Genomic DNA, 140,127 nt, shown 5'->3' with positions numbered 1-140,127 from the left:
TTAAAATTCAAAATTTGAAATTAGAAATGCATCTAGGGGACTTTAAATTGCAATTGGCAATTAATACTAGTAAATGTAAAACTCAAAATGTGGGATCTTGGTGTAATTAGAATTAATATATCCATTAAGTATAAAAATGTCAATATTTTGGTTGACTAGTATGGTGAATAGTAATCAAAATGATTAGTGAATTAAGATGAAGACCTAGAACCAATTCTAAGCTTAAATGCTTAGAATTGTATGACAAATATGGACTATCCATCCTAGTCAAAATTGTTAAAAAGAAATTAGGCCATAAATTTGAAATCCATTGTCACGACCCAACCTATGGGCCGGACCGGCACTAGGACCTGGGCCAGCCTAAAGCCCTCGAGGCCCGTAGTAAGCCTAACTGTTCATTAACCCAACTCTAAGGCCCATTGGGCCTAAATTCAAGAAAACAAACGGACAGAGTCCGGCCATAAAATGGACTTTCCAACGGGGAGTTTTCGACTCACCCGACCTGTAAACACAATAAACCATCCATTGGGGAGCTCAGCTCACCCTCCACATACTCATCAACATAATAATAAATGGGAGCTCAGCTCCCTCATCCAATCCATCAAACAGACTTAAAATATTAAGTTTACAGGTCCAACATGAATATAATATTACAGACCAAATTCAAATAATTACTGCTAACACATGCGGAAATTCTAGGAGTAAATAAAATTACACAAATATCGATAAACAACCTGCGAAGTATAAAAGCAGGTTAACCCAGAATAAATATCCTCCTGTGGCCTGTAAAAATTTTTGAACAGGAGTGAGCGTTCGACTCAGAGAGTAAAATATCAATTTTAACCATAATCTCTATAACTATCTAGAACTAATGCACCCTGTAGAGTGAAATGCAACATCAACAATATTTTCACATCATAACATCAAAAAGGTAATTTGGAGCACTCACACACCCTGTAGTATCAATCATAACATATGGGAGCTGATCCCCTATACAGCTCTCTTAAATCCAACCTGGTGCCGAATTACTCAAGCTCGGACTTCCACTTAATATCCACATAGAGGGTCCCAGAGAATTACTCTATCAGTGACTACCACTCGAAGGAAAGGTTCCCAGCTAATTACTCAAGCCGTGACTACCCCGTCCTATCCATAGTCCACACCACATCACACGCACGCCAACGCACGCACACTGCTCCAAATTACCAACACAACATCCATGGCATATTAACAGTTATGAATGCAACATAAATCGTGCCTAGAGTTTAACTAAATAAATATATGCATATAAGTGATGCATGGGCATGCTGAACATATAATAATATCGAAATTACAATTAAAATTAATATTTTACTCCTGCACTTGACGACAATCACCGTGGGCGGCCGGGCGGAGGAAGAAGGTCATCTGGCTCACCTGACAATTATATTACAATTATTTAATACAATCTGACTCAATACAAACAAAGAAAAAGACCAATTACGTCCTAAGTCGTGCCGAAAATCCGGCAGAGTCTCCCCTATACCTAGGACCTACCCAACCTGCAAAAGGGCTAAAAACGCACTTCTATATTCACAATCCATATATCAACAGTTCAATCATATCACACAGCCCCTCCTGGGCCCATCAAATCAATCATCCATCACAATACGCAAAATTTCAATTTAGTCCTTATTATTGATCATTTTTGCAAAAACTGCCCAAACAAGCTCTAAAAATTATAAAACTTTGCCCCGCGGTCCTTAGCAATATTACTAAGCTATTGCAAAAAGAATCGTAATTTTCTAAGCTACCACGAATATTTTATGGATTTTTAATCCTATTTAAGCACTAGAAAATTACGAAAAAACAAGGTTCGGGTTTACCTTTGCCGATTCCGACTTCGGGAACGCGCTCAGGACGTCTGAAAATGGGGGGCTAGCCAAAACCTCGGCCCAATTCGGAGACTTTTCCAGAACGGTCCATGTCGCCCGAAATTTGCATCTTGGCCAATCGCCGAATTTCCGCGAATCGAGGATACCTACACGAAGCCCATAACACGGGGGTTAGTATATAAATTTTTCAGAATTTTCTAAGCTCATTTAATGCTCGGAAAAACACTGCGAAGTTCCGTGGGACCCACCGAAAAACGGTGTCGAAAAAATTCAAAATTTATGTCGTTGCGAAGCTCTCGACGAATGGAGCGTGCTGGTGGCCTCGGTTTTCTCGTGGGATTCACGGTTTTCGAGAAATCTAGCCCAAAAGTCGAAATGGGCTAAAATCTTCCCGAGCAAAAATCGGACAATCCGCTCGATGGATTTCGGCGTTCTTGGTGTCTATGGAAAGCTCTCGCCGAGTAGATGATTTTGGACACAAGACCCGGTCCAATTGGTGGCCGGATCGGCCGGATTTGGCCGTGGAAGTCGGCGGAGCGCCGCAGTGGGGGGAATCGCGCGCTTTCCGGGCTGCTCGCACTGGCCGACTACCGGGAGGCGCCGGCGAGGGGAGGACGCAGGGGAGGCGGCTGGCCGGCGGCAGGGGAGGGGAGGAGAGAGAAAAGAGAGAGAGAAGGGGAGAGGGACGCGCGCGCGGGGAAAGAAAAAGGAAGAAGGAAAAGGGCCGGTCCGATTCGACCGGTCCGATCCGGTCCGGTTCGATTAGGCCGGTTCGATTCGAAATACAAAATTTTGAATTTTTACTCTGCCTCGGGACCGAAAACGAGGTCCAAAAATTCCGAAAAAATTCCGTAAATCTCTTTAAAATACGTAGACTCCAAATATATTTTTAGTTTTGCCACGTGGTCTTTAAATTAATTTTTAAAAATCATCAAAGTTTATATTTTCGGAAAATCGAACCCGATTTTTAAAATCCGAAAAAATCTCAAAAAAATTCCTAAAATTTAAATAAAATTAAAATACCAAAATGCTCATAAAAATTAAAATTTCGGGGTGTTACATCCATGAAATATTCATGGATTACTTGAAACATGAAAAATAAGTCACCTAATTGATGTGAATAGATAGTTAGGGCATATATGCCCATCACAAATGGAATTCATAAAATATTAGTAACTCAACTTGAAATATAAAATTTGTAATTACATAAGTAGATTCTTGAATGTATAAATGAGAAAGGAAAAATGTTTTGAATACAATGGTACATGTGAACCATTGTTTAGAATTGTGATCAATATGAATAACATAATGAATGGATAAATAAACCATATTAATGTATGAATGAGACATTAGTTCTCATTATTGTAAAGAGGAGAAATATTTTGAGTACAATGGTATAAAAGAATAATTGATGTGAATTGTGATCATATAAATGATCAAATGAATGTATGAATTATGATTGAAATTTATCATGAAATAATGAAGTCATAAAGCACAATATATTAACATTTTAAAGTATTAAATGCCCTAGTATTCCTAACAAGATTGGTTTGGATAGTTTGGCATGCCAATAGGGTATTGTTTTAGCGATCGCGAAAGGCTTTATGCCTGTATTCATGGCTTTTATGCCCGTATTCATGGCTTTTATGCCCGTATGCATGGCTTTTATGCCCGATTATGTGATATCATGGCTTTTTAGCCATACTGACTGCATACATGGTTGACGTTCTGCTTCCCATAGTATGATGGCCCGAGGCACCGCGGTGTCCAGTGCCAACGACCCGTTATCCAGTCCAATCGTTCAGTATAGGTTACTTGGGCATGGAAAAGTATAACTGTAATTGAACTGATTGTTAAAGAAAATACGAAAATTAAATATCAGGAATGATTATGATAGAATACAAAGAAACTCAAGATCATGAAGAAAATAATTAACGAAATGCATGAAGAAATTAATATCATAAAACATGATTAGCCATCGACTAAGCAATAAGTTAGTAATTATTCATTTCTTATGAACACAATAGTAAGGAAATTATTATTTTTATTTGCATATTGTATTTTCTTGTATTATTGGCACCACTAAGCTTTATGCTTAGCGCGTCGCTTTTGCAACGCGTAGGTACTGAAGATTTGGACAGAGGGCCCAGTAGATCACAGATTCGGTAAGGCAGTTCACAGTTCTGCATAGCGTCCGTGTCACCTCACCATCCACAGTGCATTGGTAGGACACTAGGTCCCATTTTGTATTTTGAGATTTTTGTAAATTTTGTAATTAAACTCTTATTTTATCATATGTATTTGAACAAATGTAATATAATTTTGTATTAATGTAAGTACTTGTAATTTGTGATTATGAATCACATGTGAGAATTTATTTATGATTTGAGTCTAATGATGATGTGAAATGATTGAATGACAAATAAAGAGGAATTGTTTAGAAAATTGTGTTTGTGAAAGGAAAAGTGAATACATAACTGTGACTTGTACATGATTATCACATGAGATGAATGATTGAGAAATGAATGGTGAAAAATATTGAGATTTTGATATTGAAGTTTGAGAGTGATGAGATGATTGAATATGATCATAGGAAGTGTTTTTCACAGGTTCCGAATAACTGCTTTCTCCATTTTTAGCCGGTACTCCGCCGGATTTTCTATAAAATTTTCGGAACCTCAAATAAATTACAATTTCAATAAATGAATTATATTTCACAAGTTATTTTCAAAACTATGATAAAAATGAATTAAGATAAAATAGAGTGCTCCGGCACACTGAGTGGCATAACTTGCTCGGCTACACTGTAGTCGGGTAAGGGGTGTCATATATGGCATTGACTACTATTAGATTTAAATGTTGTATTTAATATGTAAACTTAGACTAATTACAGTATTGCTTGGTTGGTGATTTGAAATTGGAAGCCTATGAGAATGGGATGATGCAATTTGTGTATCCACCTACATTCTAGAACTCCGCAAAACGATGTCAAAACAGCAACAAAAATATAAAATGGGTGTTGTTTAGTTCCTATCATGGAAAGCAAAACAAACAAAAGGCTATATTTACTCACGATAATCCTATTTTCTGGGTATCTTTCTCAGTCAGAGGAAAAATTAGGCCAACGTTGTTAGCTTATTTCTTATGGATGATAACTCTGTTATTAATTATTTTTCTCCTTCTGCTTCTCAATAAACCAGGCAAATATGGATAATAATACTAATCTAAATAAGCTGTTTATCTTCTCATCCTTCATGCTGTTGAGCTTTGCACAGGGCACGCTATCACAGCTTCATAGCTCAGCCCCATTGCCCTCCCCTCGAACGCACCCATTTGAGAATGAACTTCCAATAAGCCATATCTCAGCACCTATTCCCTCTGCAGAAATTCCATCAAAAACGACATTTTCCATGCGTCGTTTATTGACAAGAATGCTAAAGGAATTCCGGAGTAGCAATCATCAGGCTCGGTTGTTGAAATCTAATTTTGTACCTGCATCTTCAAAATCCAAAACCAACAATCCTAACCTCAAGAAAATATGTGACCAAACTGATTATGCTTCTCTTTGCCTCTCTTCAATCACCCCTTACTTCAATGGCAAGACTGATACCGTTTCTGTGCTTCAAATGGCAATAAATGCTACAGTTCAACAAACAAAGTTGGCCATTTCCGCTGCTGAAAAATTGGCTACTGCATCTAACACTCCTGATGAAACGGCCTCTACCCTTAGTGATTGTAAGCAAAATTATGAGGATGCTTTGGATGATTTACAGAGTGCACAGGATGCGATCCCAGAGAATGATATTGGAACAATTAATACCATGCTTAGTGCTGCAATAACGGAGTATGGGACATGCAACGATGAGTTTAGTGGACCTAATCCAATGGCTAACTACGGAGATAAACTTACCAAAATGAATAGCAATTGCCTTGTCATTGCTTCTTTATTAAAATGATTTAGATTTCTTTTATTATTCTCAGCACATTCTATGTTAGTACTATTTAGTTCGTCAGTCTGCAAATTTTTTGTTATTAAGGGAAGAAAAGAAAAAAAAAAATCTGCTAATGTTTTATTATACTTTTCGATTGTTTAATGTTGGGATCATTTCTTATATGTATATGATTAAATTCCCTATCAAATTTATTGGCCTTCAGTTTTATATGAAATGGAAATCATTTTTTTTTTTTGGATTCTTATAGGGGAATCTTTTTCTTGTTTACCCAAGCAGTTCTTTTGCCAGTAATTTCAAAATACATAAATACGTTTAGTCGTAGATTAAGGTTATGGAAAAGAAACCATAAATTTATTGGTAGATCAACCCAAAAAAAAAGGGGAGAAATTTGAGAATTGTAAGATTAATTGTATTTTTGTATGTAGAAGAACTAATTCTATTTATCTTTTAACAAAAAAATAAAGTAGATTTTTGCTTTCTTTTTTTTTTTTTTGAAGTTATAATGAAGTGAGAGAGATCTCGTAAACAAACCTGACACTTGGAGCAGGAGAAATGAGAAAGTACCAGAAAACCAAAAGAATTACCCACAGAAAAGTTAAATGTTCATTTGAGTAAGTTCAGTCTTGAAGATGCTTAAGTTTGGACATAAATAAAGATATGAAAATCAAGAATATGTACTGGAAATAGAAATGATTGTTAAAAGGTTTTTCCTAACACTAAGAGGACCAATATCTTCCAGGTTAATGGCTGATGCAACATTTTCTTCTCTAATCATACTCTGCATTTTATTTCTATTTAAACATAATAGAATTGTGATTCAGATTCATTCTCAAAACAACCATCACAGGCATTTTTCATCATCATCACATACACCTTCAAAAGTTGTCTTCTATCAAAATCAGCACCTACAAACAACTTGACCAATCAATGAATGCAGGAGTTGCAGAGGAGACTAGAGTATAAGATAAATACATACGATTTTTTCTACTTTTCAAGTGAATTTCCAAGCAGAAAGAGAATTAATTGGAGTACCCTTCCATCCTATAAGCAGGCTTTTCTCATTTGTATCAAGTGTACAAGAACTCCCACTATCAAATTTCTTAAGAACCAGGCTTGCTTGGTACAAGGATGAAGTGCTAAGTTCTGTCTCTATGATTCCAAAACGGGCGAAGAATGACCTCCAAACATCAATCTTCACATGTCGTATCCTCCTTTCCTCTCCCTCTTTAGCCACAATATTTCTTATTCCTTGATGAAACATCAATTCTGTAATCAACCTAGTTGGATCATCCCGCTCCATACAAGCATCAATGCAGTCAAAATATGCACCGTGGAAAAAGAGGACTTCAATGAAACGGTTCACAAAAGAAGGCGAATTGTTGTTTGCCTCAACTTCCATGACCACCATTATACGTGGATTGATGTTTCTGAGGACCCTCATTACAGACTCCAGACGATTTGGCACAAAAATAAGGTTCATTAACGAATACTCAGAGTAGATAGCTATTGCTTCCTCAGCGTCTAGCTCAAAGAGCTCTTTTTTGAGATCCAGCATGTCTGGTACCATGACCACCTCGAAAGAGAAAGGTATGCTCATGGACTCGGCAAAACTAGCTAACCTCTTACCTGTGTCCTCAATCAACTGTTTTGAAGTAGTTCCAATGGCACTTATCTTTAGAAGCTCAAGAAGGCAATCATGTCGAGACACTAAAGCTTGCATTAGGACTGCCCATTGTGCTCCACTCCTGATTTGAAGATCAATTACGTGAATCCTCTTTGCCCCAGCTACATTATCTATAATTGCTTGGATTCCAGTGAAGCGTGCAACCTGGAAGAAAGGTATTCTCTCATGGCACGCTAAGGTGGCTGGATTTAGAATTGTCATTTCCTGATTAAGAACAGAAGACTGCTTCCCGAAGCCTGATGAGATTCTTCCAGTTCCTAGATCAATCCTCTCCCGAAGAGCTTCAGAAAAATAGTAAACCACTCGTTGAACTGGGTTTCCGGAACTGGAAGACAAGATATCACAATAATTGAGCAATCTCCTTGCACGTTCAAATTGTTGTTGACCAACTTTCTCAGCTGATGCTAGAAGCAATTCAACAAGCTCGACATTTTTGGCCTCCTCATCAGAAAGGTTAGAGAAAGAAAGACCAAAAGGGTTGTTAAGCATAGAGGCAATATCAACCACTTGGCAATTGGATTGGATGAACCTTGCTCCAGCTATTCTGATGATTTCTTCCGTTGACAATTCTTGGCCGGCCAAATTCGTATATGGTGCATCACTGCTTGGCTGGACTATTCTCCCACCATTTAACCGTCCATGATCATATTTCTTTAGCAACTCTAATGAGGCAAACGAAAAATCCTGTTGATTTTTCTTCTTTGATTCTGAAATAACTTGAATTCCACTTGAGATTTCATCTAACTTTGCTATTTCCTCCAAACTTGTTTGAAGTGTTGGAGAAATGATTTCAAACCTTCGATCATCAAAGAGTTCATAATCCAAATATGACTCTGGCTTCTGTTGTTGATGATACTCGCAGAAAAGCAGCCCTTCCTCCATTGAGTCTGTCTGATAGAATCCATAATCAATGCCTCCAGCATCTCCCCAGTTCTCAGTTCCATAAACTTTATCAATTTTCCCCATGTTTACTCCATCAACACTCTCGGAACTTTTACTTGTGGAACTCAACTCATCCCAACTTCCACAAAAATTGTACTCCCAAAAAGAAAAACTGGTTTTTGCCATCTCAAATCAGAAACTAGCTCACAGTTTGGGTTTTACCAGGCTCTCTGTTCAAAAGTTAAAGATGTAAATGAGCTAGTCAAGAAGATATTTTAGTGATGTAACCAAGGCGGCTAAACTGTGCAAGCAATATCAGTAGTTGGAATGCCATTTAGATAAAAACTACAATGAAAATGATAACAATGCGTTCGAAGGACAAAATCATGCTGACAGCATGCACCAAGGATTTTTTCAACCAAAAATTCCTGAAAGGTCTAACCAAGGAGACTGGTACAAGAACTAGAAAACAAAGTTGGTAATTGATATAAACAAAGATCATGCAATGAGATAATTTCTAAATTATGTTCCATTTATTTTGTAAAAAATATTTATCTGCAAATTTTTTACAATTTTTTTTATTATTTTAGGGCTAAAAAATTAAAAAAAAATATCAAAAAGGAAATTAAACAATTTTTATTTTTTTTAAAAGAGAGTATTTTAAAATATTAATAATATTATTAAAATATAAAAATATTTATATACATATAATATAAATATATTTAATTTAATATTATAATTAAATAATAAATATAATTTGATTAAAAGTTATAGAAAATAATTTTAATAAAATTATTTTTATTTATAAATTATTATCCACGAAACGCAGCGTTTGCGTTTAATTGGCATAAACAGTAAATTGAAGACAACAGATAGGTATTTAATAATGTAGGCCTGTCGGCCCTGTACCTATCTGTTGTAGAAGGTCTAAGACGGACAGCTCAATAAAATTATTTTTATTTATAAATTATTATCCACGAAACGCAGCGTTTGCGTTTAAGATTATGTTTGGGGAGGAAGGAAAGTAAGAGGGAAAAAAAAAATGTGAGGAGAAAATAAATTTATTTTTTATTTTTTTATTTGAATTGAATAGAAAATAAAGAAAGAGAGAAAATATTGGAGGAAAAATAAAAATATTTTTTTTTCTTTCTAAAATAAAGAGAAAGTAAGAGAAAAATATTTAAAAATTAAAAAATATTCTTAAATTTAATATTTTTTTTAATTTAAGAGTAAAATTATAATTTTATTATTCATAAAACAATTTTTTCTCTAATATTTTTCTCTTTTAATCTAAATAAAAAAAAAATAAATTTTATTTTCATTCCCTACCTCTTAATTTTTATTTTTTTTCTCTTTTTTATTTTCCTTTTCCATGTCAAACATAGTGTAATTGGCATAAACAGTAAATTGAAAGCAACAGATAGGTGTTTAATAATGTAGGCCTGTCGGCCCTGTACCTATCTGTTCTAGAAGGTCTAAGACGGGCAGCTCACAAATTTGTGTCCAATATCCCTTGGCTAAAGCTGTTTGTCTTTTGGAAAAAATCTCGCAATGGTGTTGATCATACAATGAAACAGGGTTTCAACATCTTCAGTTTTGGCTGCAAGGTGAGATATAATAATGGAGCAGGAGATGAAAATAATAGAGACAAACGTCAATTGTGTTTCACCCAGTCTAGCAATTGGATGAAAATTTTAACCTAATATACGCACATCTAAAGGCTGAAGCCAAGAAAAAGTGAACGTTTCTCTAATTTTATGCCGGCTTATCTACTTTGTTGATTTTGGTGATTGCATGTGATCACTGTAAAGTTTTAAGCAAATTACTTTCAAGTTCATTTTGTCACCTAAAAAAAACTGAACTCTGGCTCCTGAAATATTTCAACCTGGAAAAAGATATAAATTGTCATGTTCGTGGTGGTGTGGCATGTTAGAATTGGAGATCGCCATCCGATTCTAGGCGGCGGACTGCAGAGTGGCTCTGAGACTCAAAATTTCCGATTAGTTTTGGATGTGGGATTGGAATCGGCAACTTCACAGTTAAAAATAACTTTAATATTATTAAATTAAAATTTATTAATTATAATAATTTTTTTATTAAAATATTTTTTGAAGTGAACAGTAAAACAATTTTATTATAATAGAATTCTCCAAGTAATTATAATTGGAGTTTAAAATTAATCATGATTATGATTTTAATTTCAATTTTAATTTAGTTTCACAACTTCAACAAACAATAAGAAAAGGAGATTCACCTCAACGAAGTCTTCCACTAGCACTAGGACTGGTACGGCAAAGTATCCAATAGCCACGAGCCACGTAGCCAACGATGCATCGACTTACGCGTCATTTCGACGGGTAAAGTCGTCGTCTCCAGCTCCTATTGAATCAACAATATCTTCCGTTAAATAAAATTATAATCTCTCACCGGGATTTGTTTATCTACACCAGCCCTAAATACGGTTCTACTTACGCGGTTGGTCAGCTAAACGGACGGTAGTCGTTGGATCGCCGACCAGATCAGGTTATAATGGCCGAGGACAAGTATAATTTGAAGAATCCGGCGGTGAAGAGGATTTTGCAGGAGGTCAAAGAGATGCAATCTAATCCTTCTGATGATTTCATGAGCCTGCCTCTTGAGGTTCGCTTCTTCAATTCCTAAGCTCTCTCTCTCTCTCGTTAATACTAAAAAATTATTTTAAAAAAAAATCCCCCTTTTGGATTTAACTTTGCTTTTGCGGATTTCTCAACTTTTTTTTTTTCCGAATTAAGCCGCTGATCTTATTGTTTCGTTGTTTCTTTGGGAGATTTGGATGTTTTTGGTGTACAAATTATAAAATTTGTTGAAAACCGAAAGTTTGGACAAAAAATTTGGTCCAATTCTGTTAGTGCTATTGACTTGAACTTTTGAATTCTGAGTGCGGAACTATGAAAACTATAAATTTGGACCCCGCGTATTTAAAAGCTGGAGGATGAGGGTTAATAGTTTAATATCTCTAGCTGCAGATCTTTGAAAGATGTTTTATGTTGATATTGTTATCTCGGCTTTTCAAGCATTAATGGTTCAGAATCAATGAAAACTTTTGCTCTTCTAGTTCAGGAATTAGTGATCTATAATCGATGGTGATTTTCCTTTGAATGTCTTAACGCAATGTAAAATCATCTTTTTTCTTGGGATGGAATGAAATTGATTTAAAATCAGGTTGGTGTATAATTTGTTGTTATGATGAGTGGAAGTCTCCAAAAGTTTTTATGTAGAAGTTAAGTGAAAAATATATATAATGTCAGTGTTTTAGTTGATCTCTCTTGTTTCCGTTTTAGCTGATTCCTGTTTATTTTTCTTAGGTTTCTAGTTGAACGATGTTTACATTTGAAATCCCATTTCCATTCATGTTTTTTGCTGTCATTTTGAGTTTCAACACCTACTCTTCTTGCTTGCTATATCTTAGAAGATGTAATCATCCGATAATTATTTCCAGGAGAACATATTTGAATGGCAATTTGCCCTCAGGGGCCCCTGTGATTCTGAATTTGAGGGTGGCATTTATCATGGACGAATTCAATTGCCTGCAGAATATCCATTCAAACCTCCTTCATTTATGTTGTTGACAGTAAGATCTTAGTATCTTACTTTTACTAAGATTCCTTTTATTCTTCAGAATTGCAATACGCTAACAAGGGTTTCTGCCCTTTTTTCCAGCCGAATGGCCGATTTGAAACACAGACAAAAATATGCCTAAGCATATCAAATCACCATCCTGAGCATTGGCAGCCATCATGGAGTGGTAAGTTTATTCTCATTAGAAGCATTGCTGGTATTCAGAGGAAGGGTGTGGTTCAAATTGTCTATATCATTATGCTTCTCCCACTGTCATTTGATATTAGCTTATTGGAGATTAACTGTTAAGTTTCAAGTGCAGTGGAAATGACCAAATTGGAAAAGTAAGTTGGCAGTTAGGACAAATGTGTTATTTGCCAAATTTACTAAAAAAGTACCTAATTTCTTCCTGTCTTCCTTCTGCATTACTGTTGGGGTAGACTTTTAAAAATTCAGATATACAATTGTATTGGAATGAATATGTTTCATGATGCCAAATTTTATTCTCATTCTTCACTTTTAAATTTAATTATTTGCACTTCCTTATCTGTCTGGTAATGGTAAATGAAGTTTGGATTTTTCATGCTAGCACTATGTTGATTCTGTAAGCATATGGCTAATGTTGCATAGTTTCACTCATTCTTGTTGGCAGTACGAACAGCTCTGGTAGCTCTTATTGCATTCATGCCTACCAATCCAAATGGTGCACTGGGCTCACTAGACTACAAGAAGGAAGAGAGGCGTGCTCTGGCCATCAAATCTCGTGAAGCTGCCCCTAGATTTGGAACTCCTGAGCGTCAAAAACTCATTGATGAGGTATATTATTAACTCCCTCCATTCTCAACTCAACTCAACTAAATTTTTATCCCAAAAATTTAGGGTCGGCTATATGGATTCACTTTCTCCACTCTAAACGATTTTGGGTTAAATCCTCAGAAATGTGTAATGTTTCTGGGCCATGTTCTACTATTTTCCTCCAAGTCAATTTAGGTCTACCCTTTTTTTTTTTTCTTTCTATCTTCTAACCTAATGTGCTCTACTTGTCTAACTGGAGCTTTCGTATATCTATACTTCACATGATCAAACCACCTCAATCTCCCTTCTCTTAATTTATCCTCAATTGGCAACACTCCTAACTTTTCTCTAATATTCTCATTACGGACTTTATCTAGTCTAGTATGGCCACTCATCTACTTTAACATTCTCATATCTGCAACTCTTATCTTAGATGCATACGACTCCTTCAGTGCCCAACACTCACTACCATATAACATGGTCGGTCGTATGGCTGTACGGTAAAATTTTCCTTTCAACTTATTGAGAATCTTGCGATCACATAAAACTTCTGTGGCACGTCTTCACTTCAACCATCCGGCTTTAATCCTATGACTAACATCCTCCTTACATCCCCCATCTATTTGAAGGACTGAGCCGAGATATTTAAAATGATTACTTTGGGACAGTACCACTCCATCTAAACTAACTCCTTCCCTATCATCAGTTTGGCCTTCATCATCAGTTTGGCCTTCACTGAACTTGCAATGCATGTATTCTGTCTTCGTTCTACTTAACTTAAAGTCCTTTGACTCTAGAGTACTTCTCCAAATCTCTAGCTTTCTATTGACTCATTCTTGCGTCTCATCTATTAGGACAATATCATTCGCAAACATCATGCACCAAGGAATGCTCTCTTGTATATGTTTCGTCAATTCATCTAAAAATAATGTAAAAAGGTAAGGGCTTATAGCTGATCCTTAGTGTAATCCAATTGAGATGGGAAAATTTCTTGTGTCCCATCCCACTGTACGCATAATAGTAGTTGCTCCTTCATACATATCTTTCAACACTTGTATGTACCTAATAGATTTTCTCTTTTGTTCTAACACATTTCATAAGACATCTCTTGGAACACTGTCATAAGCATTCTCCAAATCAATAAAAATTATGTGTAGATCTTTTTTCACATCTCTATATTTCTCCATCAAGCTTCTAAAGAAAAAGATCGCTTCCATAGTTGAACGACCGGGCATGAAACCAAATTGATTGAGAGAGATAGAAGTATCATGACATAGTCGATGCTCCACAACTTTCTCCCACAACTTCATAGTATGGCTCATGAGTTTAATTCCCTTATAGTTTGAGCAACTTTGTATGTCTTCCTTATTTTAATAGGTACTAAAATACTCCTCTTCCATTCATCAGGCATTTTCTTTGAGTTTAGAATCTTATTAATTAATTTAATTAACCATGCCACTCCCATATCTCCCAAACACTTCCACACTTCAATTGGTATTCCATCGGGTCCACAGGCTTTACCCACTTTCATTCTCTTAAGTGCTTCCTTTACTTTTAAAGATCTAATCCTTCTAGTATAATTCACATTCTTTTCTATTGTTCTATAGTCTATATTCACGCTATTGCCATTTTGACTATTATTAAAGAGATCATTAAAATAATTTCTCCATCTTTCTTTAATGTCCTCATCTTTCACCAACACTTTTGCTTTTTTATCCTTAATGCACCTAACTTGATTGAGATCTTGACATTTTCTTTCTCTCCTCCTTGCTAATATATAAATATCTTTCTCTCCTTCTTTAGTTTCAAGTTTCTCATATAATTTTTCAAAGGCCTGTGCTCTTTCTTGACTAACTGCCTTTTTTGCCTCTTTCTTTGCTATCTTGTACTGTTCATATGCCTCATTATTATTACATTTAGGTAATTTCTTATACTATTTCCTTTTTCTCTTCACTGCCTTTTGTACTTCTTCATTCCATCACCATCTCTTTTTGAGAGTGGTCCATGTCCTTTAGACTCTCCAAGTACTTTTCTAGCTACTTCTCTAATCTTTGATGCCATCTGTATCCACATATCATTGACCTCCATATCTAGCTTTCATGCTTCGGACTCGAGAAACTCATTTTTGAACTTCACTTGCTTTACTCCGTTGAACTCCCACTACTTTGTTCTAGTTACACTATTTTTTCATACCTTACTTGAATTGTTCCTAAACTTGAATTGTTCCTAAACTTGATATCCAAGACCACTAATCGATGTTGACTTGTTAAAACTTCTCTTGGAATGACCTTGCAATCATTGCATAGAGCTCTATTTGTCTTCCTGGTTAAGAGGAAGTCAATTTGGTTTCTATGTTGCCCACTTTTGAAAGTCACTAAATGTGACTATCTTTTTATAAAGTAGGTATTTGCTAATATTATGTCATATGCCATAGCAAAATACATGATGTTTTTTTCCTCCTCATTTCGACTGCCAAACCAAAACCTCCATGGACATTCTCATAACTTTGCCTATCACTTCTTACATGTCCATTCAAATCTCCACCAATGGAAACATTTTCTTCATTCGGTATGCTTTGCATTAAATCATCCATATCTTTCAAAAACCTTTGTTTACTCTCACTATCTAATCCTATTTGTGGGGCATAAGCGCTAACTACATTTATTGTTTCTCTTTTTAGTACTAGCTTTACTAGTATAATTCTATCTCCTACTCTTTTCACAGCTATTATAGCGTCTTTCAATGTCCTGTCTATGATTATGCTCATTCCGTTCTTGGTTCTCTTCTTTCCGTTAAACCACAGTTTGTACCCTGAATTTCCTACTTTCTTGCTTTTCTCTCTTACCTATTTAGTCTCCTGAATGCAAGCAATATTCACCCTTCTCCTTCTCCTTTCCAAGGTATCCACAAGCTCTAAGTGATCCAACATTCCAAGTACCAACCCTGATTCTCCTCCTATCCTGTGCCTCCCTAATTGGTCTCCTTCTATGATATCTTCTATTGTTTTCTATGTCTATCTTGTGTTCTGTTTCACTATTTGTTCTACATTGTGAATTTGTACATCTGTTATATTTGTATTGACAATCCTATTAATGTCACAGATTCATATTGACATACATATTAATGTCACAGATTCATCAGTACATCTGTTTCATTTGCATTGACAAACCTATTAATTTGTCAGATTCATCAGTATATGCTAAGCAAGGCACCACCAGTTCCTCAACTAAACCCCTCTCCGGATTCTGAAGAACAACCTACCAATAGGGAGGGTGAAGCCCAGTCAAGTTTGCAAGAAGATGGAGCCATAGCTGCACATCTTCCAAATCCAGTAGATGATGAAAATCTGGCAGTAGGTGATACGATTACTGAAGAAGTGCCTGAGGCTCCTGTCAATGTGAATCCTGGCACTACAGGAGTGAGCGTATCAAGAGAGATTCCTGCTAATCAGCTGCTGCATGAGCCAGGGACAAGGGTTCAAAAACCAGCTGATGATCGCTTGTTCACATGGGCTGCTGTTGGACTCACCATTGCAATTGTGGTTCTTTTGCTGAAGAAGTTCTTGAAATCCAGTGGACATGGTGCTTTGTTCATGGATGGATCATAAATGCAGAGATATTCATCTAGATTGGGATTGTGTTTTAAGTTATATTTATAGGGAGGAAAAAAAAATGGAGAACAAAACAAGAAGAGGGAAACGTTCTACCAAGGTTTTCATATATATTGGTATAATTTGTAATTATATATTATAACGTGCTCGATTATTGTAATTAACGATGTAGATGAGCGACTTGTTTGCATTTGGAAACATGTATGGAAGTGTTCTTACGTCGCTATCTGATGTAATCCCTAGACATTCTGTTGGGTTTGAATAGTTGGATGGTGTGGGAAATCTACAGTGTTTGCTACCCAGTTTGCACAAGAATTAGCGCTCGTAGGCACGTTAGGAGACAACTCACATGAGAATAACATGCTAACGTTTTGGAATAAGAGCCTTTAACTCCCGAGGGATGGAATGTAAAGGAGTCGCAATGAGCTGAATAATGGAAAAACAATGTGATTACACTACACAGCTGAGAAAGCCACTTGGTTGCATAAAGACACGGTTCTCCCAAGGCGATACCTTGATAAAAGTATAATTTTAAAAATATTTAAATTTTAATTTAATATATTTGAACTATAATAATTTTAAAATATTAAGATAAAAGTTTAAATTCATTTTCTGAAAAACATTTCCTAAGTTGAATTTTTTTTTTCCCCTCAAAAGTTGAATTTGTTAACCGGGGTGGTAAAACAGTTGTGCAAGACGTCCTTGATTCAAAATCTTAGGACCATGCCTTTCCTATGAAATTATTGATCTCTATTGATTTTAATTAGAGAAATTATGTGTACATCTGTGATGATATATAGGAAAAGTCAATTCAATTAATATTATACACACATTTATTCCATGGTATAATTTCTACCCATGTTTTGCCCAAGCAGAACAGTTGCTCCAGAATTTTGCTTCTGGGGAATCATACTCACTTGTCAGAAATGACAAATGCCTTATTAGTGGCTCGAAGGGAACTCCACTTCCTTCGCTTTCTGCTTGGAAATTCCAAAAGGGAAAGTCAAGGGGGAGATGCACTGAAGAAATGTAAAAATTGATTTCCATCTCTCAACTATACCGAAGCATTTAATTCCATTCTTCAATTTTAGACCATCAATTTTGAGGTTCACCCCCATATCGATTGGAAACTGGAAAGAACTGAAGTTTGATTTTTAGGGCATGCGATAATTAATCCTACCTCTTTTTTTAATTGACCAGTACAACCTCAATTGATAAAGGGTGGGAGTTCTTAAAACTTGAAAATCAAAAATTAAAAAAACTAAATGTGATCTGATTTAATGTTAAACTTTAGTATCTCATTTAAAATGTCAAAAAATAAAAAAATAAAGGTATAGCTGAAAAATGATGATTTATAGTTAAGAATTAAAATATAGAGTTTTTTTTTTTTTGAAAAACGCAGGAATCAAAATTATTAGTTTTGAAATACGAAGATTAACGTGTTTACAATGGCGGAGCATAGGGCTTAGAGAGGCCATCACCCTCCAAAAGTTTTGAAAATTAATTTTTCAAAAAATATATACTATTTCCACCCTTAAATTTTTTAAATTTTATAAATTTTAATGTATTTATAAAAAATACTATTTACCCATTTAATATTTATATAAATTTTATTCATATTTTTTATATTAATTTTAATTTCTTAATATTTTATATTTTTATTTATATTTGTATTTTTAATAAAAATTTATATATTTTTAATCCTAAAAAAAAAAAAAATGAAAACCCCTTGCCTGGCGGTTTTTCTTTTTTAATTAACAAACCAACACTGAAGTGCTGATTGCATGGGCAGGTACACTCGTGGGCTTTGTCATCTCAGACTGAGCGTCGTTTAATATCGTTAAGGACCTGTAAAAGACTCAAACAAGCTAGACGAAAAGCAACTCTAATACGCCAACAACAAATTATACGGCGCCGTTTAAATCTAGGTCATGGAATCACGCGAAACCAACGCGCGTAGTCAGTGGCGCCAGATAATCCCAAATAAATTGTTTTTATTTTTTTTTATTTTCCCTTATTTTCTCTCGAGGAATCTTTACTAGCCGCAAGCAAAGATATAAAACGCAACGTTTTAACCTTCTTCTCTCTTTTCGTCTGTTCTCCTTCGCTGCCCGGACACTACTTCTACAATCGTTCCCTGTAGAGAGACCAACGAACAAGACTACCAAAGACGAAAACAGAGCTGCGTCGGAGAATCTAAACTCCTCTTCTCGCGCGTGCTGTACACTCACTGATCTGTCTTAATTTAGATTTTTTATAATTCTTTAACTCTTGGACCTCTGGATCCCTATTTGCTGGTGCCTTCCCATCAGAAGACACAGAGACACACTGCACCTTCAAAACGCGTCGTTTTGCCTCGGAATTCAACTCCATTGGAGGTACCAATCCTAACGGCACTTCCGTTTTGACTCACCAACTAATTGCTTGTGTAATTTCCTATTGATAGGCCGGATAGAAATTGTGCTTCGGTTGAATTTGATATCAAATAGTTTTTTTTTTTTTTTTTTTTATGCAAAATTGATTATACTATGGTATCATGTAGTGGCGAGAAATTAAATTTAGGGTTTTTTTTTTTGTTTTGTGCGTTAGAAAGATATGCATTTGGATTTTTGCTGGTCAGGCTTTCAAAAGTATAAGCTAAAAGTTTATCAGGACTCTCAATCTGGTTAATTTGTTTGGCACATTACAAAAAGTTACGTCTCATTCTCTATTTTCAATTTTTCCTGTTGATTTATTTAAGTCATTACTTCGATACTTGTTTATTACACCAATTTCTTTTAATTAGCTGACTGAACTGAATTTTCTCTGGATTATATTAGTATTTGCTGTTATTCTGCATGACTATATATCTGGTTGAAGTGTCCATTTTCATTTGCATAGTAATGTTTAGGATTTTGGACAATGATGCAACTTAAAGTTACAAAATACATTTGAGGGGAATTGAGATGATTAGAAACTTGTCTTCACCCGGGTTGTGTAACTAATCTAGATTGGAATATGGAACTTCCTTTTGCACGATCGAGGCATTTTTACTTTTAAGATGGCACATGGCAGTAGAAAGTGTTTTTTTTTTTTTTTTTTAAATGGTGTATCACCTGAGGATGCTACTGTTGTGGTTTGTTTATATGTTTAGTTTTGTTGTTTTGGAATGGCTTTTGGTCATTTTTTTTTTATTTGTTTGTTTTCTGTTTTATTTAAAATCAACTTATATCAATTACATTTATTAATCTGCTGGTCTTCTTTATGACAGGTAATATGGCTCTACGGAAGTACATTCCATCGGGTGATGCACCTTCTGTTGGTATGAAGCCTTTAAATTTTTTTAGTAAGGTGCATGAGAATGCTCAGCATGTGGATCCGGAGACAAAAGTGAAGCCTGATGTGGATATTGACCTCAGAGAAGTTTACTTCTTAATTATGCTTTTCCTTTCAGCTGGTCCATGTCACAGAACATATAGACAGTTTTGGAATGAACTTCTTGAACATCAACTTTTACCTAGAAGATATCATGCTTGGTATTCAAGGAGTGGGGTGCGTAATGAGGATGAAAATGATGATGGCCTATCCTTTCCATTAAGTTACACTAATTTGGTTGAGAGGTATGAAGCATGTTTATTGCATTAACTTTTTTCTTCATCTTATAGAAAAAATAGTTGTTTACCTGCATGATGTGCAGTATTGTTATAATTAATTATCATGAAGTACTTTTTTCCCATATAGTTAGAATGTAATAATAAATCGAAGGCATGAGTTAAAAATGATAAAAAGAAGCCGGAGAGACTGAGCATATTCATAAAACCTGCCAATAATTCAATTAACAAACAGAAAATTATGCTTTTCACAGCAAACAAATTATTCATCCCAAATGTGCGCATCTCTAGAAACAACCCCCAGAAAGGCATAGAAGTCTTATAAGTCGAGTTGTATGACATTTATCATAATTTGAGTTCTATTGATAACAATAAAAATAGATAAAAGCCTATAATTTATGTGCAATCCCAAGATATCCACATGATGGGCAATTTGAATTGATATCCAATATATCTCTATAAATATCTAATTAAATAATGCCAGAATTTTTTTTCCTTTTTCTCACATGGCAAAAAGAGATGGCGTCAAACCTACAATTTTAGAAAGTTAAAAATGACAAATGGCAAAATTTGACTAAAACAGTTTTCTATATATACATATATGTATAGCTCATATTCTTTTTATACTGTTTTATATGAATTCTACATTATGGTTTCTTTTAATTGGTTGCAATGCAGACTCATTCCAAGTATGTAGAACTGGAGGATATCTCTTCTTTTATAATATCTTTGACTTACTACTTTCATCAATTGTATCTCTCGACTCTTAGGTATCCTCACATTGAGAAGGATCACTTGGTAAAGCTTTTGAAGCAGTTATTACATAATACAGCTTCCTCGTCACAAGGCTTAATTGGTGCCCCAAATGCTGCTGATGTTCCTACGCTTTTGGGAGCAGGCTCATTTTCACTTTTGAGCCGTAGGTGACATTTATTTATGCCTTTAATGTTAAGCGTGTGTCCATTTTTCTTATTCATGTTACTGTTCTTCCTCCTCTTTCCTTTTGGGAGTTGGAGGTAAAATTTCCCATTTTTGTCTAATTTTGAAATCTCCCTCTTATTCAGATGATAGAGATAATGGAAAAACCGAAACCAACTGTCCCCCTATTCATATGCGATGGCCTCATATGCGTGCTGATCAGGTTCATGGACTGAGTTTGAGAGAAATTGGGGGTGGTTTTTCAAGACACCACCGTGCACCATCAGTCCGTGCGACATGCTATGCTATTGCTAAACCATCAACTATGGTACAAAGAATGCAGAACATTAAGAAGCTACGGGGACATCGAAATGCTGTCTATTGCGGTATGAGTTTTGAGGAATAAGATTGAATGGTTCACTATTCACATTTGCATGGAAGTTTAGTGTCCCCCAAAAGTTTGAAAAATTGAACTGAAATATAATGTCTATGAAGACGCATGCTAGGCATTATTGTTGGCATTTTTTGTTGAAATTCATTGTCAATTATGGTTTTAAATAAACGTAATGGCCATTATTTAAAGGTTTTTTAGCTTACCGTTACTGTTACCATCGTTATTTAACGGATTTTTAAACTTATAACTGTAACGGCTCCTATTTTTCCATTTTTTACTTCTTCCATGTGAAATGCAGAGAAAAAACATTTTTTGGACAAAAAACTATCTTGTCTCATTCATTTTAGTACTTAACATTGTCTCTCTAGGCAACTAAGTCATTTTCTCTCAACTCTCTCTCAATTTTCCCCACAACCAACTCAAGTGAATTCATTTATTTCTCTACAAATCTTTGAGCTCAAGGGCATAGATCATCAAATAGACAAGATAGTTTTGAAGTGAAGGAGATTAAGGGTGCCTTATTGTTTATCTTTTTCTAATATTTAGCTATTTTTGAATCATTTTTAGGTAGATAAATAAATAATTAGAAAATAATATCCAAAAAAGTTTTAGGCTTTAATAATATCTGCTAAGTATAAATTTAGGTTTTGGTTGGCAAGATAAAATTTAAGAAAAATAAATAATCATGAAATTAACTCTTGAAATTTATTTTCATAGATTAAATAGTAAGTTTATAACCTAATTACGTTGTAAGTAAGTTTACAACCTAAACTAATGATCAAAACTCCCAGACGTAGCCGAGGATTAAAGTCAAGATAATTAACAACCTCCTAGACACTCACTTTGGTGGTAATAAGGCTATTTATTTACTATCTTCCTAGTTATTTTAGTTTTAAATTGATTAATACTAATAATGTATAAGAATGATGGATTTAATGTCTTTATTTGATATATTTGTACTTATCATTTAGTCGTATATCATAATTATAATTGTATCTTTGAATATTTATTCATTTTATGAACTTTACAAAGCATAGCTATAGACCGTTACCTTGTTACAGGCCCGTTCCCATTACTCACGACCGTGACCGGGAACGCAGTTGTGACTATGATTTAAAACCATAGACAGATCTATATCTGACGCATCACCTTGATGTGAATATTGCAGCAATTTTTGATCGCTCAGGAAGATATGTTGTTACTGGTTCAGATGATCGCCTTGTAAAAATCTGGTCCATGGAAACTGCATTTTGCCTGGCCAGCTGTCGTGGACATGAAGTGGGTTTGAATGTCTTAGAAAGCAAACATCTATCCATTATTTGTCTTTTTATTTTTGGTTAATTGTATTTTGCCTCTCATTTTGTGCATGAAAGGGCGACATTACTGACTTGGCTGTGAGTTCCAACAATGCCTTAGTGGCATCTGCTTCAAATGATTGTATAATTCGAGTGGTAAGCTTCTTTTGCTATCCAGTGTCCTAAGGTTTCTCTTTTTATTTTTTTCTCCTATATACTTTTATTTAACTTGATATTTGACAAATCCTTCTGGATGGTGACAGTGGCGTTTGCCAGATGGGATTCCAATATCTGTTTTGCGTGGACATACTGGAGCTGTTACTGCCATTGCATTTAGTCCTAGGCCTGGATCTGTATACCAGCTTCTTTCGTAAGTCTGTTTTTTTAAAGTTCTCTTGCTTTATTCTTTTTGGAGCTGCTTTTTTATTGTTGATTTATTGGTTCTAGTTGACATTATTGATCTATGTTATGTGTCTTTTACAAATCTTAGGTGTTTGTTTTGTTTTTTTTACGAAGCTGCTATTGCTGGATAACTTGTTAGAATGTTGCTTGTTAAGGTTTGATTGTAGACCTGCATCATCCCCCACTTTTCCCTTCATAGAATATAACTTATAATTAACAAATAAATCTTATATGTTTTCTCTACTTGAATATAACCTTTGCTCTTGTAGCCAAATTCTTCTGTTTTAGGATTGAGGAATTATGCTGGGTTGAGCTTTGTGTTTCAAATGAATATAACATCTCAATACATATAATCTGAATTTATACCTATGGCCACTATTTTCAGTATTTGTGGTCATTGTTATCTTCCATAACCATATAGTGTTTAATTTCCTTAGTCACTCAATTACATGATTTTAGTTGCTTGTATTGTACTAGCCTTTTGACATTATTACCTTGAAGATTATATAATATACATCTAAGGTACTAATATAATTTATTTGGTAACTTTTTGTTGCGTTCTGCACTTTGCAGCTCATCTGACGATGGAACATGTAGGATTTGGGATGCTAGGTATTCCAACTCCAGTCCACGGACATATATTCCTAGGCCTTCAGATTCCATAATTGGTGGGTTATGTTTTATGCATATTTATGATTGACACACTGATTCATTTGCTTGTAGAACTTACAAGAACATTGGAATGGCTGCAGGAAAGAACAGTGGTCCATCTACAAGTAGTGGTTTGCAGAGCCATCAAATATTTTGTTGTGCATTTAATGCTAATGGAACTGTGTTTGTCACTGGCAGCTCTGATAATCTTGCTAGGGTATGTTCCAGTGTCCCTGATTTGGCAAATTTTTTTTGTGATGCACACTCTACATAGTTTTTATTTCCATTTTGATCTTTTAAACAATAGATTGTAAATGAACTTTGTGTCTATTTATTGATTTACGAATCTGAAATATCCTGTTAATAATAGGCTAATAGCTAGTTATTTGCAGGTTTGGAGTGCTTGTAAGCCCAACACAGATGATTCAGACCAACCAAATCATGAGATAGATGTGCTATCCGGCCATGAGAACGATGTCAATTATGTTCAGTTTAGGTTGGTCTTCCTGCCCTGATCAAAATGTTATAGCTAAAATTTTAAATGCTGAGATAGGATCTTTCTATATTTTGCAGTGGCTGTGCTGTGGCATCTAGGTTTTCTCTCTCTGACAGTTCAAAGGAAGAGAATGCTCCAAAATTTAGAAATTCATGGTGTGTGGACTACTACCTTTTGTGCATCTCTCAGATGACTTATATTTGGATTTTTACCCATGAGGGCTTATATCACTGCATAGATACGAGTATTTCTGTGTCTACAGGTTTTCTCATGACAACATAGTCACCTGTTCTCGAGATGGCAGTGCAATTATTTGGATTCCAAGATCACGTAGATCACATGTATGCTTATAATTTCTCATTTAGATTATTTTTAAACCTCACTTTTCTATTGGCTTGCATGTGAAGAAACGAAAGTCGGTGCACTGATGTAAATTTTATCAGGTTTAATTTGGGTCAGTTTTACTTTGAGGAATATTTGAGATTTCTTTTTGATTTTTGAACCAAAATTATCTATTTCTTTTTCAGGGGAAAGCTGGCCGGTGGACTCGACATTATCACTTGAAAGTTCCTCCTCCACCAATGCCTCCTCAACCCCCACGAGGAGGTCCACGTCAGAGAACTCTACCAACTCCTCGCGGTGTGAATATGATCGTGTGGAGCCTAGATAATCGTTTTGTCCTTGCTGCTATCATGGGTAATGTTGTTATGTGCATGCACACATTCTTTTGTGGTTTCCTATATACAAGTGTTGATTTATATATCATTCTTTCTGTTTGATCATATAAATGTGATTCAAGTGGGCACAAATCTTTGAAGAGCTCATGATGATCGGATGTATCTCTCACTTTCACTTCTTGAACTAGTTGTGTGTATGTTGACTTGGCACCTATGTTATTTAACAATTTCCAGAGTTGTTGTTGGTGGACCTAAGCTGCAATTTATGAGTTGTTTTGTGAACTACAACTTGTATCATCATTCTTTGTGGCTGCATTTTTGCTAGGTAATTTGTTGTAGAGATTGGCTAAATGATATGTGTTGTAATACAGATTGCAGAATATGTGTTTGGAATGCTGCCGATGGTAGCTTAGTGCATTCTTTGACTGGCCATACTGATTCTGTAAGTAGTCTTTGTTTCTCTCTCTCCCCTCCTCCTCCTCCTTCTCCTTAGTGAATTTTGGATTGTACATGCATGCCTATATCTTGCGTCATTTTGGATTCTTTAACTTTTCCCAAGATCTTACCTTATGAAGTGATAAGAGAATGTTTCTGACCATTCTGTTTGCATTATTGGCAGACATATGTTCTGGATGTTCATCCCTTCAACCCACGAATTGCCATGAGTGCTGGCTATGATGGGAGAACTATAGTGTGGGATGTGAGTTTTAGTTTGTTCACGCATATTCTGGTTTCTATATTATTTCTTTGTTTATTAAATACTTTCATATTGTCTTCCTTTAGATATGGGAGGGCACACCTATCCAAATCTATGAGATTTCACGTTTCAAGTTAGTTGATGGGAAGTTTTCACCGTAAGTGCAAGACAAGAAAAGACTGTTTTAGAAATTCTTTTATTTTATTGATTATAGTTGGTGTTATTTTTATTCGGAAATCAATATTGAATGACGTGCTATGTTTCAATCATTTTGAATACTTTGTTCCATTTGTTTCATGGAAGCCTACATCCTCTGATTTTGAGTATATAGATTATATTCCAAGAATCCACCTCAGCTTAACATTGCGTTAATCCTAATTATTTTGGCTACAAGGATCCTTGTGAACAGGTGGCCGTGACACAAGGATATGGCTGAAGCTCCAGATATGGCTGAAACAAGGCACAAAGGTCAAAACTGTCAGATTGTAACTGATCGGCTACCCTTGGTTAGCCAGTCGGCTACAGTCCTGAGAAAAGCCTCTGAAGGCCTGTCCCAACCCAATCTGCAGGGTTTCCTAGACTCCATTTAACTCTTTTGAGCCGTCCTAAAGTCATTCTATAGTTCATTAACTGCTCTAAAGTCCATTGCTCTTTCTACCAAGCCAATTTCATTGGCTATCATCATCTGGCATCCATGGATTACTATCCTGTACCAATTTAGCTAATTCGCTGCATAAATCTCTTCTTAGTTTACTCATCTAATTTGGAAGCTACCAACAATCCATACTATTCATCACTGATCCCTGTAAAATTTCAGTAGTTTACTCATTAAAAATGAACCAATTGCAAGCACATTTAGGATCAAGGCTATTGTGAATTTCTATAGTTCCTGGACATGGGTTCAACTGAGTGAGCCTCAAGAGGAAATTATGTGATTTTGAATCTATTTTAGAGTCTTGCAAATGTAATCATTAATTCCCACATCAGCTGGGTATTAGGCAAAAAGTGCTTTTAATGTGACTTGGGCAATCACCCCCTCCTTCCCTCCCCTCAACCCCCCATGATGCCTTTTGGGGTGGAGTTAGGCCCAGTCCATTGGCAACATTAATCAATGTTTATATCATGTCTGCACAACAGCATATTTTTAGTGTGTTCTGTCTACTGCACTTGAGGTGGATGTTAATTGTATTTTGCAGTTGTTTTAGTACAATTTTGCTTTTCATTGAATTACTGACAGAAATGTCTGTAAAGCTCAGGCAATATTTCAACTGATGTCATTATTCCTGTCAACTGCCTTATACAATAGGGATGGGACGTCCATTATACTTTCAGATGATGTTGGTCAATTATATATATTAAGCACAGGCCAAGGTGAATCACAACAGGATGCTAAATATGACCAGGTACCTTAATATCATAAATAACTGGTTATGCCTTTTTTAGGGTTACTCATGACCAGGTTTCTGAAATGCTTTGGATACTTACAATTGGCACATTTCTTTACAGTTCTTCCTTGGAGATTATCGACCCCTGATACAAGACTCCTATGGAAACATACTTGACCAGGTTAGCTACCTAATAACCTCTTGGCTTGAGTAAGTAAAGCAGTATGGGAAGATAAAATTTAGGAATTATTCTCATTGTAGAATTAGAAAATTTAAGAGTTTTATTATTTAGAAATTTTTATCTTATTAGATCTATTATTTAAGAATTTTATTATCTCCTAGTTAATTTTGTTTTAATTTAGTATTAGGATTGAACTAGGTTCTAAAGTCCTAATGTGATTGGGATTCTTGATTCTATAAATAAGACCTAGGGCTTCTATTGTTATGAGAGAAGGTTTGTTATGACAATTTCTATGAGATCAATAATATCTTGAGAATTAGTTCTCTTTTCCGAGGATTGGTCATTGTTTTATTCTTTATTCTTGTTTGTTCTACATCAATTTTGGTATCAGAGCCCAAAATCAATCCAAATTTCTTTAGCTTCCGTAAATTTTCAAGCCTTCAAACCAATACTCTTGTCCAATATCTTTGTTGCCTACTGTTTATTGTTTAAAAAAAAAAGAAACCACAAACAGAGCTTCGAGAAACAGAGCACCAGCAGTGTCGTCCTTCCTTTCACCAAATTGGCACTGCCTGGCCATCCAACAGCCTCAGACTTACCGCTAGCTGACTTGCCGGCCTGTGGCAAGTACGGAGAAACCTTATCGGTCACTTTAAGTTGGCCGGATGCCAAGATCCAACTGGGTCAAGAGACGACCCGACACATGACCCGTTTTTCAGCATCAATCCTTCCTGAACACTCTCTGTCTACCGATCTGTCTCTTCCCATTGTCGGAACTCAACTCTAATGCTAATAGCTACCAAAACCCAACGGGTTGGGTCAGATCCAATTTTGAACTCATCGCGTAAGAAGACAAGCTCACCAAGCTTTTTGTGAGCTTGCCTGCACCTCATTTATTGTATACTCTACCAAATCATTGCTTACGTCACTTGTCAGGCTACGCCACATCAGTAGAAAGTGCCACATCATTGCCATGTCAGCCATTAGTGCCACATCATCAGTGTCAGATCAACAAAAAAATTACGCCACATCAGTAGAAAGTGCCACATCATCACTGTTAGATCAACAAAAAAATTTGATAGTCCTACCCGGCTAATTTTGAAGTCCTGATTCCATTTTTTATGTCTATTTTTAGAAAAAAAACAACTCCAAATGACTGACATTTGCATAGTTTCAGTAAGGTATGATTTTCTTATTAGAATTCAATGTTGTGGGCTAAAAATAAAAGTTCTAAGGAGCAATTAGATGAATATGGGATATAATTCAAAAAATACAAGCTGAAATTGATGACTGTTATGAACAACTTGATGAAATATCTTATTTGATAGATTATATGGTGGTCCTAATTATGCTCCTTCTCGTTTATTTAATGAGTATCGAGATATGCAAATAATCTTACAATATAGGGAGAAAGCACTTGAAGAATGTTAGAATGAGTATCATGTTCAACATACTCATCAACAAGGTAAGGATAAAGAACTTGAAGAGTTTGAAGCATGGAAAAAAGCACATTTAGTTTAATAGAGAGAACAGTTGAATACAATAACAAGTATTGAAAATATAAAAGCAAGAAGTCTTGAAAAGGCAGGGTGTCAACAAGAAGAACAACAACAGCAGCTTGAAATTGAAGAACAAAAAGAGCAAGTTGAAGATGAAATTGAAGAAGAGCAACTTGAAATTGAAGACAAACAAGCTACAGAGCCGATAATAGAAATTGAAGAATTCAAAATTGTGGTTGTTGAGTCTTTAGCTATTGAAGAGTCTATTTAGAATACAAAGTCAATTAAGTCTCAATTGATGTCCTAATTGATTTTATTTGCCTAAATGTTTCCAGGAATATAAAAGAAAGCGCAAACTTCTTCAAGTCATTCTTGTTGCTACCATCCAAGAAGATCGTACTATGTGTTCTCCTTGCTCGGTTCTTGATCCTTCAACACTTTAGAACTCGATGATGAGTTTTTTTTCTAAACAGAGGAGAATAATGCAGTATGAGAAGATAAACTTTAGGAATTATTCTCATTGCAAAATTAGGAAATTTAAGAGTTTTATTATTTAGGAATTTTTATCTTTTTAGGTCTATCATTCAGGAATTTAATTATTTCCTAGTTTATTTTGGTTTAATTTAGTATTCCTAATTAGGATTGAATTAGGTTCTAAAATCCTAATGTAATTGGAATTCTTAATTCTATAAATAAGACTTAGGGCTTCTATTGTTACGAGACAAGGTTTGTTATGATAATTTCTATGAGATCAATAATATCTTGAGAATTAGTTCTCTTTTTCTAGGATTAATCTTTGATTTCTCTTCTTCTTGGTTCTTTCCCTTTGCTCTACATCAGTAAGCTTTTCTATTATGTGTTCCACTTCATGTGCACATAATGTTGAGAAACATAAACTTACAAAGGACTTACACTTAACTTTTTGAGTGATTTAGTCATCCTTGCTTTAGGGTCTGAACATCTTCATGTACAGTATGTTATAAAAGCATTCCTCTTAGTGTTGGCAATTTTCAGTCAAGACTTAATATTGATGTTGTTACACATATAGAGTTCTCAGCAATATGAAAATTATTGGTAATATTTGTGGATATGTAAGTAAAGATAGTGATATCAATTCAAAGAAGTATAAAGAAATATTTAAAATTTTAAGAATTTGAAGAAAATTTTCAAAAAAATATATAAATTGATATATTTATGCATTAATTTATTTTTTTCATTTTAAACTTTTTTTTTTTTGGGAAGATTGTAGTCCTAAGCTAGGTGGAATAAGGGAAACAAATCTGTGTTGATCTTAACTAGTTTGGGATTAAGGCTGTTATGAGACAGATAATCTGTAGAACTCTAATGATGGTCAGCTTTTTAACTTTGGGGTGCTTACTTCCATAAATTTTGTGGATATCTTTCAAGCTAATGTACAGCTTTAGGCTTTTATCTTAATGATGGGTGGGAAAGTTAGTTGTTACTGTGCTTACTTATTGGTTTTAAACAATGCAAAAAATTTGATTCAGGAAACTCAGCTTGTACCATACCGGCGAAATATGCAAGATCTCCTTTGTGACTCAGGTTTTATTCTCAGCTAGAAAACTCTAATCTTTTTGGCATCTTTTTGCAATAGTCTTTGTGATTATTTCATTCTTTCAAGGGCTTACTTTTTTTTGGGAACAATAGGAATGAATCCCTATCCAGAACCTTATCAGAGTATGTACCAGAAGAGACGGTTAGGAGCTCTGAATATGGAGTGGAAACCACCTTCTATAAAACTTGCAGCTGGGCCTGACTTCAGCTTAGACCCAGATTACCAAATGTTGCCCTTGGCAGACTTGGATGTATTGGTTGAGCCGCTGCCTGAGTTTGTAGATGCCGTGGATTGGGAACCAGGAAATGAAGTGCATAGTGATGATACTGATTCAGAGTACAATGTTACTGAAGAGTATTCTACTGGGGGTGAGCAAGGAAGTTTAAATTCTAATTCATCTGTTGATCCTGAGTGCAGTGCAGAGGACAGTGAGGTTGAGGGTAGGGATGGCTCTCATAGATCTAAAAGGAAAAAACAGAAAGCCGAAGTAAGTGTTTTGTGATCAATTTTGTTATTAACTTTTTATTTTTTTTTTCTCCCCTCTCTCTCTCTCTCTCTCTCTCTCTCTCTCTCTCTCACTCTCTCTCTCTCCCTTCAGATTGAGATAATGACTTCTTCAGGGAGACGTGTTAAAAGGAGGAATTTGGATGATTGTGATGGCAATACATTCAGAAGTAACGAAACTAGGAAATCAAGGATTGGACGGAAAGCTTCAAAGAGGAAGTCTTCCACATTGAAGGCTTTGAGACCTCAAAGAGTTGCTGCCCGCAATGCTCTCACCTTGTTCTCAAAAATTACTGGAACGGATACAGATGGAGAAGATGAAGATAGTTCAGAAGGTGATTCATCAGAAAGTGAATCCACACTGCAACACTCAGACATCCAGAGTGATGAATCAGAGAGATCTTTGCGAAATGAGCGAAACAGGCATTTGAAAGGGAAAGAAGTTTCATTAGAAGAGCCTGAAGAAGTTGTTAAATCTCATGAACTTCCTGAATCACATATGAATGCTGGAAACAGGAGAAGATTGATCCTTAAACTGCCAGTTCGAGATCCGACCAAGATTGTTATGCCGGATAGTAGAACACCTAATGGCAATCAGGTTGATTTAGTTGGTTCATCATCCCACAAAGCTCCACAAGAAGCCACTGAGGTAGATAGGGTTCATATAAGATCAGTAGATTTCGGATACACTTCTAGTTATGCAGACTGCAGCACAGTGAAAGGAAGAGGAAAAGGGCACACAGAAAGCTCTCATTTAGATCTATCAGAAGGATACAAAAATGGGAATATCAAATGGGGAGGTGTCAAGGCTCGTACATCTAAGCGTCAGCGATTTGGAGAAGCCATGTCATCAGCTACCCATGCCTCATTTAGTGTAGGTCTTAATGATAAACAAGAGGAGAATAATGTGAATGGATACTTAAAACCTCAGAATATTTCTAGCGCAACATCCCCTTCTCTGGAAGTTCAAGATTATGCGGATAAGATGCGTGAAGTGGCAGCAATGAGTGGAGTAAATATTGGGACTGATACCTCTGAGGTTGTGAATAATCTGGCCAATGGTAAAAAGCACCTCAGCTTTGATGGGTGCATTGATTCTGATGAATTGCCAAAATTGGCTCACATAGCTAATGGGAATGATAAACCTCCTGAATTCAAAGAGAGTAATACAATTATCTCAACAAAGTTAAGGATAATGTCGAGGAAGATTTCAAGAGATTCTTCAGAGAATCAGGGAAATGACGGCTGTGATTTATTACCTGATAGCCATGCAGAGATGAAACAGAATCCAGTTTCAGAAGTGTATGAACGTGAGATGACCAGTAGAATTACTCCAGTTAATAGTTACAATGAATTTCAAAAAGCAGATCCTCTGATTGATGAAATTTCCGTGCCGACATTGGATGACTCAATAGGTTCCCATTCGCATCCAAAAAAGATGTATAATGTTGTTTATAGAAGGTCAAAGTTAAGTAGAGATAGAGCTAATTCAGAAAGTGATATTGGCACGAGAGAGAGCATTTCACATGCTAGTACAAATGAACAGTATGCCAGAGGTGACTTAAATGAAGATACTAATGAAGGAGCTCAAACAAAGCATATCATGGGCTCAAAGGTGACAGATGATATGATGAACTGTAGTTTTATGTTGGGACAGGAACATGAATCAGAGGATAGGTATAGAAATGCCCATAATGGTTCCATTAGCAGACATCAACTTCCTGGTGAAGAATGGGGATCAAGCTCAAGAATGACAGTTGGATTAAGATCTACCAGAAATAGGAGAACCAGTTATTATTTCCGTGATGCTAGTCCAGTAGATAGAAGGAAATCAAATCAATCTGCCAAAAGAGGATCATGGTTAATGTTGTCAATGCATGAGGAGGGCTCTCATTATATTCCCCAGCTAGCAGATGAAGTAGTATATCTAAGACAGGTTAGTAGTAAGAGATATTAAAGATCTATTGTTGCTGACTTGTAATTCATTCCCGTCTTAAGATTTTTGTGATTTATGGTCAATAATTGCAATGATGTATTTTGAATTTTCTGTTTTTCAGGGGCATCAAGAGTACCTAGACTACATTAAATCAAAAGATCCAGGCCCTTGGAAGTTGGTCAAGGGACATATAAGGGCAGTGGAATTCTGTAAAGTTGAAGGCCTTGAGTATTCCACGGTACCAGGATCAGGAGATAGTTGCTGCAAAATGACACTTAAATTTGTAGATCCTACATCTAATGTATTCCAGCAATCATTTCAATTAACTCTGCCTGAAGTGGCAGGGTTCCCAGATTTTCTTGTTGAAAGAACTCGGTTTGATGCTGCTATGCAAAGAAATTGGACATGCAGGGATAAGTGTAAAGTATGGTGGAAAAATGATGGTGAAGAAGATGGTAGTTGGTGGGCTGGCCGGATTCTGTCTGTAAAGCCCAAATCTTCAGAGTTCCCAGACAGTCCATGGGAGAGGTACACTATTCAGTACAGGAGTGACCCCAGAGAAACACATCAACACAGTCCTTGGGAGCTTTTTGATGATGATACTGAATGGGAGCAGCCTCATATTGATGATGAGATTAGAAACAAGCTGATTTCTTCCTTGGCCAAATTAAAGCAATCTGGCAAAAAAATACAGGTAATCACAGAGATGGTCGGAAAAATGAATTAAATTTCAGTTAATGTTGAAGTATATAGCTATCGAATCAAAAACACATTGCCTGTAGTTTTCTGAATTTGTTTGTGAACATTTTCAGGATCAGTATGGGGTTGAGAAATTGAGGCAAGTGTCTCAGAAGACCAATTTTACAAACAGGTACACAACTCTTTTTTGCCTTTCTTCAGTCGCCATTTTTGTGTCTTTTACATGAACTGTGTAAGAGTGACTCTCTCGTTTCGCCTTACCCTCATTTTAACTCCCATTCATAAAGAGCAAGTAAATACTAAATGAAAAGCTGGAGTCTGGCACTGGCATGATCTGTCTTAACATGTCAAATGCATACGCATATATAATTGGAAAATAACGAAAATTGAAAGCCTTAAATATCGTTTGAATCTGTGATATTTTTCAGGTACCCAGTTCCCTTCTCTCTTGAAGTGATCCAGTTAAGGTTAGAGAACAACTACTATCGAACTCTGGAGGCAGTGAAACATGACATCGAAGTCATGCTATCAAATGCAGAATCATACTTTGGAAAAAATGCAGAGCACTCCATGAAAATGAGATGCTTGTCAGATTGGTTTGCGCGGACGTTATCATCTTTGTAGGCCCCAAATTGAGTTTTGTAGAGAAATCAGCTGGCCACCCCCTTTTTTTTTTAAATTTTATTTTTATTTTGTTTTTGTAAATAATTCTCTTTTTTTTTTTTGGCAACTTATTATCATCCCTTTAGATCCAATTTGGAATTGGTTCATGCTCTCTCAACCTTTAGGGTAGATAAATATCTCAGGGAAAATTAGCTGATTGCAGTGGAAAATTTTCTGCTAGAAGATTCATTCTTGTATAGACACGCTTGGTCCGCGTCACCATTAATAAACACCAAGAAAATACAAAAGTCAAAAGTCAAGATTTTAGTGAGACTCTTGCTTTCGGCTTTGACCATATTCTGATTAATCAAATTTGTTTTGCCTTTCGAAATTTCATCCAAATACATTTTCTACTTCCATGAATTCTTTTAATATTTTTTTATCTTTTAAATATCTAATTAGTGTTTTGATGGTAAAAGAATATAAAATTCTTTTCAAATGTATATTGAAATTTTAATTTCATTAAATATTAAGAATCCTTGAATAAAAATTAATCCTATTTTATATTGCAAACAAAATTTTATACATCTTGTATTTATGTCGAAATAATTGCGATTGTACTTCAAAATACTATGAACAAAATTATATATCAAATTTGGAGGGCCAATTTCAAACTACTGTGAACAAAACTATAAATCAAATTTGGGGGGCCAATGAGATAAAAATAATTTGTCAATCACCCACGTCTATGAAAATTTGAAGGGCTTTGGGGCCCTGCTACATTAGATCCCAAGCATGATATGACCAGCTAAATTTATCATCCTTAATAGTCTTTGACTAATTTGCAGATGCATCTCAATCTCTCCATCTATGCCCACAATTAGGGTTGCAGCATACAAAGAACAGCGTCATACCTTCCTCTCCCCTAGCAGTTGCCTGCATGTTTGGAAAAATAAAAATAAAAATAAAATAAAAAAAGGATGAAATTACATGAAGTACTAGAAAGGTGCCCTTCTAATCAGCTCCATTCAAGCACCCGTAGTTTCCTACTTTTCCACCTTGGGGGATTATAGAATGGACCTTTCAAGGAAAGTAATTATCCAGATAGACACGACATACATTTAGAATCAAATTGCCATGGTACTGATTTAGCGGCCATAGGGGTGGTCACGGTTCAGGAATCGCCGGTTTAGATTCAATGAAATCATGAACCTCAACCTGAATCTGAACCAAACCGCCAGGGAACGGTTTGAAAGACGGTTCCTGAACCACCGATTTCGGTTTGAGCTCCAGTTTAAAACGGTTTAGAAGACGGCTTGAATGCCTCGGAAAAAAAAAACGGTTCAAGACAATTTGGAGGACGATTTAGAAGTGATTTAGAGATGATTTAAGGGTAGCTTAAACAAAAAAAATTAGAGAAAAATTTTATTGATTCAAAATTTAAATTATATTTATAAAAATATTTTAATTTTTCTTAGAAATCTTTCAATCAAAATAAAATAAGAAAAAAAAGAAAGAAAATAATTTATCTTTAAGAAAAATTTAATAAATAAAGACTTGAACCTGATTAAAAAACTAGAGATGGAATTAATTTTTTTTGAAGAAATTAGCAAAAAGTGTATGAACTTAATTTTGCTTAAATATCCCTTTAGGATTTAGAGGAATAAAAATTTTTAGTTCTATTATTGCCTTTTTAAAAAAATTATATAATAATTGATAATTAAAAAGTATAAAAGAGAAAAAAAATTAAAATAGAGGGTATTGGAAATTTTATTGAGGATTTAAAGTAATAACAAAGTAATTGAGATAGTATTGAAAATTGAAAGAGTATCGAAAATTAAAATGAGTGTAGAAAATAATTATTTAGAGAATTTGAGAAAAATTGAAAAAATATTAAGAATTGAAGAAAATGCAGAGAATAATTGTGTAGAGAATTAATGATATATATAAATGAATTAGGAGTGAGGTAACATATTTATTAAATTTTTTTCTATTTAAATCACTGGTTGAATCCGGTTTAAAATCGTCGATTCAATCCGGTTCGGAACCGCCAGTTCACGATTCTTAAAAAATATGAACCTGAACCTGAACCAAACCACAGAAAGACGATTTCGGTCCGGTTCGAAGCCGGTTCCAGTTTTGACCGGTTTTTGTCTGATTTTGACTGAACCGGTTCCGATTTAAATTTTTTTCTATTTAAATCACCGGTTGAATCCGGTTTAAAATCGTCGATTCAATCCGGTTTGGAACCGCCAGTTCACGGTTCTTAAAAAATATGAACCTGAACCTGAACCAAACCACAGAAAGACGATTTCGGTCCGGTTCGAAGCCGGTTCCGGTTTTGACCGGTTTTTGTCTGATTTTGACCGAACCGGTTCCGGTTCGGTTCCGGTTCAAAACCGGACCGTCGCCACCCCTAAGTGGCCAAGATGAATCCAAATTTGGTTTTTTAAGGGGTTAACAAGTTACGTTAATAGATATAACTGCAGAGAAACATGCCTATTATGTCTAAACTGCTGCAACGGAAAAGCAGTGCAATCCTTAACACATGAATTAACTTGGAATACCTGAACTTGTGGAACTTAAAAACAAGAAGTAATAATTAATAATAATTCTCTTAGAAAAATGTTATTTCATGTAACCTTATTTATGTTTTTCTAGTATTAAGCCAAAAGAATAAAAAGAAAAGAAGAAAGAATGCAAAACAAAGAGCTAGAGACAAACATCTCACTCTGCATCCCATATACATCAATGCGCTAATTACACAGCCTGTACTTGGGTTTATTTTGGAAAGTCACCAGTGTATCACTTCCATATTAATCCCTGATATATGTGTTGCTTTTATTCTAATTTGTTTTTGAGCAAATTTTGAAGTTTTTATGATCGACCACAACTGATCATGAGAAGAATCATAGTTTGCATGCCATTAAGAATTAACAACGATTTAAATACTTTCTTTTGATTAGGAAAAGGAACAAAGAACCCCTTTTACTTTAACCAACAACTTTTACTTAACGCTGACAACCCTGACATTATGTGCTCACCATGCTAGACAGGATAAGAGCTAACCTGGAAGAAGACAGCTTCTTGATGGTTGCACATGCTGCACTTAACGGATTTAGTGCGAGGAAGTGTTGGATCTGCAGCTACATCCTGCAGTACCTGAGTCCGCTCTGCTACAGAGTGATGTACCTCATTTCTGTATACACAGTTATTTTCAGCAATTTCCTGCAAGAAGTTTGGGAGGAAAAAGAATAAACAGAGGAATCAAGAATATAGACTTTAGTTTTTGTGAACCTTTACAATTACAGTAAATAAATGCAATAATAATCAACTAAATAAAAATCACCACGCACCAGGAAAATATCTATTCTTACATAGGTAGAAACATGAAACAATCCATCACCATTGTCAAAAATGCACCAAACGTGTCTGGTAGCCTGAAGGCCAAATTGGTGCATTTTTGTCAATGGTAGTGGATTGTTTCCTGTTTATGAAAAACATGAAATTAAATGGACAACAACTAAGGACAAGTTCAGCAAGCATTCCTCTTCACTGGAATCACCAGTGCAAACAGCCATTTCTAGAAAACCAAACTACATTGCTCCTACTGATGTACATTGGCAAAAAGAAATGAATTTCATGCAAAAAAATTGATGCCTAAAACTCATAGAATCTTTTGCATAAATTTAGTGGAACAGCTAAGAATCAACAAATCCGCATGAAATATACAGCATAGAACAAAATTAAGTTGAAACAAAAAGAAATGGAACCAAACCCTAATTCCCTAACCGAGTTTATATTGAAGTACTCGAGTCCAAAAGAAATGAGCTAAAATCAAAAAGAAGTTGAAAGAAAGAAACCTGATGATCGCAATTGCGGCAAGCATAGAGGAGGATCTTCTGTTCCTTATCCTCCTTAGGGTAGAGAATGTTGTTGCTGCAATTGATTGAAAAGAAGGGGGAAAAAAAGCAAGAAATTTTAAGAAAAAATACAAAAAAGAAGAAGAATTTGGAATGATGATCGATGAGAAGTTACCACTCGCGACAAAATTTCATGGTACTCATCTTGAAAAGCCTTCGATAGTGAATAGAAACGAATGAAGAATCGGAAAATAGGGTTTTCTTGGCGGGTGAGGGTTTTTGCAGTGACTGCTAGAGAGCCTGTTCCAGTAAAGCTCTCAGTGGACTGGCACGCTATTTGTAGCCTCCCAAGCCTTCTATTGGCTATAGGCGCTGGGGCTTATGGGCCTTTTCACATTGGAAAATCCATTTTTCAGCTTATGAACTTTTTGGGTTGGTCTATTGAAGCTTTTTCAATTATGTAATATTTAGCTCTCATTTTTTTTATTAAAATAAATTCATATCACTATAAATAGAAAATATAATTTATTATTTAAAATTTAAAAAATAAAAAATTATATTATTTTCAATTATTACACTGTTAAAACATAAAACTCAAAAAAATTTAGAGGACTATGGGTATTAATTATTAGGCTCAAGCATTGATGGTCTATTAAAATAAAATAAAATAAAAATTATTTATACTCGATTTATCATAAATTTAACACATAATTATGTAAATTTTATTTAATTTTTACATGAATCTTATTAAACAAGAATTTTCTATTAAAGAAAAAATTCTTAGACTTTTTACAGTTTTTTTTTTTCTCTCTCTCTCAGAACTCCCACGGTTTGGATTGCAGCACAAATAAAACAGTGTATACTGACATATTTACTCCCCATGATCACCCTCCTTTGTTCTAAAATATTCACCCGCCCATGCCCAAGGAAATTAAATGGTGCTATCAAATATTATTGCAACAACAACAACAGGATGGAAAAGTTAACCGTGAAAAGACAGCTTTTCCATGCTCACATGCACTGAGGCTACTCCTTGCAATATCTGTGTGTATTCTGCAACAGAGTGGTGTACCTCATTTCTATAACAGGCAATTAGTATCAGCAACCTACTGCAAGATTTTTGGTATTTCATTGAATAATTCATGAGTAAGATAGGCAGATGCATATTATTATTGGTAAATGCATACCAAAATCTTTTCCTTGTAGCCAACTAAACAGCAATATTTTTTCTCAAATTTGAAGTAAATGGATCATTGACATAAATTTTGTGCATATGTAATTGAAAGATATGCAGTAACTATCATATATCAACATATTTAAATATGATTAGGTAGGTCTGGAAGGTTTGGCAATTAATTTCATGGTGGTTGTTTAGTAAATGCCTTTGAACTCAAGATAATGGAAAAATAATGAGCATCTTCATGTTAAATACATTTAGATATCTATAATGATTGGACAGGTGGAAAAAGAAAAAGAAAGAAAGAAAAAGAAAAAAAAAAGACTGACAAGTCAGGGCAGAACTTGTATACACTCAATTCTAAAAGATGCTTTTGTTGCAAATCCTTACTGAAAACTTGGAATTTGTTTCACACGGCCTCACAGTTCCTCGTTATTCTTATCTTCCTACAACAAGTCTTGCCCTAATGGTGAAAGTGTCGTATGATCACCTTTGTGAAGACTATGACAAAAATCAACTACAACCTTCACCTAAGGCTACAAACAGCGCCGCTTGGGCGACGTGTAATGATACAAGGAATATGTAATAAAACGATCTGACAAATACTGCAAGCCAAGGGCCGTGGGGTCAACACAGCAACGCCTTAAACTTTCGGTTTTCTTCCTTCTAGGAGCACAGCCTCAACGAGAAAAATATAAATCCAACGGTGAAAGCAATCTGATATCAGCCGCAGCTCCCACAAGGAACTCGATAATATATCAAGGCAGGCAATTTGGATTAAACTGATGTGAATCCACCTCGAACAAATTTTATGATGTCCCAAAATATGTCAAAGAGAGGGGTGAATTGGACTTTAAAATAATTTTTTGGTTTTTACTCAAAACCTTTGAAAAATTACAGCTTGGTTCAACCTAATTTTCTACTGTGAAATATGTGCAATACTGCTTAATTGATAAGTTGATACAAAATTGGCTCATAAGCATTCAGTATACTAATCTAACAGGATATATTGGCATTCAATAAGAATTTCAGTAATCTGAATAAAATTACAACACAGCAAACAGAGTAGTAAACAGAATATATTAGTTGACAGCAAATATAGCAGTAAGCAAATTATATCAGATATCAGCAGATTCAACTGTAAACAAATTATCTCAATTTGCAGCAGAGTTAACAGTAAACAATATCAATTTTCATCTCAGCAAAAACACTTCAACCAGAAAATTAAAATGCATAAATGTAAAGAGTAAGAGTTGAAAAAATTGAATACTGAATTTTTATAGTGATTCGGCTCAACTAGCCTACATCCACTCCTTCAAAGATCCCACTTTGAGTCTTCACTCCACTATTATTCTCTTTTAAAGGCAAGAGACAAAAGCCCTTTACAAATATTCTTACCAAAGCTTTTACAAGTAGCTTCACACTTCTACCAAGTGTTATCCCAAATACTTTTCACAATCAAGCTTCAATAGGTGCTTGAATAACCTCTCATAAATGCTAAGAAATTGTTTAAAACTCAATCTCACTCAATACAACAAAATCTATAAAGAAGAGATGAGTAGGTAAGCCAACGATGAGTAATAAAACCAATTTAGAGCACTTTGAATGAAAGTTTTAATGATCTTAAAAGGTTAGGAATAGTAGAGAGACTTTTATTAAGTGCAAAATGGCCAAGAGTAAGTGTATTTATAGCTTTGGATCATTTCTGATCGTTTGAAAACTCATTTGAACGTTACAATTTCAAATTTTAAGAAAATAGCCGTTATTTTATCTTTTTCTGTGATGTTGTGCAGAGTTAAGACAGTTAGAATACCAGAACAAGTAATAAACCAGTTAGCATACCAGAAAAGTAGCAAACCAGTTAGCATACTGGAAAAACTTTTCTATATAATTTTGAAAACTTCAAAACTTTACACCAAATCATAATCAAATGCTTTTAGGCCATTGATGATATTTTGAGAACTTAGGATAAAAAAAAAATAAGAGATTAAAAATAAGTATAATTGGCTTCCACTCCTCAATTCTTTTCACAAGTAATCCTAAAAGTTAAAACTAACTTCTATACTACATGTACCTTCAAATTTGATCTTCAATGCAGCTTTGGAAGGTAACATTTTCTTCCTTTATCTCCTTTGATTAATCCCGTGTTATCTTAAAATATCAAGCTTTCTTTAAAAGCACAAATCCATCATGAATTCCTTGAATCTTTTTCTTTATTCTTTGAGAAGCACAACACTTAAAACAAGGTTAGTTTGATTCTAGTTGAGTTTTGTTATCATCAAAATCTATGCTCCTTTGAGCTCATGGGGTCAACAATCTCCCTATTTTTTATGATGACAATACTCAATTGAATCACCATGTAAGAATTGACAAGCGTGAGTATGTGTATGAATGTATATGTGGGAATAACTCCCCCTATGTATGTACCTATATCAACACATATTAACAAATAACTCTCCCTTAATAATTTCAATGAAATATTCATAAGCATTTTCTGTCACAAGGAGTTTTAGGCAAGTGTGACTAAAATACTAACTAAATATGCACAAGATATTTTCATCCGCTATATCCATAATATGGATATTTTCATAAGCTATATCAACAATATATTAATCACAAGCTATATCAACAAGATCACTCATTCACTTCTCCCCCTTTTTGTTAGCATTAAAAGAACATGGGAGAAAATATGCACATGTGTATAAACCAAAATTTAGTTTAAGTGCAATGAACAAAATAGTAGATAATGTAGCACACTAATTAATGTCCAAAAAACTAAAACTAAAAATAGCAAACAGAGTAGCAAACTAAGAAACAGACTGTCAGATAAAATAAAATCAGTAAGCATCCAGTAAGTTGATCTATTCCTTCAGCCTAGAGCTTCTTCTGATTTGTCTCAGAGTAGCCATCTTCACCCTTTTAGGCTTGACAGGTTTATCACTTAGGGTTTGTAGAACTTCAGCAGCCATTGCAGTTCCAGGTGTTAAAGGTACAATAGAGCCAGCAACTAACTCAGATGCAGCAACAGTACCAGATTCTGCAGTAGGCTTTTTGCCAGTTTTAGCCTTTTTGCCAGATGGTTTATCAGTTTCTTCTTTCTGCTTACCTTTTTGTTCCTCTTTAGCTGTTTTTGCCTTCCCTTTAGCAGGTGCAGCAGGAGCAGGAGTCTGTGGTTCCGGCTCAGAAGCAGAGTCACTCATGTCATCTCCATTTCCTTCTTTGCTGCCTCCTCTTCCATTACCATCATCGGATTCTTCTTTCTCTTTTTCAGTTTCTTCTTCTTCCTCTTCTTCTTGTTCTGTTTCCTTTTATTCTTTCTCTTTTTCTTCTGTTTCTTCTTCTTCCTCTTCTTCATCATCTTCTTCTTCTTCTTCTGTTTGGGGAACAGAACTATTAGTAGCAGCCTTATTGGTTTCTCTAGCTTCAGTGCTTGAAAGACCCAAATGAACTTTGATTTTGGATAGCTCATTCCCAATTTTATACATCATTATCAAAGTTCCATCAATCTTAGAATCAAGTACATTCATAAGAACATCTTGAAAAGATATAAATTTTTGTATTTCTCCAAATTCAATCTCAACAAATTGCCTTAAATTATTCACTTCTTCCAGAATTTTTTCAACATCAAAAGCACCACTTGCACTACCCTTAGAACTAACACCTTGTTCAAACCTTAGTTTTCTGCTATCATCATCTTTCTGCAGACTTGTAATTGGGATCATATTTGTTCTAAGTTTCTTAGTTTTTAGGGATATCCCAAAGTCTTTAAATAGGCCATTAAGAAGATGGGCATAGGGTAGTTTGTAAGGTGGTTTCCATTTCATAATTTGTTTTAGCATAAAGTAGGCAAGATTAAACGCAATTTCATTTACAATATGACAAATTATGCAGAGATCAAGTTTGCTTAAATAGTTTGGACTACCAGTTCTAGGATTCAGCACATAAATGATGAAGCTAGCAAGGATTTTAATGTGTTGGTGAGCATGGGTGATGCTAGTCTTATCTTTCACTTCTCCTTTAAATACCTCTGCCTCAAAATCTCTTTTATTGAACCCTCCAACAGCAAATACTTCTTTGTGAGAATAGATTCTATTCTCACTATTTAGGATGCCTAGGGCTCTGGCTAGCCTTTCTACTATCACCTCATAAACTTTTTCTTTCATTTTAACCTTAAAATATTCATCACTTTCAGCATCATCAACTCTCAAATTTTTGTAGAATTCTTGAACTTGGTTCATGAATGGCCCTTTCCATAAGCACAATTGGAGCTTTTGAAGTCCTTTTCTTCTTAGAACCTTTTTCCTAGACAGGCTCACTGGTCCTTTTCTTGGACTTTTCTTTTGATTTTCCAATGACCAGAGGAGCTTCTCTCTGTGGAGGAGGTGATGCAGGGACACTGGGATTGGTAGAATCTAAAGATGAAGAGGGTGTGGTAACCTTTTCCTTTCCTTTTCCTTTTGACCGTGCCATGACCAAATCAGAAAAAGTTGGTAGTAGGGATAGATGATACTAAGTTTACAAAATAAACAATGTGAGCAACCAACGTATAACTATTAGAAGTATACCAACACATTTTTGACACAATGTCATGCATTTAAAAAATTTAGGATTGATAGTAAGAAATAATAGGGTTCTTGAGAATATCAATAACAAATTTACAATTTTAGCAAACAATGCATTTTATTGTCGTGGAAATGCTTAAAATAAGAAAACCCATCAACTAATTTTAAGAAAAATTGAAGATGCATATAAAAAAAAAATAAATACCACAACAATGTCGCAAAAAAAAAATTACCTGATACTTGTAGACCAAACGATAATCAGTGAAGGCGAGAGAAGGAGAGAATGCATAAAAAAACTTAACCCAAAAAGAACTAATCTTGAGTGATTTCCTTTGGCAGAGAGAGTGAAATGTCGAGGAATAAGCAAGAAAAATTTTAGGGATTTTTTTTTTTGAAGAATGCGAGAAGAAAGCTTTGTGACAGAGCAAATGGGTTTCGAAAATTTTTAAAGAAAATGAAAGGAGATGGTGGTTGAGAGGGTTGTGAGTGAAACGGGTTAATCAATGGAGAAGGGATACGTTCAATCAGATTTTGGGATGCATCGGAAAAGGAAAAATTTTGAAATTTAAACTTGAAAATACATAAATGGAAATTTTATAGAGTGATTGATACCGTGTATCAGTGGAGAAGCAGAGAAGACTGATGGTTCTGCAAATTTTTGAGTCCCGCGCTAGAAATTAATATATGAAAAGTCTATTTTGCCCTCTAAACACATAATGAGACATTGCTTTAAATAAAGGGGTGTTTAAGTAATATGACTTTTAAGACTACTGGATTGACGCTCAGGCAAAAATAATTTTAGAATTTCAATACAATCAGACTTGACTACCAATTTGCCAACGAAGAATTAAGAGCAGTGATAAAGCACTTAGCAAACAAGAAAATTAGCAAACAGATTAGTATGCCACTGCAATCAAATTTTGCAAAATACTGTTCACGTCAGATCATACTCAGAAATTTTTAAATTACACCAGAAATATCAGAACACATTTTTATCACCAAAAACCAACATATATCACTTCATTTTCATATAGGAACATGAGTATGCATCAAAAGTTAAGCAAGAGCATCAGTCATACCAAGTTCTCTTCTTATTTTGCAAAAAGTTTCCTTATTAAGTGGCTTTGTAAAAACGTTAGCAAGCTATTTTTCAGAAGGGACAAATTCAATTTGAATATCACCATTTTGAACATGATCCCTAATAAAATGATGTCTAATTTCAATATGCTTGCTTCTAGGGTGTTGGATAGGATTTTTTGACAAGTTTATAGCACTAGTGTTGTCACATCTTATGGGAATGTGATCAAATTTAATTTCAAAATATTCAAGCTGTTGTTTCATCCATAAATTTTGTACAACACAACTTCCAGCTATAATATATTCAACTTCTGCTATAAAAAGTGCAACAGAAGTTTGCTTTTCACTGTGCCATGAAATTAATGCATGACCTAGAAATTGACAAGTTCCAGAAGTGCTTTTTCTGTCCAATCTACTACCAGCAAAATCTGAATCACTATAACCAATAAGATTAAATAATTCACATTTTGGATACCACAAGCCAATATTGTGTGTGCCAATGAGGTACTTAAAAATTCTTTTAACTGTTATAAGATGAGATTCTTTTGGACATTATTGAAATCTTGCACATAAACATACACTAAAATGAATGTCTGATCTAGATGCTGTCAAGTAGAGTAAAGAACCAATCATACCTCTATAGAGTTTATTATCCATCTCCTTACCTTTTTCATCTTTCTCTAATTTGACTGTTGAGCTCATGGGAGTTCCAATGCTTTTCATATCTTCCATTTTGAATTTCTTTAGCATATCCCTTATATACTTGGACTGATTTATAAAAATTCCATCTTTCATTTGTTTGATTTGCAATCCAAGGAAGAAAGTAAGTTCACTCATTATACTCATTTCAAATTTACTTTTCATCAAATTGGAAAATTTCTTACAAAGGGAATGGTTAGTAGCACTAAAAATGATATCATCTACATAGATTTGCACAATAAGCATGTCTTTTCCTAGTTTCTTAATGAAAAGAGTAGTATCCACTTTTCCTCTGTTAAAATCATTTTGAAGTAAAAATTTATTAACTCTCTCATACCATGCTCTAGGAGCTTGCTTTAAACCATAGAGAGCTTTAGTAAGCTTGTAAACATGATTTGGAAAATTAGGGTCTTCACAACCAGGAGGTTGAGCCACATAAACTTCTTCGTCACTATATCCATTTAAGAATGCACTTTTAACATCCATTTGATAAAGTATGAAATTCTTAAAATATGCAAATGCACACAATATTCTAATAGCTTCTATTTTAGCAACTGGAGCAAAGATTTCATCAAAATCAATACCTTCCTCTTGGTTGTATTCTTGAGCTACTAGTCTAGCTTTATTTCTAATTACATATCCTTTTTCATCCATCTTATTCCTAAATACCCATTTAGTTCCAATAATAGAATGCTTTTTAGGTTTAGGAACAAGTGTCCACACTTTATTTCTTCCAAATTGATTTAATTCCTCTTGCATAGCAAGAAGCCAGTTCTCATCATTTTGAGCATCATCATATGTTTTGGGTTCAAATTGAGAGATAAAAGCAACATTACCAAAATATCTTCTAAGTTGAGCTCTTGTCATCATTCTTCGTGATGGACTATCAAGAATGTCATCTTTGGAATGATTTCTATGGTACCTCCATTCTTGTGGAATGTTTTGATATTGAGGTTCATCAATTTGTAATTCTTCCATATTTGGTTGGGAGTCTTCTTGAATTTTAACATTTGTGGAACAAGAAAGTTCTTCTTCTTTGTTATTTTGATCATCCTCTACTAGTTGTTTTGGATCAAGCTCATCTTTATTTGAATTCTTTGAATTTAGGATATGCTCATTTTCATCATCACAAGAATCTTTCCTTTGCAAAAAGTATTAGCATCATCAAAAAGTATTGATGCGTCCCAACCGCAAGTGCACGGGTCGTACAAGTAGTATAGAAAAATATCGATCCCACGAGGAGTTGTGTTAATGATTGAATTTTCGATATAAAAGTTGACTAAATTGAAGTATTTATGAAATTAAAATAATGACTTAATGGGTAATGGAGTATGAAATCTAAATGTGCAAATTTAATAATCTATTCAACTATGTAATGATTTAACTAAATTTGCATCAAATTAAAATAAAGCAAATTCAAATATGGCAATATTCAAAATGGCAAGTAATTAAATTCGATTAGAAATTAACAATGATAAAAAGGCGATTCCGGAGTTCGGGATTTCATATTCAAGCTATTTTGGGATTTTCCCTAGCTAACCCAATCCATGAAATTTATGGGTTTAAAGGAGATTAATTCTAAAATCCTTTGAAAACTCTTTCGAGTGAGACAAAGAGTGCCTTAATTAACTTAATCCTACTTTCGTGGAGTTAAAATTAACCAAGACCCATTAGGTTCTTTAATCAATCTATTAAAACCCTCTTAACCCTTAGTCTATTTCTAGATCTAAGTTAATTAAGTCCAATTTCTTGATTAACTATCACTTGGTTTTCTCCTTTCGGTGCTTCAACCAAGGATTAAGAACATAACTTAATGGGGCCCTTCATTAAGCATGTGAATAAGCACACAAGAAATGGATTAAACCTCATAAATTCATTAAATTGGGACTAACCCAGTTCAAATCCACAAAAATAACTAAAATATTACATCCCTTACTCCAGAATCAAAAGTAAACTACTCACTATCCATAATGCTTACAAGATATGATGAGTTTAAATGGAAATAAAGCTTTAATCTAAGCTAAGAAGTAAGAAATTAAACACTAGAAATGTAGAAAAATGTAAAAGAAGGAAGAAATCTGCAAATCTTGGTTAAAAATGGTGTGGAAGGTGAAAATGACTCCTCAAATTCTGCCTCTCTTCTCCTCTTCTTCTTTTCTCCTTGCCTCCTCCTTCTAAAATGGGAAAATGGGACTATTTATAGCATTTTTCTGACATGGAGCCCTAAAATGGTATGTTCTAGGAGGAATTATTTGAGGGAATCTCCTGCCAGCTCATTAATGAACTCTTCATGGATCGCATAAGTGGATCGCATAAGTTATGCATCCCTTATGCGATTTCTGGTTCTGGGTCACTTATGCTTTGCATGACTTGGTGCATAGGTTATGCACAATTTCGTGAATGTGCATAAGGGAGGTGAGAATGTGCATAAGCTATGCATCTCCTTATGCACATTTCGGCCGGTTCGAACAGTTGATCTTTCTCCTTATGCAGACCGCATAGCTTATGCGCAAGTTATGCAGTTTGGTCAATGCATATTTCACTTGAAAACTTGTTTTGACCTCTTTTGCTGTAGAAGACACTCCTCAATGGCAAAAATTCTCTTTAGTCCTTCAAAAACACCATTTTTCCTACAAAACAAAGTAAAAATTACAAATTAATGCAAAATTGACAACTATGAAAAACTAACTAATTAACTAATGAAATTAGCTAAAAATGGTTAATAATCAAATAAAAATGGCTATAAAATTAGACCTAAATGACTATGCAAAATGTATGCATCAAATACCCCCAAACTCAAGCTTTTGCTTGTCCTCAAGCAAACCTTAGAATGTGATGCAAAGTTTTTAGGGGTGCCTTATCCAAAGAGCTATGAAAATTACCAATTGAAGTAACTTAACACACCTTCAGCCATACCAGCAATCCATATACCCATCCTTCAAAATGCAAAGAATTTAATGCTTATCCAAGCTTTCACCGCTTAGCCATCAAGTCAATTATCATTCAAAATCCCCAAACCAACCAATCAAAAGAGAGAGTCATGCTCAAAAGGAATTCTAGAACAATCAATAGTCAAAGTGTCTCTATATGGAATGATGGAATTGAATGAATGAATGAATAGTTCTCCAATCCCATAGGCAAATTCCCCACTCCTGTCTCCACTAATGTAGCAAGTACTATCAAGAGATCAAAGGTCTTTTTAGGGATGTAATGAAGCCATGGGGTTTAAAATGAGGCTAAGAAGAAAGATGGGTAAAAAGTATTCAAAGCATGAGAATATTTTCAATTTTTAAACATAAGGTACACTTCTTATTTTATTATAATTTTTTTTTCTTTTTCTTCTTTTTTTCTTTTTTTTTGTATATATGGAGGAGAGAAGTACACAATGAGAATTGTCAAGTGCTAGCATAGTTTACAAAACACATAAAAATGGAGGGACATTTTGATACTTTAGACTTGTATTTTGCATTTTCTTTTGATGATTGTCCCTAAAAATGCCACCCCCAAACTCATTTCTTTTAATACTTTGGGTGGATTTCTTTCATTTTGAATGGCAATAGTGAAAAGCACATATACTAGCACTTTTACAAGATGACAAGCACTTCTTCTCCCTTTTTTTTTGTATATTTTTTTCTTTTTTTTTTATTTTTATTTTTTAGAAAGTGTACCTAATATTCAATATTATTCTCATGAAAAGGGTTGGAGTGTTTGGTTCGTTGGCTAGGTAGCAATAAGGATTTCAAGAAAAATTAGGGATAAAAAGGCTCAAAGGGGTTTGCAAGGGTCAATTTTAATTAGGAAAAGGGCCAAAGGTTTAAAATGAGAAGGTTTAAATCAAAGAATGCCTAATCATCTCTCTTTTCAAGTACAAGCTGGTATTTCGCCTTGAAAGGTTTAGAAAATTTGTTCTAGGATTGGTGAGACATCATTTGACTACCTTATATCCAATAATTCCCTCTAAACACTTCCATCTCCAAATGACTAGTTGGGTGGCTTTTTGGCTAAGAAGATATGGGCAAGGGATAGACACTTCAAAACCTTGCACCTCTTAGGAAACTTTCAATCCACAAACCCAGCTAAAGGGTGAGTCAAATCACTCTCATAGGCACATTTTCAATACTCAAGGGATTTGGCAAAAGATTTTAATGCATGGTGTATGATTCCTAAGATGAGTAATGTATTAACTAAATGGAGGAAGTCTATTTGTATGTTTGTGTGCAATGTAATGTATAATGTGTGTGTAAATGTGTAATGTGTGTGTGTGTATGGATGTATATGTAAAATATTTACAATATATGTAAATGGAATGGAATGAGATGCTCCTATACTCAAAATGTGAAAAGTAAAGCCAAAAATCAAAATGTGCACCCCCAAACTCAAAATTGGACATTGTCCTCAATGTCTCAAGCAGCAGATAACCAAAACTCAAAGCAAATAATATTGACCAGGAATTGTAAAAAATGAAGAGCAAAAAGAAAGAGTTACCTGGTATGAGAATTCAAGATAAAGGAATGCATAAGAAGTCGCATGAGTTATGCAGAGTTAAGTGCTGTCCAGAGCATGTGCATAGGTAAGGTGCATAAGCCATGCGGTGCTGCATAAGTGGCAATAAGGGTTGCATAGGCTATGTAAAATATTTGCAAATTTTTTTTTTTTTTTTTGTGCATAAGTAGGGTGCATAAGCCATGCGATGCTGCATAAGTGGCAATAAGGGTTGCATAGGCTATAAAAATATTTTTTTTTTTTTTTTTTTTTTTTGGTCATGCGGAAGTGCATAAGTTATGCACTCTCCTTATGCAAGTCTCGGCTGGTCTTGGAATTCAGAGTTGGTGGTTATGCGGAAGTGCATAAGTCATGCACCTTCCTTATGCATGTTTCGGTGACCCTTGAAATTTTGAGGAGCGAAGTCATGCGGGAGTGCATAAGTTATGCACTCCCCTTATGCACCTCTCAGCAGAATTGGTTTTTCAGAAATTTGGGTCATGCAGAAGTGCATAGGTCATGCACTCTGCTTATGCAGTCTTCGGCAATTTTTGGAACTTGGGTTGGTGGTTATGCAGATGTGCATAAGCTATGCACTCTGCTTATGCACTCTTCGGTGGGTTTTGAAATTCAGAGTATGAGGTTATGCAGAAGTGCATAAGCTATGCACTCTGCTTATGCAGGTCTCGGCAACTTTGGTTTTTCTGGGTTTCTGGTCATGCGGAAGTGCATAGGTTATGCACTCTGCTTATGCACCCCTCGGCAAGTTTGAATTTTGGAGTTTCTGGTCATGCGGAAGTGCATAAGTTATGCACCTTCCTTATGCACCCCTCGGCAGAATTGGAAGTTCAGAGTTTTTGGTTATGCAGAAGTGCATAGGTTATGCACTCGCTATGCGCACTTCGCAGAGAGAGAAAATGCAGAATTTGAAGTTGTGCAAATGTGCATAAGTCATGCACTCACCTTATGCAAGTTTTGACAGATATGAAATTTGACAAAATGAGGTTATGCAGAGTTGCATAAGCTATGCACTCTGTTTATGCACTTGCAATAAAGGTGGAAAATGGCAAGAATTGTGGTTATGCAGGATTGCATAAGCTATGCAGTTACTTATGCACAATTCAATAAGATTAAGATTGCAATGGAACATGATTTGCAAGTGTGAAAAATACCCTAGAATGAAGAAATATAATTCCATGAAGCATAAACCATGAGAAATTTTCACCAAAAACACATCAATATATACAAAGTTCATCAAAAATGCATCACACAATCTTGTAGAAGATGGATCCTGCATAAAAGGCATTTGTGACCCATGCCATTTTGACTCAAAATCTGCAAATCAACATTTAGCACATTAAAACTCAATAAAATCTGCATAAAGTTGTATCTATTCACAAATGATGAACTCTCCAAGTCATGCCAAGAAAAATGCAGCATTTCCACCTTAAATCCCACAACCCAAATAAGCTCATAACTGCAAAAATGGCTCACTTACCACCATATTAACATTAAAAGCACATTTACTTAAAAGTTACACACCCAACCTTACCAAGAACATAAGCCATCTACTGCAGACACCCTCTTTGCTGCAGAATGTCATTTTTTGCTCTGCATAAACCAGGTAGCAGCTCCTGCATAGGTTATGCAGCAAAAACCAATCAGTTTTTGGGAGAGTTTGAAGGACAAAATTTTCAAGTTAAGAATCACTCCCCAGCAGTTCACCAACCTTCCTCCATTGAAATACATCTACAAGGGACAAAATTCAACAATGTCAAAAATTGAATTTGGGGAGATTCAAGATAAAAACAAAAGCAATGAAAGTAAAAGTAAATCAGCAAAAGTAAAATAAAAGGACTTGGGATGCCTCCCAAGAGCGCTAATTTATAGTCCTTAGCTAGACTCTTTTCATGTTTCATGGTGGCTGAAATTGGAATTTGTTGCCTCTGTTTCCAATAGGTGCTTCAATGAATCTATACTTCATTTTCTTTCCATCACATGAGAAGATCCTTGTTGCTTTGTCTAAAAATCCGACCATTTCTTTCTTGACAACCTTTGGTGCATCTTTTTCTTTGAGAGATGGTTGCTTTACTTCACTTTTCTCCATTTCCTCAACTTGAAAGATTGGTGCCATAGGACAAGGTGGATTACTATTCAAATCTTGTGCAAATGCAGCCTCTTTTGGATTTTCATCATTGATACTCCCTTCATGGATAAGACAACTTTCAAGAGAAGCCTTCGGATAGCTCTTTCTAAAGTGCTCTTTTACTAACTCATCAACTATATCAATTCTCAAACAAGAGTCTACATCTTCATGTTGCTTCTTCTTATCATTGCCAATATTGAAGACTAACTGATCCTCTCCGATTCTAAGAGTAAGCTTTTCACCTTTCACGTCAATCAAAGCACCACCGTAGCTGTGAAAGGCCTCCCAAAATGATTGGCATATGAGAATCCTCTTCCATGTCCAAAATGACAAAGTCAATCGGGATGTAAAATTTTCCAACCTTGATGGTATATTTTCCAAGATCCCTTCGATATTTAATTGATCTGTCTGCCAACTGAAGAGAAATGTGGGTTGGCTTAAGATCTCCCATGTTAAGCTTCTCATAGATGGAGAGGGGCATAAGGCTTACACTAGCCCCTAAATCACATAAAGCTTTTATAGAACATGATTCCCCAATATGGCATGGAATTGAAAAACTCCTGGATCCTTGAGCTTTGGAGGAAGTTTCCTTTGGAGGATAGCACTGCATTCCTCGATTAAGGCTCTGATCTCATAATCTTCAAGTCGTCTTTTGTTTGAGAGAATTTCTTTTAAAAACTTAGCATAAGAAGGCATTTGGGAAAGAGCATCGATAAAAGGCACATTTATATATAGCTTCTTCAAAACCTCTAAGAACTTCCCAAATTGCTTATCAAGCTTGGCTTTTTGAAATCTCTGTGGAAAGGGAAGCTGTGGCTTGTAAGGCTCTGGAGGTATATATTTCTCTTCTTTCTCTCCAACCTCCTCTTTACCTTTTCTTGCACTCCCTTTTTCACTCTTTTGTTTTTCATCTCCCTCAAAATCTTCCTCATTTTCTCTCTTTTCAACTTTTTCACTCTTCTCATTATGCACTATTTTACCACTCCTCAGTGTGATGGCATGACATTGCTCCCTTGGATTTTCTGTTTGACTAGGAAGTTTCCCCATAGAATTGGTACTTGATGAGCATGCTTGTTGTGCAATCTGATTTTCCAAAGATCCTATTGTGTGTTTGCATTTGTTCCAGCCTTGCTTTCATCTCTCTCAACTCTTCATCACGCTTAATTTGATTAGCAAGAATTTGTTGTAATAAAGCCTCTGTGGTAGAACTTTGTTCTTGCTGTCTTGGTAAAGGTGCAAGATTTGCATTCTTTTGCTGAAAACTAGGTGGTGATTGCCTAGGTTGTTGGTATTGATGCTCTTGTTGTTGTGATGGAAAGTTCTGAGTTGAAGCTTGATTTTGCTGATTCTCCCATGAAAAATTGGGATGATTCCTCCAAGCATATGAAGGATAATCTACTCCACAGCTCATTGTTCCTTCTGCATAAGTAACTTGTTGAGAACTTCCAGAGCATGATGATGAACTGACTAGCATACTTAAATCCTCCATTTTCTTAGCAAGGACATTAGTGAGTGCATCAAATTTGGCATTGATCATGTTGAATGGATCAAGCTCATACATTCCAGTAACTTGCCTTTTTTGAGTTGGAGTTGACCCTCTTGGACTACTCCATAGATGACTGTTCTTTGCTATTTTCTCTAATAACTCATAAGCTTCATCTTCATGCTTAATGATGAATTCCCCTCCAGTTTGAGCATCAATGATTCCTCTGATAGCAGGAGTGACATTTGTGTAAAAATTCTGGTTTATCATCCATTTAGGAATGGCATGATGTGGACATTGTCTCTCCAACTCCTTCCATCTCATCCATGACTCATAAAGAGTCTCATCTTCTCTTGGTCTAAAAGCAATCATTTGATTCCTCAACTCTTGAGTTTTCAGTGGAAAGTATTGGGCAAGAAATACATCGGTGAGTGCTCCCAATTTGTAATTGAGTTGTGAGGTAAAGAATCAAGCCAATCCAATGCTCTATCTTTCAAAGAGAATGGAAACAATTTTAGCCTTCTGCATCATCGATACTCAGTTGTTTTTGCATGTCACAAATCATAGCAAATTTCTTGAGATGTGTGTGGATTTTGAAGGATGACCCCCAAATTGAGAATTCTGAATCATTTGAAGGACTCCAAAATCCATCTTGTAACTATTTACATCAATTATTGGTCTTGCTATGCTCTCTCTCAAGTCATCAAAACGAGGAAAAGCATGATCCATCATACTTCCCCTAGGCAGATTAGCATTTACTACCTCTTCACCATGGGCTGCATTTTCATTATTTTGACCAATTCAAAGATTACCAACACCAATTCTAATTCTTTCATCAGCCATGTCTGCTTCTAATTCAGTTTCTATCAAGGCTTCTTTTCTTTTTCTGGTTTCTTTCTTGTTAGCCTTACAAAATTTCTCAATTTCAGGGTTGAATAATAAGGATGTATCACTTGTGCTTCTAGCTCTTCTCATAAAAGATTAAGAGTACCTGAAAAAGAACAAACAAACACAAAATGAAAAGATAACAGAGATAAAACTAAAAAACAACTAAAATAATCAAGAATTCAATCTTAAACAAACAACTCCCCGGCAACGGCGCCAAAAACTTGATGCGTCCCAACCGCAAGTGCACGGGTCGTACAAGTAGTATAGAAAAATATCGATCCCACGAGGAGTTGTGTTAATGATTGAATTTTCGATATAAAAGTTGACTAAATTGAAGTATTTATGAAATTAAAATAATGACTTAATGGGTAATGGAGTATGAAATCTAAATGTGCAAATTTAATAATCTATTCAACTATGTAATGATTTAACTAAATTTGCATCAAATTAAAATAAAGCAAATTCAAATATGGCAATATTCAAAATGGCAAGTAATTAAATTCGATTAGAAATTAACAATGATAAAAAGGCGATTAGGAGTTCGGATTTCATATTCAAGCTATTTTGGGATTTTCCTAGCTAACCCAATCCATGAAATTTATGGGTTTAAAGGAGATTAATTCTAAAATCCTTTGAAAACTCTTTCGAGTGAGACAAAGAGTGCCTTAATTAACTTAATCCTACTTTCGTGGAGTTAAAATTAACCAAGACCCATTAGGTTCTTTAATCAATCTATTAAAACCCTCTTAACCCTTAGTCTATTTCTAGATCTAAGTTAATTAAGTCCAATTTCTTGATTAACTATCACTTGGTTTTCTCCTTTCTGCTTCAACCAAGGATTAAGAACATAACTTAATGGGGCCCTTCATTAAGCATGTGAATAAGCACACAAGAAATGGATTAAACCTCATAAATTCATTAAATTGGGACTAACCAGTTCAAATCCACAAAAATAACTAAAATATTACATCCCTTACTCCGAATCAAAAGTAAACTACTCACTATCCATAATGCTTACAAGATATGATGAGTTTAAATGGAAATAAAGCTTTAATCTAAGCTAAGAAGTAAGAAATTAAACACTAGAAATGTAGAAAAATGTAAAAGAAGGAAGAAATCTGCAAATCTTGGTTAAAAATGGTGTGGAAGGTGAAAATGACTCCTCAAATTCTGCCTCTCTTCTCCTCTTCTTCTTTTCTCCTTGCCTCCTCCTTCTAAAATGGGAAAATGGGACTATTTATAGCATTTTTCTGACATGGAGCCCTAAAATGGTATGTTCTAGGAGGAATTATTTGAGGGAATCTCCTTGACTCATTAATGAACTCTTCATGGATTGCATAAGTGGATCGCATAAGTTATGCACCCTTATGCGATTTTACTGGTTCTGGGTCACTTATGCGAAGCTGCATGACTTGGTGCATAGGTTATGCACAATTTCGTGAATGTGCATAAGGGAGGTGAGAATGTGCATAAGCTATGCAGTCTCCTTATGCACATTTAATTTGGTTCTGAACAGTTGATCTTTCTCCTTATGCAGATCTGCATAGCTTATGCGGCAAGTTATGCACAGTTTGGTCAATGCATATTTCAGCTTGAAAACTTGTTTTTGACCTCTTTTTGCTGTAGAAGACACTCCTCAATGGCAAAAATTCTCTTTAGTCCTTCAAAAACACCATTTTTCCTACAAAACAAAGTAAAAATTACAAATTAATGCAAAATTGACAACTATGAAAAACTAACTAATTAACTAATGAAATTAGCTAAAAATGGTTAATAATCAAATAAAAATGGCTATAAAATTAGACCTAAATGACTATGCAAAATGTATGCATCAAGTATATGCATTGATTCTTCCATGGTCAAGGTTTTTCTATTGAAAATCCTATATGCTTTGCTATTTGTTGAATAACCTAGAAATATTCTCTCATAATACTTAGCATCAAATTTCTTAAGATTGATGTCTTTGTTATTCAAAATGTAACATTTGCAACCAAAGACATGAAAATATGCAATATTAGGTTTTCTTCCTTTCCAAAGCTCATAAAGAGTTTTCTTTAAAATAGCTCTAATGGAAACTCTATTCAGAATGTAGCATATTGTATTTATAGTTTCTGCTCAGAAATATTTTGGTAAACTATTTTCATTCAGCATTATTCTTGTCATTTCTTGCAAAGATCTATTTTTTCTTTCAACAACTCCATTTATTGTGGAGTTCTAGGAGCTAAAAATGTATGATAAATACCATTTTTAGAACAGAAATTTTCAAACAAACTATTTTCAAATTCCTTTCCATATCACTCCTAAAAAATGTAATGCAATAGCCTTTTTCATTTTGAATTCTGTTGCAAAAAGCTTCAAATACATCAAAGGTTTCATTTTTATAAGCAAGAAAGAAAGTCCATGTGAATCTTGAAAATTCATTAACAAATTACATATGTATATGCCTTGCCTCGTAGACTTCTAGGTGTGATTGGACCAAAAAGATCAAGATGTAATAACTCCAATGGTCTAGATGTAGTCATAACATTTTTTGATATAAAAGATGATTTTGTATGCTTACTAAGTGCACATGCTTTGCATTGAAATTCTTTTTCAAAACTTAACTTTGGAAGGCCTCTAACAAGATTTCTTCTAGAAAGTTTAGCAAGTGTACTCATGCTAGCATGTCCTAATTTTCTATGCCACAACCATGCACTATCATCTGAAGTCATAAAGCATGTTTCACAATTTTCTTCAAGACTTATTAAATCAATTAGGTAAATATTATCTATTCTAGCACCTGCAAACATAACATTATTTCCATGAATCTCCCAATGTGTAGAAGTAAAAATGACTTTAAAACCATTATCACACAGTTGAATAGCACTTAAAAGATTATATTTTATTCCTTATACTAAGGCAACATTCTTAATGCAAGGATTTTTATCAATAGTTCCACATCCAATAATTTTAGCTTTACTTTTATCTCCAAATTTGACATAACCTTCTTCTTTCAAAGTAAGAGAGGAGAATTTGCCTTTATTTCTTGTCATATGCCTAGAGCAACCACTATCTATGTACCAGTGTTCTGTTTCTAGCATACTCCTTAGGCAGACCTGAAATCAGTTAACTGTCCTTAGGTACCCAAGTAACTTTGGGTCCTTGTTTGTTAGTGATATTAGGTAGGGTTCCTTTAGGCACCCACACTTTCTTTGCCTTAAAGGTTCTTTTTCTAATAGGACAAGCATTAATCATATGACCTTTATGATTGTAATAAAAATATGTAATATTTGGTTAAGAAGAAGATGAAGCTTTGACAAAATAATGTTTGTATTTTCCATATTTCATAAATCCATCATAACCAATTCTAAATTTTTCATTTGTAGATCTTTGATTCCCAATAAGTACATCAAGTGTTTCTTTTCCTTTCGTAAATTTAGTTAAATCTCTTGTCAAAGATTCAACTTTTGCTTTAAGAATTCTGTTTTTCTCAAGAAGTTGTTCACAAACTTCTTTTGATCTTTGAAGCTCATCATTAATTTCCTTAAATAACTTCATTTGAGATTTGTAAAATTCATTTTCCTTTGAAACCATACTCAAAGAAATATTTTCTGATCTTAAAGCTCAATTTTCATGTATCAAAATTTTGCATTTCTTTTTAAAAGATCTATATTTATCATATGTCTTTACAAATGCAAGTTCTAACTCATCAACATTAGAAGGTTCAAGATTTACCTCATTTTCACTATCTTTAATGTGGGAGCTTTCACCTTTTTCTTCAATTGCCATCATACAAGCATTTGCAACATCTTTGTCACTTGTTTCATCATTTGATGCACTATCACTCCATGTTGCCACTATTGCCTTTTTACTTTTATCCTTTCTAAACTTGTTTTTCTTCTTCAATGTAGGATACTTTGGCTTAATGTGGCCTAGTTTGTTACACTCATAACAAACTATTTCACTTGAATGATTTGGAGTCTTTGGAGCATAATTTTTTGTGAACTTCTTGTATTTGCTTCCACCTTTTCTAAATGCTCTTTTGAATCTCTTGACTATTATAGCCATAGCTTTATCATCATCACTTGAAACACTTGAATCATCACTTGAACTAGCTTTGAAAGCAACACTTTTTTTTTCTCATCTACCTTTTCAGATATGAAGGCTATACCTTTCTTTTTCTTTTGATCACCTTCTTTCTCATATTTCTTGTAAATTATCTCATGTGCAATGAGAGAACCAATTAGCTCATCATAGGTGTACTTTCTGAAATCCTTGGTGTCTTAAATAACAGTGGTCTTTGCTTTCTATGACTTTGGAAGAGATCTCAAAATTTTCTTTACAAGTTCTTGTTCCCCAAATTTCTTTCCAAGAGCTTTAAGAAGATTAACAAGATCTGTGAATCTTGTACTCATTTCAGCAATAGTTTCAGCAGGTTTCATCTCAAATAACTCATAATCACGGATGAGGAGATTTGCCTTTGATTCTTTCACTACATCAGTTCCTTTATATGTGACTTCTAGTTTATCCCATATTTCTTTTACAGTTTGACAACCTGAAATACGATTATACTCATTAATATCAAGAACACAATGAAGAATGTTAATGGCTTTAGCATTTGTAGAAATATTCTTCCAATCATTATCATCAAATTCAACTTCAACTTTAGGAATTTGCACACTTCCTTCACTGGTTTTATAAGGAACATAAGGACCATCTTTGATTATTCTCCAAGCATCAATATCAACAGATTGTACAAAGTTTCTCATTCTAATTTTTCAAAAAGAGTAATTTGTGCCATTAAAAAGTGGTGGTCTAGTGATTGAATAACCTTCAGCTAAGAGAGCAGGTATACCAGCCGAGTTACTAGATGAACCAGCCATGTGTATGGATCACTCGTTTAATCCTCAAGCAAGAGAGACAAGCTCTGATACCAAATTGATGTCCCAAAATATGTCTAAGAGGAGGGTGAATTGGACTTTAAAATAATTTTTCGGTTCTTGCTCAAAACCTTTGAAAAATTATAGCTTGGTTCAACCTAATTTTCTACTGTGAAATATGTGCAATACTGCTCAATTGATAAGTTGATACAAAGTTGGCTCATAAACATTCAATATACTGATCTAATAGGATATATTGGCATTCAGTAATCTGAATAAAATCACAACACAGCAAACAGAGCAGTAAACAGAATATATTAGTTGATAGCAGATATAGCAGTAAGCAAATTATATCAGATATCAGCAGATTCAACTGTAAACAAATTATCTCAGTTTGCAGCAGAGTTAACAGTAAACGGTATCAATTTTCATCTCAGCAAAAACACTTCAAACAGAAAATTAAAATGCATAAATGTAAAGAGTAAGAATTGAGAAAATTAAATACTGAATTTTTATAGTGGTTTGGCTTAACTAGCCTACTTCCACTCTCTCAAAGATCCCACTTTGAGTTTTCACTCCACTATTCTTCTCTTTTAAAGGCAAGAGACAAAAGCCCTTTACAAATCTTCTCACCAACGCTTTTACAAGTAACTTCACACTTCTACCAAGTGTTATCCCAAACACTTTTCACAATCAAACTTCAATAGGTGCTTGAATGACCTCTTATAAATGCTAAGAAAGTGTTCAAAACTCAATCTCACTCAATATAACAGAATCTATAAAGAATATATGAGTAGGTAAACCAATGATGAGTAATAAAACCAATTTAGAGCACTTTGAATAAAAGCTTTAATTTTCTTAAAAGGTTAGGAACAGTAGAGAGACTTTCATTAAGTGCAAAATGACCAAGAGTAAGTGTATTTATAGTTTTGGATCATTTCTGACCGTTTGAGAACTCATTTGAACGTTACAATTTCAAATTTCAAGAAAATAATCGTTATTTTGTCTTTTTCTGCGATATTGTGCAGAGTTAAGACAGTAAGCATACCATAACAAGTAGCAAACCAGTTAGCATACCAGGAAAACTTTTTTGCATAACTTTGAAAACTTCAAAACTTTACACCAAATCATAATCAAATGTTTTTAGTCCATTGATGATATTTTGAAAACTTAGGATAAAAAAAGAAATTGAGGGATTAAAAATAAGTACCATTGGCTTCTACTTCTCAATTCTTTTCACAAATAATCATAAAAGTTAAAACTAACTTCTATACTACATGTACCTTCAAATTTGATTTTTAATGCAGCTTTAGAAGGTAACATTTTCTTTCTTTATCTCCTTTGATTAATCCTGTGTTATCTTAAAATGTCTTCCTTTCTTTAAAAGCACAGATCCATCATAAATTCTTTGAGTTTTTTTCTTTGTTCTTTGAGAAGCACAATACTAAAAACAAGATTAGTTTGATTTTAGTTGAATTTTGTTATCATCAAAATCTATGCTCCTTTGAACTCACGGGGTCAACACTTGGATCAAATTTACATCTTCGCAAGAGCAAACAGAAGCATATAACCGTTGAAAAGCAGGAGGAAAGATATACACCATTTACAAAGTCAGACTCCTGCTTAACTTGTAAAATCAAGTTCATTAATATAGGAAAACCCACCATCATACCAACAAAAAGTTCAACATGATACGAGAACTACGCTGACTCAGGACTATTACATCACAAAGTAAGACCTGAGGAAAGGAAATGAAAAACAAACACATCTGCTAACTAATTTTTGCTCTCATTCGATAAGCTCCAAGAGCATGATATAAGGTATATGCAGAATAAAGTGAAGCCAATATGATTCATTAATCTAGTCTGCTTTTGACCAACTCATTTAGCGATTTCTGCAGTGCCTCCTTTTCCCCCGGCTGCTCCTATCTTCAGAATCAGATTCTGAACCTAAATCAGAATCAGAGGACTCCGAAGTTGACCTGTACCTCCTACGCCTCTCCTTCTTCTGCTTCTTCTTCTTCTTCCTCCTCTGCCGCCTACTCTCTTCTTCCGAATCAGATGATGAGCTGCAATCTGAACTCTCTTCCTCCGAAGAAGATTCTGCTTCTGTCATAGACGAAGATCCACTATCACTCTCAAAAACCGAAGCCTCACTATCACTGCCAGAATGAGAATCTGATCTATGCTTCCTCTTGCTTTTCTTAGATGCTTTACCCTTCTGCTCCTTAGCATCCGGGTTATCCAACTCATAAGAGAGAGGAGGGAGTTTCATCCTCAATTTAGGGTTCTTAAGCTGCTGTGTCCTCGAAGGTCGTGACATATAAACTCTTTCATTCTTGCACTCAAAAGTCCAGTGTCCAGTTTGAAAACATTTCTGACACTGAGCGGTACCACCAACAGCGGACATTGTAGACTTAAGGTCTTTTCTTTCACCCAATCTCACTTGTTTTTCTGTACTCATCAAGTACATCTGCCGTTTGGCTTCCCTTTTCTCTTGCCATCGGCTAGGCCCTTCTTCCTTCTGCCCATAAGCATTGACATTACGGGCAGCAGCAGCTGCAGCCCTTTCAGCCTGGGCACGACTAAGACCTTTTGCAGCACTCAATGCTGCAGCCTTGATCCTGTCGGCCGCAGCCTGACCTTTCTCTTCCTTCTTACTTGACATGACGTAAAACCCCAATACCCACAACCTTGAATCGGAAAACAGCAACGTCAACCCTGCATTCAAAAGTTAATTTACTCGGTCATAAATCAGCAATTAGGAGTTATACTATTTCCCCAAAAAAGCAGAATTTGTTCCATAAAATTTTATTAAATCTCTCGATTTTCCCAGCAACTAAAAATATCAACAGCAAAAAAATTCCTCCAGGGAAAACAAAAGAGTATCTAATCAATAAGATAATAAGTAAAAACCCTTGTCTTCCACGAAAGATTGAGGACCTAGATTTCCAAATACCACCAAGCCTCACCAGATGCAAATTCAAAATTCATGCCCTAAGTTGCAGTTATCTTTTGACGTATTCAATGAAATCCAACCGTAGTAAAATAAACGCGCTTACCTTGATGAATTCAAGAGCGGGTGATTATGCCAGTGAAGCGAATCCAATAATTTAGCTTGTAGTAGGAGACGAGGAACTTGACTCCCAGCCCCAGGCAGTCGATTCTTGATTCTCGGTTTTTGCCCCTTTGCACGCCGAAGATGTAACGGACTAAATCTTTATGGGCCGAATTCTAGGCCCAATATTTAAACCAGGAGTCTGGCTGGACGATCATAAACGGGTTATTTACTGTGCCTCGTTAGATCTAAGCCTAGTATTAGGCTCTGTTCGCATGAGTAATCGATATATATATATATATAAAATAAGAAAATATTTTTAAAATAATATCACGTGATAATTTTTATTATATATAAATTATAAATTATTTAATAATTATCTATTAATATTATAATAAGTATTTATTATAAGATAATTTATAATAAATTAATATATAGTAATTATATATATTTATATCTATATCATGAATAAATAGATTTTAATTATTTTTGTGATGAAATATTTATTAAAAAGTTTGAAAGATAAAATGATAAAATAAAATTTGAAAAATTTAAAATATTACATTATTTTTATATATTAAAATTGAAGAAAAATATATAAATTAAAATTATTAATAATCACATGTTAATCCACGTGGAATTCCATATGATATATGATATTTTCTTTTATAGTATTAACACGTAATTAATACATAGCATTCTGTTTCACAATATTACGATGTAGTGTTCTTTATTACATGTAAGTTTTAAATTATTTAATAATTATCTTATTAATATTATAATAAGTAGCTAATATTAGAAGATAACTTATAATATTGAATATATATTAATTAATAATTACATATATTTATATTTATATTATACATAGATAGATTTTAATTATTATTTATTAAAAAGTTTAAGAAATAAAAGTAATAAAAATAAAATTTAAAATAATTAACAAAAAGTTAAAATATTACACTATTTTTATATATTAAAATTAAAAAATATATATAAATTAAATTTATTAATAGCCAGGCAATTCTTTAGTCATATTAATAGTAATTTCATATAAGATATCCTCCATAAAATAACAATCCAATAAAAATTAAACATATATACATAAGTAGGTAGGCTTTTTAAAATTATAGCTACCAAGTAACTAACAGTTTTTCTTTGTTTTTTCAAAATTTAATAATTACTTTTACTTATGTATAACTCGTTTATTAATTTACCATTTCATGTGAATTTGCTTATATGATATCACTGAGTTAAAATGCAATTTTTTCTATTCACATTTACAAACACATTTTTTTTTCATTTATTTTGTAAAATATATATTATTTTTAATACATTGCTAGTGTATCTAATTTTAATATAATATTTACCATAATCATCTAAAAATAAAATATTTATTGGAAAGTGATTAAATATTTAACCATTAAAATAAGATAAAGATTGTTTGAATGAGCATAATGGATGTAATTTTCTTGGATATCAACCATTTTATGATTGTCATGGAGTATTTAAAAAAAAAAGTATTTCTTTACACATAAATTTTTATAAAAAATGAAACTCATAATTTTATATAAAAAAATATATACATCGAAGAAAAAAAACAACAAAAGAAGGTAAAACTTCATTAAATTGCTAAGCCCTATGTAAAATTTTTACTGGATCAACACATATAATAATATGATAAAAGTGATTTATTTATATTAATTCTTTACATTTAAATTTTATTTGAATTGAAAAGTTGATTTTTTTAAAAGTTATATTTTAATATTATTAAAAAAATAATGTAAAAAATATTTAATTATCTTAAATTTTTATAATTAAATCCAATATACAACAAATCATTTTCTCTCTTTTTCTTATTATTAATATCCATTTTAAATTAAATTACTTTGTTGTTTAGCTATTACTTCTAGCAGTAGAAGACATGCAGCCGTAGCTCACAACATTGCAATTGCATCATCTGGTTTTTAATTGTTATACATTTTCTTTTCCAACAAAGCATCGATTCATTAGAGGCTATTGTACACTATTGTGTTACTAATATTGCTGAAGAAAACAGGGTGCTGATCTTTATTCAGATAGATATTCTAGTCGAAGCTTGTCGACCACATGCTCAAAAGTTCAACATTTTAACGAAAGATTTAAGATTAAGCGACTTTATTAGATTCAAAAATCGTATACAAATAAAACATTTTCGGACTTCGATCAAAACGCAGGGGGAGGGGGGGGTTGAATATTCAAGCCTTTCAATCACCATGGCAGTGCATGTTCAAGAAAGTAGCAACATGTTATCAACTAAACTAGAAATTAAGCAGCAGCCTCGTTTTGAGATCCATTTCCGGCTTCAGAATATCCCACTTAGAAGATTTGCAGCAGTGGAAATTGCAGCTCCAGTGATCGCACATTGCACTATTTGCTTATGGGAAACATCATCTATTGTAAGTGCCAATGCCATACCTGTTATGGCTCCAGCCACTGCACTATTTTTCTGCATCGATTTAAGCAATAAAATGTCATTATCTTAATGATTATATGTGCACCGCAATATAACAGAGAAGAAAAAACTAGCTAGGAGCAATATGTTTCTACTGCATAAGACAATGGCCACGAAGACACTGCAAATAAATCACCACTTTAGTTTCCAGGATTTTATTTTTTACAACAGCTGTTGTCATCTATATCCCAAGAGATGATAGGTGCATGTAGGTTATCCATAAGAGACATTAATTACCCAATCATAAGCTCCACGAGCCTCTCTTAGTCCATAAGTAAGACCTGAATACATGCCAGCAGCCAGTCCTGCAGCATAATTCATAATTGTGATCTGAAATACAATTTCAATGATGCAAATTCATTCTTCACAAACCCCACGAGAGAGAAAGTCAACATGTAAACAAATACAAGTCGCAAACACTGACCCCACTGTAAGGATTCTTTTCCCGTGCTCTTCACCTAAAAGACAAGACAAGGATATTGTTAGAGAAAGCAACAAAACGGAACTCTTTTTACGCGTTTTTCACCTGTAAAACAAATAATCTATGAATTAAGTATTTATGGAATTGAAGGTTCAAAATTCACCAATGCTTCAAGAGATTTTCTGTTAGTTTCTCCTGCAAAGCAAAAAATATAGCATATAAGACGCAGGAAATACAGGGATACTGAACCAAACGAATCGCTGAACCAAGAACTTCAACATCCTATCAAGGCGGCGAAAAAACAAAGCAATCGCTAATACTGGCTGCTACACCAAAACGTACCTCTGAGGTCAGGAAATCGGTGGCGCTTCTTGGAATCAGTAGAGGTAGGGAGCTCTGGCGGCACACCACTTGAATCAAGTTCACTGCCTATACATCAAATTGCAACCCAGAGATCAAACTTCATCAACAGACAAAAAGATCAACTCAAAATATAGCGTTACCTTCAATTGCAGTGAAATAAGCCTCACGTGACACCGACTGAATTGCTCCAATCTGTGATCAAACAACATCATTTAGCTAAGGAGTGGCATGAAAATAGTAATGAAGAGGATGTATGATACGTACGCCAGCGGCTTTGACAAAGCTCTCAGCGACGCGATTGAGGAGAGGGTGGCCAAGGTCGAAGAAGCAACCCTTTTCGAATCCACGGACTTCATCCAGCAATTTACTGGTCATTTTTTGCTCTGTACTTTTCTCTCTAACAATACATTTACAGGTGAGACGATCACAACCAAATGAAATGACGAGATGCAAGCAGAAACCAAACAACCGGTGGCTGGCTTAGATATGGAGGTTGGAGAGGGAAAAACTTACCTTTAAACAAATGGTGAAAGAAAAGGACACGTGTTTCCTAGACCCTGATTACCTGTCTGCTCCAGAAACGAGTTTGCGAATTACGTGGGGGATCCTGGCCGGATCTCTATTTCCAGTTTGACCGTGTGTCATCTTGTACCTAGAGATTATTCAATTCGCCCCGTGCTGCACGTACCCTCCCTCTAAATATATGGATCTATCGCTTTAAAATAAAGAAAATTTTGATTTTTTATTTAAAAAAAAAACACTATTTTTTAGTCGGTAAAGTTTATTGTATGATTAGCCTCTGAACCCTACAATGCATGCAATAATTTTATTGCTATTAATTTATATTTTTAAAATTAATAATTTTATAAAATATTTAATTACTATTTATATATAAATATTATTACTATAAATCATATATTATATTTTATTAATTATTTATATAAATAATCTTAAATTCAAATTTAAACTTAAATAATATTACATTTCAACCGTTACCATCACTGTTAAAGTTTATCCATTACGAACAAATTGAATGTTGTTTGAAAACGATCCTCCCATTAAAAGGGATCCTAATCCTTCTCGTGTAGTAGTGACAGATTACAGATTCATAATCACAATAATAATCTTAAACAAAATGCAACTCGCCACTTCGTAACACATACGATTTCCATTCACTTCAAGGCTATAGAAACACATACAAAAGACTCGCGCGATAATTAATATATTATGGCATTAATAAATCGGCAATAAAATTGTTGGAATCGCTTCAACAGATCATGCAAACTAATGGAAACAAATTTCTACAGTCCAATTATGTAACAGCATGTTAGAATACTATTTTACATTGGTCTATAAATGAGATTTCTAACAATTGAGAAAATTTGACCTCTGACCAAATCACTAAAACCTTCCTCTCTATTACAACCACACCCACCACCACAAAAATGTAACAACAAAGGAACCTATGCAGGGCATATATTGATGCCCCTTCCTCACAGTTCACGCGGCTAACAAGGAACTAACAGGGGAGACGTAAGAAGACAAAACAAAGAAAATGAAAGAAAAGAAAATGTGAACAGGAAAATTAATGCTGATGATTGTTTAAAAACAACACCATTTACTCGGCTCAACATCAGAAAACCTAGTGAAAGGGGTGCACCAGCCCCGTACTACGAGTATTTCCTCTTTACCCTGGGTGGCACTATACAGTATCCTCTCCTACCATCAGTTGAAAGCTATAAACTGCATTTACCCACCATCCCTTGGTTCATTTCTTTCTAGGTGCGCTGTTCCTTTAGTAACCCAGGACTGATTTGTGACATCTATGAGTCAAATAGAACAGCCAACCAAACATATCAACTGCTATGACATGATTCTCAAAGATCACTTATGATCCTTTTACAGCCATTTCCGGGGAGTTTTGTGGTATTAATGAGCCATCCTCTCCACTTAACTGTATGTCTTCTGATGTGCCATGTAAGCAATCAGAACAGTTTCTAGAAGCAGCAGGCTCCATCTCCCTATGGTTTTCTTCTCCCGAGTTGCTGCTATTATCACAACAGTTCCTAGAAACAGCAGGTTCCTTCTCTTGATCATTGTCTTCATCTAAGCCCTTGTTTGTGTCGGCTGTGCAAGGAGCTGTATGCACTGAGCTTGCAGCCTTCTTACTGGGTAGCACTGCCTGGCTCAGTGTTGAACACAAAGACGCAAATACACTCTCCCTTGATTTTGAGTGTTTACTTAATCGCTGCTTCTTTACTGGTTCAGCTTCCTTTTCCCTAGAAGGCAATTTGCGCTTCAACTTAAGGGACTCCATAGTTCCTTCATCTTCTTCTAAGGTTTCCAGCTGTTTCTTAGGTGGTGGTCTATAGTCTTCATCATCCTCATCGTCATCGTAATCAACCAGTCCACCAGATCTTGAACCAAGACGTCAAGATGAAAATATAAGGCACACCATTTACAAATATTTTTTTCCAGAAAATTTTAAAGGATCTAATTACAATACCTTAATGTCGGATAGCTTGCAGATACTCCATTGGATAGCAGAGATTGAGGGTGAACTTTTTTGGCATGTGATGCAGATGCTGCGTCTTCTTCATCACTGATTATGTATCAAATTCAATAGCCATGAGAGAAAGTCCTGGCAAAAGTTCAGCTCAAATACAGGCAAAACATACCTATCCTCATTGAAGTATTCTTCCTCTTCTTTTTCTAGAGCACGCTCATCAATTCGCCTTCGTGGATCCAGTGTGCTACCACTATTTTTTGTTGCACAATTCTCTAGGCACTGCAATTATAATGCTCGGTATTAGGAAACAATAAACTCAACACTAAACTACAGAAAAAGGCATAAGCAAAAATAACCTGCTCGTATTTAACTTTAAAAGACTGAATGGAAGCCAAATGCTCAAATTTGACCAACTCATTCCAGAATGAATCAACTATATACTTGATCAATAATTTCAGGTTTTCCTACAAGAAACAAGCTTCCACATATTAGGACTTCCAAATGTATCCAAGATGGAAGAACAAAATAGGCAATTAATAACATGGGCACCTTGCGGATATACTCGAAAAGCTCTAAAACTGCAGAGTGCAGCAGATTGTAACGGTTGCCATTGCCAACAAAGGCATCTACAATTGGTTTGAGAAGATTGTGCTTAACAAAATGATTTATCAGATGCTCATCCTGTGATGGACATATACGTAATATATTAAACAAACATGCTGGTCCAAGGTTTTCAATTTGAGTACAAGGGTCATATCAAAAATTCCAATGACAATAAATATCTCAAGATATGATGTCAGTTGAAAATTTATCAAATACACATTATTATCATGTCATTCAAATTATTTTGTCTAAGATACTTGATATTTTCATCTTTTATCACCTAATTTGCAATACAATCAAGTTATAAAACATTTAGTCTAACAAGAATCTGTCGAACGAAAATCATTTAATTAAAAATGATAACAAGCGTATTAACATGATACTGCCTACTAGAAACACTCATCTTAAAGGAACTTTAAGGGAAAAGATTACGTGAAATTTAGATGTAAGGAAATGTAAAAATACACCATGATGAATCGCTAGAGTAAGGTAAATAGGTGAACTTCCACAACCACAAGCCTCCATCAAGCCAAAAACAAGAAATGAGCCAGCAGAATAAAAATTGAGCCAATTAGCAAAAATTTAGCTCAAATAACTATGGAAAATTCTTTCAAAGTTAAACTAATTGTATAAAAGCCCAAGTCAACATCTTTTTTTTCATTTCCTCCCAAGTTGATTATCAAACATAAACCCAGTAAGTTTCATGTTTGAATTTTTCACGTACACAGCCATTTCTAAAAAATTATCCATAAAGGAAACCTACAGAAGCATACTAACGCAATAGGAGAAAGCAAACGCTATTTTCTAATTCAGAAAATAAGATGATAGTGTGTGATAAGTCAACAATCCGTGACACATTTCTATATTTTCCCACATTAAAGATCAGTCAAATAGTGCATCCCATCAAAGTGACTTACATGGCGAGAAAGAATGGTACGAACAAATCGAACAGCAGCAACAACAAGGTATTTTTCCCTTCTTAGCGTTAGTGTCATAACTTTATCTATAACATTATTAAGGAGAAAGTTACACCTGCGTACAGAAGAAAGTCACATTTACACATCAAAAAAGTAGCAGGAGGAAATTGATTACTAAGATTGAAAAACAAATAACCAAAAATTTACTTTATTCTATAAGGATGGTGCAAAACACAGAAGCATAGCAATTCACAAATGTTTGAGAGTATTTCTGGCTTCACGCTATTCTGATTTTCATCTCTTCCACCAGAGCCTGAATATTTACCACTTGATTGAGCAATGCCTTCAACTGGACACGATGCCGTTATAACATCAATTAATTGACCCAAATGCTTCTCATAGAAGATCTCAATAATATTATCTCTCTGCAGTGAACATATACCCAAATGCCATTATAACATTCAATTATTAATAAAATGAGCTTCAAGTAAACTATTACTCAGATGGAAGACATGAAAAAAGGAATTTAATTTTGCATGGAAGTTCAACTGACTGGTTTTTCTAACAAGCAAGCTGAAACACATACAAAACACATATCAACATTCAAAAATGCTATAATTGCATAAAGAAACCCAAATCCATTTTCAAACTTATTAACCACATTTTTATAAATGAAAACATGATGCAATAGTTGGTAAATAATATGCCATTTAACATCAATAAAAGAGATACCAGCATGGAACTAGGCCATGATATCTAACAAGAATCAAAAACCTAGGGCAAATTTTTTAAGAATAAAATTTGAAATTAGAACGAACAAGAGTGGGAGTGTGTGCGTGTTTGTGTGTAACCAGACATACATGAAGAAGAAAGAGATAGAAAAACAACCAAAAGCCAATATGATAGAATAATAATATAAACTCAGAAAACAGCAGAACATAATTAGGACGCACGCATAGAAGCTTTTTTCCACCATTCACGACACTTAATTGATCAAAAATGAATGACACACATAGGAATAAATTATCAAGAAAGGTACCTGTGCATGTGCTCCTGACAATGTATAGGAATCCAGTAAATTACGAAGAATTTCAAGAAACTGGCAGTGCATGTCCTCTCCAAAATCCGTTATCATACCTTGAACCTATATGTAAACAATATTTATTTCATTGAATAGAACATTAATGCTCACATATTGCAAATGAACGGGATTAAACACACAGAATACCAAAAATAACTGACATCAAGACTAAAAAATAAAAAAGAAGTCACGCACACATACTAATAAATAATAGTACAATACCACTACATCCAAGTAGCATCGACATATCCAATGAATTAGTGTAGGTAGCATCATTGAAACAAAAGTAATATCGAAGTTGATGCTACTTGGATGTAGACTTAAAAAGAGAAAGAAGAGAGAGGGGAAAGAAAAAGAAAAGGGGGAGAAGGGAAGGGAAGGAGGGGGGGTGGTGGGGGGTGGGGGTGTGGGAACACACAACTGAATTGCAACTCATGAAGTATGTACCAACAATCCTAGAAGTGGAATTCCTTCCTGCCTAACAACATAAGAGCGCAAAAGATTTGGATCCTGATTCAAGAAAAGAATAAGGATATCTGTCCTGCATCCATAAGAATGACTTCCAGTTAGGGTTAAGCAACCACACGAAGAGAGAGAGAAAGAGAGAGAGAGAGAGATTTAATTGCACAGGTAAGATGGAAAAAAAAATTGATATGTTAAAGGCATGAAGTAAATGGTCACCATTACCCAGTTAATACAAGTTTCTTATCTTGATTCTGCAAAGCTTCTGTTATGATGTCAAAAATACCTTCATTCATGAGATCCCTACATGAATCAGAGACATTGACGCTTAAAACAATATTGAAATCATTAATAAAACAAAATAACTAAGAAATTGCACTGTACTGAGCCAAACTACACCCAAAATCACAAACATACCTGAACAGCCGGAGTTGGTGGACCATCTGCAGGCTCTTGCTTAAACTACAAAAGTCGAGTAGGAAATATACCTATTTTGATGGAGGGGAGGGAACGAGAGGAAGAAGAAGAAGACGGGGAGGGGGGGGGGGGGGGAGGAGAGAAAAAAGAGCACCAGGAAAACACATCATGAAAAGCTAGCCACAAACCTGTACCCTTTACGAGGTATCAGTATCATGAAATACACTAGTGTACTGAGAGACGACACAAATCTAACAGTAGCATGTTTGAATTACTGTTCTGTAATCAATAATATTATTGTATTCAGTGTATTTTGACCTTTACCCCTCTGACCTTGGAATTGAAATTCATATGTCTAATCATCAAAAGGACCCAAACCTAGAACTGGGCAAAAACGATCTATAACACTAATCAAAAGATAAATTTATTTCCCAAAGGACGTTCTCAAGAAAAGACATTTTACCGTTTCCTAGCACATAAATATTCAAAAAGAAAGCAGAATTGATCTCCAATGCTCACCCTGACAAAGTTGATGAGTTATTACATCCCAGCATTAATTTAATAATGGAGGATAAAAACATAAATGATGACAACGATTTCTTAAAACTCATGTTCATTGAGAATGACAGGGGACATGAATACCAGTGCCCAAAATCCAATCAAGATGTTTGAACAGTTCATACGACTCCACAATAAAATGAGAAAATTATTACGCATCTACCCAGACCAATATTTAAATGGTTGAAAATATAAACAATCGAGAACTTCATGATATTTAATTCAATCAACAAAAAAATTAAAAAGTAAAAATGAGAACACAGATAAGAGATCTCATAAGTAGAACACTGTCACTGTAACGCTGACAGATAGAAAGCATATAATTCATTAGATGTCTACACTTACCAAATTTTTCTTTGATTCTGCAGTTGTATTTGGGGACCTCAACCTTGCAAATAATTCCTGAATAAAAGTACTGTCATCCTTTAACAAGGTAACAACCTAGAAGATAACACAGAAGTTAGATGTACAAATAATGTATATGACAAAATGTAGCCCAATTAGAAATGAAAATAATATAGACCTACAAAGTATAGATAATGAGTTTTCATAATCTTACAACTGCATTATTTGCATGAATTATGGAATTAAGATTTGCAACTGTAGCCTCATCCAACACTCTAGCCAAAACAACATCCTAAAACAGATATCAGAAGGTTAGAATTCCCCAATAAAAAGGAAAGCAACCACTAGAAATTACGGCATTCAAGATCCAAACCTTCAAATAGCCAACTCTGTATGTTTGGTGTATTTTTGAAAGGACAATAGGATCTTTGATTGGTATGGCCTTAAAACATTGAAGAAATGAACGCATGTCAGCAACAAGAAATGACTTCTTTCAGTAAATACATCTCCTACCCCCATCCTGCAATTAGGGGTGATAAAAAGAACAGAGAAACTTGAAAACTGAAATAAAACCAAAAACCAAACCAAAAAAGAAAAAAAGTGATCAACCAAACCACTAGGTTAGGTTTTTTTATTTTTTCTTGTGTGTGGGGTTAAATCTGCCAGTTAGCAACCAAACTAATATATAGACCACAAATCATTTATGCGGTTTAATTCTAGTAGAGTTGGTTATATCCCTTACTCATAACAGTGGAACCCCTTTAACAGTCCAGGTCCAAATAGTTACTTGGGTATTTTTCATCCATTTTACCCTTGGCCAACTAGGGCCCTTTTTTTCAATTTTCAAGTGAACACTTAATGTCCTTGCATACCAAAAACTTGGTTCCAAAAACTGGTAGATTAGATAACAAAGACACCAGTTAAGAAGTTCACAGAACACTTTGGCTTCTCCAACTGTTGAACTGAGATACTGTTCAGTTTGAAAAATGGAACCATGAGCACCCCTACCAGCAATACCCCACACCCAGCCTAAAAGGAAATGAGAAACCAGTTACCTCCTTGAAAACAACATGCTCTTTCAGAAAATTACGATGATGTTGGGCATGCAGAACCTCAGGGTCATCTGAAAACAAAATTTTATGGCATGTAATCATCATCATCATCAAATATTAGTCATGATGAGGATTATTTTGTGAATTATCAACTATTTACCAAGAGCCCCAGTATGCGCAGAAAAATGTGATTAACACAGCATGCACATTATTTTAATTAAAATAAATCAGAAATCAGAAATGTAAAGAAACTATTTTAATCCAATATATAACTACAAACATTAAAACCAATTCATGATTCAAGCCAGTAGGATTCGCAGCTCAAAAAAAAAATTACGACGCACACAAAAGCAAACAGAATTTTTATTCTTTCAGCTATCCACACCAATAATATATATATATATATATATATATATATGATCTTAATTATGCGTCTCATTAACAATTAATAGTCCAGGTATCAAAACATCAACTATGACACAATTTACACACTGTCACTGATAGTCTGATATTAAAAAATGGAACAAGACATTATGACTACAATGATTATGATTCATATTTTGAAGAATTTGCCCTACAAATTCAGTGCACATTGATCTGAGGCAGAGTGGAACCAAGAAGTTGTCTATGAATGAATAGCATAGCAATTAAACAATCATAGACCTCAACTTAGCTTTTGAGGTCGGCTATATGGATTCGCTTTCTACACTCTAAACGATTTTGGGTTAAATCCTCAAAAATTTGTAATGCTTCTAGGTCATGTTGTACTACTCTCCTCCAAGTCAATTTAGGTCTACCCATTTTTTTCTTTCTATCATCTAACCTAATATGCTCTACTTGTCTAACTAGAGCCTCCGTATGTCTACGCTACACATGACCAAACCACCCCAATCTCCCTTCTCTCAACTTATCCTCAATTGGCACCACTCCTACCTTTTCTCTAATACTCTCATTACGGACTTTATCTAGTCTAATATGGTCACTCATCCACCTTAACATTCTCATATCTGCAACTCTTATCTTAGATACATACGACTCCTTCAGTGCCCAACACTCACTACCATACAACATAGCCGGTCGTATGGCTGTACGGTAAAATTTTCCTTTCAACTTATTAAAAATCTTGTGATCACATAAAACTCCCGTGGCACGTCTCCACTTCAACCATTCGGCTTTAATCCTATGACTAACATCCTCCTCACATCCCCCATCTACTTGAAGGACTAAGCCGAGATATTTAAAGTGATTACTTTGTGACAGTACCACTCCATCCAAACTAACTCCTTCCCTATCACCAGTTTGGCCTTCACTAAACTTGCAATGCATGTATTCTGTAATCGTTCTACTTAACTTAAAACCCTTTGACTCTGGAGTACTTCTCCAAAACTCTAACTTTTTATTGACTCCTTCTCGCGTCTCATCTATCAAAACAATATCATCCGCAAACATCATGCACCAAGGAATACTCTCTTGTATATGTTTCGTCAATTCATTTAAAACTAATGTAAAAGGGTAAAAGCTTATAGCTGACCCTTGGTGTAATCCAATTGAGATCGGAAAATCTCTCGTGTCCTCTCCCACTGTGCGCACAATAGTAGTTGCTCCTTCATACATATCTTTCAATACTTGTATGTACCTAATAGATACCCTCTTTTGTTCTAACACACTCCATAAGACATCTTTTGGAGCACTATCATAAGCCTTTTCCAAATCAATAAAAACCATGTGTAGATCTTTCTTCACATCTCTATATTTCTCCATCAAGTTTCTAATGAGAAAGATCGCTTCCATAGTTGAACGACCAGGCATGAAGCCAAATTGATTGAGAGAGATAGAAGTATCAAGACGTAGTCGATGCTCCACAACTCTCTCCCACAACTTCATAGTATGGTTCATGAGTTTAATTCCCCTATAGTTCAAGCAACTCTGTATGTCTCCCTTATTTTTAAAAATAAGTACTAAAATACTCCTCCTCGATTCATCAGGCATTTTCTTTGAATTTAGAATCTTATTAAATAATTTAGTTAACCATGCCACTCCCATATCTCCCAAAAACTTCCACACTTCAATTGGTATTCCATCGAGTCCACAGGCTTTACCCACTTTTATTCTCTTAAGTGTTTCCTTTACTTCTAAAGATCTAATCCTTCTAGTATAATTCACATTCTTTTCTATCGTTCTATAGTCTATATTCACACTATTACCATTTTGACTATCATTAAAGAGATCATTAAAATAATTTCTACATCTTTCTTTAATGTCCTCATCTTTCACCAATATTTTTCCTTCTTTATCCTTAATGCACCTAACTTGATTAAGATCTTGACATTTTCTCTCTCTTCCTTGCTAATCTATAAATATCTTTCTCCCATTGTTTAGATTCCAAGTATCTCATATTATTTTTCAAAGGCCTGTGCTCTTGCTTGACTAATTGTATTTTTTGCCTTTTTCTTTGCTATCTTGTACTGTTCATATGCCTCATTATTATCACATTTAGGTAATTTCTTATACCATTCTCTTTTTCTCTTCACTGTCTTTTGTACTTACTCATTCCACCACCATCTCTCTTTTAAGGACGGTCCATGTCCTTTACACTCTCCAAGTACTTTTCTAGCTACTTCTCTAATCTTTGATGCCATCTGTATCCACATATCATTGGCCTCCATATTCAGCTTCCACGCTTCGGACTCAAGAAGCTAATTTTTTAACTTCACTTGCTTTACTCCTTTGAACTCCCACCACTTTGTCCAAGCTACACTATTTCTTCTGACCTTACTTGAATTGTTCCTAAACTTGACATCTAAGACCACTAACCAATGTTGACTTGTTAAAACCTCTCTTGGAATGACCTTGCAATCCTTGCATAGAGCTCTATTTGTCTTCCTGATTAAGAGGAAGTCGATTTGACTTCTATGTTGCCCACTTTTGAAAGTCACTACATGTGACTCTTTTTTTATAAAGTAGGTATTTGCTAGTATTAGGTCGTATGCCATAGCAAATCCAGGATGTTTTTTCCCTCCTCATTTCGACTGCCAAAACCAAAACCTCCATGAACATTCTCATAGCCTTGCATATCACTTCCTACATGCCCATTGAAATCTCCACCAATGAAAATATTCTCTTCATTCGGTATGCTTTGCATTAAATCATCCATATCTTCCCAAAACCTTTGTTTACTCTCATTATCTAGTCCTATTTATGGGGCATAAACACTGACTACATTTATTGTTTTTCCTTCTAGTACTAGCTTTACTAGTATAATTCTATCTCCTACTCTTTTCACAGCTATTATAGCGTCTTTCAATGTCCTATCTATGATTATGCCCACTCCGTTCTTATTTATCTCCTTTCCGGTAAACCACAGTTTGTAAACCACTAATCAAAAAAATATTGAAAACACCAAATGAAACGAAATAAATAAAACAAATCAAAGGCATAAAAAGATTGCTATTGACTAAACTGTATTGGATTCGCTATAAAGATATCACATATAATGCAATGACTAAGGGTAGTCACATATGCAATCATCATAGGTAAATGTGCTAGTTATCAAATTTCCATTCAATTACAGTTATACAAAAGGTTAACATTGGATTTACAAACTAAAAATTAGAAGAGCTCTTACACTCAAGTGAACCAATAACGTCCATGATCAACTCATCTCCAAATATTTTATCAAAGATTTGAGGACTATTGAGCAAAACTGCAACAAAGAAAGGAAAGATTTTAGAAAAAATTGATGTAGGGCAAAAAAACAAGCAGCATAAAAAGAATGACAAGAACAACTGGGATTCAAATGGGCACGGACTGATTCCTCTGACTATTTTGAATATCATGTGAAGACCATCAATATTTTCAAGATCTTCACAGATTCTAAAAAGGTCCATCAGCTTGTGGAAGAAACCTTGCTGCATTAGGAGAAGAAATTTTACTCAGTATCAACCATTCAAAAACTACAAACTTTGCGTGTCCACACACACACACACATGAAAGAAAAATAAAATTAAAAGCAAATAACAAACAAATAGAAAAATGCGCCAAAGAAAAAGGATTATCAGTCCTCAAATGTAACTTATCTTTTACCTATAAATTTACCTTGCATTAATTAGAAATACATAAAGTTGACAGACCCAAACAATAATTTCTCTGAACAGGTTGCCTAGTTCAAAACATATTAACAAAACTTCCCAAGCCATGGAACCTATAATCAGTAACTTTTCACTCCCTATCAGTAAATATCTAGAATGATTCACATTTTGCAAAAATACACCATATAATTATTAACACAGATCACCTCATTTATTAAAGATGCATACTCAACAATTAAACAATACAAGAATCATCATCGCAACATTGTACAAAGTGTTAAATTTTACAATTTCGTTTGGCATTACAAGACATGTATGGTTAAGAAAGGAAGAAAAATTCCACAGCTAAAATTTCAAAAGCATACACATCTAAGGCCATTGGCCCATTATTAGTTTCTTTGATTTACACTATTATTTGAAAGAATGAACCTCTCTCGTTTCTATTTTTTTAAGCAATACATCTAAAATTTATAGAATTTGATTGGAATATTCATTAATAATATCAAGCAACCAGCACCTACAAACCTACAGGGATATTTGTGCAAATAAATAAGGTTTTTTAAGAAAAAAAATTGTCTAGGACCTACTTTAAATTCATTCACAGTATATCATGAAGTTAAATCAAACAAGGGAGAACAATATTGTCCAATCAACAAAATATGGTAAAGAAAGAATAAACATGAAGCTTACATCATTCAATATAAGTTCAGTCAACCTCATCTGATCAGTAATTCCACACTCAGACACAGTCTGAAAGAAGAAAACATTCAAGTCAATTAAACAATCATCAACAAGTATGAATAGGTCCACACACAAATCAATACATGATAAAGAAAGCATGAATTATATTATTTCAAGGAAGAAAACAAGAGAAACAAAAATATGACAACATTATATTCTGGAGCAAATAGTGAAATCCATCACAAAACCCAGAACTAAACACAGATAAGTGACTGCATACAACATGTACCTTGAGGAGATCAGAGACAGAGACAGAGAGAACTATAACACAAAATGAAATATGAAAAGTATATCACCCATCAAACCTTAAGTATCAAAGGAAGTGTGGAAAGTTCAACTGCAGGTAACTCCCTCAACTCGCTGTTCATGCTGTGAAATGTCTCATCTGCAAAAATGAAAAGGAAGGGTATCAAAAAATACCTGTAACTACTCCATAGACTAAACAATAGCACATGACACTAGACCACATAAAATAATCATGTCAACATACACAAATATCAAGCATAAATTTTCCTACTTGCGGCGGCTGAAAATGGTAGTCCCAAAACAATGAATAACTTTTAGGATATTATAAATGTATACACAGAGAAAAACAATATTGTTCAACTGCCAGTGAAACTTTAAGTACAGATTCTCAAGCTCCTTAAGAAGTCTATCTCAAATTCTCAAACCCATAAAAAGATAAACAGCTAAGGACAATTGTAACTGTGGATGCAAAAAAAAAAAAAAAAAGAAAGAAAGAAAGAGAATTATGTAAAATCATATATTGAATCATCATTTCACTCAAACACTCAGAGTCTCACTTCATCTACATATGCCAGAATCATTTTTCTCTTTTGCCAACAAAATATATGGGTTACTGCAAGAAGATGCTAACAGAGAACAACTAAGTTGTGCATATTTGGATTTTGTCACACTTGAGGAATATAGGGAATGAGATAAGAACCCAACTGGTGATATGATGCATAAACCACTTCTCTCATTGTTAAGATGCAGGAGTTGATAGTATAGGAGGCACAAGCACTTCATATGTTTAGCAACAGGATTGGAAGTGTATGTATCCATAAAAGTTGATTTAGTGCCTTACCGGTAATATCACGTGAGATTTCATTGACTTTAGTTTGTTTTTCCGTAGTTATTAAAGGCTCAAGGCACATTAAAGCGCCAAGGAGAGCTGGAGCCTAGGCGCAAGGCGCAAATGCACGCCCGAGTAAGGTGAGGCGCAAAAATTAAAAAAAAAATCCATAAAAGTCAAATAAATATGAATATTCCGTCAAACTCCAAATAACATAAAACTAAAAATAATAATAACTAATTAGCATTCAAGTAATAATAATTTTGAATCCAAATAAAATAAAAATAAACTACTAAAAGTTTAGACGCTTACATATTGAAACTTGAATAGTCTTTCAATGTCCCAAAACTATTTCAATATTCATAAATAGTAGCATTATAATCTTCTTCTACACCTTCATCCTCTTGATACTCATCTTCAAAATAATATCTCCATCATCTCCCTTATCTCTAAGAACTAAAGAAGCATTACTTCTCAAGTTAGCAGATGATGTTTTTCCTTTTTTCTTTGGCATAGATCTTAAAATAGGCATAGATGTAACTCTTTTTTTTTTTTTTTTTGAAAAGATAACAAAAGAGTGGTAGTGTTGAAAATGGAAATATAGGAGGTTTGCAATCCTGGGTGTGTTGGTTTGATGAGATTTTGGTAACTAGTTATTGCAACTTCATAGTACATCAATATAGGATTTTCATAAATCAACAAATTTCGAGTTGAGTGGTAATCTTTTTTGCCAATAGAAGTGCTCACCGAAGGTGAAAATAGAGAAGGCGTGCCTTTCTAGAGCCTTGAGTTTGGAACAAGGCGCACACCTAGGTGAATAAGGCACCAGGATTGGAGCCTAATGAATCTTGAGCTTGAGGCATGCCTTTAATAACTATCAGTTTTTCATTCCCAACCTAATACAATTAACTAATTCAATTCCATCGTTTATGCCCATGGATCCAGATTTCCAGCTATAATTGCAATTTATTATGTTAAACTCAAGGTTCACATGTAAAAATGGAAAGCGAAACGAGAATCCAGACTATTTAAATTAGTATAGATAGCCGCTGGTCTTATTTACAGCAAAAACACAAGGTTTACAAAATAACGACAAGCAAGCATGGACTATAAGCACAAAATACCCAACACCATAGGCTTACTCCAGATGATAGAAGGTTTCATTGCAAACTAGAATCCAACTTTGCAATCCAGGTAAGTGGTTCCAAGAAAAAAAATATGAAAATGATGGTTTTAACTGAATGTCAATACTTACTGTTAAGAGTACTAAACTGAAGACTTCTTTGCACATTACAGATATGGTCCCTGAACAAAAACAGGCACGTTCAGCATCAGATGATATTGGATAATAATCAAGGAAAACAAGAATATGAAAAACATAAGTTGTTACCATATATAAGAACACCCTGTTGTCTCCTGAAAGCTCAGTGCTAATTCTGTAGAATATTCTGGATCTCTCCATGAGATTATTGTATCTGAAAATTTTAAAACAAAGAAATCATTTGATCAATCTCCACAAATCAAGAGAACTGCACATATGGTATTAGCCAGCGATACTGAAAATATGGAATCATAGCAAGCCATTTGTGAAACACTCTAATACCTTCTTGTTTTCTGTAAATGTCATCTGGTATGATACGATGCAGAAGCAATGTTTCATTGTCTTCTTCATCAATAACAAACAAGCCCAGCTCTTCTGATCTCTGCTCAATAACATTTACACTTCAAATTGCAGTACATATTTTAATTAAGCTTTTTTATAAGAATTACTGTATTAATTCTTTTACTTAAACCTGAAATTCAGTAGGATTAATAGAAAAATAAAGAATCCAGTCAGAGAATTGAACAGACCTCCAAATAGTCAACAGTAACATGCCCAGTCCCTTGGTCATCCCATTTACCATCTTCATTTAGACGGTAGACCTTCACCCTCTGCAATTCAATAAAACCACTATTATTACTAAAAACTGTTACTAAACATTTTAAGGTGGAAAAAATTAGGCCTTAAGCACCATAATAAGCAAAGAAAATCATAGCTTTCAACTTTATTACAGAAGAACATGCAAAAATAAAAACAAGGATAAAATAACTGTAATGCCAGAATCGTAACAAGACTAATGAAGCATATGTGGGTCAAATACAACTCGATCTTCATAAATCATAATAGAATTAAGCCAACTTATCATGATCATGCAAACACTCATGCATAATGAAAAAACAAAATGCTTACAAATACAAGATATTATAACTTTAGATGCCTAGATGCGGTTGTATATGGTGAAAGTGAGGAGAATGACAACTGCAAGAGTAAAGCAAGATAGGTGGAGGTGAAGTGCGACAATAGGCCTGTGCAGTTGCTAAATACCAACATTTCCATGCATCAACACTACAATACCTCTTTCGTGCACACCTAGAACTTAGGCCAAGGCTCCAAGACTGACTTGCACCTTCAATAACTATAGGGACATATAAGATGCAAAAGCAGAGTAGCTATTGAGAAACAGAAATAGCATGACCAATTGCAATGAGTGCTTTCTACAGTAAATAAGCTTGACAACAATTAAGTTTGCCCGTAACATACACCATTGGTTGATTACAGAATTTTAGAATTATTAATCATATCACTCATCCATGTCACTAAATAAAATGTCATTTTATAGTTTATTCTAATTCAGTCCAAACACAGTCATGTGATGCAACTCATGTGATAACATAAAATGCCATATAAAGAAGGAAAGGAAGTGATTAAAAAAAAAAACTGAAAAACAATGGTTGCCATTCATAACATGCATTCGACACTAAATTGTCATTTTATAGGGAAACTTAAGAACCAGCGACTCGTCCACCAACAAAACAACAACAGTTAACACCTCAAAGTTCGAAGTCCTCAATCACCAATATAGCAACAAAGACCAAGATTGATCTAACTGGCTATAAGCAAAGAAAACCAAAACCGTCCATCAACCCCCAGTCCCATGATTAAATAAACTTCAAATGTCAAAAATACTTTCTTTCAAACTCCCACAAGTCTCGGCCCAAATGCTTCCAAAACTCGAGCTATAATATTTTAATATATGGTACAGATAATTCTACTAATGGAATCAGTCTTACTAGTGGAATCAGTCTTACTAATGGAATCAGTCTTACCATCCCTCAGATCATAGAAAATCATAAAACAGACTAAAACCCCGCTCTTAAACATTCTCCAAGCAGAAGGAGAAAAAAACAAAAAAAAGGAGGAAGGAGGAAGGGGAGATCTGCATCCTCTAGCATATATAGTGCTTCTATCAAACACCTGAATCGCATAAACTGCGATGGGAACATAATGTCAACTCTGAAACATCTTTATACCGACACCATTAAACTCTATTTACAACATATAATAGAACCTTTTGTCAAAATACATCTCCAAGAACAAGATAATTCAGCAACACCAACTGAAAAGATCTCCACTACTGGTTTACCAGCTTCACACTTCACAGTCCCACAAACTTAGCGCTTAACACAAATTAATAAACCAACTACAAATAATATTTTATTTTGAGAAATATTAATGGCACAGAAAAGCCTAATGCAATTGAGTTACACCAATCACACTAGAACTTTCCTCAATAACAGAATGAAACAGTAGATTAAATAACACCAAGAAAATTAAAAAAAAAAAAAAAGAAAGAAACCTTAATTTAGAAGTGAACTCCCGCTTCAAAACCACTAGCTAGTAATTCTAGGGCACAAACGAGAGGGCAAAATAATACGAAAGCCTTCCACAGCCATGCTAATTGACTAACCTGCATCGAATTGGAGTTCGCTTGCGATTTCTCTTGCGCGCCCATGTCAGCTCCTCGCTTCACGACCCAGACAGGAAACCCCAAAATCCCCGAGGATTTTAATTGCAACAATAATTAGTTATAATGACGTTAAAATTAGGGTTTTACGAAAAAGGAGAGATATAAGGAGAGGATAAATGAAAAAGTAAGAGATTGAGGTTGGGGGATCAATAGAAAACCCTAACCGCCATTGACGTAGCGAAGTGAACCTTCGATTTCTCTCTCTCCCTCTTTCCCAATTTTTTTCTCTCTTTTTCCTTTTTATTCTTTTCTGCGCAAGTGTCTTGCCACGCCCGTCGATAAGAGAAAGGGAAAAAGTGAGGAAAAAAATCTCAAAAAAAGCAAAATATGCTAAACATCATGTACAAATTGGTTAATTGGTAGGAAAAATGAATTTAGTTTAAATGCCCTCAAATTTTCTTGCAATTACGGAATGACCATTACGACCTTCTTCGCATATCCACGCCCTTTCTTTTCGCCATCCAATCACGAAGGCGTTAGTGTGGGTTCTCTTTTGTCGTGGGTCCCTTACCCAACTGTGCCTAGAAAACGCACAAAGATTCCTCTGATTAGCGGAGTAATACAACACGTGTAAATACGATTCACTCGCTAGTGCTCTGGTTCGCGCATACACTAGCTCTGGGGAAGGACGGTGAAAGCTCACCCAATCATTAAGAACAGACAGACACGTGAACTGAGGTAGCACGAAACAGTATTGCACCAGCAGTGTGACCTTAGTCCGTGGACTGTTATGTACCTGGATGAGTAAGATTGAGGCCGGTGACAAGAGTCCAAGTCAAAGGTGGATTCCACGTGGCATCAGGTAATTGGTTAGTTGTCGTTACTTGTTGGAATGTGGCAATTTGGAAAGAAGAGGCTCTTTTAGTCCTTTCGCGCAGAGACACTAGGATGTGCGTGGCAACAGCAGTGGCTTTCTAAAAGCTGGAGCTTGTAGCGGAGCCACATTCCAAAAAGAAAACAGAGGAAAGAGAGAGGAGGAGGTGGGGAGGGGAGAGAAAAGAAGGCGAAGAAGAGACAGAGAGAGATTGAGAGGCAGAGGGAAAGAGAGAGAGAGAATTTAGAGAAAGATTGAATTCTTTGTATTATTTGATTGATATCCAAATTACAACTCACTTTTTATATTTATATTAGCTCAACTACAATAATCCTAACATTACCAAGATCATCCTTGAGGACAAGGATGAACTGAGATTGAAAAACAAAATTCGCAGTCTGCTGCTCCATCATGTCCTCTTTTCTGATAATTGCTGAATCTAAACACTACAACTTCAAGGGAGGCATAGTCATTTTTTCAAACACCCTCATGGCAGAGGTCTTATATGGACAAATTCATCTTCTTCCTTTGCCTTCTTCACATTTCAAACCCGTCTTCTAAATGATCATTCAATTGCAATTCCAAACCACATCCTCCACAACACTTATGGCTTCTTTCACAACTTCCTTTCACTGGTTCATTTCTCCCCATACCAAGAACAAACTCATCAACAATAAAAAATTCTGACGTAAAGTTTCTTGAGTAAAATCAAATTTATCCAACACTCCATGATCATTCTCAAGAATTTCATCAGATTTAACGGCAACAAGTATGTTAATTTTTTCTTCAAATTTCTGTTCATCAACGTCCTTGAATCCAGAATCAATATTAGTTGCTCACTACCTGAATCCCCAGCTTCTCTAACCCCAGAATTCGGTAAGGCAAAATACCGCTAGTTCCATTCACATTCGAATTGAGTTCCGAGATTACCTGACGAACAGTTGGAAGCACAGGTTCATTTCCCCTCGACTTCAAAGCTCGAATCATCTCCAACAACTTATCAAACTTGCGATTCAATTCTTTTCGACTTTTTCCATGCTTCTCCATTATCAAATCCTCCAACCTCTTTGTATGACTCTCAATCTTGAAATGCATTTCCTGATTGAGATTACGCATTTCTTGGATCACATCTTGAAACTTCTGCTCCAAAGATTGCATGTGGTCTGCAAGAATCTGGATCCCAGAATCTTCCATGGTTTGCTTTTTTTTCTTCGCCAACTTCAAATTCGCAAGCTCTGCGATGGTTGGGTCCTCTGGATCTTGTTGCTCTGATACCAATTGTTGTGGCAGAGCCACAACCCAAACAGAAAACAGAAGAAAGGGAGAATAAAATAGAAGAAAGGGGGAAGAAAGGAAGAAGGCAGATCAGAGAAGGAAGAAGAAGAAGAGACAGATAGAGATTGAGAAGTAGAGGGAAAGGGAAAGTGAGAATTTAGAGATAGATTGAATTGATTGATATTCAAATCACAGTTCAATTTCTATATTTATACTAGCACAGCCACAACAATCCTAACAGAGCTGCGATGTCAGTTTTAGCAGCTACACTAGCACCCCGTTTGGGAAATCTTTTAGGGGGAAGAAAAATAAAATTATTATTTTTTATTTTGATAGAAAGAGTAAAAAATAAAGGATAAAAAAAAAATAAATTTATAATTTTATTTTATATATTAAAAAAAATTTTAAAATAATAATTTTATAATTTTAATTTATAATCTCATATTTTTATTTTTTTTAATTATAAAAAAATAATAAAAATAATAAAAATTATTTTTCTCCTCTCATTATTTTTTTTATTTTTAAATAAAAAAATATCAATCCCAATTTTTTTTTTTCCTATGCAAACAGGGTGTAAATGGGACTTGAGACAGATGGGCTGCGTGCTCTGTAGAGTCAAGGAACGGATTTTTTTTTTTTATCTGAGCCAAGGAACTGATCCAGTGATTTGGTAAATAAAAAAGTTCATTACCTGCCAAAAGAATTAATCGGAAACCTTATGTTTTCAAGTTTCATGATCAGTAATTAAAAATATAATTATCAAAACCACTCATTAAATATAAATAATATTATTAAAAGATTTTTTTTAACGGCTTATAAACAAAATTTAAAAAATTTAAAAAATTCAATAGCATTTATGTGACATATAAATTGATTAATAAACAAATTGCACAAATTTAAGATATACCAAAACTAATAAATTAATAATATATACTCAAATTTTATTATAAATGTACATATATGAAAGTTACTAAAAAAAATTAATAAAAAGGAAATGAGAGGAGTTGTTATAAATGAAAATATTCATTCGTAGCTATACAAAGAAAAGATTAAAGAGAGGAAATGAGAACAATATGGATAATAAGACGTTTTTGGGGTAAAAATGTAATTATCTGATAAGTCACATAAAATTAAGAGTATCACCAAATTTTGGAGATAAAATTCAAATGCTAGTTTGTATACTTCTCTTATCATTGGATGTTAACCACATCAATTTATATATCTTAAATAAATCATGGGAAAATTTTGTTTAAACTTGATTTATAGAAATTGATAAACATATTAAAAGATATGTAGGGAAGGATTACTTAGTAGGTAGATGATATTAACATGACATTCAAACTTTTTCAAATTCGTGTCATAACCCTCAATCTCTTATGGCCAGAATTCTCGAAGGGAAATATTTTCCTCACCATTGTTTTATGTAGGCTAATATTGGAAGAAGACCTTCACGGGGTTGGCGTAGCATTGTTTGGGGTAGGCATATCCTCACAAAAGGACTAAGATGGAGTATAGAAGATGGGAGATTGGTCATATGCAAATAAGATGTTTGGTACCCAGTTCCTTCCTTCCCCTCCAAGAGTGAGATCGCATTATGATGAATCAGTAGTTTAGGTCTCTCAATTGTTGAATCATAATGGCTCTCAGTGGGATGAAAGAAGTCTCACAGGTAATTTTGTGGAAGAGGATGTCCAAAACATCATGGCTATCCCAGTTTCCATGTTCAAGCAACAAGACCGATTAGTATGGCACTTTACAAGACATGGTAGCTATGAAGTTAAGTCAGGCTATCAAGTGGCGAGGGATCTAATGTTGCATGTTAGTGAGAATTCTGCTGGTCCTGGTCCAAATACTCAATATCACTTGTCTCAGCTTTGGAAGAAAATTTGGAAATTGCCAATTCCTAAAAAGATCTCTATTAAAGGAGAAACTGCCTACTAAAGTGTTAATCAATCAGCGCCTCCCTCACCATCCAAATGAATGTGATTTTTGCAGAGAACTTGAATCCACTCATTATACTTTTTTCTCATGCCCAAGAGCAATTGAGATTTGGTTTACCTCCCCTCTTCAGCTCAGATCAGACTGGTTTAGAGGAACTAGTATGACGAACATCTGGTTCAATATTTCATCCCACCTTGCAACTCAACCCAAGGGAGATGAATCTCTAAACTTTTTCACTTTTATTCTCTGGTACATTTGGAAAAGTAGGAATTGGATTTCTTTCCAATAGCAGGTAGTCCCAACTTCTAAGATTAATTCTCTTGCCATTCGATACTATAAGGAGTTCTATTCTGCTCAAGAGACTATCACCCATCAAGAAGCTGAGGTTAATAGAATATCAAGATTAGTTTTGATGGTTCTATAAACAAGCGAGAAGTGTCCGGAACAGAGATAACTTTAGCTTGAGACAACAGCGGTATGCCGATAGGCTGTCTGTGTCGAAGGTTCAATGGGATTATTAACCCCTTAGTAGTTGAAAACCTAGCATGTTGAGAGGCGATCCATCTTGCTAGAATCAAAGGTTTCGGGTCAATCATTGTGGAAGGAGACTGCCAAGCCTTGATTAGGACTCTTTAGAGGTACGTCATTCCTTTGGAGATTCAAGGAATCGTGAATGATATTCACCAACTTATTTTCTCTATTCACTCAGTTCAGTTATATTTTATTAAAAGGTAGTATAACTTTGCTGCCCATAGCTTAGCTGCAAGAGCTACTAGAGATAAATCCTTCCTTGGTAACCCTTTGTAGCAAGTTGAGCTTGTATCCTCCCTGTTGCCCAAATAGGCCTCTCTTGATTTATCTTTGAGTAAAAAAAAAAAAAAAAATCCGTGTCGTCTATTTCATTTTGCGTATGCATAAACTATTAACTAAGTAGTTTTTCTCTCAAGTAGTCTTAAAACCAATTATTTTATTTGGAATGCACGTGTGGCGTGGTACCTTGCCGACAAATTCAAAATTTAGCTTTAGATCATAATCATGCTTAGATTTGGTAAAATATAGCTTTAGATCATAGTCTTTTATGATATGATTTTCATTTGATTCAAAACCAATTTTACAGCATAAATATTAAGATGTTCACTTTTATAAGTAAGAAATCAAATCATTGTATACAAAAATATAATATTTCATGTTTACTAACCAAATTTATGCGTTGTTAAGCCATATAATCAAAACATATATTAATATTTGCGAATTATATATAATCTAGCCACATATGTGTCGTAAACATAATTCATACATCTTCTCTATTTTCCCTTGCACCGAATAATTTTATCAAAATTCAATGAATAAAAGAATTCAAACTCAAAATCCTCACCCCGACAAAAAAATGGTGGGACCGACCACGAAGAACCATGCCACTCAAGCATGCTTTACATGCAAAAAAAAAAAAAAAAAAATGCTAACAAATCAAAATATTTATGAGTATTGCACTTACAATTCTTAGCGAGGAGAAGAAAATTATCTCATTTAGGTTTTATTTTAGAAAAATAATTTATATATAAAAAATATTTTTTATTAAAAATATTGTTTTAAAAAATTATATTATTTAATTATAATATTAAATTAATAGTATATATTTGTATATATAAATATTTTTATATTTTAATAAGATTATTAAAATATAAAAAATAAAAAATAACTTTATATTTGCTTTAAAAATAACTTAATTTCATTTTTTAATATGAAAATATTTTTTATTAACCTATTATTCTGAATGCTCTAGACATAAAAAAAAATGTGAAAAAATGTTATACATTTAGGCCAAATCATGATTATATTCAAAATTTTTAATTTTATGTAAAACATCTAAATATTTTCTTATAATTGTATCTATAAATAAAATTGAATTTCAAAAGTTAACGATAAATTACAATATAACACTTAAAGTTTTATTTGATTAAGAAATAAAAGCTTTGGATATAATCATGATTTAATATAAACATTTAGTATTTTTAGCTCATTGATTAAACTTTATATTTTAAAAAAATATATTTTATATTTTATTTTTAATTAAAATTTTATATTAAAAAAATATTTTTATTAATTAAAATTAACGTAATTATATTTTGAATCAAAACAAAATAAATCTATATATCCAAATATATAATATAAAAATAAATTCATACATTTTTATAAAGTAAAATTGGAAAAAATATAATTGAAAAGAGTGCATTCACATGAACTGTATCATCTGTTAAATAAAATATACATTTTATATATAGTTTATTCTAACTAATATATATATTTTATTTAATAAATGCTACAATTCATAATAAATCAGTTTAAATATAATTTTGTTTTCACTAATTTTAAAAATCCATTAACGATTTTAAATTTTAATTGAGGAAAAAAATAACTCAGTAAAATAATATGCATTATTTTACAATTTTATTATTTAAAAAAAATTATATGAAAATTTATGAAAAATTTATATATTTTACTTTTTCATTTTCATAATATTTGCAATGGGAAAAATTCATATAAATTATATAAAATTTATATGTCCCAATATTATATACTATATATTTTAATTCACATGATAAATCGAATTTATATATGATTTTTTCTAATTATTACTCATTAATTCTTTAAAAAACTCGTTAATGAATTCGAATTCAAATTCAATGAAAAAAAAAAACTTAATGCAACAATATATATAACTTTACAATCATAATCTTCTCTTAAAAAGAAAGAAAAAATCAGTGAAAAAAATCATAATTTAATCTAAATGTTTGGTATTTTTTCATTTGGCTATTCATGTTTATTATAATTAAACTAAGATAATAATTAATGCATGAATTTAAAGGTTTAAACTAGCCTCTAAACAAATTATTTTTCTCTTAAAAAATTTCAAAAGTGAGAAAAGAATTGCAAAAATGATTTGATTGATTTTTTTAAATATAAATAAATTTTAGTTCAAGGAAAACTATTATTTAATTTATGTATTTTAATGAAATTAATTATTTTATCTCTTTATTTTAAAAAATATATTATTTAATCATTGTAAAAATTTCAGTTAAACTATTTAATCATTTTGTCAAATTTTCTGTTATCCATACCATTCACACTACTATTAGTCAATCTATTTTAAAGAGATTTATTAGTTGATTATTGTATTTTAAAAATTACTATATTTTAGTTATTTTTATTTGAGTGAAATTAATTAGTTGATTTATATAATTTAAAAAATATATTATTTTATAAAAATAAAAATTTTGTTATACGAAAACTAAATCTTAATTTATATATTTTTTTTAAATTTTAAATTCTTTATATTTTCTCAACTTATAAATAATTTTTTTTAATTATATAAAAATTTTAAAAAATTGATTAACTTTTTTGTGTAGACATCTTGCACATAGAGAATAAGTGAGAAATATGTGGGTGTAGAGAAAAAAAAAAAAAGAGAGATAAATAAAAAAGGATTAAAAATAAATGAAAGGGAGAAAATTATGGTAGTTTAGCTATAAAAAATAACTATAAAATTAAATAGTTAATAAAATTAAATTACATAAACGAATTAATGTATTTTGTAAAATATATAGATTAATTAATTAATTTTATTAAAATAAAGGGATTAATTAATATATTGACTAATATTATTAATGAAAAATTTTATAAAAAAATTAAATAGTTTAATAAAAATTTATACAAAAATTAAATAATATATTTTTTAAAATATAAAAGTTAAATAATAAATTTTATTTAAATAAAAGACTAAAGAATTTTTTTTTATTTAACGACATTCATTTATTTACCGAATTATTCAATTTCAAGTTCGTAAATAAATAAAAAGACTGTGTCAACCGGTACGCGATATGCGCACGATAGCAAAACAGGACAACTGACCAAAATCGAAAATAGTAAAGAGGTGGTTCATCCGCCGCACTTTGATAATTCCGCCTCTTTCTAGCTCTTAACGGATTTCTCAAAGAGCTTCAGTACTTGAAAACCCACAAAACTCCCACATTGCCTCTTCCATTATATCCTCCTCATCTCAGATCTTCTTCCCCGTGCCTTAGATTTCGCACTTGTTTCCTCTCATTCTTCACTTACCAGGAAACAAAATGCAGTCCTCGTTTTCGCTCTCCTGCTCTCAGGCCACTACAGTTCCCAGATCAAATTACACCTTCGATTCCCTCCCTTTTGCTCCCTCCAAGCCTATAAATCTCCGTTTCTGTGGTCTGAGAAGGGAGGCCTTGGGCTTCTCTTCTCTTTCTCGGTCTCACTTTCGGCGAGGACTTCAGCTTCATACTCCAACTCGCTCAAAAAGAATTTCAGCTTCCCTTGTTGATAATGGAAGCCCTCCAAAGTCGTTTGATTACGATCTGATCATTATCGGAGCTGGTGTTGGTGGTCATGGAGCTGCACTTCATGCCGTCGAAAAGGTATTCGTCATGCTAAGCTAGCTCGAGCTTTTGAACTTGGATCATCTATGAACTTCGGCTTGTGCAAGTTAGAGTTGTTTTAGTTTAACTAGCTAAAATAGTTGACCAAATGGTGACAGAGGTTGAAGTTTGGACAATTTGAATTTTTTTGTTTGGAATGTTGAATTAACCAATTTGCTGGTGACAATTATTGAAGACATAATATTGAATTGATAATGATAATATAGGATGAAACTTGGCTGGTAGTAAAAGATAGCTTTTTAGTTGCCGTTTATTCCTTGAAAATGGCAATGGGTATGAATTTCAAGTACCATTAATACAGGGCCTAAAGACTGCTATCATTGAGGGAGATGTGGTGGGAGGCACATGTGTAAACAGGGGATGTGTTCCTTCAAAGGCTCTTTTGGCTGTCAGTGGTAGGATGCGTGAACTTCAGAGTGAGCATCATATGAAAGCTTTAGGTCTGCAGGTAATGGGATTTATTTATCACGTTTTGCTGTTTTTAAAAGCCTAATAATTTGAAAAACACGCACAATCTTGAATGAAAAGGAAGAAGGCAATATGCACCAAGTGCAAACTCTTTATTTATTTTTTGTTCTTGATTACTTTTCTTCACTTGTGCTTTTAGCATTCTGCATTTGTAGAACTAAAATATATATATATGTAGTTTAATATGCAAACATGTAAAACATTTGACAAAGCTTTGATTTTACAGCTGTTTTTTCCCCTCCAAAACTTATGATAGGTTTCAGCAGCTGGCTATGACAGACAGGGAGTTGCTGATCATGCAAATAACCTTGCTTCAAAAATTCGTAACAATTTAACAAATTCATTGAAGGCACTAGGTGTGGACATATTGACTGGTGTTGGCACAATTTTGGTGGGTTGACATTTTTGTTGTACAGAGTTGGTGGGACTACAATATACAGTTTAAAATCACTTGTGATTTGAATACTTATAGAACATGATCTGTCATCTCATTTTTATGCTATGATGATATTTGATATGCATTAGAACTTATTCATCACAATGATTTTCATTAATTCATTCAGGGCCCACAAAAGGTGAAATATGGGAAAGCTGGTTTTCCTGACAACATAGTGACTGCAAAAGATATAATTATAGCTACTGGTTCTGTTCCTTTTGTCCCCAAGGGTGTTGAAGTTGATGGTAAGAATTAAATGTCTTTACTCATTATTACATTAGATTTTGCTGCTTCTTTCTTCTTACCATGTTGGTTAATAGTTGGGAATGCAGAATATTTGAAATTCAGGGAAATTGCTTTTAGAAATTATCTATATCCCATCTTAAAGGGATATAGATATGGATTTAAATATTTTGATTTTGTATCAGGTCGGGCATGATTACCTTTGAGTTAATTGTTTATAATTAGGACATACTTGGTTCAAACATGACAAAAATAGGATTAATCTTGTTTAGTTGCTTATATATAAGGGTTTCAGGAAATGACATGTTATGAACAAATCCTTTGAGCTTATGTTTAGGCATACCATTTAATGAAAGGCTGTTGTGATTTCATCACCTTAAGTAGTAAAGAGGACTTAGATTGATAAGAATTATTCACAAGCAGCCTTGAGGATACTAGTGCTTGTGGAAATTGTGTTATCTGTCTGATGATCCTTCAGATCATTTTCAAGTACATCTACATAATTGTCTGCAATGTGCGGCTTTCTTTTGCTAGTTAGAATTCTAATTCCTGCATAATGACCTGCAGGGAAGACTGTAATTACAAGTGACCATGCACTCAAACTGGAGTTTGTTCCTGATTGGATTGTAATTGTAGGAAGCGGTTATATTGGTCTAGAATTTAGTGATGTATATACTGCACTTGGAAGTGAGGTAGCTTCTATTAACTTGTTCAATTTCTATGCATTTTATTCTTGGAAAGAATTGTCTAGGATAGTCTATTGAGGAAAATTTTGTATATTAACTTGAAAAGAATTACCTTAACTGTGTTATATGCATAACTTCCCTGTCTATGGTGCCTAACTTGGCATTGAAAGATGCTTAAAGTTTCTTGTGTTAATGATCTTGAATGGCTGTGGCCTAAGATTCAATGTTCATTTCACATGAAGTTTCTTGGCTCATGCTGTCTTATATGGAATCTAATTTGAAAACCTTTCGTGAATTTTCACAATCTAATTAAACGCTTAAGTTTTAAAACTTCAAAGTAGTTTACATTCAACTCCTGCACAGTGCACATTCAAGGTAAATGATTGATCTCATAGCTTAGGCTCTCAATGCAGTATAACTTCCATAAATTAGGTGTTTCATTTGATACTTCATCATATATAACTCATAATGATAATGGTGAACCAAGGAATGTTATTTCCTGTTTTCCATTGAGATTTGAATATCTATTAAGATATGGTTTTCTTTTCACTTTCAGAAACAAATGAACTAGGCTAATTTCTAACTTGTCTACACTGATCAATGCCACTTAGCATGGCATTGCTCAATTTTCTTTTTCTTAGAATATTGGATTTTCAAGAATTTTCTCATAAAGCAATCAGGGTAATCAAGTGGGTTTTTTAGGTCACCTTTGTTGAAGCTCTAGATCAGCTTATGCCTGGCTTTGATCCTGAGATTGGGAAGTTGGCTCAAAGAGTACTAATAAATCCAAGGAAAATTGACTATCATACTGGAGTATTTGCAAGCAAGGTAATTAAGAATTTCAAATTTGCGTGCTTCTTATAGATGTGTCAATATGTTTCATTCATATTTTCCTTTTCCTTCTCTTGTTCTTCCTTTGGGCACATTGCATTCATCCTTTTCTTGGTACTTATTTATATAGATCACTCCAGCAAAGGATGGGAAACCTGTCACTATTGAGCTTATTGATGCGAAAACCAAGGAACAAAAAGATACTTTGGAGGTAATTTAGTTGTGTGAAATCAAGAAGTTATGAGTGTCAGATGCTGATAAGAATCTCTATCGATGACCTATGAAGTGAAAGCATGTTGCTTAGTTCCTTCTACTTCTAATAGCGTGAGTGGAGTGGACCATTGCTTAAATTTGTTAATCTCTGCCAGAAACTTTTTGATTTGGTTGTATCCATCCATAAATTCTTGTATTAACTAGTTGAAACAAACTCAAGTCAATGAACTTACATATCCTGTCTTTAGGAGCTTGAAGTAGTTAATATGAAGACGGATCTTCTTTTTATTTGTCTAAATAATGCAAGTTGAAGTTCTATATTTTGGTATTTGTTTATTTTAAATCACCATTGCACAAGGAGAGTGATACCCGAGTTGCAGGAAGTATCTAAAACTTGAATGTGTGGTTATTGCTTTCTTATTGTGGACACTTAGCAATTCAGATACATAACATTGACCTTATGTAAACTTAAAATTATGTGTTGTATTCAAATTCCAAGTTTTCAATAATGATCTTTAATAGACGATGTGTGAAATATATGTCATAACATCAGCCATTACTTTGGCTATAGGTAGATGCAGCTTTAATTGCAACTGGAAGGGCTCCGTTCACAAATGGTCTTGGCTTGGAGAATGTATGTACCCATTAATATAATGTGGATGAGATTAGGTGGCTTGTTACCTGAAAGGATAAATGATTTTGATTCTTTTTCTCATCTTATTTGTACAGATCAATGTGGTGACGCAACGTGGTTTTGTCCCTGTCGATGAGCGTATGCGTGTTATTGATGCTGATGGAAATCTGGTTTGTTCAATAATTTCTTTACGAGCGAATTTTTGTGCATGCCTTTTGCTTTTAACTACTAACATTAGATTTTGCAATAACAACGGCAAGGTACCTCACTTGTATTGTATTGGTGATGCAAATGGTAAAATGATGCTTGCTCATGCAGCCAGCGCACAAGGAATTTCAGGTTAATTGTAAATAGTTATGTTGATTGTTACTTCAAAATCTGGTGCTTTCTTTTAACCCATTTTATGTTTTTCATGTACAGTGGTTGAACAAATCACCGGAAGAGATCATGTGCTAAATCATTTAAGCATTCCAGCAGCTTGTTTCACTCATCCTGAAATCAGTATGGTTGGATTGACAGAGGTGCCTTTTTACAGTCAATATTTCTTTCTTATGTTGCTTCATTTGTCTATTTCCTTTTTGATTGTCAAATTCAAGTAGGAGGTCTAATTTTGCTTTCTTTTTACATATGATGTACTGTTAACTGAACATTACATTCTCAGCCTCAAGCAAGGGAGAAAGGTGAAACAGAAGCATTTGAAGTAAGTGTTGCCAAGACAAGTTTTAAGGCCAACACAAAGGCCCTTGCAGAAAATGAAGGAGAGGGGCTTGCTAAGGTTATATCTCTCAACTTTTCTCCTTCATCAATAGTGTTTCTTTGGCAAACACAATGCAAGTAGTCAATTGATTTGCCTTCTGTTGTTGTCCTCTTTAAATGAATAGCTAGTGACTATATATTTCTAAAGCTGTTCCTTGGATGTTTGTTGGTACATAAATTATTTAGTAGTTATCTACTTCTGTTGATATTAGATAAATTTCCTTTGCTGCTCCATGGTTACTAATTTTTTTTTTTAAATCTTCATGCAGTTGATATACAGACCTGATACTGGAGAGATACTCGGAGTTCATATTTTTGGGTTGCATGCTGCTGATCTCATTCATGAAGCATCCAATGCTATTGCTCTGGGGACCCGTATTCAGGCAGGTGTTCTTAACCAAAAGTACCACTTCTTCTTACCTGAGACTGCTAATTAACGCGAGAGCTTTTATAATGAACTGCTTGAGGACTTGGAAGATTATTCTTATGCTGCAATTTTCTTTCCTTCATAAGCCTTACTCTTTTCGGTTGCTTCCTAGCCCTAGTCCCATTCTTTTAGAGGAAAAAATTAAGCGCATATCATACTCTTGCTGATTGAGTTTTGCATTATGCAGGATATAAAATTTGCTGTTCATGCACATCCAACTCTGTCTGAAGTCCTTGATGAACTTTTTAAATCAGCAAAGGTGAGTTTCTCATCCAATATTCACTTCTAATATCACATCAACCATCACTGTACTTGTCTTTTTTTCCCTTGTGTTTGATGCGAACAGAAAAGAAAATGAAACTGATAAAAGGCAATTTCTTGGTTATGAAACTGATAGAAAGGTTTGGCTTGGTTTTTTGGTTATGACATTATATCCACACTCACCTTCGAATGGAAATTACTGAATGCAACACCACACATATTATTGATACAAATATTTGCTCGGATTGAGCTACTCTGCAATTAAAAACTCTCTTAACAAATTTTTCTTTTTTCTATAAAATGCATTTTGTTGAGTATAATACCTGTTTTCACAAAAAGTTTTCTAATTTCCCAGTCCTGATATTGTTCACACACATTTGTTGCATATATTTTTGTTTAGCTGAAGACAGCACCATCCATGTACAAGCTAGTGACCGAAGTTTTTAATTTATGGGGCAGGTTGAAGCTCATGTTTCAAGCCAGGTGAGTGAACCAGTTGCAGTCTAGGCATCTCAGTACTAATAGTACAAAATTTTGAAGAAATTTGCTTGTGTTAAAAAGTGCCAAGGAACTATATGCTCCTAGACTGGAGAAGTCAACAAATATGTTCTGCTATTAGAAGAAACATCTTAAAAAAATTTTACGATTTTCTTGGAAGTCGGTGGGATGGGAATATCTTTTGGGTGTTGCATTGGTTTCTTGAGCTTGTTGTAAATCTGTTTAAATACCAGTCCATAGGTATTTAAGTGTAAGATGAATTTTATGCTATAATTTGGACAATGACTCCACATGAGTTCGTAATAGAGTTCAGCATTCTGATGTTATCATTTGACCGAGGAAGCGAGAAATGCTTGGCGGATCAATACGGTGTAAACTGCTGTTACCATTTCAAAAATTTTTGTCAATAACCTTCAAATTTTGATTTCAATTTAGATATATTTTTTCACAAAAGCAGATCCCAAACAAAACCCGTATCTCAAAACACCATTATTCAATCCACATTATTAACAATAATAATAATAATACTATTATTTAAAACAAGTGAGCCTCAGTTAATGCCCTCTTAAGTCATTTTTTCACTTAATCGGTTTATAAGATCTCACCATAGATATTCTTATCCACTAGCTATGATCTTATCTTTCATTGTTCAAAAGGACTTTTGCACATATAAGCAACATAGGGCAATAAGCCAAGTTTTCGACTAAAATAAACCATATGAAATAATATGAACTACAAAATTTCTCGCATGAATACAAAATTTTGATCTTCGATTGAAGATACAGAACAAGCATCTGCCCAATTCCCTAGTCCATCGGCTCTCATCATGGTACTAGTCCACTATTGCTTCCTCAGGCATTAACCAAAAATGAATCAACAATCCATTTCTGAAATTTCCCCATTGCACTATATTATTATTTTCTCATAAATAAGCAAGCATTACAAAGCAAAATATCAAAATCCAATGGAAAGAAATGAATAATCATTGGTATTAGCAATATGATCACGCATCAGCTGCAACTTAAGCTCCAGAAGGAAAGATTAAGCATTTCTTCAAAAAGAAAGCAAGAACAAGAGTAGACCCACAAGAGTTAACAATCTTAAACAAGTATCAGTAACAATTATCCAAAATAGAAATGGCTTTAACAGTATTGCCATTGAAGTAAAGCCCAACAAAGTACTACACCATTAAGATAAACCCTAACATGTAAAATAGGAAACAAAATGCTCAATTACTCTTCCTCGGTGGCTGTCTCACCGCTCTTTTTGTTATGCTTCCTGGCATACCGCTGGTTCCTCAAGAACTTGGGATCCATCTACACACAAAATCAACAAGAAAGCAAGTCCATATAAACAACAGCTATGGATTTGAATAAAATCAGTGACAAATAATAGAAATGAATGATTTACCCCTTTGGTGGAGGTGTGGCGGTGCCTTTTAGGCTTCTTGATCCCATTCTTGTGGGCCTTGTAGGACTGGTTGTGAGCAGTGTGATTCTTTGACTTGGCCATCTCTGCAACACAATCATTAATTAAACAAAAAACTTGTAAAAAATTCAGATAAAAAAACGAAGCTTTCCATAAGAATAATCAATTCAGGTTTTAGGATTATGACGGATGAAGGAGAACCTGAGAGAGAGCAAGGAGGCGGATGCGGCTCTGGTTCTGTCGCAGGATGTGAAAGATGGTCCGGCCTGTTAAGAAAGAAACCCTAAGTATGGTCGGCTTATATAAGTTCTTAATGACTAAAATGCCCTTGGGCTCGTTTGCAGGCGTGGCAGCTTACTAGGAATCCAAGTAATTGAATTTGGGCTTGGACTGCTCTTTACATATGCGAACGACAAATGTAAAAATGATGTTTCCACTTGCAGGTAACTGGAAAAACGCATAAAACGACATAAAAGCAGTCAAATAAAAGAAATTATATATAACGTGTACCTTCTCTGAATTTTCATTTTTCAATCCCTGCTCTCTCTTCTGGTCCCTTTTTTAAGCCATTTTAGATCCCCAATTCCTTCATTATCAGATATATATACGTATCAGTGACCCCATTGAATACCACTTTGGGTGTTAGAAACGAAGCCTAAAGCATCATGTTTCTATTAGATTGGTTCTACGGAGTTCTTGCATCTCTTGGATTATGGCAAAAAGAGGCCAAGATTCTTTTCTTGGGTCTGGACAATGCCGGCAAGACTACCCTCCTTCACATGTTGAAAGATGAGGTTTGGAAATCGTATTTTCTTGCTCTTAAAATGTGTTTTACCCCTGCTTTCTCCATATGGATTATTGAATCTGGGATCTCCCTTGCAGAGACTGGTACAGCACCAGCCCACCCAGCACCCAACATCGGAGGAGTTGAGCATAGGGAAGATCAAGTTCAAGGCTTTCGATTTGGGTGGTCACCAAATCGCTCGCCGTGTCTGGAAAGATTACTATGCTAAGGTGGTCATAATTTCCTGATTTGTCAATGCTTCTTATCTGCTAATCACTTTCAATATGCTTGTTTAATGTTTACTTACGCCTTTATGGCTTGATTCTTGAGGATAGATTCTCGTTTAACTTTGTATAAGTAGATTTAGTGCATGACAATATGTGTATATTCAACATCTCTTTATGCAACGAATTGGACGCGTCATATTTCAAAATATATGAGCAAGTGCTTTTGTGGGTATATGAGGATGTCCATTGATTGCGGAATTCCTTGATCTATTATGTATGCAAATTAATTTTGTTCATTTCATGGAGTTAGATGCCTAGTAATTTTATCATGTTGTAGCTTCTGTTGTGTTAAGCTAGTAGACTTAGGCCATTCACCCTTGATTGCATTTCCTCCATTTTCTCTCACTAAAATGTCGTTGGTTACTTCATTAGGAGGAACTGGTTTCTTCACTCGTTTTCAGGGGAATAAAGGCATTTGGACTATGTGCCCATCTTCTTTCTGTGTTGCATTGATGTCTGATAGATCTGGTTCCGGTTGGTTTGTTAAATTGCTTTAGATACAAGTCATGCCTGGTTTTTCTATTATCATTTGTCGTGCCTTCATAATCCCAGATAAGCTTTCTTTTTGTTTATCTGATTCATGGGAGGCCAATATGGATGATGGAAGTTTTGCTGATAGCACCTTTTTTTTTTTTTTTTTTTTTTTGCTTTTAGGAAGGTGTTTAATAGTAGCTTTACATATAAAGCTTATTTTACGGCCTTATAAAGGACGTATTGCAAATTGTTTTCCGAAAGAATCAAAGAAATATAACTTAGCAGTTTGGGATTTAATAAGATCTTCTGACTGGATGAATTTATAGTAACTTCTGAACATTTTGAAGGTCAAGTTGAAGTTTCCCTTTCACATGATGGCCGTCAGCGAATAGACTTTTCATTCAAAGCTAGAAAATAAATTTTGATTTATCAGTAACCATTTTGCACTTATATTGTTGTATCTCTTTGGAGCTGTGGGACAAACACATATCATTACATGATTAATTTACTGGGTTTCTATTGCCACAAGTTTCGAATTTTTTCTTGCACCTGTTAGTTCTTAAATCTAGCACAAGTCACTCCTTGTTTATTATGCTGCGTTCATTTTATCTGGTATTAGGATATGTGTAGTTTGCTCAATTCTTGTAGATAATATGTTATGTCAGATAGTAGAACCCAAGCAACTTTTTTCTCCGTGAGCAGGTGGATGCAGTGGTTTACTTGGTGGATGCATATGACAAGGAGAGGTTTGCAGAATCAAAAAAGGAATTGGATGCGCTCCTTTCGGATGAATCCCTGGCCAATGTTCCTTTTCTCATTCTTGGCAACAAGATTGACATTCCCTATGCAGCTTCTGAGGATGAGCTTCGTTATCACCTAGGACTTACCAATTTCACAACTGGCAAGGGGAAGGTGAATCTGACAGACTCCAACGTTCGTCCGCTTGAAGTTTTCATGTGCAGTATTGTCCGCAAGATGGGATATGGCGATGGCTTCAAGTGGGTCTCTCAATACATCAAATAGAGTTTTGGAAAACATCTGGCCTTGTATTCTTTTGGAGTTTTTGCTGTCATTTTTGCAGTGTCTTACCACAATTAGATTGAAAATGGAATTCTTATTTGTCTTCGATAGATTGGTTCGAGAATTAACATTAGTAGAAACATTTGATTGATAACTCCAGCCATTGTTAAATTGGTGCTTATTGAAGAACAAAGCTGTGTGCAACTATTTTGTGATGGATTATCTTTTGTGGATTAATAAGGTCGTGGTCATTGTTCAACTCTCAATCTCCTATTAATATCTGTTTTGGATCCCATTAATATCCCATTACACCCTGGAAAGGAAAGGAAAGAAAATAAATAAGGAAAAATAAATTGATATTGATATTTTTCCTTATTTGAAAATTAATGAAAAATAATAGAAGAAAAAGAAAATAACTCTTTTTTTGCCTTTGTTATTTTCTCTCCAATTGGAGAGAAAATAATAAGGGAAAAAAAGAAAATTAGAGAGAAAATAACAAAATTATGAGACTATAAATTAAAATTATAAAATTATTTTTTATAAGTGTTTTTTTAAATATATAAAATAAAATTATAAATTTATCATATTTTTCTTTTGTCTCATTATTTTTCTCTCTTTTTATTTAAATAAAATGAAAGAAAATAACAAAAAAAAATTCTTTATTTTTTTTCCCTAAAAAACAGAGAGTTAAGGTCGTGATAGTTCTGATTGATCCACTAGCTTCAGCATCCTTATGTACCATTTCTTTTGTGTGGTTTGCTTATGATTCGTGCATCTTAAAGCCACCAACCATTAACTTTTTAGGAAAACACACGTTTCATGTTAGTAGTATATCAAAGAGCATATTATTTAGTATGTATCTTGTACATTTTTTATTAATAAAATGTAATTTCACTGTTCCGTTTGCATAATATATTTATGTGTAATAAAAAAGGTCCATTCATATTTTTGTTAGAAATTCTATTCTTAAATTGTTAAGAATATGAGTGATAGTATTTCTAGCACAAAGTATCATAAATTGGTTTACAATCGATGATACTTCACAATAAGGACATGACTTATCCAGAAAGATTGTAATAATATTTGTTCTTAATGTATTTATATGAGATATAAATAAGATATAATGGTGAGTCTCATGCCATACAACAAACATGATAGGCACTTATACATGATAAGTAGGCCGAACCAGTGACGCATATGGCAAGTATATGGAGTTTACTCTTGTCAATGCATTATCATATATCATATCAGTGCATATAATTTTTAGACCTGAGATAACACAGTTATCTTGCATATAGGTGGTTTGGGTTTAATACTACTTTCATGCTTGTACTGTGTATGGGTATATGTTCATGTGTTGGCTCCTACTAATTATATATAGAGGTAGGTGTTGATCAAGATAGAATCTGTTACCCTAAGTAAATAGGGATAAAATCTTATGTTCATTTAATTGTTATTGATGTTTCAAGTTCTTGGCCAGGACAAACAGATTTAGTCAGAAAAGAGTTCTGACAAGAAAATCTAATTAATCAAGAACTGAAATTAAAAGAGAATATAATATTCATAGCAAATGGGGTTTTACATAAACCATGACTCCAGCTTGGATTAGAATTTTGTAACAAAGAGATTCTAGTGCATGGTAACATATGATTAAATGTTCATTTAAGGTATTTCTTATTACTGATTGGGTGGCCGTGACATGCTATGCTAGGTGTCAACCATGGTCAATGATGTGCCTAAAATGATTTAGAGAAATCATTTATGGTAAGAAAGAGTTCTGATGATATTAAGAGTTAATATCATATCTCATTGCCAATTAGTGATGAGCCTAGTGAGTCACACATACACAAGTTAATCACTAAGTTAAATGTGATTTAATTGATTAATTAAAGAGTTTAATTGATTAATTAAATATGTTTGGTTTTTAATAAGATTGCAAAGTCCCTAGCATGGCTTGAAACCAAATCTAGGTTATTAGATGTATAGTACAAGTTAAATTTATATTTAAAGTGTTTAAATATGAATTTAATTGTGAGAAATTAATTAATGGAGATTAATTAATTTATTTATATTTGATATAAATTGATTAGAAGAGAAAAAATAATGATTTTGAATTGAGAACTCAAAATTACAACATAGGGGTAATTTAGTCATTTCACAGGGTGACATGTGGCACTATGAGATGGTTGTTAGTAGTATGCCCTATAGCATATCATTTAATATGTATTTTGTACATATTTTATTAATAAAAGGCATTTCCACTTTTCCGTTTACATAATATATTTATGTGTAATAGAAAAGGTCCATTGATATTTTGTTAGAAATATTATTCTTAAGTTGTTAAGAATATGAGTGACAATATTTCTAGCACAAAGTATCATAAATAGGTTCACAATCGAGGATACTTCATAATAAGGACATGACTTATCCAGAAAGATTGTATTCATGTTTGTTCCCAAGTTATTTATATGAGATATAAATAAGATGGAATGGTGAGTCTCATGCCATATAACAAACATGATAGGCACTTATAAATGATAAGTAGGCGAACGGTGACACTTATGACAAGCACATGGAGTTTACTCTTGTCAATGTTTTGTCATAAATCATATCAGTGCATATAATCTTTAGACCTGAGATAGCATAGTTATCTTGTATATAGGTAGTTTGAGTTTGATACTGCTTTCATACTTATACTGTGTATGGGTATATGGGCATCTGTTGGCTCCTACTAGTTATATATGGAGGTAGGTGTTGATCAAGATGGAATCTGTTCCTCTAAGTAAATAGAGATAAAATCCTATGTTCATTTAATTGTTCTTGATGTTTCAAGTTCCTGGCCAGGACAGATAGATTTATTCAGAAAAGAGTTTCTGATGAGAAAAATCTTTTAATCAAGAACTAGAATTAAAAGAGAACATAATATTCATAGCAAATGGAGTTTGACATAAACCATGACTCCAGCTTGAATTGGGATTTTGTAACAGAGAGATTCTAGTGCATGGTAACATATGATTATAGGTTCATTTAAGGTAAACCTTATTACTAATTGGGTGGCCATGGCATACCATGGTCTATGAGGTTCATAAAATGATTTAGAGAAATCATTTATGGTAAGAAAGAGTTCTGATGATATTAAGAGTTGATATCATGTCTCATTGCCAATTAGTGATGAGCCTAGTAAGTCACACACATACACAAGTTATCACCTATTTAAATATGATTTAATTAATTAATTAAAGAGTTTAATTGATTAATTAAATAGATTTGGTTTGCAATTAAATTGCAAAGTCCCTAGCATGACTTGAAACCAAATCTAGATTATTGGATGTGTAGTATAAATTAAATTTATATTTAAAGTGTTTAAATATGAATTTAATTGATGAGAAATTAATTAATAGAGATTAATTAATTAATTTATATTTGATATAAATTAATTAGAAGAAGAAAATAATTATTTTGGGTTAAGAACTCAAAATTAAGACACAGGGGCATTTTGGTCATTTCACAGTGTGACACGTGGCACCATGAGATGGTGACACATGGCATAACACATAAGCTTGCCAAATATTTTTTAATCATGTAAGATGATTAAAATCAAGATTAGATATAGGTTTGACACTTGGCACAATGTGATTGGGTCACTTAAACCTAGAGCTAATCAAAGGGTGACATGTGGCAAGGGTTTAATGTGTTAACCTAGCTATTTAAGTGTGGTTATGAAAAGAAAACATAACCGGCAGCCTCTCCTCTCATATGTCACGCCACTTTGAGCCTCTCCAGCTATTTCTCTTCATCTCTCATCAATTCAAAGAGATTAGCCATCAATCTCTTGAATTAAGAACACTAGAAATTGTTTCTAGTGTCCTGTTTGTCTCTAATCTCTTAAAAGGCAGAACTTGAATTTCTAATTAATAGAAAAGGCTTTAGAAGCTGTTCAAGGGCTGCCATAGGTGTTCTTGGTGTGGACAAGCTAGAGGGACAATATCTGGTGTCCTGAAGACGAATCTCAAAGGCGCAGACACGCTGCAGCACATCAAGAGGTTAGTGTAATCGTTCTTGATTTAATCTAGGGTTCTAAAATTAATCTGATTAATTTTAAAATCTTAAATGGCAAATACAGATCCAAAAACATATTAAAAGAGTTTTAATATGTTGTTTATCATTGAAATCAAATAGATAAAAATAAATCTTGCATGGTGCATGTGACCCTAGGTGAAAATTTTTGAATTCAATGGTATAATCTTGTGTTTTTCACGCTTCCGTTCCTTCAATTGGTATCAGAGCCACTATATTTGCCATTTAGATTGATGTTTATATGATTTAATTGTGTGTTTGATCATGAGATCAAGAGTTTATTGCTGGTTGCAAAGTCAAAGTGGCGGCACAAATGATGAACACCATGGTGCGCATGGTTGATGCATCACAATGGTGTGCAAAGATAAATGGATGGTGAATGTGCAATTGTTGTATGATTTAAGATCCATTTTATGTCTAATTAAATTGTTTAATTAGAATTTTTATCACACAATTAAATTATGATTCAAATCAGAATTTTAAAAATTGTTTGAATGTGATTCAAATCTGAATTTTAAAAGTTGTTTGAATGTGATTCAAATCTGAATTTTTAAAGTTGTTTGAATCATATTTAAATCTGATTTTTTAAAATTGATTCAATAAAATTCAGATCTGATTTTTAAAAAAATATTTGAATGTGATTCAAATCTTATTTTTTTAAAAATGTTTGAATGTGATTCAAATCTGAATTTTTGAAGTTGTTTGAATGTGATTCAAATCTGAATTTTTAAATTTGTTTGAATGAGATTCAAATATGAATTTTTAAATTTATTTGAATCATATTCAAATCTGGATTTTTAAGTTGAATATGAGATATTCAATTTAATTTAAGTATGTATGTTTTATTTAATTGTTAAATAGTGATATGCATGATGGATGATCATGGACTATAAAAGACCAATGTGATTGGATTTATTTCTTTTATGTTTCTTTGGAATTGTAAATTAATTAATTTATTTTAATTTATTTTGGGCATGTATTATTAAGTTTGTAATATTTTTGGGTTGTAATTTCATTTATTTAAGTTCTTGTAAATTCGCCTTGGTATGCCAAGGATTACTATGTAATATTGGATTGCAAGAAGTTCAAGGAGGTCAAGAGCATTGGTGGGACCAGTGGGAGGAATTCAATATCAAGTGTTGATTATGTACTCCTTCAGCAACTCTTGTAAAATGAATGAATGAAATGCACCTAGGAATGCCCTGATTCAATTCTTGGTGGCTTAGAATTGAATCCCTTAGAAAGTCCATGATCATACCATATTTACTGCTTATCCATGAATGCATGAGATGTATGGGTATGTATGCAATTATATAATATATGCATGCTAAATGGATAATGTGCAAAGTGAGACCTTAATAGTAATTAGGATGGCTATAAAATCTTCCAAACAAATGATTAAGTTGGAAATGCTATAATTAAAGTAATTATAACATAAGCCCTCCATTGGGGCAATTATTTTAAGAAATTTTAAATAGTTGCATGAGATGCAATTAATTTAAGAGATTTTCTTAAGAATAATTGTTAAGCATGAGATGTTGTAAATATGTAAATGGTTTGGTGGCCAATATTGGATGTACCTAAGGACATTAAAATTATTTGCATAATTACTAGCTCAATGGGATCAATTTAACTAATGCAAGATAAGTCAATAATGGATGTACCTGAGATTTTGAGCATTAGGGGCTAGGTAAAGGATTGAACCTCACATGAGATGTGATGGGCAAGGAGTTGCTCACTTATAGTTTATTGTAATTCCAATAATGGATGTACCTGAGGATGATCAATAGAATTATAAGAATTCAATCACCCACTAGAAATCCATCCAACTAGGATTTCCGTTTTCTACTTTGGAAGTGTAGAATTCGCTAAGTTAGTGGGAGGACCAATTTGATTAAAAGACCATAATCATATTTGGTTAATTACATGATACATTTACTAATTAATCTGGTTATTTCTGTAATTAATTTTCTGATAATAATGAGCACAGAACAACCACCACCATCCAATATCCTTGCAAGCATACTTGATCGCAATAGGTTGACAGGACCTAATCTGTCTGATTGGCTAAAAAATTTGAAACTTGTTCTGAACCTTGAACATATAGGATATGTTCTAGATTCAAATGTTCCTGGTCCCTTACCTCCAGAGGCCACACAAAAGGAACATGAAACTTTGGACAAGTGGAAGGAGCATGATATGAGAGCTAAGTGTTACATGCTTGCTTCCATGAGTAATGAGTTACAGAAGCAACATGAGAACAAGCAGGAATGCTAGGTATGAGATATCTAGACAGCTATTCCGTATGAGGATGTCTGAGGGACAGAATGTTGGGGATCATGTCCACAAGATGATTCGGCTGATTGAGCAGTTGGAACATCTTGACTTCAACATGGATTTCCAACTACAAACGGATTTGATCCTTCAGTCCCTTCTTGAATCTTTTGGGAATTTTGTGACAAATTTCCATATGACTCAACAGGAATGCACCTTAGCTGGTTTACTCAACATGCTGGTTATTGCCCAATAGAATATGCCAGGCAATAAAGGAAAAGAGGTATCTTTGGTTGCATCTTCTTCTGCTGGAAAGTCCAACAAGAATAAGGGCAATAAGCAAAAGAAACCTCAGATTTCTGGTCCTTCCAAGAAAATAGCTAAGGAGAAAAGGAAGACTAAAGCTGATAAAGGCAAAGGAAAGTGTTTCCACTGCCAGCAGGAAAGTGTTTCCATTGCCAATAGGAAAGTGTTTCCATTGCCAGTAAGAAAGTGTTTCCACTGGCCAGAGTATAGCAATCTAAAAGAATACAATGCCATGGTGAAAACCAACTCAAGTTCAAAATATATTTGGCACTTAAGGTTATGTCATGTTGCAGAAGATAGGATTGCAAAATTGGAGAAAATGGGGATTCTATCCTCATTGGGCTCTGAGCTTACTCCAACTTGTGAATCTTGCCTTCAAGGCAAAATGACTAGATCACCCTTTATTGGACAAGGGCTAAGAGCTGAAAATATTTTGGAACTAATACATAGTGATGTATGTGGTTCGTTTAAAGAAATGGCTAGAGGGGGCTTTCATTATTTTATTACCTTTACTGATGATAAATCAAGGTTTGGGTATTTGTATTTGATGAAATACAAACATGAATCCTTTGAAAAGTTTAAGGAATTTAAATCTGAAGTAGAAAATCAAACAGGAAAAAGTATTAAAGCTCTTCGATCAGATCGTGGAGGTGAATATTTGAGTACTGAATTTGATGAATACTTGAGAGAGCATGGTATTGTTTCTCAGCTGACTCCTCCAGGAACGCCACAGCTGAATGGTGTATCTGAAAGGAGAAATCGTACCCTATTGGATATGTAGTGCAGTATGATGAGCTATACTGATATGCCAATCTCCTTTTGGGGATTTGCATTAGAATCAGCTTTGTATATTCTGAATAGGATTCCATCAAAATCAGTTTCTTCCACACCTTATGAGATATGGCATGGAAGAAAACCAAGTCTTAAGCATGTTAAGATTTGGGGTTGTCTAGCTTATATCAAAAAGCTGAACACTGATAAATTGGAGACTAGATCAGAAAAAAGGTCGATTTGTTGGATATCCAAAAGATAGTTTTGGATATTATTTTTATTTGCTTACTTCACAAAAGGTTGTGATAAGTAGAGATGCCACATTTCTTGAACAACAGTTTGTTCAAGAAGGAGGCAAAGGAAGGCAAATAGAGTTAGAATTGGAGAATTCTGACCAACCAACAGATCAGATGGATATAGATCCATCTAGTCAACCTATACACATTGATGAAACATCTACATCTGTTCCTCGTATAACAACCAGGGTATCTCACCCACCAGTGAGATATGGTTTTCTTCATGAAAAAGAACAAGAGTTGTCTACTCATGAAGAAGTAGATCATGGAGATGATCCACTTACCTATGAAAAAGCTATATCAGATATAGACTCTTCAAAATGGATTGATGCTATGAAATCCGAGATTGATTCCAAGTATAAGAATCAAGTTTGGGATCTTGTTGACCCACTTGAAGGTATTGTACCTATAGGGAACAAATGGGTTTTCAAGAAGAAAATTGGTTCTGATGGAAAGGTAGAGACCTATAAGGCAAGGCTAGTAGCGAAAGGGTTTCGCCAAAGGCAAAGGAATAGACTATGTGGAGACTTTCTCGCCTGTTGCCATGCTTAAATCAATTAGGATTTTATTAGCAATAGCTGCATACTATGATTATGAGATTTGGCAGATGGATGTTAAAACAGCTTTTCTCAATGGATACATTGAAGAAAACATTTTCATGGAATAACCTAGGGGATTTGAATCCCAAGATGGTTCCAAGGTATGCAAGCTAAAGCGATCCATTTATGGATTGAAACAAGCTTCGAGGAGTTGGAACATCCGTTTTGATGAAGCCATTAAATCCTTTGGTTTTATCAAAAATGAGGATGAGTCATGTGTATATAAGAAGGTCAGTGACAGTGCTATCACTTTCCTTGTCTTATATGTGGATGACATACTGTTGATGGGTAATGATACAGATATGTTGACGACTATAAAGGTATGGTTGTCAAATACATTCTCCATGAAAGACTTAAGGGAGGCAACCTATATTCTTGGGATTCGCATCTATAGAGATAGAGCGAAAAGAATAATTGGTTTATCCTAAAGTCTATACTTGGAAAAGGTGTTAAAGAGGTTTAACATGCTTGATTCCAAGAGAGGATTGTTACCAGTGAGACATGGTATCCACCTTTCTAAAGAGATGTCTCAAAGACATCTGAAGAAAGAGATAAGATGGCTAGGATTCCACATGCTTCGGCTATTGGAAGTTTAATGTATGCAATGTTGTGCACTAGGCCGGATATCGCATATGCTGTTAGTTTGACTAGCAGGTATCAATCCAATCCAGGTTTGGAACACTGGATAGCTGTCAAGAATATCCTTAAGTACTTGAGAAGAACTAAGGATTTATTATTGATTTATGGAGGTGGAGACTTGCAATTGGATGGTTATCTCGATTACGATTTCCAATCGGATATCGATGATAGAAAGTCTACCTCTGGATATGTGTTCATTTGTAATGGAGGTGCGATCGGTTGGAAGAGTTCCAAGCGAGCACATTGCAGATTCCACTGCGAGGTTGAGTATATTCTTGCATCGAGATCTTTGCAAAAGAAGTTTGGATAAAGAAGTTCGTGAGAACTTACGGTAGTTCCTTCCATTGAGTCGCGGTTCCACTACCTTGTGACAATAATGGAGCGATCATCTGAGCTAAGGAACTAAGGTCTCACCAAAATCCAAATACATAGAAAGGCACTACCACATTATCAGACATATAGTTGGGCAAAGGCGATATAGCCATGCAGAAAAATAACATCGGTGAAAAATTCGTGATCCATTCACTAAGCCTTTGTCACAAGCTCAGTTAGACTGACATCTTGAGAAGATGGGTCTAAGGTATTGTAATGAATGGCTCTAGTGCTAGTGGGAGATTGTTAGTAGTATGCCCTAGAGCATATCATTTAATATGTATATTGTACATATTTTATTAATAAAAGGCATTTCCACTTTTCCGTTTACATAATATATTTATGTGTAATAGAAAAGGTCCATTGATATTTTGTTAGAAATATTATTCTTAAGTTGTTAAGAATATGAGTGACAATATTTCTAGCACAAAGTATCATAAATAGGTTCACAATCGAGGATACTTCATAATAAGGACATGACTTATCCAGAAAGATTGTATTCATGTTTGTTCCCAAGTTATTTATATGAGATATAAATACTATTGAATGGGGAGTCTCATCCTATCTAACAAATATTATATGCACTTATAAATGATAAGTAGGCGAACCGGTGACACTTATGACAAGCACATGGAGTTTACTCTTGTCAATGTTTTGTCATAAATCATATCGATGCATATAATCTTTAGACACGAGATAGCACAGTTATCTTGTATATAGGTAGTTTGAGTTTGATCTGCTTTCATACTTGTACTGTATGGGTATATGGGCATCTGTTGGCTCCTACTAGTTATATATGGAGGTAGGTGTTGATCAATATGGAATCTGTTCCTCTAAGTAAATAGAGATAAAATCCTATGTTCATTTAATTGTTCTTGATGTTTCAAGTTCCTGGCCAGGACAGATAGATTTATTCAGAAAAGAGTTTCTGATGAGAAAAATCTTTTAATCAAGAACTGGAATTAAAAGAGAACATAATATTCATAGCAAATGGAGTTTGACATAAACCATGACTCCAGCTTGAATTGGGATTTTGTAACAGAGAGATTCTAGTGCATGGTAACATATGATTATAGGTTCATTTAAGGTAAACCTTATTACTAATTGGGTGGCCATGGCATGCTATGCTAGGTGTTAACCATGGTCTATGAGGTTCATAAAATGATTTAGAGAAATCATTTATGGTAAGAAAGAGTTCTGATGATATTAAGAGTTGATATCATATCTCATTGCCAATTAGTGATGAGTCTAGTAAGTCACACACATACACAAGTTATCACCTATTTAAATATGATTTAATTAATTAATTAAAGAGTTTAATTGATTAATTAAATAGATTTGGTTTGCAATTAAATTGCAAGTCCCTAGCATGACTTGAAACTAAATCTAGATTATTGGATGTGTAGTATAAATTAAATTTATATTTAAAGTGTTTAAATATGAATTTAATTGATGAGAAATTAATTAATTTATATTTGATATAAATTAATTAGAAGAAGAAAATAATTATTTTGGGTTAAGAACTCAAAATTAAGACACAGGGGCATTTTGGTCATTTCACAGTGTGACACGTGGCACCATGAGATGGTGACACATGGCATAACACATAAGCTTGCCAAATGTTTTTTAATCATGTAAGATGATTAAAATCAAGATTAGATATAGGTTTGACACTTGGCACAATGTGATTGGGTTACTTAAACCTAGAGCTAATCAAAGGGTGACATGTGGCAAGGGTTTAATGTGTTAACCTAGCTATTTAAGTGTGGTTATGAAAAGAAAACATAACCAGCAGCCTCTCCTCTCATATGTCACGCCACTTTGAGCCTCTCCAGCTATTTCTCTTCATCTCTCATCAATTCAAAGAGATTAGCCATCAATCTCTTGAATTAAGAACACTAGAAATTATTTTTAGTGTCCTGTTTACATCTCTAATCTCTTAAAAGGCAGAACTTGAATTTCTAATTAATAGAAAAGGCTTTAGAAGCTGTTCAAGGGCTGCCATAGGTGTTCTTGGTGTGGACAAGCTAGAGGGACAACATCTGGTGTCCTGAAGACGAATCTCAAAGGCGCAGACAGCTGCAAACACATCAAGAGGTTAGTGTAATCGTTCTTGATTTAATCTAGGGTTCTAAAATTAATCTGATTAATTTTAAAATCTTAAATGGCAAATACAGATCCAAAAACATATTAAAAGAGTTTTAATATGTTGTTTATCATTGAAATCAAATAGATAAAAATAAATCTTGCATGGTGCATGTGACCCTAGGTGAAAATTTTTGAATTCAATGGTATAATCTTGTGTTTTTCACGCTTCCGTTCCTTCAATGGTAACACATGGCATTATATAAGTTTGCCATTTGTCTTCCTATCATGCAAGGTGATTAAAGTCAAAATTAAGGGGGTGTTTGGTTTACCTGTTGGGTGCAGCTGATAGCTGATAGACACCCAAACAGATAAATTGTGGTGTTTGGCAAGCTTAAAAAAATAGAGCTGATAGCTGATGGGCAACTGATATGATACCCATCAGCTGCAGTTTGTATCAGCTCTATATTTAGAGCTGTTTCTCATCAGCTGATAGCTGATTTAGTTTTATTTTTTATTTTGACCATATTATCTTTTTTTATTTAACTTGAAAATTAATATTATTAATATTTTTATTTTTTTATTTGTAATTTTAACATTTTAATTAACGTATTTCAACTTTGTTAAAATATTTTTTTATTAATAACATAAAATATAAAATATTTATTTATATCCAAAAACTTAAAATTAATTATAAAATTTTCTATTAACAATAATAATTATTTTATTATTTTATCTATATTTTTAAAATTATTTAATTATCTTAAAAAAATAATTATTTTCTCATTTCAATAATAAAATAAATGATAAAATATTAATAATTATATATTTATTTAAATAATATAATATATTAATTTAATAATTATATATTTAATTCAATAATAAAATAAATAATATAATGTAATAAATTTATAAATTTATATTTATTTAGATAATAAAATAAATTATATTATATATACCCTTATTAGTCATTTCACATATTAACAGTAACAGCTAAATATAATTTTACCAAACACTTAATATAAAACAGCTATCATCAGCTATCATTTATCAGCTATCAGCTAACAGTAACAGCTATTAACTAACAGCTATCAGTTGTATTCAACAGTTAATCCAAACAGGCCCTAAGTCTTGTTTTGACACTTGGCTTAATGTGATTAAGTCAATTTTAGATACAATGTGGTGATGATATGTGGTAAGGATTTTAAGTGATGACCTAATTATAAAAGGGAAAAGAAATGAAGAAATAAATATAATTTTTTCAGCTTAGCCTCTCAAGTGTGGCAGCACCTCTTCCTCTTCCTCTCCTCTTCATCTTTTCTCATCAATTCAAAGAGAATTGCCCAAATTCCTTTGAAGTAAAATTGCTAGAAATTATTTCTAGTGTTCTATACACACATACAATCTCTCTAAAGCTAAGAAATCAATTTATAATTGGTTGGCAAAACTTGAGAACAAGATTGGGGGCTGCCCATTAGTAATCTTGATGTAGACAAGTTAGAGGGACAACATTTGGGGTCTTAGGTGCTTCATAAATGTGTCAATCACATCTATATTGCATCAAAGAAGTTAGTGCTCTAACTTGTCCTTGAAACTAGGGTTTAAATGAATTATTTTGTTAATTCACAATCTTAAATGACAAATATAGATCCTAATATATATTAAAAAGTGTTTTAATATGTAATTGAACATTGAAATTAATTAGGTATATAATGAATGTGGCATAATGCATGAAACTCTAAAAAAAATTTTAAAATTCAATGCTCTAATGAATAAATCATTATGCTTCCGCTCTTTCATTCCACATTAGCGTGCAAAATTCTCAACTGCATCACTTTGACTAAAATAATCTGCTCAACTAATTCTATCACCATATTTTTCCTCAACTTCTTTGAAAAAAAAATTTTTTTTCCTCAACTTTGAAAAGTGTGTATTAATACTTTTATTTTATTTATTTTTAAGTAGAAAGGAACTAATTTTAAATTTGTCACATGAATAATATATAATTATTTAATTAAATCAGATTAAATATATAATAATTTTATATAAACTTATAAAATTTATTTATTTCTAAAATATAAAGTTATTAACTAATATTATTCTACATGTATAGTAATTTAATAATTTATACATATCTCAGATTTGAGATAATCAAATTAAAGTTAGATTCGGTCAATTTGAATCAAAATTGACTAATTCGATGCAGTCTATTTTCAAGTTAAAATTAACTTTTGAACTAACATCTTGTTTGAATAGGTAACAGAGAAAGAGCAAGAAAAATAATATGAAAAAAATAAAGTTGTTAAGATGTTTTTTCTTATTAAAAAAAAAAGAAAAATAATAAGAAATTTTTAAAATTTTTTTAATTAAAAAAAAACTCATTTTTTTATTTTTTATTTTTTTAATTTATCTAAATATATAATAAAATAAATGATAAAAAATAAGAGAAGATTTTCTTCTTTTATTTTTGCTCCCTCTCTAAGTATTTATCTAAACGTAGTGTCATGGACGGCGAAAAGATACCCTGGTGATGAGTCATCAGTTCTGACAAATAACATCTAATCACTACTTGTGGGACCCAGCATACAATGGTTGCAGTAGGATTTCTAAACTAAGGGCTTCAAAACTACTGATGACACATCCACTCTAATAATAACCGCCCACGTGCAAGACCGAACGAGAAACCATTGACTCGTATTAACTCGGACAGTGACTCTGAGCTGAGCTACGGTCTAAACACAAAATTAAGTAATAAAAAAAGGTGATTATCATTTGATAAAAGAAAAGCTGATTATTTTATTTTTTTAATATAAAGTTCAGGTACTAAGCCGAGAGGAGATCAAGCAGCTTGCAATCGCTTCTGTTTCTGCATGGCAACGAAAACGATGGTCCGACATTTCACATTCGTCTGTGTTCACAGCTTACCTTAGTGATGAGACCAGCAACCTTAGATTGATATTGCAATTTGGTTAGGTAGTTCATTGATTTAATTAAGCAACTGTGACGTTGCTATTGACCAGTCAATCTTGTAAATTCAACATCACAAATTCAATATATGAGAATTTTGAACATAAAGTGGAGATTTACATAAACCTAACAAATGCGTCTTCACACAATTCTTCTTTTGACTGGGAAAACCAATCAATCTGAGCAGGCTATCCTGTTTGGATTTCCTTAGCATCACTCTTAAATTAATTCTCAAAGAAGCTAAATATTTATCAGTATAAATCCCACAACCAAACCCAAAATCAATATCAAGAACCTAAGCTGAAATCATGAAAGGGTAAAAAGTGAATGATCAGATTATACTAGCCATCTACCAAGAGGTATAGACCACTAAAATGCATAAGCCACACTATTAAAATTCAAACAGACATGCATACTATCAATAACCAGCAAAATTACCAAGTCAATCTGAAGTTTCAATCAAGTTCATCTGTCAATGTTGATATCATGGTCAACAAGCTGCAACTATACAACAGTTGTTATCAGCAAAATGGAATTGTCAGACTATCAACTTACGGCAAATCACATAACTCTGCTTGGTTATGGGTCAATTTCATCCTTCGATATTCTTCTTGTGCCTTCTTTGAACGGAACATGGCTTGAACCCGTACAACCGCTTTCTCAACACGCTTCTCAGCTTGTTTCCGGCTATCATGGTAGAAGTCTTCCTCCGCATTGCTTTCCTGCATATCTTCTGCAACTACTTCAGCAGGATCAACACGAAGCCCACGAAAGCCTCTTCTCTTTAAACGCCATCGAAGAATTGCTTTCTCAAGCACTCCAACTGACCAGACTATCTTGCGGTATTGCCTTCTCACTTGGAAACCCCGAAAAGCAGCCTGCATTAGAATAAAGTAAATTCAATTTTTCATATTCTTAACCAAATGAAAAATTCTTCACAAGCATGAAGCAATCACATAAATTAGGGAAAGAAATGGATGTGTTTTTGGTTGAATAGACCTAGATTTGAGACCGTGCTGTGTTCATCAAGTTCAGTTCATGAAGAAAGAGAGTAAATAAAATCAAATTTTTAATATTAAGAATTAACCTGGTCCACTCATAACCACCAAGACTGACTCAGAGCAGAGCATCTGACTAGAAATAGGTCACCATCTGACACATCCCAACAATTGCCAAAGGGATATCTATTTATCTAGATGACCAAGAAGATGGAAGAAAGTGCTTACTTGAATTTTGATAGCATGTTCACGTATGTTAAGGAATTCCTTCTGCATTTTCCAACTACGAAACCTATACTGGATATGAGCAGCAGCTGCCATCTTTTTCCGTGTCTCATAGTTGCGAAAGGAATGTTGAATTTTCATTGCCGCAACTATTATTTGTGCTTCGTCCTCTGGATTTGTAAGCTGAACTGCTTTAGTCCGTACTTTAAGAGAGTGTTCTCCGAATGCAACCTGTATACGTGCTGCTGCATCAGCAGCTGTTCGATAAGCTGCTAAAGTATCCTTCAGATAGAGCTCCTCCTCACTTAGGTTCTCAGAGTTTACAGTGTCAGTTGCACTTGTTCGTAGTGAGCCACTAACATTTCCGGCTATAGACATATCCTTGAAATGTGCCACTAAAGACTTTTCCGATAGATAACCCGCTAGGCCATCATAACCCTTTGCAGATGCAAGATCAGCAGCAGTGCATCCGCCAGGGTTTTCTGAAGTGGGGTCTGTGACCAAGTTTGGCTTTGCCCCTGCAGATAAAAGAACTGCAACCATTTTCTCCCTAAACAAGGAGATGTTTCAGAACTAGAGAAATAAACTCCTTGACAACAAATTGAAATTATTCTATACTCTTCAGATTTGCATATTCAGAGATGTATGTACGCCAACACAATTTATGTGAAGAAAAACAAATTCTGGAGATAGAATGTAAAAGAAAAGAGTGAAACTGTCCATAAAGATGAGAAGGTGGGTGGGGAGGGGGGGGGAAGAGATATTGAAGGAATTCCAGTTTGTTAACTTCAGGCCGCATTGAAATGCAGCTAACCTGAAGAGTCACATAGAAGACTGCAAGACAAAACAAGAAAATAATTTGGACATACCTTCCATAATATGATGCCCAATGAAGAGCTGTCCATCCATGTTTATCCCGAAAATCCAATGACAAGGCTGATGATGAAAATAAATAAACAGCCCAAGTATATCCAAGAATAGCACACAAATGGATTACTCCTTGACCTTGAGCATCATATTCAGTGATTTTACAGCCTTCAACCACTCTTTCCAACAACCATTCCTTTATCATGTTCTTCAAAGAGAGTTCAAACAAACCATCTTTTGCTTGTGCAAATGAAAATCTGCCGTCCTCAATTGACTTAATAAAATATGCCCACATATGGGAAATGATAGAGGTTTTGTGGGAGAACATTTTAGCCTCATTCAGGTTAGCTGGTGATACCTTACTGGTTAAAATGTTGAGGGTTCTGGATGTAGAGAAAAGCAAATAAGCAAGTCTCATCTGAAGTTTGAACTCTTCCCAGTTGGGTTTGTCTTCTGAAGAAGCCACAGGATAGCATAATGCAGCGCGGTACTCAAAATTTAAAACTTGGCTTATGGGTATAAGGCCATCCAAACTCAAAAACAGATTTACTATTCCAGGGGAATGTGGTGATACCAAACAGCGATACACCCCAGCCTGAACAATTTCTGCACGAACACATGCATCTCCACAAACACAACACAGATTAGATTTTGCCAGATGTAGATACTGTTCATGGAAATATCCAGTGAGTAGAATCTGCATGAAGAACATAAATAAATGTATTATGCCATTGAAATAGATTTGAAAGTGGATGTTCATCATCAGATGGACAAATTTCTGTCACGCCAAGCAAGGGTCTAACCAATTTTGAGCAAATATTAACTCACTGAACAATTTCAACGATTCTAAAATAGATTTGCAAGAAAAATTTTAAATCACAAGTAACAAGCACTGCCTTCTATATACTGGAACTTAGGAAATTGGATGAATCACCATTCAAAAGTTCCAAGTTCAGGAGACATGGAAAAAGTTTATGGCCCCACATTTCTTGTGCTGCCAGCACTAATCAGCTTTTAAATAAGGACTTCTATTTATATGATCATTTGCTTAATAATCAAACAGGTGTTGACACCCATATGACTGATGAAATGTCATAAAAAAAGACAAATGATCAAGTGCACAACTATAAGATTATCATCAATTCTCCCGAAAATGTGCAAAACTACTACTGGTTCATAATGACAAACTGTGTTCTAGTCAAATCAGTAATACAAGATGCACTTAGAAGACATTATGGGCAGCACAAAATAGAGACAGAAGAAAAAGAAAAAAGACCTTTGTCATTTCAGTTGAATAAGCCCATGCATGAGAGGTATCAGTGATGACAAATATTTGTTCAGGAACAGAAGATTGAAGTTGATCAATTTCTGGAGAAGTATATGAATCATGACCTGATGAAATCGAAGATTCAAGCACAGCATTATCTATGGAACCCGGAGAGTCAGCTATTGTGCAGTTTATCCACCCTCCAAAACTATCTTGACATTGCAGACCATCATTAACCAACAAGTCCAAAGAATCACCAGTCCCTATGATACTAGAATCCTTCCTGTGCACATTTGAATTTACTTGGACTCTTGTTGACTGACTGTAAGCATCCTCTGGAATATTTAAATGAGAATTTTTGTTCGCAACAGGCTCACTCAAGTTATCTAAAGGAGGAATTTCTGCAGATAAATTGTAGGCGGGAAGAGAAATACCCTGTAAAGATGAAAATTACTTAGTTGCTTTGTGTGACAATTTCAGTATTTTGTATGCAAGCTAGCAAATGGAAAGTAATTTGAGCAATCTTCAAGCATGCGACATTAGACCTGATAAGTCAGCAGGAATGGAAATTATTGCTTTCAGAAATTTTAACCGTTGTAATGTTAAGGGATATGTGCCAATTAATAAATTCAGAAATTTCTTGATCTTAACCAATTGAGGTGCTAACAGTTTATTTACTGAACCTGTGAACCATAGGCACATTTTTTCAAACTGAACCAATCCCTTTCATATGGCAAACTGCAAAACCAGAGCTGAAGCCCATTCTCTCAGTTAAACGCACAAGGGTTAACTGGCTTTGAACTGAATTTTCAGTTTATAATATTAAAAACTTCGAGTCTAACTCAACTTTATACTTAAAGTACCTGATAAAGTAAGGCCATAGTCAATGGCCGCTTAGAAAAGCCTTCTTACAAAGACCAACAAATTAAAAAAGGCCTAGAAGTTAGAGGGCTGCTTTTATTTATAAGTGGTGGCAGTATCCACCAATTTTAAGTTCTTTTAATGTGAGGAGATTTTGTGTTACATCTAAAGAGGGGTAGGAGGCAGTTTCCTGTTCCTCGTTTAACTCCAGCCAGGTGCAATATAGATTCTAGAATCCACATTAATTCAAAACAAATAGTGAAGGGTCATAATCCAGTGCAACAAGGTAGCTTCTCCCTAGTTGACCGCTGTGGAAGCCAAATATTTCAAGACAATAACTAAACCATTTAATATAATAAATAAATAGTAGATTTCAGTTTCGTTGATTAACCATTAGTCTTTCACAAAGCGAAACCAAAACTGAAGTTATTTTTTCAATTAACTCTATTCTTTGGGTTTGGATTTGGTTTTCAAGTTTTGTGGGTGTTTTTTCCCGCCATTATTATAGAGTACAACTAAAATGAACACAGTGTATCAGATACGCCAGCCAAAACCTACAATCAATAAGTACACGGTTCAATTATGGCTTTATGAACATTGAGATTGCCAAACCACAAAAACCACCAAGTAAAATAACAGAATTATGACCTTGAACTCAAATAACTTGGAACCATTGCTATGGGAAAAATCAAAATCTTCAACAGAGAAAGAACAAAAAAGATAAAAAAAAAAAAAACTTCAAACTGTAAGTGATTCTGCTTACATCATTCGAGGACCCATTTACTGCAACTTGATTACGTTGGTCAAAGCTCGTAATCTTATCTGCTCACCATCAAGAAAAACACAAATGAATTAATACAAAGACTTAAAAAAACTAGCAACAATTTCTGAAGCTATTGACATTGCAGCAAATAACATCAAGTCCATCACCTCCTTTAGGAATGAGTGAATTTCTAGGATTGTTCATCACCAGGTCATCCCATTCAAGCGTATTGATCTCATGAATCCTCATTACATGATTTATGACAGTTAAACTGTCACCAGGCTCTGTTGACTCTCCAAAATAGCAAGAGTGAGAAAATAATACATGCATTTTCCAATACCAGCAACAGTTATCATGTATTATTTGTTGAAGGTGATAAAGAATGATAATGAGAAATTTTCTCTAAACCTTGACTGAAAACCCAACTATAAATAGCCCTGTCAAGGAGAAAGCTGTGGGTTTGCATTTCAGATTAAAAAACAGAGTCAAATTTATTTGTAGAATGTACAAGTAAAATCACCTAGAGCTTCTTTCTCGCCAACATGATATGCATGACCAACTCCAGAATCAAATTCTTCTGATAAAAGCCAAGGAGACTGGTCAGAGACTAAACTAGAATTTGAATTCATAGGTGTGACTGGAGAACCCTGCAGATGTTAACATAAGTCAAACCACAGCCCAAAATATAATTTGGACAACCATTACTTTATTGTCATCAATGATAAGAAAGTAGAATTTTGTTTGCTTGACAATATGCCAGTGTCCCTAACACCAGAATACAACTCGTAGGCGTAACTTAAACTTTTTCTCTACAAATTTAAGTTTTTCTTTCTATGGCACACAGAACGATTGAAGCCAGAAAATAGATATCTACAGAATGTTAAAATATAAAAGGAGAAAAAAAAAATCTGTCCAAATATTCACCATAAGGAATACACAATGCAGTTAAATGGGATTTGGAGGCAGCACCCTCAAACCTTACCAACGGATAAACCACATGCAATTATGCAAACAGAATCCTTAGGAAATAATTCAATTGCATAAAGGTATATAACCAATAATAACATATTTCTCCACACAAGGGCTGATTTCACAACACAACATTTTATAAATGCTGATAAGCAATGACTAACATAACCTCCTGTGTTTCCCGATAGTGCACAAGGACTATATGTTCTAGAGTCCTGAAAAAAAAAAAAAAAAAGAAAAAAAAAAAAGAAGAAAAAAAAAAAAGAACCTAAAGGTCAAAATGCTAAAGCAAACCCTATCAAGCGTGACAAACATAAGATCATCTTTTATAGAAATGTTGATATTATATATATTAGGTAATCATGATTTACTTATCTATCCAGTGAACTATAACCAGTACATACTTATCAAGTAGCCAATAACACCTACGGACAAATGTTGGATTATCTTCCCCATGTGCATAGTATACATGAATCCTTTCTTCATTACCAACCTGAACAATGAGACACAATGGCAAATTCTTCAAAACAGATACTTGTTAATGGCAGAGATTATTTTTCATACAAATAAAATTATAAAAACGAGATAGATGAAAAATCATAGGGACTTGGGGATATGACACATGTAATCCAAATAACAAATCACCTATGAATCTTAAAACTTCTACAATATCAAGCAATACTTCAATTACACTAAAAAACTTAAAGAATGTGATCGCATATGTACACTGTATGTTATAAATATCTATATAGTATATAGATATATAAAATGAAGAAAGAGAATTGAAAATTATTTCTTCAGCAACTCATTTTCCCAGATTATTCATGTAAAAAGTTGAAAAATTTAGAGTCCACATTGACTAGAGTGAACATCCTTTTAATAAATTTAATATTATGATGTTAAGACATTCATAAAACTTTAGTGCATACCCAAAGAATTAACATGCACCAATCAAACTGGAAAAATTGATTGATGCCAAATATAACACCATAGAAATAGAGAAAATCTCACTTTTAAGTGTTCATGTGCTTCTTTAACGGTCTTCCCATCGTTTTTCTTCTTCCAATTATGACCATCTTTTCTGAAGTTCCTAAGCTTCTTACGGTCAAATAACATAATATCACCACCTGTTACAACAATAAAGATTAGATAACAGAATACCATACAGAAAGTCGTTTGATATTCTATATCACTCTTACGGGAATACAAACCTTACTACACCTACTAAAATGCAATCAAACTCAAAAAGGTTGTCTGTTTGTTAAATATTAAGTGTAACAGCAGCAATATGAGTTACAAGCAAAAACAACATATTAACCATTTTCAACACCATACCTGCTCAACTTTCAATTGCCCTCCATTCCTATCACTTGCAAACTAATGGCACATAGGTTAACCAATGTCCACTGAGCAAACAACTTTTGATAACAGTTACATAAAAAATTAAAAAAAAAAAAAGGCACTTGGGGCAGAAGGTCTAAACTTTAGCCAGTTTTATCATGAACAAACAAAACCAGAAAAAAAAAAAAAAAGATGTTAAAATTAGATTGACTTGAATGGAGATAGAAGGGTTCATAGCTCAGACCGCTCATTTTATCAGATTTCACACTGGATGAGCATACAACAATATCACTTTTATCAAAGAGGAACCCAAAGCACAATAATTGTTTCTTCAGAGAAGCCAAAAAATTCAGGTTAGAACGGACATTAACAGGAACTTACTTTTGGGCAAGTGCACTGGTTTGACATTAATTAAGAAATACTTGTAGTTACAAAGTATTGCTTGAATTTCATTTGGGCGGAACCATCTTGTTCTAGCTTCCTCCCTTGTGTTCCCGAAATCCAAATCTGTCAATGGAACAAGCCACCATTACTCTAATAAGCACAACTATTTATACCATTACTCTAATAAGTACAACTATTTATACCATGATAATATAAGATAAGCACCTCCTAATGAAGATTTATGAAAGCCAGTAAATCATTTAAATAAAAATAAAATAAGAGATACCAAACCCAATTTCAGAAACAACTAAATGAATCCGGTTTTGCTATTCTTCTATCCCCATGATCACTTTTCCTTGTTAACTAATTCCTTGGCCTTTTCGTCATGGTACATCAAATCCAACTGCATGCTTTCTTAATATTAAGATTCATGGCATATCATGCCCTCATTAGTTGCTACCCTTCTTGTACACTCCTATGCCGCTCTCCTCCATCACAAGTTCCCATTTAGGAATGCTCACATAATGACATAAGTAGATAAATGATAGTCAAGAAAAATTCCATCTAGTGATGCCAGCAGCTTGGGTTCTTCAACAAAGATGTTACTGCTCAGCAGCAAGCAATAATTTTAACAAAAACAAGAGTTGCGCTGTTAGAGATTCCATTTCTTTCCTATAGGAATTCTCACTCACGCACATTTGCATTTCTTTTTCTACCAAGTCTCCCCCTCAAGTATGATCATGCACCTCTAAGAGTCACTGGAACCATCACGTATACTAAGAATCTTTCCACTCCATCGGTATGAGAGTGTTTTACTGCTCCATGTAAATTTTGACTCACTTACATTCTTTTTGAACATGGCCAAATCAAGAAAATAATTTTTTAATACAATTAGCCTAGATCGACTCAAATTCGACACCTTATAATACTCAACTCAACTAAACTTTTATCCCAAAAATTTGGGATCGGCTATATGGATTCTCTTTCTCCACTCTAAACGATTTTGGGTTAAATCTTCGGAAATATGTAATACTTCTAAGTCATGTTGTACTGCTCTCTTCTAAGTCAGTTTAGGTCTACCCCTTCTTTTCTTTCTATCCTCTAAAATAATGTGCTCTACTTGTCTAACTGGAACCTCCGTATGTCTACGCTTCACATGACCAAACCACCACAATCTCCCTTCTCTTAACTTATTCTCAATTGGCATCACTCCTACCTTTTCTCTAATAGTCTCATTATGTATTTTATTTAGTCTAGTATGGCTACTTATCCACCTTTACATTCTTATCTCTGCAACTCTTACCTTAGACACATACGACTCTTTTAGTGCCCAACACTCACTACCATATAACATGGCCGGTCGTATAGCCGTACAGTGAAATTTTCCTTTCAACTTATTGGGAATCTTGCGATCACATAAAACTCCTGAGGCACGTCTCCACTTCAACCATCCGGCTTTAATCTTATGACTAACATCCTCCTCATATCCCCCATCTACTTGAAGAACTGAGCCGAAATATTTAAAGTGATTACTTTGGGACAGTACCACTCTATCCAAACTAACTCCTTTCCTAACACCTGTTCGACCTTCACTGAACTTGCAATGCATGTATTCTGTCTTCGTTCTACTTAACTTAAAGCACTTTGACTCTAGAGTACTTCTCCAAAGCTCTGGCTTTCTATTGACTCCTTCTCGCGTCTCATCTATCAGAACTATATCATCCGCAAATATCATGCATCAAGTGATACTCTCTTGTATATGTTTCGTCAATTCATCTAAAACTAATTTAAAAAGGTAAGGGTTTACAGCTGAACCTAGGTGTAATCCAACTGAGATAGAAAAATCTCTTGTGTCCTCTCCAACTGTGCGCACAATAATAGTTGTTCCTTCATACATATCTTTTAACACTTATATGTACCTAATAGATACCCTCTTGTCTTCTAACACTCTCCATAAGACATCTTTTAGAACACTATCATAAGCATTCTCCAAATCAATAAAAATCATGTGTAGATCTTTCTTAACATCTCTATATTTCTCCATTAAGTTTATAATGAGAAAGATCATTTCCATAGTTGAACGACCGAGCATGAAGCTAAATTGATTGGGAGAGATAAAAGTATCATGATGTAGTCGATGTTCCACAACTCTCTCCCACAACATCATAGTATGGTTCATGAATTCAATTCCCCTATAGTTTGAGCAACTTAAAGAAAATGCCTGATGAATGGAGGAGGGGTATTTTAGTACCTATTTTTAAAAATAAGGGAGACATACAGAGTTGCTCAAACTATAGGAGAATTAAACTCATGAGCCATGCTATGAAGCTGTGGGAGAGAGTTGTAGAACACCGACTACGTCATCTCCCAATCAATTTGGCTTCATGCCTGATCGTTCAACTATGAAAGCAATCTTTCTCATTAGAAGCTTGATGGAGAAATATAGAAAAGTGAAGAAAGATCTACACAAGGTTTTTATTGATTTGGAGAAGGTTTATGATAGTGTTCCAAGAGATGTCTTATGGAGAGTGTTAGAACAAAAGAAGGTATCTATTAGGTACATACAAGTGTTGAAAGATATGTATGAAGGAGCAACTAATATTGTGCGCACGGTGGGAGGGGACACAAGAGATTTTCCTACCTCAGTTGGATTACACCAAGATTCAGCTGTAAGCCCTTACCTTTTTACATTAGTTTTAGATGAATTGACGAAATATATATAAGAGAGTATCCCTTGGTACATGATATTTATGGATGATATAGTTCTAATAGATGAGACGCGAGAAGGAGTCAATAGAAAACTAGAGCTTTGGAGAAGTACTCTAGAGTCAAAGGGCTTTAAGTTAAGTAGAACGAAAATAGAATACATGCATCGCAAGTTCAGTGAAGGCCGAACAGGTGAGAGGGAATGAGTTAGTTTGAATGGAGTGGTATTGTCCCAAAGTAATTACTTTAAATATCTCGGCTCAGTCCTTCAAGTAGATGAGGGATGTGAGGAGGATGTTAGTCATAGGATTTGTTAGCATAATTACAGCAATTAGCATGATTACAGGAGATTTGTGTAGCATAATTACAGCAATTAGCATGATTATAGGAGATTTGTGTAGCATAATTATAGCAATTATTATTCTTGTCCAAATTAGTTCATATTCTCATGTATAAATAGATGTAATATCTCTATAAATAAGACACAGACAAATACACAATTCTTTCCTTCATTACTTGTATTCTTTCTTCTAACATGGTATCAGAGCTATAAAGCTTTTATTTCTAGTTTCTGGGGTCTCTCTACTCTCTCTATAACCTGTTCTAGTTCATTCTTTCATACCTATTATTATACCATTTTTTTTTTCTCCTCATCTTGTTATCAATGGAGAAATCTGATATTTCAAAACCTATTGCAACAGTTCTAACTGGTTCCAACTATAATCTTTGGGTTCAAGGAATGAAAAGTTTTTTGATAGGTTGCAAGCTTTGGCGTACACCTCTTGATGACACTCCTCTTGATGATCCTACTTTATATCGACAGCTTGTCGGGAATCTTGTTTATCTCACAGTTACTCGACCTGATATTTCATATGCTGTTCATCTGGTCAGCCAGTTTATGTCTGCTCCTCGCTCAACTCATTTCTCTGCAGTACTTCGAATCCTTCATTATATCAAAGGCACTCTTTTTCATGGTTTGCACTTTTCCGCTACCTCCTCCCTAGTATTATCTGGCTACTCTGATGCTGATTGGGCTGGTGATCTGACAGATCGTCGCTCTAAAACTGGTTATTGTTTCTTCTTGGGTAATTCTCTTATCTCTTAGCGTAGCAAAAAGCAAACTGTTGTTGCACGTTCTAGCACAGAATCTGAATATCGTGCTCTTGCTGATGCTACATCTGAATTATTTTGGTTACGGTGGTTATTAACTGATTTGGGTGTCACTCATTCTTCTGCCACAATGCTTCATTGCGATAATAGAAGTGCCATACAGATTTCTCATAATAATGTATTTCATGAGCGTACCAAACACATCGAAATTGATTGTCATTTTGTACGTCATCATGTTGCTCATAGCACCATATGTTTGATTTCTGTCTCCTCTGTTAACCAAACTGCTGATATATTCACCAAAACGCATCATTCCGCTCGCTTTCAGGATCTCTTAAGCAAACTAAAGTTGCCACCTGTGCTACCACCTTGAGTTTGAGGGGGGGGTGTTAGCATAATTACAGCAATTAGCATGATTATAGGAGATTTGTGTAGCATAATTACAGCAATTAGCATGATTATAGGAGATTTGTGTAGCATAATTATAGCAATTATTATTCTTGTCCAAATTAGTTCATATTCTCATGTATAAATAGATGTAATATCTCTATAAATAAGACACAGACAAATACACAATCCTTTCCTTCATTACTTGTATTCTTTCTTCTAACAGGATTAAAACCGGATGGTTGAAGTGAAGAGGTGCCACTGGAGTTTTATGTAATCACAAGATTCTCAATAAGTTGAAAGAAAAATTTTACCGTACAGCCATACGATCAGCCATGTTATATGGTAGTAAGTGTTGAGTACTGAATGAGTCATATGTACCTAAGATAAGAGCTGTGGAGATGAAAATGTTAAGATGGATGAGTGACCATACTAGACTAAATAAAGTCTATAATGAGAGTATTAGAGAAAAGGTAGGAGTGGTGTCAATTGAGGATAAATTAAGAGAAGAGAGATTGAGATGGTTTATTCATGTGAAGCGTAGACATACGGAGGCTCCAGTTAGACAAGTAGAATACATTAGATTAGATGATAGAAAAAAAAAATGGGTAGACCTAAACTGACCTGGAGGAGAATAGTACAACATGACCTAGAAGCATTACACATTTCCGAGGATTTAACCAAAAATCGTTTAGAGTGGAGAAAGAGAATCCATATAGCCGACTCCAAATTTTTGAAATAAAGGTTTAGTTGAGTTGAGTTGAGTATAGTGTAGTTTGAGCAACTCTGTATATCTCCCTTATTTTTAAAATATGTACTAAAATACTCCTCCTCCATTCATCAGGCATTTTCTTTGAGTTTAGAATCGCATTAAACAATTTAATTAACCATGCCACTCCCATATCTCCCAAACAATTCAATTGGTATTTCATCGGGTCCACAGGCTTTTCCCACTTTCATTCTCTTAAGTGCTTCATTTACTTCTAAAGATATAATCCTTCTAGTATAATTCACATTCTTTTCTATTACTCTATAGTTTATATTCACGTTATTACTATTTTAACTATTATTAAATATATCATTAAAATAATTTTTTCATTTTTCTTTAGTACCCTCATCTTTCACCAACAATTTTCCTTCTTTATCCTTAATGCGCCTAGCTTCATTGAGATCTTGACATTTCTTTTCTTTCCTCCTTGCTAATCTATAAATATCTTTCTCTCCTTCTTTAGTTCTAAGTTTCTCATATAACTTTTCAAAGGCCTACGCATTTGCTTGTCTCTTTCTTTATTATCTTGTACTGTTCATATGCCTCATTATTATCACACTTAAATAATTTCTTATACTATTCCCTCTTTCTCTTCACTGCTTTTGTACTTCCTCATTCCACCACCATTTCTATTTTGAGGGTGGTCCATATCCTCTAAACTCTCCAAATACTTTTCTAACTACTTCTCTAATTTTTGATACCATCTTTATCTACATACCGTTAGCCTCCATATCCAGCTTTCATATTTCAGACTCGAGAAACTCATTTTTAAACTTTTCTTACTTTACTCTTTTGAACTCCTACCACTTTGTTTCAACTATACTATTTTTTTTAATATTATTTAAAGTATTCCTAAATTTAACGTACAAGACCACGAAATGATGCTGACTTGTCAAAACCTCATTCCAATAACCTTATAATGTTAGAGAAAATTCTTATAATACTACGGAGAGATGAGAATTTAAAAGCACGTCTTGGTTAGTTAAAAAAAAAAAAACTTGCCAATGAACAAAAGACGTGAAACCACTTTTTCATTACTTTCGTTAAAATTCTCGTCACATAAAAGTACGTTTTTTCCATCAATTTGGAAGCTCCAAGCTTGTCGGGCTACCGTTTGCTCGGTACATTAAAGCACTGATTTTGCTCTGTTAAATCCAAAACTACCACAAATTTTGCTTTCAAAACCAAGTGAAAGCACTTCCAAAGAGCAAATTAGCTATGCTTTCCACTTCCAAAAAAAAAAAGAAAAATGGCGCTTGCAAAATGCTCAGCATGCCATGCCTAAGCTCAATTACCAATTTTCCGATGCTCAAACACTTAAATAAAACCCAAACATAAATTACAGCATAGCTAAAAACCTTGCAGCGTATGAAATCCATGAATCTCCGAGCCCACAAGATGCCCCTGCACACCAGTTTCCATTGACGAACTAAGCGCATATAAATTAACCGAAGAAAGCGAACCCAAAAAAATTCTCAAAATCAAACAATCTGCAAGTAGAAAGCAATCAATCGAAGATTATTATTATTACAATTTAGGGGAAAAAGGTAAAAATTTCCAAAAATAATCTCACAATTGCAATTGCCCAATTGTCGCAGAGGGAGAGAGGGAAAACGAAAGGGTAATTTTTGTTGGAAATGGGAAAAAGTCTCCTGTAGGTATATCGTCAGCCAATTACAATTACAATGTGGCGAGAGACGTAAGGGAAATGAGTTGTTTTAATGGCAGCATTAGTTCGTCCAACAAATAATAGGTAATAAACAAAACTGTACAGGCCAAGCTGAATAAAATAAACAGGAAAAGACATTTGAGTTTGCACTGTTTATGTTTTAAAAAAAAAAAAAAAAATTGGTTGGTATTGATCTCCACATAACGACGGCTCAGGAGCAGGGGCGAAAGTTGATATCGCCGACTGCTGATTTCATTAGTCATTGATTGACGGCTTGATGGCTCCAGAGAAAGGACTAAATTTGTACCGCAGCCAAAATGTTCGATGAAATGTATGTGTTGATTCACATTTCATTGTTAAAATTATTTTTATAATATAATTTAATGTGTTTATATTTAGAATTATTTAAAAAAAATAAAAATAACATCTAATTTTATATATATTATAATTTAATTATAAAAGTAAAATTACATTAAAATTATATTATATATTAAAAAAATTATTAAAAGATGTTATATTTAATTACAATGATTTTAATAATATTAAATTAAAACTAAACAAATTTTAAAAAAATTACAATTGAGTAATTTTTATGAAAGAATTCATAAAATTTAGAAACACGGCGGGTCTCATGCAGTATTGTTTGAGGCTTAAATCAAATTCAGGGCTGAAGTCTATTGCTGTGATGAAGCCCATGTGAGGCCTACTACACTACAGAAGTACAGATGGACTTACAGGTCCGTCTCAGCTCGGTGATTAGCCCCTTCAGCCATTACTTTGCTTGCAATTGAAGAAGAACAGAAAGCAAGCAAAAGCAGCTACTGCAGCCACCTCAGCTCTGAAAAATCTCTCTCTCCTAATGGGTTAGGCCTTCGCTTTCTATTCTTTTCACTCTACCAAAGCAATCTCCAACCACCGTCTTTTAAATATCACATTCAATTTCCTTGCCACAACAACCAAGAGAAATCCAATTCCCCAAAACACATTCTTTGGCAAAACCCAATATGAAGGCCACAAATTGTGTTCTTGCCACAATGGCATTGTTAATATTAGTGGTAGTGGTAAATGGAGGTGATGATCAACCATCTTCAGTAAAGCCATTGGTGAAGATTGTGAAGGGCAAGAAGTTGTGCGACAAGGGATGGGAGTGCAAAGGCTTGTCTGCATATTGCTGCAACGAGACTATTTCTGATTACTTCCAGACCTACCAGTTTGAGAACTTGTTTTCAAAGCGTAATACACCTGTGGCTCATGCAGCAGGATTTTGGGACTACCATTCTTTTATAACTGCTGCTGCGGTTTACCAGCCTCATGGGTTTGGTACCACTGGAGGAAAACTCAAGGCTCAGAAGGAAGTTGCTGCTTTCCTTGGGCATGTGGGCAGCAAAACTTCGTGTAAGTTGAAAGATTTCTGTTCCGCATTTGCAATTTCTTTTTTTCCTTTTGTTAGAAGATTGAATCGACTGAATTGATGATACTTGTTCTTCTATATATGAATTATAAGGGCATTGGTGATGAATTTTTCAGGTGGCTATGGAGTGGCCACAGGAGGACCACTGGCCTGGGGCTTATGCTACAACAAGGAAATGAGCCCCAGCAAATTGTACTGTGATGACTACTATAAGTACACCTATCCATGCACTCCTGGAGCTTCATACCACGGCAGGGGTGCCCTGCCTATCTATTGGTATGCATCTCTTTTAACCATATGATGTGCAATTCCATACTTATTTTATCCGCTTAAATGGCCAATGCGAACAGGAAAGCTCGAAAATTTTAAAATTTCCCGAGAAAATGATTGCTTCCTTTTTGTTCCCCCTCCTTAATTTTCTCCTTTAACTGAGATACTTGAAATATATTCATTTTAATATATTTCATCTAAATTGCCACATTAACCATGCTCTACTTAATTATTTCCTAAAAAGGATTAACCATACTCCACTTAATTATTTCCAAAAAAGGATTCCTAATTTATGGGGAAATAAAAGTAAAATTAGATGATTTTATAGTTTCTTTCAAGCAATTTTACTGGTACTTGTATTTTCCTATGAAAGGCAGGAGCACCACCCACCTTTCGGCAGAAAGTTGGTAGAATAATTTCTTCTTTGTGTGCGGACAAGAAGTAATATTCAGATTTATAGTTCAATTCTACCTCTTCTGAAATTCTACCTATTTGACTAGATGCCCCCCAAATCCTAAGAAGCATTTTGTTTTCTTTTTTCACTAATGCTTTTGTTACAGGAACTACAACTATGGCAAGACTGGAGAAGCCCTGAAGGTTGATTTGTTGAATCATCCAGAATACATTGAAAACAATGCCACACTAGCATTCCAGGCTGCAATTTGGAAGTGGATGACTCCAGAAAAGAAGAATCAACCATCAGCTCATGATGTATTCGTGGGCAACTGGAAGCCTACCAAGAATGACACTCTGTCCAAGAGGGTACCTGGTTTTGGCGCTACCATTAATGTTCTCTACGGAGATCAGGCTTGTGGGAAAGGCGACGATGAATCGATGAACAATGTCATCTCTCACTACCTATACTACCTAGACCTGATGGGTGTTGGCAGAGAGGAGGCAGGGCCTCATGAAGTGCTTAGTTGCGCCGAACAGGTTCCTTTCAACCAAGCTGCTCCCTCTTCATCATCTTCTTGAGCCTTTGCTTATTGGTGAAGGCAATGGTAAATACTAAATAGCGTGTCCATTATTGAGCTGTTCCTCTGAAAGGAAAGATTTTAATAAGGGACGGGGCAGGTATAGTTTTGAGCATGTGTACAACTTCTGAGAAGAAGAAAGAATCCGTTCAATTCTTGTTTTTTGTTTGAATCTGCTATTTTCTGGACAACTATGGTGTATATTGAATCATTTATGCCTTTCCTTGTTTATGTGCAAATCTTGAGATTTAATTATGCTTGAAACCTGCATATACAGTTTGATATCACCATTTATGCACTAGTGTTATAGCAAAATTCAGATATTTAAAATTGTCTAAAATTATGACTTAATCTCAATGTCTAAAATTGACCTGAAAATGTCTACAACAGTAAATACTAAAAATAGTACAAATATTCACAACTCACAATCAAATATTTTAATTTTAATTATTTATATTTAATTTTTAATTTCATTGTTATTTTATTCACTGGCCAATTCAATAAAAGGATTGAAATTAAAAAATTAAATATATTTATTAAAAATAGTTTTTTCATTTTATTTTCTTTCTCCTTTCTCATTTCTTTTACTTTTATGGTAAGAATAAAGAGAAAAGAAATTAAAATAAAATTTTAAGTCAATTTAAAAAATAATTTTTAATTCAATTTTGATAAATTGATCAATTAAATAAAATTGTAACTAAAACTAAAAAATCCATGCAAATATATATATTTTTTAATGTAATTAGGCTAAATTAAATTTTATTTAATCAATACCCATATTTAAAATATTATAAATTAACAAAAAAAATATTATTTTAGTTAAAAGCAAATATCTTGACTGAAATTAATTTACACCAAAAATAACGTAATTTCATAAAAATTCAATTTATTTAATAAAACATTCTACTAAAAACTCAGAATAATTTTACTTTAAAGTTATATTTACTTTTCGAAATAAGGATAAAATCAAAAAAAGTATTTATTTTATTAATTAATTATTCTAAATAATAAAATTTAAAAGTTTTATAATTTGAAATTTATTCTAAATACATAATTTTTTTAAATGAATTTTTTAATAAAATTAAATTAAAAGTTAACAGAATATCATTTCAATTGAACTTTTATATGATGAAAATATATACTCCCCCGCTCAGAGGCAAACACAGGATTAAATGGGAGGGGTAAAATTTAATTAGCCATATAATTATTATAATTAATAAAAATTATAAATTATATTTTTACTAAATAATAATCAATGTTTGCTATTTTTTATTGAATTATATATTTTATTAATTTTAAATAATATATATATATATATATATATATATATATATAGTCCTTTGAGCTCTTGCAAAGGCGCTGGCTGATTCATTCATAAGGGCAAAAGGATTTCATTGTCCTTAGGAGCCGCGCGATGTTGCGATTTTTGTTTTATGTATTTATTATATTAATATAAGTAATAAGTAAAAGATTTATATGAAATAAATAATATTTTATAATAATATAAAATATTATACTTACATTTTATAAATAAAATTTTTAATATATCTATAATTATTAAAATTATTTAGTCAATTCAAATATAATTTTTATTATTTATTATATTGCATATTAATTATGTGTATATAATTTAGATTAAAATCAATTAATATTAATATATAATAAAATAAAATTTTATAATAAAAAAATATTTAACAGTAGATTTTAATTATAAAAGAAGATAATAAAAATAATAATGATTTAAAAAGTAAAATTAATTAACTCATCTAAAAGAAAGTCTAACACTATTTTTATAGTAATAAGTTTAGTATATAAAAATAAAATATATGTACATTGTTTAAAAATATTTTTAATTATTAAAAATAAGTTAAATATATTTTAAATTATATCAAAATTTAAGAGTAAAGTAAATTTAATTACTTTTTTACTTATTAATTAAATTTACACTCACACGTATGTTAGACTAAAATATCAAAATAGATATTACAAAAAAGTCTATTTTTTTAATATGAATGAATAATTTATTATTATTATTATTATTATTATTATTATTATTATGAGATGAAAATATAATATTTTATTAATATGCTGTTAGTGTATAAATTAAAAATCATTTTGTAACACCCTCACTGTAACAACTCCGTACATTCTACTGTTTCGGTGACCGGTGTCAGTCCAGACAGCTAGAACGTCCGGAAAAATATTTAAACTAAAGTGAGGGACCATAATTAACTCAAATATTAATAAGAAAAATTTGGTAAAAATTTTAGAAATAAAATACAACCAAGTGAAATGAGCCGGTGCCCAAGCGATGGGTAACCAGAAAGAAGTTGCGGTTCTCGCAACTAGGAGCCCTAGACTCGGGGGAAAAATTATAAAATAATTTTTGGGACTCCAGAGAAGGGTCATTGAGGTTCCTATGGCATTAGAATGCCAAAAAAATATTTAGAAAAATTTTTCAATCGGTACAGACAATTTTCACCCGTTAAGCCAAACGGAGGGCATTTTGGTCATTTCGCCTTCAGAGACGATTTTTGGCCGACTTGTCCAGTTGAGTAAATAATTATTATGACATAAAATGTGAATAAATATTGCTAAAAATTGAATTGAAAATGAGTAGCAAAGAAAAAAAAAGAAAATGAATTAAAATTGCAATTTTGACCTCATGCTTATGTCACTAAGCATTCTCACCAAATCACCTTGTGACACATGTCCATAAACCAATTAAAATGAGTCAAATGGGCAGAAAATTGAAGTGAAAAAAACAACAGCCCTTTTCCTTCTTCTTCAAAACGTTTTACACCTCCTCCCTCACTCCTCCATTAACAAACTTTCTAAAGCTTCAATTTCCATGCTTTCCTCACCCCAAAACCCTAAGTCACCTTCACTAAAACTTATCCACACACCCTAAGGAAGCTCTAGGCAGCTACAAAGAGGAGAAATTCTAAGGAGAATACAAGTCCAAGAAGTGCTACTTAAAGGTTAGTGCACATATATACTTAGAACTCTTTATTTTCATGTTAAAGACTTAAAAGGGAGTAAGAATTTGAAAGCCAAATGAATGAAATTTATGTGTATGCATGCCCTGAATTTTGGCAGCCCTAAGGAAGGGATAAGAGTGATTGTTTTGATGGACTTAAAGTGGACTAAAGATCATGATTAAAGAATATATACATGTGGATAATGAATTAGTGAGTTAAACTAAGGTAATATGGGTGAACCTTGAATTTGGGCTAGGGTTTGGGGGTGAAAATTTGACTTGGCTTATGAAATTGTTCAAGAACATTCTAATGGTCAATTAGTGACCATTTGAGGAAATTTGACCATAATTTGGACTGAAATATAGCATGGCAAAGTGAATGAGTATGCTGCCTAGTGAGTGCAGCAGGATGGCTGTGATTCTAGCCCACTTGGACTGCCATATCTTTGGCTGTGTTGGTCCAATTGGTGTTTGGCCAATTGGACATGAAACTAGACTTATAATGGCACATTTTTGCTGAAGAAACTATGCCCAAAAGACCAAATCAAGAGGACCAAAAGTTGGCCCCAATCCGGATACCCTGCACCCAGAAACTGCAAAATGACCAAATGAACAGTTTCATTTGGCCATAACTCACTGTAGAAATGGTCAATTGACCTGAAATTTTTACAGTGATAGGTTAAGACATAGACAAACAACTTTCATGAAGAAACCTACCCCAAATTATAATAAGAACTTAATCAAAATGGCAGTCACAGTCACTGTTTATGGTACTGTAGATTTGGTAAATTCTGCAGAATTGAAATCCGGCCAGCTATGGTTTTTGGACTATATCTGGAACTACAAAACTCCAAATAGAGTGATTCAAAAAAAGAAATTCAACTAGACAAAATAAGAAACAACTTTCATGTTTACCATTTCCTCAAATTTCCACTGTAACAGTCCCTAATAGAACAGTAAACTTATGGTACAAAAACTAAAAATTCTGCCACTTAGTGTTAGGCTTAGAAATGGTAATGGTGATCACTTCTAACAAGTTTTAAATGCAAAATGTGGTATGTTTGGAGTGTCAAAACCAATGTACCTGTTTTCTATCCAAAAGTCAACATTTTTGTTGACGAATGAGGTGAATAGTGACACCAAAACTTGAAATTCAAATGTGAAATTAGAAATGCATTTAGGGGACTTTAAATTGCAATTGGCAATTAATACTAGCAAATGTAAAACTCAAAATGTGGGATCTTGGTGTAATTAGAATTAATATATCCATTAAGTATAAAAAAGTCAACATTTTGGTTAACTAGTAAGGTGAATAGTAATCAAAATGATTAGTAAATTAAGATGAAGACCTAGAACCAATTCTAAGCTTAAATGCTTAGAATTGTACGACAAATGTGGACTATGCATCCTAGTCAAAATTGTTAAAAAGAAATTAAGGCCATAAATTTGAAATCCATGAAATATTTATGGATTACTTGAAACATGAAAAATAAGTCACCTAATTGATATTGTCGACACCATATTTTGGCCAATCTCCAAAATCAATAAAACTTTGGAACTGATCTCAGTACTAAGTCTCCTTTTTGACAGCTAATCACATTTCCGATCTCTCTTTGATAAACAGTCACATTTCCGATCTCTCTTTGATAGACAGTCACATTTCCGATCTCTCCTCACAAAGAATTAAATCAATGCTAAGTCCTCACATCAGTCAGAGCCTTGCCAGTCTATTAAATCGCTCACCGATCTCTCCGACCCGTTGTAGTATAAACGAAGTGAACTAGATCTTTTCTTACCAGTTTTATTGCCGATCTCCCTTTCAAAAGTTTAAGAGCTAAGGTTTTGGTCCGGTTTAATGAGGATTCCAATCTTAAGTGTCCAAGTCTAATTTCCAATTTTAATCAAGTCCCGTTCAGCATTTCTTCTTTACCGATCTCATACTCATCGTGTTTTCCGACCTCTCACACTTAGGTTAATAATCATTTTCAGTTATTTCAACATACTTAGACGATCAAGTGTTTAATAATTCAGAAATTTTCCGATCATAACCATTCATCGAACAAAAAGGGCATTCCACTTCATTTCATTTCAAAAGTTTGTACAAGTCATTCGGCTGGGGGATCACCCCCAGCCTGATTTACATTTTGCTCATTTTCTCTCTCATCCTCGGCCTCCTCTTCGCTTTGCTCCTCGCCTCCGGGAGCCAGGTCGGCCATCCAAGAGAAGTCCTCCTCTGGGTAACGCTTTTGGAGCTCGGCCAAGAGATCTTTGTGAGCGTTCACATAAGCTCCGGCTATTCCTGTCACCATCTCTTCATCTTTTGCCTTAAGCTCCTCAGCAAGGTGAGCGACCTGAGCAGCTTCGTTGGCCTGGAGCGTCTGGACTTCTCTAAGGGCATGATCCCTTTCAGCCAGAACATGAGTCTGTTCGGCCAGCTTATCTTCATAGTACTTCATGCACCCCTTAATTCGAGATATGTAATCCTGAGCAGATAAGAGTTGGGATCGGAGGGATGCCACTTCTTGACCCTTCTTCTCGACCTCCTTACCCAGGCGGTGCGCCTTTTCCCAAACTATGTGCTGGTTCACCAGGCACTCTACATTCAGACTCATGGAGCGGGTTAGGATGTCGTCAAGATTGTCCAGAGACAGTCTGTCCCGATCCTCCCGAAGGCAGATGGAAGACCCCAAGACTTTAGCAAAATCGGGGTTCTCCCGAACAGTCCGATTGTTCTCCAGAGAAGCGATCAGCACTTGGGCGCCACGAGAAGGGGGCCTCGCAGGAGGTCGAGAACGACCCCCTTTTGTGCTTGGAACAGCTGAAGGAGGTGGAGGCGGCTCTTCCTGTTGAGGAGGAGATCGGACAGCTTCAGTGATCGGTGGCCCCGAAGGTCGGGACGGGCCTCCTTGCGTCTCCCCAGGTTCATGACCGGGTGTTTGAAGTAGGGCCGAACGCTTCACCTCCTTTATTTTCCGGAAAATCTCTCTCTCCTTCTTCCGCTTCCTGGAACCTTCACCACCCGCCATACCTACACAAAAAAGAGGTCAGTGAGATCGCTAAGGTCCAAAGATCTGAGAAATAGAAAATACCGATGCCAAGATCAGAGAGCTGAAGCCCGCGCTTTTCGCCCGTGATCAACTCCATCGTCCAATGATGCAGCTCGGCAGTCACCGCATCTAAACAGGAGTACTTTTGAGTGGCAGCTTGATTCTTCAGCTCCATCACTATTAGGCTTTCCTCCTTGTTCAGGGTAATACGCTTCGGAATCAAGGGCCCCTGGTGCCACCAGCTACGGGGGAAGTCCTTGAAGCAGGTCGGATTTTTGCTCCTCAGAATGAAGAAGCGGTTCTTCCAATTCTTAAGGGAGGAGGGCAGATCGGTGAAGAGCCCGCAATGAGGCTTCGCTTGAAAGAACCAATGCTCGTCGTCTTTTTGGCGAGTTAGCCTGTGCAGTTCGGCTAACACCTTAGCCGTAGGTCTGATTCCCTTAGCTCGGCACAGGCCTCGGAAGGCTACCAAGATCCGCCACGAGTTAGGGTGAATTTGGGCGATGCACACTCGGTGGAATTTTAGGACCTCCTTAAAGAAGTCGTCCAGAGGGAACCGAAGACCGGCCTTTAACTGTTCCTCGTATACCATCACCATGTCATTCTCTTCAAAGGAGTGATCGGCTCGGTGATCGCCGTGACACCGGATAAGTTCATATGAATCGGGCTCTATGTTGTACTCCTGGCTAAACGACTGCAGATCGGATTCTTGCAAGATCGACGGCAGCTCGTCCATAGGAAGATTCTCCCTCCCCGAAGAAGGTGCATGCCTTGATGGTGCGATCCGCCCCCGAGCTGGAACAGAGACCCTAAGAGGTTCTGGTTGTGCGCTTGGCCCGACCACCTCTTCTTCATCAGACGACCATGAAACATGGACGGAAGGTGGGCTTACCGCTCTCTGACCTTCGGCGCCTCTCATTTTTAAGGAAAACAAAGAACTTAAAGCTAAAAGAAGGATTAAAACCCTTACCGGAGCTTGAACGGAGTCGGAAGAGCTTGAAAATCGGGAGAATTTTGGAATTGCTTGCGAGAGACAGAAAATGGCATAAGTAAGAAACTGGCTAACCCCTACCCCTATTTATACTCGTTCGAGCATTTAATGCTCACGATGTCCCAGGCAATGCATCGGTTAACGGGATTCGCCAGCTGTTCTGACACGTCTCTCAAATTCCATAAAGAGAACGGCTAATTAGAGATCGGCATATTAAGATAAATGTTTCGAATTGTGGATCAGTTAAGGGTTGTTCAGTTAGGAACCAGATCGGATAAACACATCAGAGATTGGAAAATAATCAATGCAATAATAACAAGATGAGAATTGACTTTTATTTCCAAAAGATCGGATTACATCATTTGGGCGATCTCTAGGGATCGGAATTATAGAGATCAGAACATGGGGGATCAGCATGAGAGATCGGAATAGGAGCATGGGAGGGATCGGAAGGCAAAAAGAATAAGACAAATCCCAAATAACCGTCGTCAGAATCAGAGCCGAGGTAGTTAAAGCGTGGCAGACGAGATCTCCACCGCACGCCTAAGAATCGCCCGCAATGCTGACAGGTGCCAGGGTATGTCATGACAGTCCTATACATCCCAATCTCCACCGTTGATTTCACTTGTAAGGACGAACGCGGAG

General features: G+C 34.3%; 13 protein-coding genes and 2 non-coding genes across 23 annotated transcripts; 8 read left to right on the top strand and 7 right to left on the bottom strand.

Moving 5' to 3' along the window:
• The first annotated feature begins 4,932 nt into the window (after window positions 1–4,932).
• On the top strand, window positions 4,933–6,039 carry LOC110633004 (pectinesterase inhibitor-like). Its single transcript, XM_021781430.2, has one exon. The coding sequence runs from the start codon at window positions 5,081–5,083 to the stop codon at window positions 5,828–5,830; it is 750 nt and encodes a 249-aa protein (XP_021637122.2). The 5' UTR covers window positions 4,933–5,080; the 3' UTR covers window positions 5,831–6,039.
• A 466-nt stretch (window positions 6,040–6,505) lies between these two features.
• On the bottom strand, window positions 6,506–8,694 carry LOC110632945 (DELLA protein RGL1). Its single transcript, XM_058137013.1, has one exon. It carries the CDS (start codon window positions 8,577–8,579, stop codon window positions 6,819–6,821), a length of 1,761 nt encoding a protein of 586 aa, XP_057992996.1. The 5' UTR covers window positions 8,580–8,694; the 3' UTR covers window positions 6,506–6,818.
• A 1,977-nt stretch (window positions 8,695–10,671) lies between these two features.
• On the top strand, window positions 10,672–16,693 carry LOC110632987 (ubiquitin-conjugating enzyme E2 32). The gene is made up of 5 exons (XM_021781406.2): window positions 10,672–11,033; window positions 11,872–12,003; window positions 12,093–12,177; window positions 12,643–12,806; window positions 15,970–16,693. The coding sequence occupies exons 1-5, from the start codon at window positions 10,923–10,925 to the stop codon at window positions 16,390–16,392; spliced, it is 915 nt and encodes a 304-aa protein (XP_021637098.1). The 5' UTR covers window positions 10,672–10,922; the 3' UTR covers window positions 16,393–16,693.
• A 1,744-nt stretch (window positions 16,694–18,437) lies between these two features.
• LOC110633006 (uncharacterized) lies at window positions 18,438–34,229 on the top strand. 2 transcript variants are annotated; one of them, XM_058136651.1, is made up of 25 exons: window positions 18,438–18,773; window positions 19,646–19,696; window positions 19,829–19,994; window positions 20,756–20,904; window positions 21,050–21,289; window positions 22,466–22,575; window positions 22,671–22,748; window positions 22,856–22,962; window positions 23,568–23,662; window positions 23,747–23,862; window positions 24,038–24,141; window positions 24,219–24,296; window positions 24,404–24,482; window positions 24,669–24,837; window positions 25,190–25,260; window positions 25,438–25,518; window positions 25,602–25,672; window positions 26,822–26,918; window positions 27,022–27,081; window positions 30,089–30,143; window positions 30,249–30,643; window positions 30,755–32,596; window positions 32,718–33,290; window positions 33,409–33,467; window positions 33,724–34,229. In XM_058136651.1, the coding sequence occupies exons 2-25, from the start codon at window positions 19,651–19,653 to the stop codon at window positions 33,917–33,919; spliced, it is 5,037 nt and encodes a 1,678-aa protein (XP_057992634.1). In that variant the 5' UTR covers window positions 18,438–18,773; window positions 19,646–19,650; the 3' UTR covers window positions 33,920–34,229. The 2 variants fall into 2 exon arrangements, with proteins under 2 accessions (XP_057992634.1, XP_057992633.1); XM_058136650.1 differs by having other exon boundaries at window positions 19,646–19,994.
• A 361-nt stretch (window positions 34,230–34,590) lies between these two features.
• LOC110633007 (DNA-directed RNA polymerases II, IV and V subunit 9A) lies at window positions 34,591–38,101 on the bottom strand. Its single transcript, XM_021781436.2, has 4 exons — window positions 37,937–38,101; window positions 37,762–37,837; window positions 36,968–37,126; window positions 34,591–34,834 (listed from the first exon to the last, which is right to left on the bottom strand). Exons 1-4 carry the CDS (start codon window positions 37,963–37,965, stop codon window positions 34,754–34,756), a joined length of 345 nt encoding a protein of 114 aa, XP_021637128.1. The 5' UTR covers window positions 37,966–38,101; the 3' UTR covers window positions 34,591–34,753.
• A 15,566-nt stretch (window positions 38,102–53,667) lies between these two features.
• On the top strand, window positions 53,668–53,775 carry LOC131174286 (small nucleolar RNA R71). The gene has a single exon (XR_009144534.1). It is a non-coding gene; the product is annotated as a small nucleolar RNA R71 (small nucleolar RNA).
• Window positions 53,776–60,751: 6,976 nt separating this feature from the next.
• On the bottom strand, window positions 60,752–62,354 carry LOC110632985 (uncharacterized). Its single transcript, XM_058136633.1, has 2 exons — window positions 62,196–62,354; window positions 60,752–61,854 (listed from the first exon to the last, which is right to left on the bottom strand). The coding sequence occupies exon 2, from the start codon at window positions 61,799–61,801 to the stop codon at window positions 61,019–61,021; it is 783 nt and encodes a 260-aa protein (XP_057992616.1). The 5' UTR covers window positions 61,802–61,854; window positions 62,196–62,354; the 3' UTR covers window positions 60,752–61,018.
• A 1,974-nt stretch (window positions 62,355–64,328) lies between these two features.
• LOC110632946 (outer envelope pore protein 16-2, chloroplastic) lies at window positions 64,329–66,113 on the bottom strand. Its single transcript, XM_021781333.2, has 7 exons — window positions 65,731–66,113; window positions 65,607–65,658; window positions 65,446–65,532; window positions 65,267–65,298; window positions 65,107–65,140; window positions 64,920–64,987; window positions 64,329–64,676 (listed from the first exon to the last, which is right to left on the bottom strand). The coding sequence occupies exons 1-7, from the start codon at window positions 65,839–65,841 to the stop codon at window positions 64,533–64,535; spliced, it is 528 nt and encodes a 175-aa protein (XP_021637025.2). The 5' UTR covers window positions 65,842–66,113; the 3' UTR covers window positions 64,329–64,532.
• A 643-nt stretch (window positions 66,114–66,756) lies between these two features.
• LOC110632954 (uncharacterized) lies at window positions 66,757–83,515 on the bottom strand. 2 transcript variants are annotated; one of them, XM_021781358.2, is made up of 25 exons: window positions 83,327–83,503; window positions 83,103–83,159; window positions 81,166–81,246; window positions 80,918–81,017; window positions 80,705–80,789; window positions 80,570–80,619; window positions 78,545–78,624; window positions 78,189–78,248; window positions 77,219–77,318; window positions 77,036–77,113; window positions 73,414–73,481; window positions 72,732–72,800; window positions 72,573–72,650; window positions 72,359–72,454; window positions 71,456–71,526; window positions 71,264–71,341; window positions 71,024–71,117; window positions 70,535–70,639; window positions 69,703–69,920; window positions 69,496–69,610; window positions 68,525–68,656; window positions 68,332–68,439; window positions 68,145–68,254; window positions 67,973–68,068; window positions 66,757–67,883 (listed from the first exon to the last, which is right to left on the bottom strand). In XM_021781358.2, the coding sequence occupies exons 1-25, from the start codon at window positions 83,330–83,332 to the stop codon at window positions 67,355–67,357; spliced, it is 2,664 nt and encodes an 887-aa protein (XP_021637050.2). In that variant the 5' UTR covers window positions 83,333–83,503; the 3' UTR covers window positions 66,757–67,354. The 2 variants fall into 2 exon arrangements, 1 of the variants encoding a protein (XP_021637050.2); XR_009144191.1 differs by lacking the exons at window positions 66,757–67,883; window positions 67,973–68,068; window positions 68,145–68,254; ... (1 more) ...; window positions 68,525–68,656; window positions 69,496–69,610 and having other exon boundaries at window positions 69,881–69,920; window positions 71,024–71,112; window positions 83,327–83,515.
• A 7,617-nt stretch (window positions 83,516–91,132) lies between these two features.
• LOC110632966 (dihydrolipoyl dehydrogenase 2, chloroplastic) lies at window positions 91,133–97,440 on the top strand. Of its 2 annotated transcripts, none has more exons than XM_058137272.1 (15): window positions 91,133–91,640; window positions 91,963–92,109; window positions 92,386–92,520; window positions 92,693–92,810; window positions 93,376–93,500; window positions 94,197–94,322; window positions 94,456–94,536; window positions 95,110–95,172; window positions 95,268–95,342; window positions 95,433–95,511; window positions 95,593–95,693; window positions 95,834–95,947; window positions 96,198–96,311; window positions 96,543–96,614; window positions 97,017–97,440. In XM_058137272.1, the coding sequence occupies exons 1-15, from the start codon at window positions 91,320–91,322 to the stop codon at window positions 97,101–97,103; spliced, it is 1,758 nt and encodes a 585-aa protein (XP_057993255.1). In that variant the 5' UTR covers window positions 91,133–91,319; the 3' UTR covers window positions 97,104–97,440. The 2 variants fall into 2 exon arrangements, with proteins under 2 accessions (XP_057993255.1, XP_057993256.1); XM_058137273.1 differs by having other exon boundaries at window positions 91,135–91,640; window positions 97,076–97,440.
• A 689-nt stretch (window positions 97,441–98,129) lies between these two features.
• LOC110632951 (60S ribosomal protein L29-1) lies at window positions 98,130–98,905 on the bottom strand. The gene is made up of 3 exons (XM_021781346.2): window positions 98,744–98,905; window positions 98,525–98,628; window positions 98,130–98,430 (listed from the first exon to the last, which is right to left on the bottom strand). Exons 2-3 carry the CDS (start codon window positions 98,624–98,626, stop codon window positions 98,347–98,349), a joined length of 186 nt encoding a protein of 61 aa, XP_021637038.1. The 5' UTR covers window positions 98,627–98,628; window positions 98,744–98,905; the 3' UTR covers window positions 98,130–98,346.
• Window positions 98,906–99,053: 148 nt separating this feature from the next.
• Window positions 99,054–101,366, top strand: LOC110632949 (GTP-binding protein SAR1A). The gene is made up of 3 exons (XM_021781344.2): window positions 99,054–99,336; window positions 99,425–99,556; window positions 100,790–101,366. The coding sequence occupies exons 1-3, from the start codon at window positions 99,208–99,210 to the stop codon at window positions 101,108–101,110; spliced, it is 582 nt and encodes a 193-aa protein (XP_021637036.1). The 5' UTR covers window positions 99,054–99,207; the 3' UTR covers window positions 101,111–101,366.
• On the top strand, window positions 100,159–100,299 carry LOC131174351 (small nucleolar RNA snoR83). The gene has a single exon (XR_009144599.1). It is a non-coding gene; the product is annotated as a small nucleolar RNA snoR83 (small nucleolar RNA).
• A 14,436-nt stretch (window positions 101,367–115,802) lies between the features above and the next one.
• LOC110632948 (calmodulin-binding transcription activator 5) lies at window positions 115,803–129,926 on the bottom strand. Of its 6 annotated transcripts, XM_058136125.1 has the most exons (13): window positions 129,714–129,926; window positions 129,499–129,630; window positions 123,166–123,291; window positions 122,455–122,570; window positions 121,848–121,936; window positions 121,613–121,658; window positions 120,995–121,121; window positions 120,642–120,758; window positions 120,475–120,533; window positions 118,860–119,285; window positions 117,586–118,280; window positions 116,720–117,266; window positions 115,803–116,371 (listed from the first exon to the last, which is right to left on the bottom strand). In XM_058136125.1, exons 2-13 carry the CDS (start codon window positions 129,560–129,562, stop codon window positions 116,045–116,047), a joined length of 2,739 nt encoding a protein of 912 aa, XP_057992108.1. In that variant the 5' UTR covers window positions 129,563–129,630; window positions 129,714–129,926; the 3' UTR covers window positions 115,803–116,044. The 6 variants fall into 6 exon arrangements, with proteins under 6 accessions (XP_057992108.1, XP_057992109.1, XP_057992111.1 ...); XM_058136126.1 differs by lacking the exons at window positions 123,166–123,291; window positions 129,499–129,630; window positions 129,714–129,926 and adding an exon at window positions 122,779–123,154; XM_058136128.1 differs by lacking the exons at window positions 121,613–121,658; window positions 123,166–123,291; window positions 129,499–129,630; window positions 129,714–129,926 and having other exon boundaries at window positions 122,455–122,492.
• Window positions 129,927–130,743: 817 nt separating this feature from the next.
• Window positions 130,744–132,695, top strand: LOC110633008 (chitinase-like protein 2). The gene is made up of 3 exons (XM_021781437.2): window positions 130,744–131,204; window positions 131,337–131,496; window positions 132,051–132,695. Exons 1-3 carry the CDS (start codon window positions 130,814–130,816, stop codon window positions 132,463–132,465), a joined length of 966 nt encoding a protein of 321 aa, XP_021637129.2. The 5' UTR covers window positions 130,744–130,813; the 3' UTR covers window positions 132,466–132,695.
• Window positions 132,696–140,127: the final 7,432 nt, after the last annotated feature.

Source organism: Hevea brasiliensis, chromosome 15 (genome assembly GCF_030052815.1).
Source record: "Hevea brasiliensis isolate MT/VB/25A 57/8 chromosome 15, ASM3005281v1, whole genome shotgun sequence".
NCBI classification, from domain to species: domain Eukaryota; kingdom Viridiplantae; phylum Streptophyta; class Magnoliopsida; order Malpighiales; family Euphorbiaceae; genus Hevea; species Hevea brasiliensis.
Note: the sequence above shows the minus strand (reverse complement) of the source record. Positions and strands in the feature narration are given on the sequence as shown.

Bases quoted from the DNA above. Each gene is read 5' to 3' on its own strand.
- LOC110633004 (XM_021781430.2), top strand. From the start codon at position 5,081: ATGGATAATAATACTAATCTAAATAAGCTGTTTATCTTCTCATCCTTC.
- LOC110632945 (XM_058137013.1), bottom strand. From the start codon at position 8,579: ATGGCAAAAACCAGTTTTTCTTTTTGGGAGTACAATTTTTGTGGAAGT.
- LOC110632987 (XM_021781406.2), top strand. From the start codon at position 10,923: ATGGCCGAGGACAAGTATAATTTGAAGAATCCGGCGGTGAAGAGGATT. The intron at 12,004-12,092 runs GTAAGATCTTAG...CCTTTTTTCCAG, and splicing joins CTTCATTTATGTTGTTGACA to CCGAATGGCCGATTTGAAAC. The intron at 12,178-12,642 runs GTAAGTTTATTC...TCTTGTTGGCAG, and splicing joins TTGGCAGCCATCATGGAGTG to TACGAACAGCTCTGGTAGCT.
- LOC110633006 (XM_058136650.1), top strand. From the start codon at position 19,651: ATGGCTCTACGGAAGTACATTCCATCGGGTGATGCACCTTCTGTTGGT. The intron at 21,290-22,465 runs GTATGAGTTTTG...TGAATATTGCAG, and splicing joins TCGAAATGCTGTCTATTGCG to CAATTTTTGATCGCTCAGGA. The intron at 22,963-23,567 runs GTAAGTCTGTTT...TGCACTTTGCAG, and splicing joins TCTGTATACCAGCTTCTTTC to CTCATCTGACGATGGAACAT.
- LOC110633007 (XM_021781436.2), bottom strand. From the start codon at position 37,965: ATGAGTACCATGAAATTTTGTCGCGAGTG. The intron at 37,838-37,936 runs GTAACTTCTCAT...AATCAATTGCAG, and splicing joins ATGAAATTTTGTCGCGAGTG to CAACAACATTCTCTACCCTA. The intron at 34,835-36,967 runs GTTAGCTCTTAT...CCAAACATGCAG, and splicing joins AAGAAGCTGTCTTCTTCCAG to GCAACTGCTAGGGGAGAGGA.
- LOC110632985 (XM_058136633.1), bottom strand. From the start codon at position 61,801: ATGTCAAGTAAGAAGGAAGAGAAAGGTCAGGCTGCGGCCGACAGGATC.
- LOC110632946 (XM_021781333.2), bottom strand. From the start codon at position 65,841: ATGACCAGTAAATTGCTGGATGAAGTCCGTGGATTCGAAAAGGGTTGC. The intron at 65,299-65,445 runs GTACGTTTTGGT...TTTGCTTTGCAG, and splicing joins CCGATTTCCTGACCTCAGAG to GAGAAACTAACAGAAAATCT. The intron at 64,988-65,106 runs GTCAGTGTTTGC...ATTATGCTGCAG, and splicing joins AAAAGAATCCTTACAGTGGG to GACTGGCTGCTGGCATGTAT.
- LOC110632954 (XM_021781358.2), bottom strand. The intron at 78,249-78,544 runs GTTTGATGGGTG...TTCTTCTTTCAG, and splicing joins CACTTCCTTTGATACTTAAG to ACTGTGTCTGAGTGTGGAAT. The intron at 68,255-68,331 runs GTTATTTTTGCT...TTATAATTGCAG, and splicing joins TTAAAGTTAAATACGAGCAG to TGCCTAGAGAATTGTGCAAC.
- LOC110632966 (XM_058137272.1), top strand. From the start codon at position 91,320: ATGCAGTCCTCGTTTTCGCTCTCCTGCTCTCAGGCCACTACAGTTCCC. The intron at 96,312-96,542 runs GCAGGTGTTCTT...TGCATTATGCAG, and splicing joins CTCTGGGGACCCGTATTCAG to GATATAAAATTTGCTGTTCA. The intron at 96,615-97,016 runs GTGAGTTTCTCA...ATTTTTGTTTAG, and splicing joins AACTTTTTAAATCAGCAAAG to CTGAAGACAGCACCATCCAT.
- LOC110632951 (XM_021781346.2), bottom strand. From the start codon at position 98,626: ATGGCCAAGTCAAAGAATCACACTGCTCACAACCAGTCCTACAAGGCC. The intron at 98,431-98,524 runs GTAAATCATTCA...TTTTGTGTGTAG, and splicing joins GCCACACCTCCACCAAAGGG to ATGGATCCCAAGTTCTTGAG.
- LOC110632949 (XM_021781344.2), top strand. From the start codon at position 99,208: ATGTTTCTATTAGATTGGTTCTACGGAGTTCTTGCATCTCTTGGATTA. The intron at 99,337-99,424 runs GTTTGGAAATCG...TCTCCCTTGCAG, and splicing joins TTCACATGTTGAAAGATGAG to AGACTGGTACAGCACCAGCC. The intron at 99,557-100,789 runs GTGGTCATAATT...CTCCGTGAGCAG, and splicing joins GGAAAGATTACTATGCTAAG to GTGGATGCAGTGGTTTACTT.
- LOC110632948 (XM_058136125.1), bottom strand. From the start codon at position 129,562: ATGGAAACTGGTGTGCAGGGGCATCTTGTGGGCTCGGAGATTCATGGA. The intron at 121,659-121,847 runs GTATGTACTGGT...TTTTTTTTTCAG, and splicing joins TGTTATTGGCTACTTGATAA to GACTCTAGAACATATAGTCC. The intron at 119,286-120,474 runs GTAAGCAGAATC...TCATCTTTACAG, and splicing joins TAAATGGGTCCTCGAATGAT to GGTATTTCTCTTCCCGCCTA.
- LOC110633008 (XM_021781437.2), top strand. From the start codon at position 130,814: ATGAAGGCCACAAATTGTGTTCTTGCCACAATGGCATTGTTAATATTA. The intron at 131,205-131,336 runs GTAAGTTGAAAG...TGAATTTTTCAG, and splicing joins TGTGGGCAGCAAAACTTCGT to GTGGCTATGGAGTGGCCACA. The intron at 131,497-132,050 runs GTATGCATCTCT...CTTTTGTTACAG, and splicing joins GGTGCCCTGCCTATCTATTG to GAACTACAACTATGGCAAGA.